Source organism: Phocoena phocoena, chromosome 3 (assembly GCF_963924675.1).
Source record: "Phocoena phocoena chromosome 3, mPhoPho1.1, whole genome shotgun sequence".
Taxonomy (NCBI): domain Eukaryota; kingdom Metazoa; phylum Chordata; class Mammalia; order Artiodactyla; family Phocoenidae; genus Phocoena; species Phocoena phocoena.
Genome location: NC_089221.1, coordinates 63,967,804 through 64,111,982, shown reverse-complemented (window position 1 = coordinate 64,111,982; position 144,179 = coordinate 63,967,804). Strand labels below are relative to the sequence as shown.

General features: G+C 43.3%; 1 protein-coding gene across 1 annotated transcript; it reads left to right on the top strand.

The window, feature by feature from the left end:
- Positions 1-38,735: 38,735 nt before the first annotated feature.
- On the top strand, positions 38,736-122,010 carry SERINC5 (serine incorporator 5). The gene is made up of 15 exons (XM_065873665.1): positions 38,736-38,806; positions 39,317-39,934; positions 62,873-62,925; positions 76,850-77,004; positions 77,053-77,220; positions 96,465-96,643; positions 97,112-97,194; positions 98,645-98,738; positions 104,316-104,527; positions 106,050-106,145; positions 108,657-108,783; positions 115,264-115,330; positions 118,222-118,261; positions 118,928-119,072; positions 121,863-122,010. The coding sequence occupies exons 1-15, from the start codon at positions 38,736-38,738 to the stop codon at positions 122,008-122,010; spliced, it is 2,256 nt and encodes a 751-aa protein (XP_065729737.1).
- The last annotated feature ends 22,169 nt before the right edge of the window (positions 122,011-144,179 follow it).

The following is a 144,179-nucleotide window of genomic DNA, read 5'->3' as shown; positions in this document are numbered from 1 at the left end:
CCTGCACTGGCAGGCGGACTCTCAACCACTGCGCCACCAGGGAAGCCCCGCTCAGTAGTTTTTTGTTTTGTTTTGTTTTTGTTTTTGTTTTAACCAAAGCATAATAATAGCTCAGTAATGATGGCTATTCAAGGGTTAGAGTCTTTATATTTACAAGGCACTCTATGCAGGGTGTGATGTTAAACATAATGCCGTACGACTGCTTTTATAGGTATTATTGTACGTGTGTAGCCATTTTAGAGGAGAAATTGTCTGAAAATGTGAAGTTTTCAAACAAGCAAAATGTAGATGTAGCTGGATATGTCTATTAACACTCTTCCTCTGTCTTCTCTTTGACCACCAGGTGGTGCTGTGGGCTTTAAAAATTACCATATAACCTCCCCCCTCCCCCCACCAGTTCCCCCCGCCCCCTTTTTTTAAGTATAGGACTCTAGAGTGAGTGGACCGATGGAGATATTCCCATCCACAGTCTTATTTTATCAGAGTTTTAGAGTGGAGATTCTAAGTGACTTGCCCAAAGTTACAGCTAGTTATGATGAGAGCTGGAATTAGAGGCCACCCTCCTGCCTTAACTCGTTAAACTTGCCCAGGAAGCCAGGTAGACTGTGGAAGAATTTTTCAATTTCTGCTAAGGGTTTAGTAGAAAAAGAATTACGTGGAAGAACAGGTTTTCACAGCTGCTGAGACTGGCTTGTTTTGCAAGAATGCTGGCAAACAAACCTACATAATGCAAATGGTATTTTGACTGACGAAAATGGAAAATGTGACCAGAGACTCTCAAGAATCTAACCTTGTCCACATTTCCCTTAGAAGCAGTATTCAAGTATTGGCTAATTCAATGTTGGCAGCGACCTTATAGAACAAAACTGCTGCAAATAATGACAGTGGCTGTATGCAGGGGAAAATTTAACAAAAAAAAGTGCAAAACTTACTCTCTGCAAACTACAACATATTGTTGAAAGAAATTAAAGATCTAAAGTGGAAAACCTCTCATGTTCATGGATTTGAAGACTTGATTTGTTAAGATAGCAATACTCCCCAAACTGATCCACAGACTCAACACAATCTCTATCAAAATCCCAGCTGCCTCTTTTGCAGAAATCGACAAGTTGATCTTAAAATTCATGTAAAAATTCAAGGGATCCAGAATTGCCAAAACAATCTTGAAAAAGAAAAACAAAGTAGGAGGACTCACATGACCTGATATCAAGATTTATTCTAAAGATATAGGAATCAAGACAGTGTGGTATTGGTGAAAAGATAGACACGTAGATAGATGGAACAAAATAGAAAGCTCAGAAATAGATCCATACAATTATAGTCAACTGATTTTTATCAAAGACAGAAAGGCGCTTCAACAAATGGTACTGGACAAATTGGACATCCATACGAAAAAAAAGCAATAAATTTTGACACTCACACCTTACAAAAAAATTAACTCTAAATGGATTTTATACTTAAATGTAAAATGCAAAACTAAAATTTATACAAGAAAACATAGGAGAAAATCTGTATGACCCTGTATTTGGTGATTAGCTTTTGGATATGACGCCAAAAGCATAATCCACAAAAGAAAAGTTTGATAAATTGGAATTTCTCAAAATTAAAATATTTCATTCAGTGAAAGATACTGCCGAAGTAAGTGAAATGACAAGCCACAGACTGGGAGAAAATATTTGTAAATCACATGTGAAATGAAAGATTTGTATCCAGAATACATAAAAAACACTTAAAACTCAACAATAAGAAAGCAAAAAACTCAATTTTAAAACTGGACAGGAACTTCCCTGGTGGCACAGTGGTTAAGATGAGAACACAGTTTCGAACCCTGGTCCGGGAAGATACCATGCCGTGGAGCAACTAAGCCCGTGTGCCACAACTACTGAGCCTGTGCTCTAGAGCCCACAAGCCACAACTACTGCAGCCAGCATGCCTAGAGCCCATGCTCCGCAACAAGAGAAGCCACCACAATGAGAAACCTACGCACTGCAACTAAGAATAGCCACCATTCGCCGCACCTAGAGAAAGCCTGCGCGCAGCAACGAAGACCCAACACAGCCAAAAATACATAAATGAAAATGAATAAATAAATTTATTTTAAAAAAATAAAAATAAATAAAACTGGACAAAATATCTAACCAGAACACTTCACCAAAGAAGATATATGGATGGCAAATAAACCATTGAGCATGAAAAGATGCTCAATGTAATTTGTCATTAGGGAAGGCAAATTGCAAAACAATGAGATGCTGTGACATACCGTTTGAATATTAAAAAAAAAACCTCTGACAATAGCAAATGCTGTCAAAGAACAAGAACTGTGGGAAAGATGTACTTATATATATATATCTAAGGTGTATATATATATATCTAAGATGTATTTATGTATATATATCTAAGGTGTACATCATGATGATTTGATATACATGCTGAAATAAGCAGTAGAGTCAAGCAAATTAACATATCATCTCCTCACATAGTTAAACATGGACTTACCATATGACTTATCATGTCCCTAGGTATTTACCCAACTGAATTGAAAACTTATGTCTATACAAAAAGCTGCATGTGAATGTTTTTAGCAGCTTTATTCATAATCACCAAAAAATGGAAGCAACCAAGATGTCCCTCAATAGGTGAATAGATGAACAAACTGTGGTATACATGATGGAAAACTATTCAGCAAGAAAAAAGGAACATGCTATTCATCCACAAATTTACATAGATGGATCCTAAATGCATTTTGCTAAGTTGAAAGAACCAGAATGGAAAGGCTACATATTGAATGATTCCATTCATGAGACATTCTAGGAAAGGCAAAACTGTAAGGATGGAAAACAGATCAGTGGTTTCCAGGAGAAGAAGGGGTTAACTAGGGAAAGCACAGAGTATCTCTAGAGTGATAGAATTAACCTGTATGGTACTGGAGTGATAGATATATGACTGCATTTCTCAAAACTTACCAGCACAGAGTAAACTGTAATGTATAAATTCTTTTTCTAAATCAACCAAGAGGTCAGAAGACACAAGGAGTGAAACGCAGATTGTGACAATGCTTAATGACTTGCCTCCAAAGAGTAGAGTATGGAAAGAGAGAGCAAAAGTAACTTTACAGTGAAGAAAGCTGGCAAACTCTATCTGGGCCTATTAACATCATCAGTGTTGAATCATGTCAATAGCATGTACCCCTTCAGTGACTGCAGCTAATGTTAGACCCAAACGGTCTACGAGGAATTCCAACTCGCCCAAGAACCGCCAAGAGTCGAGAGCCGCTGCAACACGCAAGAGGTTTATTAGGAGCCGATGCACCGGGGTTCCCTGAACCTCACGCAGGAGGCCGATGGGGAACCCCTAAAAGCGGAATCACATACTTTTTATAGGTTTATTTACTCATAGGGTGGGTATATTCTCACAATGATTGGGTAAATGTGGTGACTTTTGAATTCATTGGCTTAGGAACTTTTGTCCCACCTTCTGGCCGTTATAGTTGTTTGTTCATTGTGGCGGTTAGGGCGTATACCTGTTACGGGCAACTGGAAAATTACCCGCTGTCTGGCAAGTCCCCGTCAACTGAAAAACTCCAAGAATTGGTTTCGATAGGGAGAAGGAGTGGCGCACGATAGGGAGAAGAATTGGTTTCGATAGGGAGAAGGAGTGGCGCACGATAGGGAGAAGAATTGGTTTACGGGAACAAGTGAGGGGGTGGAAAGTCCCTAAAGGCCCCACATTCCCCCCCTTTTTTTTTTTGTAACTAATTTCAATCATGGAATTTCAGTTTCTTTTTGCGAGTTTTGGTATTGTTGCCTTAGCATTAAAACTTGTACCGTACTAATGCGTTCTCTAATAAAGGCTATCAGGTGATTCAGAATGCATGGTCCAAAAGTTAAGAGCAACAATAAAATAATGAGGGGCCCTAACAAGGTGGAAACTAAAGTAGTAAGCCAGGGAGATTTATCAAACCATGATTGAAACCATCCCTTTTGATTTTCCCTTTCCTGTTGTCTTTTGTCCAGGCGCTCCCTAAGTTTGTCCATAGTTTTAGTAATAGCCCCAGAATGATCAATATAAAAACAGCATTCTTCTTTTAGTGCAGCACATAGTCCGCCCTCCTTAAGGAACAGCAGATCTAATCCCCTCCTGTTTTGCATTACCACCTCTGAAAGCGAGGTGAGGGATTCTTTTAACTGAGTTATGGAACTTTTTAACGCCCGGAGGTCAACATCTACAGCTTGTCTTAAGGCATCATAATAGTGGGGTTGTTGAATGAGGGCTGTTGCACCTGTTCTTACCCCGGCTGCCATTTTTAGTCCTAGGAGTACAGCCAGGGTGAGTGTTATGGGTTTCCTGTTAAACCTTCCTCTGCCCTCATATTTATCTAGAAAGGATGAATCTGAATGATAAATGAGTCTGGGGACTAGCTGAACTAACACATAAAAATCGGTTGAAGCTTTAAGGACCTCTAAAGAAATGCAGGGGGTCAATCCTGTGTTACATGCCCACCATCCATCCGGAGGAGGGAGGAGATACCCTGAGCCCTGTGGGAGGCTTAAATTGGCACAAAGATGTCGGTGGGACGAGGGGGGCGTTCCTACACATGTACCGTTTCCTAATACTGAGGCCAGGGTCAATTTACTATTTTCTTCTTGTTTCCATCGACATTGATCTGGAGTGTTAACATTATTATAATTAGAATTATATCCTATAGCATCATAATAAGGGGGAGGAGCAGCATAGCAAAGCCAACATGATTTGGTAGCCTCCGGGGTTGTGGCATTTAAAACCTCAAAAGCCGCCTGGACCAATGAGAGCATTCGGTCCCGGGTGGGGGGGGGGGGTTCTTGGGCTTGATTATCATTCCTTTTGGCTCAAAAGTTTGGTTTCTTATCTCTGGTAATGCTGTGGGAGGGGCCAAAGGTAGCAAAGAGTGCCCTATCTCAGGGTTGGGGCCTATAGGAACTGGAGTAGGGGTTTCAATTTTTAGTTTGATGGTCATTAGTAATCCATCATCATATCCTTCTTTATAAAACCTGATTCCCCATGAATGGCCATTTATCCAGTTTTTTTATCTTTTTTTTTTTCTGGTTCACTAAAAGAAATCTTAAGGGGATGGCACCATTTAGTACATTCAGGCCTATAAGTTAAGGGGTTGGTTGGGTGTGTATAATTGGCTGTCACCTTAATAAAGTCCCAGCCAGAGGTGGGCTTCCAATAGGTGTCTCCTGTGGTTTCATATCCCCAGCTTTTGCAATAAAAGTTTCCAGTTCCTCCATATTTATAATTAAGGGACCTGTGGCGATGGAACCCGGGCCATATGTAGAAAGCAGGAGCTCTGAGCCCAGTCCTCCGAATCCCGTTTTTGCAACCCTTTCCGGAGGAATCAGCTCTAGTTGATAAAATTTTTGGAACATTATGTTGATCATAATAGTCTTTTAAATCCCAACCGGGAGCCCCTATGGCCAGTTTACAAACATCAGGAAAAAGGTTTGGCCACCAGGTCCAAGGAGCAGCAGTATGGCTAACAGACCATATTACATCTCCAATTTGGGAGATTACCTGCCAGGTTAAACGCTGGGGCAGGTGAGGACTAAAATTACTCACAGTCAGTAGGGGTAACAAAGTTAAAGTTATAAGTCTGATGATCGCAGAAGCTTGAGCTTGAGCGGGTTGCTGGTCTTTTGGGCTCGCCATTCCGATGTTGCAGATGCTGGCGCGGCCTTCACGTGTGAAGCGTGGATCCACGCAGCGATGCCGTCTACCTTTATAGCCGTGGGGGTGGTGAGCAGGACGATGTATGGTCCTTTCCACCGAGGCTCTAGAGTCTGGGTTCGGTGCCGACGGACGTACACGGAATCTCCGACTTGGAAGGGATGAGCCTCTGCTGGTGTTCCTGGTCGGTAAGCCTCTGCCAGCTGGGACCACACCTCCTTTTGGACCAACTGGAGTCCCAACAGCCTAGCATATAAGTCAGTGTTATTCTGGCAGTCAGGACTTAATTTCTCCCTTAGCGTAAAAAGAGGAGGTGGGGCCCCGTATAGTATTTCAAATGGAGTAAGATAATAGCGGGAGGGGGTATTTCTAGCCCGGAATAGGGCTAAGGGAAGGAGCACCGTCCAATCTGTACCGCCAGTCTCTATGGACAATTTAGTTAGGGTCTCTTTTAGAGTTTTATTTATTCTGTCTACCTGTCCTGAACTCTGGGGTCTATAGGCACAATGTAATTTCCAATCAGTCCCCAGGTATTTGGCCACACCCTGACTTACCTGGGCGACGAAGGCGGGACCATTATCTGATCCTATTACCTTTGGTGCCCCAAACCGGGGGAAAATTTCTTCTAAGATCTTTTTGGCCACCATAGTAGCTGTCTTCTTCTTCGTCGGGAAAGCTTCTACCCATCCTGAGAAGGTATCTATAAAAACTAGAAGATACCTGTTACCGTACCTTCCAGGGCGTATTTCAGTGAAGTTGACCTCCCAATAGGCTCCTGGGCGGTCTCCTCTGAGCCTTTTTCCGACCTCAAGTTTTCCTTTATGGGAGTTTACCTGTTGGCATGGAATGCACTCTCGTGCAATCTGCTCAGCTAATTTAGTTAGTCCAGGGGTATCATAACCTGTCTTGTGTAGTAGGGACACCATCTTTTTGGTTCCCAAGTGTGTCCATCTGTGAATCTGTTGTAGCATGGATTTTGCTTGTTGAGGAGATAATGTTCCTTTAGTTATGGCTGGGGTACTTGTTTCCCTATCATTTGGTTTCCCAGGACTCTCATCTGACAGTTCTAGTATGATTTCCCGTAGAGCCACTTCTCGTGCCACCCTATCTGCTATGTTGTTGCCTCTTGTCACCGGGGTATTGTCCTTCTGGTGTCCGGGGCAATGAATGATGCTGACTTTAGTGGGGAGCATGAGGGCAGCTAGCAGTGCCACTATTTCTTCTTTGTTTTTAATTTCTTTGCCCGCCGAGGTGAGCAACCCTCTTTGTTGGTAAATGGCCCCATGGACCTGGGCGGTAGCAAATGCGTATCTACTGTCCGTATAGATGTTTACCGTTTTGTTTTCTGCTAGTTCCAATGCTCTAGTCATGGCGATTAGTTCAGCCCGTTGGGCTGATGTCCCTTGCGGTAATGTGGCTGCCCAGATGACCTCTTTCCCGTCTACCACGGCAGCTCCCGCCCGACGCTTACCTTCCTCTAGGAAACTGCTTCCGTCAGTAAACCAGGTAACGTCGGCGTTGGGGAGGGGCTTATCCATCAAGTCTGGTCTGCTACCGTGTGCTGCAGCCAGTACTTCCTGACAATCATGGATGACGGTAGTGCTTTTCAGGTCAGGGTCGGGTAGCAAGGTGGCCGGGTTGAGTCCTGTGGCTGAGGTAAACTTAATATGATCTGAGTTTAACAGCAGGGCTTGGTAATGAGTCATCCTGGCATTTGTTAGCCATCTGTCGGGTGGCTGGCGAATTACACTTTCTAATGCATGGGGGGCTGTTATCGTTAGGTTCTGCCCCAAAGTCAGTTTGTCAGCATCTTTGACCAAAGCGGCCACCGCGGCGATTATTTTTAAACAGGCGGGCCATCCTGCTGCCACAGGATCCAATTTCTTTGATAGGTACGCAACCGGGCGATTCCAGGGGCCCAGTTTTTGAGTTAGTACTCCCTTTGCAATACCTTTATTCTCGGCCACGTACAGATGAAAAGGCTTAGTGATCCTTCCCCCGTTCCTTTTTTTAGGGCATTCTCTTGCCCAATGACCTTTTTCTTTACAGTAGGCACATTGGTCCTTGTCTAATGGCCGCCTTCTATCCGTTGTTCGCCCTTCCTGTCTATTTCTGTCTCTACTGTTTCCTCCTCTGACTACAGTGGCCAGTATCTAACTCAAATGTCTTTCTTGCCTCTTATCTCATCTTACTTTACGAGCCTCTTGTTCCTTCTGCTTTCTTTCTTCTCTTTTTTCTTCTGTCTCCCTCTTATTATATACCTTATCTGCCTCTTTTACTAAGTCCTGAAGGGAGAAACCTTGTAGGCCATCCAGCCTTTGTAACTTCTTTCTAATATCAGGGGCCGCCTGGTCAATAAAGGCCATTGCTATGGTGGCCTTATGTTCCTCAGAGGTTGGATCATATGGAGTGAATCGTCTAAAAGCCTCCATTAAGCGTTCTAGGAACACGGTTGGCGATTCCTGGGGCCCCTGAGTTACCTCTCTTACCTTAGCCAAATTCGTGGGGCGCCTGGCCGCTCCATGGAGACCCGCCACCAGAGCCTGGCGATACATTTTCAGGTGCTCCTTACCTTCCAGGGTATTAAAGTCCCAATTCGGCCTGACGAGTGGAAAACCGGCATCAATCTCATTAGGCAACTGGGTAGGTTGTCCATTGGCGCCTAACACATTCTTTCTAGCCTCCAGGAGAACCCGTTGCCTCTCCTCAGTTGTGAGGAGAGTCTGGAGGAGCTGTTGACAATCATCCCAGGTGGGTTGGTGGGAGAAGACAAGAGACTCTATTAGAGCAGTAAGAGCCTGTGGGTTTTCAGAGAAAGTAGGGTTATGCATCTTCCAATTATAAAGATGTGCAGAGGAAAAGGGCCAGTATTGAAGGGGCCTATTCCTGTGGTTATCGGGGGGGCCGTATTCTCTAAGGGGTAAAGCAGTAGAATCCGGGGAAACAGCCCTCCGGCTTCTGGTGCCCGCCGAGGGACCCCCCCTTTCCGCCATAACAGGTGGCCCTACTGGTGCGGAGGGTTGTGAAGCTGGGGGTCCTAGGGGCGACATGGGATTTAGGGCCGGAGGATAAGGAGGTGGGGAATCTAGAAGAAGCAAATCAGACTGCAGGTCAGGATATATCGCCTTTGGCGGGTCCGGGGCAGCAGATGACTTTTCCGTGTCTGGGGTTTTCTTCAGGGCCAATATCTCCGATTGTGCTGGAGCGCATGCAGACGTGCCTGTTGAGGAAACAAAGGCCGGACCCACGGAGGCGGGGAGAGAACTAGATCTTCCCAGACCAGGATATATGGTATCTGGTCTGGGTGTCCGTGGGATCCTGTGTTAAAGACCCTAGACTTGACTAGCCCAACCTTATCTAACAAAAAAGATCCTTCGGGTGGCCACCCTGTCTGAAATGTAGGCCACTCAGAGGTACACAGCGTTTGCCATTTTCCTTTCCTTACTTCTACCGAAAGGTTGTGGGCCCTAGCCCTAACTTCGGTCCAGTGGCTTAGGGTAAGAGAAAGAGGAGTCGTCATAGTTTGTCCCATTGTCGTCCGTCAAAAGAAGATAATAGTACAGAAAAACAATAAAATTTCAAAAGACACACATTGATATTGCCGCCGCGAACTTAAACCCGAAACCAACTCAAATTCAGATGGCAGCTTATATAACCTGCCAGAACCAGCCGCCGCGAACTTAAACCCGAAACCAACTCAAATTCAGATGGCAGCTTATATAACCTGCCAGAACCAGATGAAGGGGAGACAAAATTTGTTTCTCCTTCCAGATGGACCACCAGGGCGTCCCCCGGGGCCCGTGGACACCAGCTTTCGGCACGTCTGCCTAGCCAGGAGTCCAATACAGATTCCACAGCAAGCCGGTTCGCACGGCTTTTTCCTAATGGCGGCTAGCAACAAACAAACGACAAACAAACAGACAATTGGGCTCGAGCCTACCTGATACCTCCGACTCCCGATGTTCTTGTGACCCAGGGGCGAGTGGGGATCCCGGACGAGCCCCCAAATGTTAGACCCAAACGGTCTACGAGGAATTCCAACTCGCCCAAGAACCGCCAAGAGTCGAGAGCCGCTGCAACACGCAAGAGGTTTATTAGGAGCCGATGCACCGGGGTTCCCTGAACCTCACGCAGGAGGCCGATGGGGAACCCCTAAAAGCGGAATCACATACTTTTTATAGGTTTATTTACTCATAGGGTGGGTATATTCTCACAATGATTGGGTAAATGTGGTGACTTTTGAATTCATTGGCTTAGGAACTTTTGTCCCACCTTCTGGCCGTTATAGTTGTTTGTTCATTGTGGCGGTTAGGGCGTATACCTGTTACGGGCAACTGGAAAATTACCCGCTGTCTGGCAAGTCCCCGTCAACTGAAAAACTCCAAGAATTGGTTTCGATAGGGAGAAGGAGTGGCGCACGATAGGGAGAAGAATTGGTTTCGATAGGGAGAAGGAGTGGCGCACGATAGGGAGAAGAATTGGTTTACGGGAACAAGTGAGGGGGTGGAAAGTCCCTAAAGGCCCCACACTAACATCACTGGTAATGGGACAAATAAAATTTTCTGTGCCTCCAGAATGCAATGAGAAAGACTTCTGTGGTATTCGTGGCCAGAAATGCATAATCTCAATCTGAACATGAGAAAATATCAGAAGAACAAAAATTGAAGGACTGTTCTGTGAAATAGACTATACTCTTCAAAAAGCTCAGAGTCATGAAAGCAAAGAAAGACTGGATTTGTTTGAAGGGGATTGAAGAGGCATGACAATTAAATGCAACATGTGATCCTGGACTGGATCCTGAACTAAAAAAAACTGACCTTTAGAAGATAAGAAACTAAATTTGAATGCAGTTTCTAGGTTGGAACCCAGGCATCAGTACGTTTTAAAGCTCCCAGTAGATTTGCTTGTGCAGCCAAGTTTGAGAACAAGTAGAGTCCTTCCTGTTTTATTTTTTAATGAATAGATTTATTTTTTATTTATATATTTTAAAATAAAAATTGTATATATATCTAAGGTGTACATCATGATGATTTGATATACATGCTGAAATAAGCAGTAGAGTCAAGCAAATTAACATATCATCTCCTCACATAGTTAGCATTTTGTCCAGTGAGTGCACCTGATATCTATTCTCTTAGCATATTTTCTGGTTGACACAGTATTATTAAGTATAGTCATCATGCCTGTACATTAGATCTCTAGACTTATTTGCCCTGGTTTTCAGTTAGAACTCAGTGCTTGCCCAATTAGACCAAGCAGTTTTCCAACTCCTGCATATGGTGTTTGAGAATCCCTAGGATGTTCTGAAGACAGATTGTCAAGATGACATGCTGTAAACCTAACATTGGCATACCTTTATGGAAATTGATGACTAATGATTATAAAACTACATTAAAAGAATTGCACAGAACTTGAATTATGTAAATAACCAATCTTCCCTCACAATGATGTTTCTTGGTCATCAATTCTGCCTTTTTTCTTAATTTTTAAAGACAAGCTTCTATCTCTAGAGCAAAAAGGGCCAACAGTGAAATCAATCCAAGAATAGAGTTAAGAAGAACCTGAATAGCTTGTCTCTAGGTGTCAAATTTCAGCTGTTTTGCCTATCAGGATGCCAGGCCTTTTCACCTCCTGAAAGACCAGGCTTTTTACCAGCTATATTGCACTATTTACATCTCTACAGAATAAAAAAGAGCACTGCATCCTCACCCATCCTCCAGCTAAAGCCCCATCTCTCTTGTCTTTCCAAGCAAAGGGCTGAACACTATTTTGGTTTCCTCACTCCTACTCACTCTTCAGACCGCTAGAATCTGCCTTCTTGCCCCAGTACAAAGCCCACTGTTTCTACTGAGATTCCGTCGATTTTCTTGAATAAATGCTTTTTGGATTCTTGCAAGCCTTTGGTTAATTTCCGAGTTCTAAAAAGTTGATTTTGACTTTTTTTTTTTTTTTTTTTTGGTCAGTGATCTTGTTGCTTACATGGAGGAGTGGATTTTCAGAGGTCCTTATTCCACCATCCTTAATCTAAAACCACTCATCATCTTCCCCCTAAACCCCAAACTGTCCTTCCTGCTTGGTTTCTTGTCTCCTTAAATGGTAACCACAGAGTTTCATAAACCGGAAATATGGAAATCATCTTTGACTCCCCCCACCCCCTCCTTTCCTCCCTCCCTCCTTGGATCCAATCAAACACCAAATCCCAATCATTCCACTTTCTAAACCTCTCTCAATCCCATCTCTTTCTTCTCAACCCCACTCTTATTACCAAGATCACATTACCATCCCCTCTCCCTTTAATCCCCACCTCTGATGGGTTTCCTTCCCACTCTATAGCCTCCATTATACTACATGCATATGGATCATTTAAAAGTGCAGAATAGGGACATCCCTGGGGGTCCAGTGGTTAAGACTCTGTGCTTCCAATGCAGGGGACCAGGGTTCGATCCCTGCTTGGGGAACTGAGAGTTCGCATGCTGCTCGGCCAAATAAAATAAAATTAAAATAACAGCTTTACAGGGACTTCCCTGGTGGTGCAGTGGTTAAGAATCTGCCTGCCAATGCAGGGGACACCGGTTTGAGCCCTGAGTCGGGAAGATCCCACATGCCACAGAGCAACTAAGCCTGTGCGCCACAACTACTGAGCCTGCGCTCTAGAGCCCACGAGCCACAACTACTGAAGCCCACGTGCCCTAGAGCCCATGTTCTGCAACAAGAGAAGCCACCGCAATGAGAAGCCCGTGCACTGCAATGAAGAGTAGCCCCTGCTCGCCGCAACTAGAGAAAGCCCGTGCCCAGCAACGAAGACCCAACACAGCCAAAAATAAATAAATAAAAATGTGGAATAGTGGAGGATAAGAGTTCAGGCTTGGGACTCAAGATGATATGGGTTCCTATGCCAATTTTGCTATTTAGTAGCTCTGGGTGTTTGGGCAAATGATTTATCCACTTTGTGACTCAGTTTCCTCACCTCTAACATTGAAATAACATTGATTCTTAACTCATAGAATATTTATGAGGATCTAGTGAGAAAAATCCTAGTATTTATTACATTGACAGACATGTGGTAAGGACTCAACATATGATAGTAATATGTTATTAAGACTAAAGTTTCAACTTTTTTTTTTGCGGACCTCTCACTGTTGCGGCCTCTCCCGTTGCAGAGCACAGGCTCCGGACGCGCGGGCTCAGCGGCCATGGCTCACGGACCCAGCCGCTTCGCGGCATGTGGGATCTTCCCGGACTGGGGCACAAACCCGTGTCCCCTGCATCGGCAGGCGGACTCTCAACCACTGCGCCACCAGGGAAGCCCTCAACTTTTTAACGTGACTCATAGTGTACGATAGCATCTGGTAGGGGTTTACCCTTCTACCGTCTTCACTTATAACTCCCTGCTTACCTTATTGGAGCCATTAGAAGTTTTATTTTCTCATATATATGAGAACATAGAATGTTCTCTCTCAGTTCTCACCTCTCAGCTCTCAGCCTTCAGACACGTAGTACTCTCCTTCGGAAACTCCTGCTGTTTCTCTAACACAACAAACATGCTTCTGGTTCAGCGCCTTTGCACGGCTATTCCCTCTGCCTGGGAGGATCTTTCCCAGATCTTCACATGGCTCGCTCCTTTTTTCCATTCATGTCTCTACCCAAATGTCATCTCCTTATGCAGCCTTCCATGATCACCACGTGTAAAGTGGTGCTCCCGTGACTACCCCTTCAATCTGCTTAGTTGTCCTTTGTAGCCCTATCCCTACCTGGCATTATATGATTACTTTCTAATTTCTTTTTTACCTACGTGTTTTCTCTGTTAAAATGTAAGCTCTACAAAGGCAAGATTTTTGTTTTGTTCTTTGTTGTATTTCTGACATTTGTAAAATCCCTGACTCATGAAAGATACTTAAATATTTGTGGAATGAATGAATACATGTGAGATCATGGTGAGTTTCCCTGGTAAGATTTACTGATGAAGCTATACCAGATAGATGCAGATAAGAAAGAAAGAAAGATGCAGATAAGAAATAGATACTAGTTCAGATACCTGAAATGGCCTCCTAGGATCAGCTATAGGACCAATGACAGACACAGGTTCACTTTTACAGATCTATGCCATTACGACAAGAGTAAGAGAGTCCAGGTAGAAACAATACCAATAAAATAGAGGCTTTCACTAGTTTCAACGGGTGGACCAAAAGACTGATCTTGGATTAGTAACTCTCTCTTTGAAAGTCTCTATCATTATGGTATTCCTGGGGTTGGTTGGACATTCACTGACTTTTGAAAAATTATTGTCCTTTGACACACACATATTAATATCTGCCTTGGGCTAGCAGCTTGCCTCTTCTCGCTAGAGCTCATTCTGCAGTAGGTGCAATCAGCCAGCTGTCATGACCTTTCTTATCATGAAGGGAAATCTGGGTTTCGTAAGATCTTTGTTTTCTGTACTTCATCCTCCGCTTCTTGAATTTTCTGCTTATGGAATCTTACTTACTCTCTAGCTGGTATTTCTGCTCTCTCTCTTCCTTCTCTTATTCTTCCTGAAACACCTTCTTCGGAAGAATGCTACCTTTCTGCCCAAGACTTTATTAAGAATATCAGCTTTCTGATGCAAAGTTTTGTAGTCATTTTCCAGTAGAACTTTGGCTTAAATAAGTCAGCAAGATTCATGTTCCAACATCTCTGTTTTCCAGCCCTTGCCGAGTTAGCATCTCAGCATTTAGTTTAGATTGGAAATGGCCTTTATCTTTTTCAACTATTGTTAACAAAGGCTCCTTTCGTGAGCCATCTATCATCTGTTTTTAACTTCTCAGTCTGGTCACCTGCCAGCTACTCCCACTGCACAATATCATTACTCAAAACCTGCGTTTCATTTTCTTTGTGAGCCAGACCACTTGCTTTGTCTTTTTGGAAATTTCTGACGATGTTTGATTATATCACTCAGCTCCTTTCAGTTTTCTGCTCCCAGTTGTAAGTGTCCAAGTCTCTGAAGTCCAGTATATTCTTTTTTAACCCTTGGGAATTCAGGTTTTGTCCCTTTACTAAAATTAACTTCATTAAAGGCTCTTTTCAACTCTGAAAGTTTGCAAAAGTCCTTGTAAAAATGAGTAATATTTCCACTCAGTTCTTGCATTCTAATATTTTATCCCGGTTTTTATATTCCTGTTCTTGGGGCCTAAAATAACAAGTGGATTTACCACTGGCATTTGATTTGTTCCTCCAAGCCCTTTGATTCCATCTTTAAGGCCATTTTCTCAAAGACATTCTTATTTGTATCTTGGGTTCCCCCCAAAACATCTTTGTAGCTTTGATCAGTTGATAATCTGACAACTCTAAGAATTTCTTTTTTCCCCCAAGAGGCTTATAAATTTCTGCACAGTGCCAGTCATTTCATATCGTTTTCTCTTTATAGACAGAAGCATTCCCCCTGGAAAATGCCAAAGTAATTACTTCTTAGTAAGACAGTTATGCTTATAGATTCCGAAGGCACTTATTGAAAATCAGGCTATGGAGGCTGCAGTGGGGGACCGTGATGAGGCAGAGAAGAGAGAATGCTGAGGCCAGCAGGCGCCAAAGATAGGAGCCGCGGCCCAGAATGGGCAGTGGGTATACTAGATGAAGCAGATTCCTGGCAGAGCCTGTTGAGAAGAAAAGTCCAGGAAGAGCTGGAGCTCAGGATTCATTGGTCCCCCAGGACCTCCTGCTGTACAGAGTCTGGGCCTGACACCCAGATCTTAATTCCAGAATCAGGCAGGGCTGGTCCATCTCCAGATCTTATTCCAGCCCTGCCATAGTCAGACTCTCCCTCAGCAGTACAGGTAGCCCAGTGGCACCTGTGTAGGAATTAGAAACAGACATTTCTTCCAGGATACTGTCCTGCTATCTGCCTCAAGATGGTTGTAATAAATGCACAAATCCACAACGAGTAAGATGTGACTGGCACCCACTGAGTCATGCCATCGCCAACCCGCACAATCAGACAGAGTGGTCTGCCCCTCCTGCACCCTGCGGTGGGACCTCCTTCTCCAGCGGCCCCTCGGGCTTCTCTAGCTCCCTACGCTAGAATGATCCTAAAAACAGGTATCGCTTTCCTTCTGGGAAGGTCTCCAGTTCATTTAACCCCTCTGCTGACCTCCTTTCCTCCAGCCTCTGCCGCTATTGCTACCTGAGATAAAAGGTAAATCCCCGAGGTTATGAGTGTCCAGAGAAGCCCAAAATATTTAAAGGAGATAGTTAAGCTGCCATAAGAAATTGATGGTTTAATATTAGAAAATCTATCAGTGTAATTCAACCATCCTTGAATTATTTTGGAATCATGTCCTTTTTAAATACACTATTGGACTGGATTTGCATATGGTTGTTTTTTGGTTTTTGTTTTGGCTGTGTTGGGTCTTTGATGCTGCACTCCAGCTTCCTCTAGTTGCAGGCAAGCGGGGGCTACTCTTCGTTGCGGTGCATGGGCTTCTCTTGTTGTGGAGCACAGGCTCTAGGCATGCAGGCTTCAGTAGTTGAGGTACACAGGCTTAGTTGCTCTGCTCAAGTGGGATTTTCCCGGACCAGGGATCAAACCCATGTCCCCTGCATTGGCAGGCGGATTCTTAACCACTGTGCCACCAGGGAAGTCCCTTGCTTATGTTTTATTTGGGACATTTCCATCTATGTTTGTAAACCATGTTCTAAGCACAAAAGAGAACATATTAGCCCATTTAACTGAAAATTCCAGTGTTTATAAGTGAGAATGATTTTTAAATTTCTCTTTTTGTGCTGACCTTGTCAGCACCTGGTTTTGGTGTCACGATTAAACAACTCTTTTAAAATGAGTTGTGTAACTTTCCTTCTTTTCTGTTCTCTGAAATAATTTGTATAAGATGAAGATTAGCTGTCCTTTGAAGTTTTATTAAACAAACCTCTAAAAATACCAGAGTGAACTTCCACTTGGGCAGGAGTAAATGTTTTTAAAATTATATAACTGTCTTGCTGAGGTGGCAAAAAAAAAAAAAAAAAAAATCAAAAGAGAAAGGAAAGTAGGAATTTAGAAAAAACAAGAAACCATATTCTTCCTTCAGGGCATCTTCAAATCCTCATAAACTTAAATTTCAGTTTTGACAGATGAGTTTAATGCAGGAGGATAGGTGACAAAACCCATCTCAGAGTCTAATAGAAGACTTCTCTATAAATCTGGGTCTGCAAAGTGCTAGGCTCTTTGTGTAAGGGTAAAGTAGAAATAAATGCACATCACGCAGGGGGCCAGTAAGGAAGCTTGCTTATCTTGATCTTGTTGCTGAGTGGAGAGAGACAGAAATGACTTCTTCAAGAATTTAAAACCAATTTTTGGGGAGGCACAAGGCTGCCTGGCGTAGAGTATATTTTCCAGTCTTCTTAACAACATGATATGGTCGTGTGACTGTATGTTCTGGCCAACGGAATGTAAGTGAAAGTGATGCTTGTGTTTCATTCAGGACTTTTCCAGGTATGTTCATAAATGAGATTGATTTTTAATGTTCTTAACTTGGGCTGACCTTGTCTGGTTTGAGAGTTCTCAGAAAGGGAGAAAGGTATTGAGGTAGCCAACTAGCAGTCTCTGCTGTCCTGGTACAAGAGGTGAAGGAGACATGGAGCGGGGTGTTAACAGAAACAGAATTTTCACCTGAGCAGGAAGGATGCTTCTTCTTTAAGGAAGATCCCAGCCCTGGGATTGTCTTAAGTTTCAGCTACGATAGCTGCCTTGAAAAAGAATAACTGCTGAATTAGTGATGGAATGTGAAGGGAGATGAAGTGAATTATTTTTGTCTTCATTGGAAAGTCATCTGGAGCATTTTGTGGGCTAGAAGTGGGGGGAGTTTGGGGTTGAGTTACTCAGAAAGGAGGAAAAAAATGTGAGTGTGTTTGTCTGCGTAAGACAGAGATCCAATACAATTTAAATATTTCTTGAATGATCTCTTTTCCTGGATGTGCTTGTCACAGCTCTTATTTCAAATAGGCCTGAATTCAACCTAAATCCAGTCTTCTGCCTTCCTCAGTTCCTCCTCTCATTTGTCTTAACCTGCCTCTGTGCCCCTCAAAGGCATTTCATATTAACTGCTAATCAGTGCCTCACTCTTGAGCAAACCAGGCCTCCCCCGTTCACACTGGCAGAGCTCTGGGCTCAAGGCCACGGTGCTGGTCTGAGCTGCAGTGGAGCAGTTTAATGAGTTCCTTTCTCTGGGAGGAACTGCTGACATAAGGACTTCATTCAAATACCAGCAAAAAGTAGAAGATAAAATATGCATAACCCCACTGAATTCCACTGGTCCAGTTACAGGCCTTATTTTCCTATCACTAGGTTGGATCCTGTGAACACCTACATGTTTGTCAATGTTCTACGTTTTTAGTCCTCAAATCTCTTTGCTAGTATTGATCTCAGAGAGGCAGCAGCAGTGAGCGGTGGCTTGAAGCGGGATCTTAGTTCCCTGCCCAGGAATTGGACCTGGGTAGCCTGGATGAAAACCAGGAATCCTAGCCACTAGGCCAGCAAGGGCTGGAGGCTAGAAGCAAATTTTTCCTGGCTCTTACCCCATTGAAAAATGCATTTCTCAAGTAGGCAAAAACGGTAAAAACAGGTACAAAGTTTATGATTAGAGACACAGCACAACAAGTGGGAGAGCACACAGAGAAACAGTTTGTTTAGTTAAGACAGAAGCAAGGCAGAGATACACACACAGAGAGAAAGGGTGTGGGCATCCTCCCTAATGAGGAGAAGCACAGTAAAGAGGTGGTTACATCATTTATATAGGGCAGTTCTTCCAGGTCTTTGTTTACCTTTGGCCAATCATCTGGTTTCTTTTCCCACACCTGACCTGCCCTAGGGCCCTCCCCAACATGTGTGTGCAACTTTTTTCCAAGGTGGATTCCAGCCCAGAGGGCTTTGGGGGGACTTGGCATCATCTATTCTGGGGTGGTGCCTCCTCCTTTTTGACCCCCAAGGAGCCTTTCTGTGCAGTGTCTCCCTTGCTCCAAGGATGGGAAATATGTGACCTCTTGATGCTTTACTCAAACAAGGTTTAGCCCCTCTCTGTTCCTGCCATGACTGTTATCTTCAAGTGTCCTAAGGAGACAAAGCCTGGAGGCTGGTTGTAAATATCTAACCTGGAGCCTACTTATCTCCTGTCTCAGGAGATGCAAACAGGAGGCTAGTTGTAAGTGTCCAGACTAAAGCCCATCTTTTTCTCACCAAGAAATGTAAACAGGAGGCCAGTTATAAATGCCTAGCCTGGAGCCCATCTATCTCCAGGCTCAGAACACTGCACATAAAAGTTTTTTGAAGTATGTATTCCCTCACACATTTCTAGTTTGACAGCTAAAATTTCTCATCAAATTTCATTTAAGTACATAGGACATTATTCCTGCATGTTAAAGTTTTGACATAGATTTAACTGTCACATCATTCTTTTAAATGTATCCAATAGGCTCTAAACACTATAGTGATTTTGATATGCACCACCATTCACTTAAAAAATATACAAACAAGCTTCTCTTTAACAATGGGAAATTTCTTATCCTTGTATTTGTATTTCCAATCCACCCCCTCCCCAGAATTTTATCCTAATGTAACATGTATTTATGCTTGAAAGTTTTTCTTACAATTCTCATAATTCTTTGCAATAAAAATGTGTGTATAAGTTGAAATATTCATTTTAATTTCCTGTGACCATAAAGATCTAAGTCTTATAAGTTACAATTATTAGTGATATAAAATTGAAATGTTATACATATTGAAAGAGCTTTAAAAAAATACTGATATCGTTTTTTTAACCTTGTAAAATAAATAACTGTGTCAGCGTGGCTCATACAAATCATGACTTCCACTTGGAGTCAATGTCCTTTGTTGTATGTCCCATACAACAGGGGTCAGGGGCATCAAGAGCATTGGTGAAGCAGCATTTCCTAAAAAAAACTGCTCCTCTGTGGTCTCAGGGGTTTTCCTCTAAGTTGTTATTTGTTCTTTAGAGTTTGAGACTGGCACTTTTTGTTTTGACCAGAAGGTGTCAGGCAAAGACAACTCTGGCAATACTGTCACTTGTGAAGGGGGAGGTAGGAAAGGAGAGCTATATGAAGCTAGGCACAGCACATTTGGACATTAGGGATCTGGAAACAGACTCTTTATAATTACCTGTACCTTGTATACACCTTGAATAGTGCAACCAGGTTGAAGACCATGCCCTAGAAGAACAGTTCTCAAACTCAGGACCCTTTTGCACTCTTAAAGATTGTGGAGAACAACAAATAGCATTTGTTTATTTGGGTTATAGCTATTTACTGTATCAGTAATTAATACAGATTTTAAATATTTATGTAATTCATTTTAAAAATAATAAATCCATTGCATGTTAGCAAAAATAACAAAATTTTTGTAAAATAACTATCTTCTACAAAACAATTACTATTTTACATTTTTAAAGACCTTTTTAATATTTGCTTAATAGAAGACAGTTAGATCCTCATATCCGCTTCTGCTTTCAATATGTTGTGGTATACTGTTTTGGCTGAAGGATATGAAGAATATTTGAACTCAGAAAGATATATATTTGGAAAAGGGAGGACCTCCTAGTTGCCATGAAGGGGTCTCAGGGACTCCTAGGTGTACTCAGACCACATTTTAACAACCACTGACCTAGAAAAATATATGTACTTCTGACCCAGAAGATACATACAAACCTTATGAGCATGAATTTTTATAACAGCATTGTTTTTAAAAACCAAAAACTGGAAATAAGACATACCCAGTAAGAGTAGAATAGGTAAACAAATTTTAGTATATTCATACAATTAAATATATATTAGTGAAAATGAATGAAAACAGCTAGATGTATTAAAATGGATCACAAAATCGCAATGACCAAGAGAAGTCTATAATAATACATACAGTATGATGCCATTTTTGCAAGGTTCAAAAACAGGCAAAACTAAACTAGTTGGAGATGCATACAATGGTAGTAAAACTATAACGAGAGGCAAGGAATGTGAATATTTCCAGGGTGGAGAAAGGAAGGTGTTACTGAAGACAGGCACAGGGAACTTTTATAGTACAAAGTTTCATTTCTTCATTTGGATGGAGGTTACATGAGTGATGGCTTTATAATTACTCTTTAAACTGTACATATATGTTTATATACTCACTATAGCTATTTTTAATTTTACAATAAAAAATATATGGTTTGCAATAACAATACAAAAGGACTCAAGATTATGTTTAATAAAAAACTATGTGGAGAAAATGATATAATTTTAATGAAAGTTAGTAAAAAGACTCAAACAAATAGAGAAGTATATACCGTATCCTTTTTTTTTTTTTTTTTATTGCAATACACGGGCCTCTCACTGTTGTGGCCTCTCCCGTTGTGGAGCACAGGCTCCAGACATGCAGGCTCAGCGGCCATGGCTTACGGGCCCAGCCGCTCCGCGGCATGTGGGATCTTCCCAGACCAGGGCATGAACCCGCGTCCCCTGCATCGGCAGGCGGACTCTCAACCACTGCGCCACCAGGGAAGCCCATATACCGTATCCTTGAATAGGAAGCCATTCTTGTAAAAATGTCAATTCTTTGCAATCTACAAAGTCAATGAAATTACAATAAAAATTCCAACAGGCTTTTCATGAAACTTTATAAGGTGATTCTCAAATTTACATGGAAGAGCAAAAGGCCAAGAACAGTTAAGACATTCCTGAAGAAGGGGTGGGACTTAATCTACCATACATCAATACTTATTTGGAGGGCAAAGAATTTTATAAAGCATATACAGTGCAAGGATAGACAATTACATGAATGGATTGTAGTGAAGAGCCCAGGAAACAGATCCATACATATATAAAAAACTTGATTTGTGACTTAGAGAGTATTGCAGATGAATGGGGAAAGAACAGACTATTCAATAACAACAAATATTTGAAAAAGAAATAAAGAAAACAATTCCATTTACAATAGCATCAAAAACAAACAAAAAACTTAGTAATAAACTTAACCAAGGAGGTGAAAGATCTGTACACTGAGAACTATGAGTTTGAGGAAGAAAATGAAGACATAAGTAAATGGAAAGATATCCCATGTTTATCAGAACAATTAATATTGTTAAAATGTCCATAATACCCCAAACTGTCTATAGATTCAATGCAGTCTCTTTCAAAATTCCAGTGACATTTTTACAGAAATAGACCAAACAATCTTAAACTTTGTATGGAACTATATAAGACCTTGAATAACCAAAGCAATTTTGAGAAAGAACAAAGCTGGAGGCATCACACTTCCTGGTTTCAAACTGTGTGGCAAAGCTTTAGTATTCAAAACAGTATGATATTGGGACTTCCCTGGTTGTACAGAGGTTAAGAATCTGTCTGCCAGTGCAGGGGACACGGGTTTGGGCACCCGTGCACCACAACTACTGAGCCTGCACTCTAGAGCCCACAAGCCACAGCTACTGAGCCCACGTGCCACAACTACTGAAGCCCATGTGCCTAGAGCCCGTGCTCCACAACAAGAGAAGCCACCACAGTGAGAAGCCCACACGCTGCAAGGAAGAATAGCTCCTGCTCACCACAACTAGGGAAAGCCCGCATGCAGCAACGAAGACCCAACGCAGCCAAAAATAAATTAATTAATTAATTTAAAAAAAAACAGTATGGTATTGGCATAAAATCATACACAGAGACCAATAGAACAGAGTAGAGAGTCCAGAAATAACCCCATGCATTTATGGTCAACTAATGCTTGACAAGGAAGCCAAGAGTACTTAATAGGGAGAGAATTGTCTCTTCAATAAATGGTGCTCAGGAAACTGAATAATCACATGCAGAAGAATGAGACTGGGCCCCTATCTTACACTCAAAAATAACTTGAAATGGATTAAAGACTTAAACATCAGATCTGAAACCATAAAACTCCTAGAAGAAAAAGTAGCGGAAAATCTCCTTGACATTTGTCGTGGCAATGATTTTTTAAAAATGACACAAAAAGCACAAGCAACAAAAGCAAAAATAAATAAGTGGGACTAAATAAAACTAAAAAGCATCTGCACAGTAAAAGAAACAATTAACGAAATGAAAAAGCAATCTGCACATGGGAGAAAATATTTGCAAACCATCCATCTGATAAGAGGTTAATATCAAAAATTTATAAGGAACTTATAGCCAATAAACAAAATAGCCAATAAACAAAAGCAATAGCCAAAAAACGAAAACAAAAAGTCAAAGATCTGATTTAATAATGTGCAGAGGACTTGAAATGACATTTTTCCAAAGAAGAGATACAAATGGCCAGCAGGCACATAAAAATTGTTCAGCCATCACTAATTGTCAGAGAAATGCAAATCAAAACCACAATGAGTTATCACCTCAATCACTTCACACCTGTTAGAATGACTGTTATCAAAAAGAGAGAGACAGCAAGCATCAGTGAGAATGTAGAGAAAAGGGAACCCTTGTACATTCTTGGTGGGAATGTAGATTGGTGCAGCCACTATGGAAAACAGTATGGAGGTTCCTCAAAAAAATTAAAAATAGAACTATCATATGATTCAACAATCCCACTTCTGAGTGTATGCCCAAAGGAAATGAAATCAGGATGTGGAAGAGATATCTGCGCTCCCACATTCGTTGCATTCATCACAATAGCCAAGATATGGGAACAATCTAAAATTGTCTATCTACAGATAGATAAAGATGATACAGAATATATATACAATGGAATATTATTCAGCCATGAAAAAGAAGGAAGTTCTGCCATTTGCAACAACATGGATAGACCTTGGGGGCATTATGGTAAGTGAAATGTCAGAGAAAGACAGACACCGTATGATCTCGATTATATGTGGAATCTAAAAAAGCTGAATTCATAGAAACAGAGAGTAGAATGGTGGTTGCCAGGGGCTGGAGGGGTGGGAGAAATGAGGAGATATTGGTCAAAGGGTACCAACTTCCAGTTATAAAATGGATAAGTTCTGGGAACCTAATGTACAGCATGGTGACTATAGTTAACAATACTGTATTACATACTTGAAAGTTGCTAAAGAGTATGTTCCCACCCCACATACTCAAAAGGTTGATTATGTGAGGTGATGGAGGTGTAAACCAACCCTATTATGGTAATCATTTCACAATATATACATGTATCAAATCATCACATTATATACCTTAAACTTACCCAATGTTATATGTCAATTATATCTCAATAAACCTGAAAAAAAAAAGAAAGCATAAAGTATTTAATAAAGAGCATACGGATAATTCATTGGCCATATTGGAAGAAAATTAGATCCCTACCTGGAACCGTATGAGAAAATAAGTTACAGAAGAGAGATTAAAGACTGAAAGCAATATTATAAAACTTTAAAAATATATACAAGGAGAAGATCTTTATTCTCATACAGGAGAATATCTATAACCTCGTGTAGGGAAGGATTTCTTAAAAGGACTGACAAATTCAACTATAGTAAAATAAATAATTTCTGTTAATCAAAAACATCATAAAGACAGTAGCCATACACTAGGAGAAAACACATATAACTGACAAAAGGTTAATAAAGGTAGTGGTATTAATATCATGATGATGACTACGATGATGATAACAATAATAGCAAATATTTATATAAAACATATGTCAGGCACTCTTTTAAGCACTTTCCAACGTTTTCAATACTTGTCATTGTATTTTTACAACGTGGTGGGTGTAAAATGGCATCTCATTGTGATTTCAATTTGCATCTTCTGATTATTAAATAATTTGAACATTTTATCTTGTGTTTATGACCATTCCTGTTTCCTCCTCAGTGAAATGCCTTTTGGGCCCAAGTTTTTGAAAAAAATTTTTATTTAGTTTTGGCTGAGATGGGTCTTCTTTGCTGTGCACGGGCTTTCTCTAGTTGGAGCGAGCGGGAGCTACTCTTTGTTGTGGTGCGTGGGCTTCTCATTGCAGTGGCTTCTCTTGTTGCCGAGCACAGGCTCTAGGCGCATGGACTTCAGTAGTTGTGGTGTGCAGGCTCAGTAGTTGTGGCTCGCAGGCTCTAGAGTGCAGGCTCAGTAGCTGTGGTGTACAGGCTTGGTTGCTCCAGAGCATGTGGGATCTTCCTGGACCAGGGCTCAAACCCGTGTCCCCTGCATTGGCAGGAGGATTCTTAACCACTGCGCCACCAGGGAAGTCCCTTGCCCCAATTTTTAAAACGTACATTTTCCTGTCTCATTAACTTCTTAAAAGTTCTTTAAACACTCTAAACTCTATATGTCTTTAATCACTCAGCATATTACTTAGGACAGTATAGTACAGTTGTTACACACACACGCTCAAGCTAGACTGCCTGGGTTCAAATCCCAGTTTCTTCCACTTACTGCTTGCATGCCAAAGTTGGGCAAGTTGCTTAACTTCTCTCAGCTTCAATTTCTTCATCTACAAAAAAAAAAAAAAAGGATATAATAATAGCATCTAACCCTACTAATTCATAAATTCTAGAGAGACCAGACTCTTCATCTGCACTGGTGGGGATAAAAGTTGGTATCACCAGGGACTTCCCTGGCAGTCCAATGGTTAAGACTCCATGCTTCCACTGCAGGGGAGTCGCGGGTTCCATCCCTGGTCGGGGAACTAAGATCCTGTAGGCTGCATGGTGTGACCAAAAAAAAAGTTGGTACAGCCACTATGGGAAGAGTTTGCCATTAGCTAATAAAATGCAAACTCCACCACCCAGCAATTCTACACTACCTTGGACATGTTCACTAAGAGAAAGGGCCAAGAATGTGCTGTCAGGGTCTGCAACTTTATCCTACAAGGATTTTGACATTCCCTGGGCTGGGTGATGTCCCCTCTCAAATCAGTGGTTGTGACTCCTCCACCCTTGTTTCTTTTTGTTTTTGTTTTTTTTTTAATAAAGTCACACCCGCATATGACTACCCCACTCCTCCTCATCACTGGTCTTGTTCCTTGGGGACAACTAATTGAATCTCAGTCTGTTTCTGTTTTCAGATCTTTGGGTGGTTAAGTTAACTTGTTTTATGGATACTGGCAGAAAATGAGATTCTTGGGTCAGAGACAAAGGACTTTATTATTCATAGCACAGCAAGCTGCCTGAGTATCATGTTCGTACAAGTTCTCCTTGTCCCCAAGTCCCAAGGGAGGGACACTGGAGGGGTTTACATAATGGGTTCCACATAATGGGTTTACATCACAGCTGAGGAATGCTGAGCTAGAGGGATCAACCTCTTTTACAGTGGGCCTGTTCTTTGTCCTGGAAGGAAACAGTATTTTACACGTTTAAGGTTTCTGGCTGTAAGCACAACCCTGAGAAATGGCCTAAGCAAAAAGCAATCAGGACCTTGTATTCCTGCTTGCGTGGAATGTACAGGGATGCTCTGGGCTTAAGGTAGATTACCTGTCCCATCATGTGCACAGCAGCATTCTTCAGAATGGCAGAAACTTGGAAATGACCTAAGTGTCCATCAACAGTAGAATGGATAAATCGATTGCAATTTATTTTTTCAAGGGAATATTATACAGCAGTAAAAATTAATGAACTATAACTACATGCATAATACAATTTAATTTCAAAAACATAATTTTCAGCCAAAGAAACTATTCATAGAATATATACAACGAGATTTCATTTATAGAACATTCAAAACTGCATACATAGTTGGTAAAACAATACAGAAAAGGAAGTGAATAATTAAGATAAAACTGAGGATACACATTAACTTTGGAGGGGAAAGGAAGGGCATACACAGGTGTTCCCTTTATTCTTTAAACTGCTACTGATTTACTTTAAGTAAATGACTGTTATATTTCACAGTTAAACACATGTAGACAGGTGTTCCCAGAGCATAAGCTCCTGAGGACTGTTTTAGGGTGGGTGGGTTTTTAACCCCAGCTCATTATTTAGGGTAAGTCTTCTGGCACAGTAGCTCCCTGGCTTTGATCCTTGAGACCCATGAGGAATGGCATTGACTCTTGGGACACCTCACGTGGCATACCAGGGCATTTGTTTTGTGTCCTAGTATGTGGTCAGTCCTAGAGAATGTTCCATGTGGGCAGTAGAAAATTCAGGCTCCATCCCTTTCTTGTCCACCCAACAAAACACTTGGGAATGCAACTGAGGGACAGATAATCTAGAATGACTCTAATTAATTGTTTAAAGTAAAACATTATCAAATACTGGTTTGTTAACCCTTAAATGATGAAACATTTGCCATAGACATCAGAACTGATTGTTTCTGTGGTCCCCAGGTGTAAGATCAACCTCCTCTTAAAGAAGTGCCCATTCAACCTTGGGATTTGGAAAATCTGACATTCCTTGGGCCTTTGTGATGTCCCTTCTGAAACCAGTATTTGTCCCTCCTGCCTTTGTTTTATAAAGTCACATCTGCATATGTCTAAAAATTCAACCTTAAAAGAAGAGTTTGATACTAAAAAGCAGCTTCCTCTACCCCACTCCTTCTCACTACTGGTCTTGCTCCTCAGGGACAACTTCTTTCAAGCTATTTTTAAAACTGACAAATAGAAACTATACATATTTAAGGTGTACAATTTGCTATTTTGATACATGTATACATTGTGAAATGATCACTACAATCCAACTCTTTAACATATCCATCATCTCACATAGTTACCACTTTCTTTTTTTGTGATGAGAACACTTAAGATCTACCCTCTTAGTAAATTTCATGGATACAATACAGTGTTGCAGAACTTATTCTTCTTGCATAACTGAAACTTGTACCCTTTGACTAACATCTCCCCAAATTCCTCTATCCCCACCCCCACCCTCCAGCCCCTAGCAATCCCCATCTACTCTCTACTTCTGTAAGTTTAACTGTTTAAATTCCATATTTAAGTGCGATCATGCAGTATTTGTCTTTCTGTGCCTGGCCTATTTCACTTAGCATAATGTCCTACAGGTCCATCCATGTTGTCTCAGATGGCAGAATTTCCTTCATTTTAAGGCTGAATACTATTCTGTTGTGCATATATACACATTTTGTTTATCAATTCGTTCATCAATGGACATTTAGGTTGTTTCCATATCTTAGCTATTGTAAATAATGCTGCAATAAACATAAGAGTGCAGATCTCTCTTCCATATCTAGATTTCATTTCCTTTGGATATATACCCAAAAGCAAGATTGCCAGATCATAAGGTAGTTCTATTTTTAATTTTTTGAAGAAATTCCACACTGTTTCCCATAATGGCTATACCAGTTTACATTCCCACCACCAGTGCACAAAGTTTCCTCAGGAACAACTTCCTGAATCTCAGTGTTTCTGTTTTAGCTCTTTGGACAGTTACCTCCTTATCCAAAACTAACACCCCCCGTATCGGTATTTTCATGCTGCCATCTCTCTGGCTCTCTCTCTTGTGCATTCCTCTTCCGTTTATAAGGAGCCTTATGATTACATTGGGCCTGCCCAAATAATCCAGGATAATCTCCTCATCCCTGGGGCAGCTGATTAGCAACTTTAACTCCATCTGCAAACTTAATTCCCCTTTGCCATGTAACCTCACATATTCACAGGATCCTGGGATTGGGATGTGGACATCTTTGAGGAGCCATTAGTCTGCCTACCACAACTCCTGACTCAGTAAGACAAGGATATTAATGGCTCCACTCTCCCTTTAACCCCCTCACCTCAAACCTCCCATCCTCTGACTTCTCTCATCTACACTTAGACATCACCAAACTTTCTGTCATTTACATACTGTTCTGTACCCATAATTAAACCATTTGTAGTACATTCATGGATTCATTCTAAAATCTGAAATATCAGTACCTTACTTTATTGTACTGTATAATTCTAGGCTCAAAGTAAGTTCCCCTCAGAATTTTGAAGGTGTTGCTCCACTGTGTTACTAACATCCAGTGTTGCAAATGAGATGTCTGGTGCTAACCTGATTTTATCTGGGGGAGTAGGGGTAGGGAGAATGCTGTTCCAAAGTATTTTATCCACAGGAGGTTGGGTGGGGGTGATGATGGGAGTAATTTACTGCTATTTAGGAATTTCTATTAATTTTCTTGCTTTTTCCTGGAGTTTCACCCTGGCCCTCTCTTGTCTCTAAAGGGCCTCTCCAGGGTTCTTTTTGTCAAACTAGTGCCCTCCCTGGGAGCATCTTCCTGGCTTGTGGCTTGTACTGTAGGTAGCAGCCTCCCCACCCAGCCTCATGCACCACCATTTTCCTCTTCCAGCTTTCTATCTTTCAGAAACTGTCCATATCTCTCATCCACTCTTATTTGCTTTAATGTGGGGAACTCATTCCTTTTATTCCTTTACTATCATTTTAAAGGAATAAATGTAAGATACCTATCTTACACCACTAAGATAACTCAAGATTGATTAAAGACATAAATATAAGACTTGGGACTTCCCTGGTGGTCCGGTGGGTAAGACTCTGTGCTCCCAATGCAGGGGGCCTGGGTTTGATCCCTGTTCGGGGAACTAGCTCCCACATACGTGCTGTAAGTAAGAGTCCACACACCACAACTAAGAAGCCCACGTGCCACAACTAAGAAGTCCGCATGCTGCAACTAAAGATCCTGCATACTTCAACGAAGATACCACATGCCGCAACTAAGACCCAGTGCAGCCAAAATAAAAAATAAATATATTGTTTAAAAATAGTTGAATTCTTAATTATACATTAATTAATTAATTAAAGAAAGACCTGAAATCATAAAACTCCTAGAAGAAAACATAGGGAAAAAGCTCCTTGACTTTGGTCTTGGCAATGATTTCTTGGATATGACACTTAAAACACAAACAACAAAGGCAAACAGACAAACGAACAGACAAAAAACAAATGAGCCTATATTAAACTAAAAAGCTCTGCACAGCAAAATAAACTACCAACAAAATCAAAAGGCAACCTATGGACTGGAAGGAAATATTCGCAAAACATACATCTGATAAGAGATGAGTATCCGAAATATACAAGGAATTCAAACTCAATAGTAAAAAATTAAATAATTTGATTAAAAAATGGGCAATGGACCAGAATACATATGTTTCCAAAGAAGATATTTGAACGGCTAACAGGTACATGAAAAGCTCAACATCACTAATTATCAGGGGAATGCAAATCAAAACCACAGTGAGATATCTTGTCACACTTTTTAGAATGGCTGTTATGAAAAGGACAAGAGAACAAGTGCTGGCAAGGACGTGGAAAAAAGGGAACCCTCCTACACTGTTAGTGAGAATGTAAATTGGTACAGTCACTGTGGAAAACGTTATGGAGGTTCCTAAAAAAAATTAAGAATAGATCTACCATATGATTCAGCAATTCTACTTTTGAGTATATATCTGAAGGAAGTGAAATCACTATCTGGGAGAGATACCAGCACTCTCATATTCATCACAGCATTATTTATAATAGTCAAGACATGGAAAAAACCTGAGTGTCTATCAATGGATGAATGGATAAAGAAGCTGTGAGATATATAATAGAATATTATTCAGCCATAAAAAGGGAAATCCTGCCATTTGTGACAACATGGATGGAACTTGACGGTGTTACGCTATGTGAAATAAATCTGACAGAAGAAAAATTCTGTATGCTCTCACTTATATATGGAATCTAATAAAACTGAATTTACAGAAAAAACAAATGTAGATGTTGTGAAAGAGGGGAGATAAATTCTATCACTAAATCTGCCCCTTTGAACCCCAAACCTCTTCCCTTTTGTTTTAAAATTATTTCACCAGAACAAAAATATAAGACAAGCCTCACTGTATGAGCTGTCCTCATCCTGAGGTGCCCTGTGACCCCTTGTCCTGATTTGGACATAAGAGCAGAAATAAGGCACTATGTTTAAGTTCGGAAATCAATGGGACATGATGGGTTTCCCTTGCCCCTGCCTCCCATCACATAAGAGCTGGTAGTTCTTGGCTCAGGCACGTCCCTGAAACCCAGGCGCCCCAGTATCAACTATGGTAAAAGAGAAGCCCAGGAGTTTATACCTTAACATTTTGCTTCCATCCAACTTCCAACAGCTGTTCAAAGGCCTGTTTGCCCCGAGCACTCCCTGTGTAACTGACCCCCAAAGTTAGAGAACTCTGATTAGGTTATCAATGAAAAAATGTTGCCTGCCATATCAGTAAACAAAGGATGTTGCAGCCATCAAAAGCCGTAACATTACAGCCATCGAGCCATGACATTACAGGGCCCCAAGAGTGAGCCCTGAGGGAACTCAGGACAGAAACAGGATGCCTGCCATCTAGCAGTCAGCTGCTGCAGTCACTCCAGACGGTGCACCCTGAGGAGACTTAGGATGACAAAGCACAGGATACTGGCCCCAGATAGCTGAGGTGTATACCAAAGGAATGATTTCGGTGAGCCCAGACTCTTGCATCTTCCCATACATAGAAAAGCGGTAAATGCCTTAACTTGAGATGGCTGGTTTTCTTCAACTAACAGTAATCTTCTGATGTTGTGACTACCTGGTCTTTCTTGCGAAAACGCCTATATATCCTGGCTCCTCCCTTACCTCTTCTGAGTAGTCCCTTAAAGCTATCTGAGAGGCTGTGTCCCGGGCTTAAGTCCTCAGTTTGGTCTGCCAAATAAGACATAATTTTCAACTTTTAGGTTGTGCATTTTTTTCAGGTGACAGGGTTAAGGTATTGTCACCTCTTGGAGATTCCCATGGAGCAGGGCTTGAGGAAAGATGGTGACAACATCACCTATGGACCAGGGTCCGGGCTGATCGCCACCATGCATATGGTTGCAGTGGACATATAGGTAGGGTCAGCATCTGGCATTCTTAAAGACATAAAAACCAAAAAGCTTTACATCTACTGGTATTTTTTTCTCCCAATCACTGAACCTCACACCTATTCTTAGGGTAGAAGCTAAAACATTCTACTCTGTCTCCTACTTTTCCAAAAGTCTCTGTGTTCCAGAGGAATTTAAAAATAACAGCAGCAGGAAACCTAGTACTTTTAAAAGGGAAAATCTCCCCAGGTTATCTCATGATAAAGGTATGAAGTCATCGCTATTAACCTTTCCGGGTCTAGAAGGTAAATCTGGAGACTGACTACGTACAGCACAGGCATTTCACAAATTGGTATCTAAGGTTTTCCTTGGGGGAGACTTTAGTCGAGACTTTTCTCTGCTAAATGGACAGTCTTCTGTTTTCTCCTTCCCTTGTCTCTACCTCTCCAGCTTCAAGTCTACAATGTGGCCTTAACTCTGCATTTCTACTAATTGCCCCTATGTCCCAGCAAAATAAATAAAAATTGGTGCTTGTTCCCTGCCTCAGTTTACTGAGCCACACACTCCCATTTGGATTTCATACTTTGAGGGATGGGTCAGAAATGAATGTGCCTAAGGCTCCATTTGCTTCTTCAAAAAATGTAGTCCAATTATGGAATAGAAGCCCACTGCTTTTATATAAAGCAAAGGAATAGGAGTGTTTAAACTTGCTTTCAACCTGTTAGAATCAGCATGGGAGAAAACACAGAAAAATACTGAAAATTGTTGATTGATGATGTCAGTTCAATAAATGCATTCATTTTTTCCCCCTTAAAGCAGCTGTTTTTAAAAACTTTTCATTTGGGCTTCAGAGTTATTAACTTTCTTCACTGGCTGTATTTCCCTTCCTTTCGCATTAAAGAGGGAAACAAAAATGAAATGTTCTTTGAAGTTTTTCTTACAATTTTTCTCAGCCATTTAAAATACCCCTACTGTTGAATCTAAAATGTTCTTCTGTAACTGAAATCCTATTATGAATAAAGAAGCTGGATTGTCTTTCTGTGGAACCTCAGGAAGCTTCTTTTGCTTTTCCAGTCTTCACAGAACAATGTAAACACCTTTCAAGTGAAACCCTCAATGAAAGCCTTTTATTGATTTTCATGAAACTGTATGGCTTCAGAGGCATTTAACTGGCCATGATTCTTTTAAAACCAATCACCTCCAAGGATCTCTTACTTCAAAGGATGCATCTTATGAAGCAAATTTAAAACAAACCAGCAGGAGTAGTTCCTTTAAATACACATTAAAAAGATAAGACAACACAAAGTGCTCTTATTTGAAGAAATGGGCTCACCTCTTGTTCTTCTGCTCAGGAAATTAATTAGAATGGATTAACCAGGAAAACTGAAAAGGATGCCTGCTCTCTTTTTTGTCCCCCTCCCAGCCCCCCAAACCCCAACCTCCAACCTCAAGCTTTTCTGAATGTGTTTACTTGAAATCAGGAAATGGAAAGTTTTCTGGATTGAGTTTTAAAACCAAAGAAGTCAGAATAATTTTCCTTGGTATGCAGAAGAACAGAAATGAGTTGTTTTCAGAAATGTTCATTAAAGTTCATAATACGATTGAATAGTGATTGTAATAATTATTTGCCTGATCTACCCAAATATTTATCTCTAAGAGAAGAAATTGGAACCTTTCAAAAATCTACTCAAAGACAACTATATAGTTTAATTAAGTTAGAGACGCAAAGCCTCTCTAAACATTCCTACTGAGTTTTCTTAGAAAGAGGTAACTTAAAATCTGAGTGTAAATGATACATCTCAGAGATGGGGGTGTGTGGGAAATATATACATATTATATATGAAGAATATACATATATATTCTTTCCACTGATATGAAGTCTAGGCCCTTAGTCCAAGAGGACTTTAAAAATATTAATTTGTTTCCAGAAGTGTTAAGTAATGCTGAAAAACCTGTTGAACAACGCTCTACCCTCTTCATTAATTTGGAATTTGGGTTCCCTGGGGTGTTATATAGGAGTATATTCCTTTGTATTATTTACACTCCAAGGACTTTCCAAGCAAATTAATAATGTGAAATGGATTAAAGGAAGAATCTTTAAAATACTGAGACAAAACTTTTAAAGCACCCATTTGAGTGCTGAAGAATCATTAGTTTTCTCTAAGTACAAAATAACTGAGGATGATTACAAAAGATTTCTCCGGTTTCCCAAAGCATTTACCCTAAAAATCTTGACCAGGTAACACATTGTTAGCTTATTTGTTGTCATTAGTTGAATTTGGAAAAATAAAAGCACATTTCTTTAAAAATTCCTCTAAACGGGAATTAGTGAAGTAATATTCAATTTTCTTTCTGTGTTTGGATAAAGAGATAGAAAGAAAATGATTTTAAGCAGGAGTTAAAGCAAATAGGAGGCTTAGGAACAGGAGCTGGGGGCCCCAGTGATCTCAGAAGCTGCAGCTTCGGTGGCCTAGAGGGACAGAAGCCAGGCTAGAGAGAGTTCAGGAGAGTGGAGCACCAAACTGTTTTCTAGAAGTTCTAAGATGAAGAAAAGAGGAAAGGGTGGTCGCTGAGTTGAAATGAGGTTTTCGTTTGTTGTTTAATTTAGGAGAAATCTGACCATGTTTGGAGCTTGAGAATGATTCAATAGAAAGCAAAGGCTTAAAACGCTTGGAAGAGAGAAAGTCGAGGAGACAGGAGGTAATGGAATCAAAGGTAGGATGAGGGTACAACAGAATGATTAGAGTTAAAAATAAAGATGAATAACTTTTATTTTAAGTTAAGCAGGTCAAGGAAGGTCAATATAGGGTTAAAAGAAGGGGTTTGGAGTCCCAAAGTGCTGATGTATTCACCAAAGCAAGGGAGAAAATCAAGAAAGAGGACTCCAGGAAGCCAGATATCCAGGAAGAGAGTAGCAAGGGGAATGCCAGGATGGCAGCCATCAGTAGCAGGCTGGAGGGATGCAGATTGCAGTAGCTTGGAGATGTCTGTGAGAAAGAAAGGACTCTTGGGGAAAATGGAATTGATAGATTATCTGACATGGTTGCTTATCTGGGAGAAAAGAATTATGACAGAGCAGATGGACAAATGGAGAAAAATCAAGATTAGGTAGAAAGAAAACCATGCGAGTCAAACACAACTCCAGACACTTAATACATGCTAGGTGCTATTTAAGTGCTTTAATCTGTATACTTTTATTAATCCTCCGCATTTAAAGAGGAAGAAACTGAAGTACAGAGAGAAGTCACTTGCTTAAAATCACAGACCTAATAAGCAACAAAAGCAAAGGTCTGATCGCAGGGTCTGGCTCTAGAGCCTCTAACCCTAACCACTAAATATACTGCCTCTCCAGGAAAGGGAGAGGGGAATGAAAAATAAAAAGAGACAAGAAAGAAATGCTATTATTATACACTATGTGGCTATGCAATGAATAATTTTTACTAGCCAGAGTTACATATTAATTTATGAAATTAATTACACATCATTTTATGAAAAGTGATAGAATTAGATTGGCAAGATAGCAGATAGAAGTGCTCAGTGGGTTAAGCTTTCAGCCCACATGGAACATAAAAGATAATACACAATAAATATAGTCAACAGATCAGGAAATAACAGCATAAAAATATTATTTAAAAATATGGAGTTGGGACTTCGCTGGCAGTCCAGTGGTTAAGACTCCGTGCTTCCACTGCAGGGGCCATGGGTTTGACCCCTGGTTGGGGAACTAAGATCCCTCATGCCGTGTGGCATGAAAAATAATAATAATAAAAAAATAAATGTTAAAAAAATATGGAGGTAATAAGGAAAAACTGCTAAAGTAATTGAAAGTGGTTGCCTCTGGGGAAGGGACTGAAAGAAAGGATGTGGAGAAGGGAGATGCTACTTCTTATTTTATGTTTTGTAATATTTGTGACATTTAAAATACATTGTACATATATTAATTTAATGGAAATAAAGGAGAATGCAATTACCATAAGGAGTGGGGTGGGGGCACTATAGCACGCCGATTGTTTTTTGCCTGGGTCCCAAATTTATAGCTATTTGTTTCTAAATGAATACTTTGTTGTTTACTTGTAACTGAAATTAATTAAACTTTCAATACTAGATTGAGATCCCTAGAGCTTTATGAGTGAAGATTGGAGAAATTTCTTCTTTTATATTTAAATACCAATAACACATCACTAGGTTTTTTTTTCAAAGTTGAGAAAATTTTAGGGAATTAGAATAATTAATTTTATTGGCTTTTAAGCCATTTCTTGAACTGGAAATTAAATTTGTAATGAAGTTTTCTAAATTCAAAGTTAGAAAAAAGCAAATGTATGACTTTTTTTCTTTAATAACATATGTATATAACTATTGTTTTCAGTTCAGTGAGTGGTGCCTTTAAGCTCAGCAGTGGCTTCTCCTTCCTAAAAAGGAAAAACCAAAAAAAATCTTTAAATTCAGGAGGGGAAAAAAGCAAATTATAAGCTGGTTATTTATAATATGTCATAAATATACGTGTATAATTAAATCATATAAAAGGAGCCAATTTAGTTAATTTAAGAACATTTTTGTGGGGGGAATATTTCACATGGTCTGCCAAGAGCTACAGTCTATTGAAACAGGTCTATTACTGCTTGTTCCTGAAAAATCCACATCGAAAGGGATGGACTGTAAAATTACCTTCCTGTTAGGAACAGCATACAACTGTCTTTCTTGAAAAGGCCTGCAGAGTACTTAAAATAAAATTAAGGTGCCACTGTTTTATGTTATGTCTACTGACATTACCTCTATTCTTTTTAACTGACCACAGATGCAAAGGATGCTATGGACCAGACCTTAAATAGTAAGTGCGAAGCCCTCAGAGCCAGGAAAGGAATAAACCTTCAGACCTAGCTAAAGAAAAAAATGTTGCCAGCCATTCCATTTCTACAGGGATCAAGCCATTAGCCACTGTCACCCACCAACAACGCGCGCTGAGGGGACTTCAGGATGGAGAAAAACAGGAAGCATTCTGCATTTTGCCCCTAGATAGTTAAGATGCGTATCTAAGGAAAAACATCCTGGCCCCAATATAGTTAAGAAGCACATCTACGGAAAAATTTCAAGAACCCCAGATTCTTGTATCTTCCCATTCATAGAAAAGTATTAAAATAATTAACTTGAGATGTCTGTTAATTGTGATTAGCAGGAATATTTTTATGTTTGACATGTTTGTTTTTTTTTCCAGCAAAAAATTCACATATATCCTGGCTCTTCCTTTATCTCTTTGGAGCAATTCCCCAATTTGGAGTTATCTGAGAGGCTGTCTCCTGGGCTATGGTCCACAGTAAGTTCTCTGAATACAACTCAACTCACTTTACATTGTACGTTTTTCTTTTGGTCAACGATAGTCATATTCCTTTGAGATTTTCCAGCAGGGAGGAGGAATCAGCTTTCATAGATTACTTGTTATTGTCTTTTTAACTCGTTTGTTAATACCAGTCAGGGCTACTATTTAGTCAGTGCTTATGACGGCCAGGCCCTGTACCGCATGGTCTGTAGGGGTGAGTTTAATGCACTATTAGTCCCCGTTTTGCAGATGATGAAACTGAGGCTCAGAGGTCACCCAGCGAGTTCTTGGTGGAGTTAAAATTTACAACTTTGTGGCTCCAGAGGCTCAGGCTTCTACTATGCTTTTTGGGTACCTTGGGCACAGTCTACAAATCCTCTAGTTATTAAGTCATATTCTCTCTTTGCCAGGCTGATGTTAATATTGTCACAGAATCCTCCCACGTTGGCATCCATTTGGAAAAAATGAGTTTAGGATTCAGGAGGCCTGGATCCTACTACCAGCTCTGCCTGTAACCCAGTGGTGCCTGATGAGGGATCTCATCTTCCTGAGCTCCTCCTAAAAGGTGAGGAGACCTTGCAGTCCCAGCAGGCTCAAACGTAGGTAGATTTCACATCTTCCCCCTCCCCAGAAGTTGCCTGGCTCTTCCCAGGGGATAGGAATCTCCTGGCACGCAAGTAATCTCCCAGGGCAAGAAATGGGGTCAGAGTGACCACGCCAGCCGACAGTGAACCTAACTAGACAGTCTTGGTGAGATCCTTGGCTTCTGATGAATCATAGGCAGCCACTAAGCAGGTGGCTGCACTGGTCTGATACTGCTTATGCTTTTTTTTTTTTTTTTTTGCGGTACGCGGGCCTCTCACTGTTGTGGCCTCTCCCGTTGCGGAGCACAGGCTCTGGATGCGCAGCCTAGCGGCCATGGCTCACGGGCCCAGCCGCTCCGCGGCATGTGGGATCTTCCCAGACCGGGGCACGAACCTGTGTCCCCTGCATCGGCAGGCAGACTCTCAACCACTGCGCCACCAGGGAAGCCCTTTTGTTTTTCTTTTTAATACTGTTATTTAAAAAATTTTAGTTAGAGCCAACTCTCATTACTTTCCATGGTTCTGAGTAGGGCCTGGTCCATTATTTCTCTTCCTCTAAACACTGGCAGCTGAGATTCTAGGAGCTTCTGTTACTCACCCGGGCCCTTGGACTCTTTAATCAATAGAAGTTGGTTAAGAAGTCAGAGGAGAATTTCAGGCAAGGCTTTATTGGGGCTGGAGCTGCAGCATCAGGGAGCAAAAGCAAGAAACAGGTACCCCTGGGCTTCCCTGGTGGCGCAGTGGTTGAGAGTCCGCCTGCCAATGCAGGGGACACGGATTTGTGCCCCAGTCCGGGAAGATCCCACATGCCCATGCCGCGGAGCAGCTGGGCCCGTGAGCCATGGCCGCTGAGCCTGCACGTCTGGAGCCTGTGCTCCACAACGGGAGAGGCCACAGCAGTGAGAGGCCCGCGTACCACAAAAAAAAAAAAAAGAAAGAAAAGAAACAGGTACCCTTGCCAGCTCTCGGAGTGAAGCTGCTTGGGTCCTTAAATGGGGTAACAACAGGGATGGATGGGTGGGTTTGGCAGGAGGCATACATTACGTGGTCTGTCCACCTCTTTGGTGGTGCAGTGGACAGGATCATGCACAGTACCATGCTTTAGCTCCTGGCACCTCAACAACTTGTAGTTTGTCCCTGGTCTTTTTGTATCCTATTGCTCAGCTTTGCCTCAACTGTGCATGTGTACAGTTATTTTTAGTCACTTATAATTTTTTGTATCCTATTGCTCAAGGAGACGTTTGTCCAGGTGCAAGCACTCTTGTAGAGGATCCCAGTTCCCAGCCTGCCTCAATTCTAGGAGATCTTGTGCTGCTCCTAATCCAAGGATTGGTTTCCATGCGACTTTCCTCTTAGTCTCCACCTCCTAAACTGCCCTCAAAGACACTACTTTGCCAAAGGCTTAAGGTCAAGCTTTGAATCATGCCCGAGGGGATCAGACACGTGGATTCCAGTCCCAGTATTGCTTCTTCAGCTTTGCTGTTAAGCTTAGGGCAAGTTATTTAACCTGTGTGGGCTTCAGTTGCCTTATTTCTAAAATATACACAGTAATGCTTATTTTAAGGAGTAAAAAGGCCTTGGCACAAAGTTTGTAGTAACAGAAATTCCTCTTCTTGGGGAGGTGGCCGCGAGGAGCGAAGATTTGGGTAGGGAGATAAACTAGGGGCACCCTCTCTGCTTTCTGCATGTAACAAACAAATATAGGGAACCCTTTTTTAGTGGAGTTGGGCGAGAGGAAGCAGGGATGCAAACCAAGTCCCTGGGCCAGGATGCGCTCTTACGCGGGTGGTGGAGGAGAGGTTAGAAAATAGATCAATATCCAGGGAAGCACAGAAAGGGTTCTCCCAGGATCCCCCAAGTGCCATGGTAATGTCAGGGCAGAACAGCCAAGCCCAGGGATTCGAAGCTTCGGCCGAGGGAACTTTCCCAAAAGTTGAGAAATTTTCTTGGCAGATGAGGGAGATAAAGGGATTTCTGGAACAGGGATCCCGTGGATAACCCAGTTTGGCGCGAGGCGCAGCACAGACCAGCACCCGGCCACCCCTATTGCGCCTGTGCAGTGCAGGACACTCAGAATCGCTCATTAAAGGCTCCAAGGTTTATTGGAGTCAGCAATCAGCTATTCCACCACAGCCGGGGACTAAGGGCGCCGCGCTCTTCTGGGTCGGGGACCGAGCGCCGCCAGGCCGTCGTAGGAGCCCGGTAATACCTGGCCGGCGCGTTGGAGCACAGCCTTCGCAGTCCAGCACTGCACCGGGAAGTGATGACCACCGCCCACCGCCTGACGCCAGCGGAAGCGAGAGCCGGGAGCTGGCGGGCTCGGAGGCGGTGCGCCCGGGAAGGGGCGGGCACGGGGCGGGGCTGCGGGCGGCCGCCGCGGCTGGAGCGAGGGAGTGGGGCGGGGCCTGGGGTGGCGGGGCGGGGTTTGGCGGCAGTTGTTTTTACCAAGGCCTCAGTGCATCGCGTTCAGCTGGGGCTACGCCGCGTGGAGGCGTGAGCGGGTTCGCAGAGGGACGCTCGAGGCCGGAGGGAGCTAGGAGGGCCAGAGGGAAGCTGGGAGCCGGCAAGCGCGCTGGTGGTGGTCGGCCGCCACGATGTCAGCGCAGTGCTGTGCGGGCCAGGTGAGTGGAGAGAGACAGGTCGGGAGACCGGGCCAGGAGCCGAGGCAACGCGGGCTTCTCTGGGTGCAGGTCCCAGCTCCGCCGCCGAAAGTGGGGTGGGTGACCCTGCGCCGCCTGGGTGAGTGCTCCGGGCCGGAGCGCGGCGCTCGGCCTTCGGGGAAAACCGTGTGCCGCGGCGGGCGGGCCGGCCAGAGGGACACGGGGAAGCCCTAGAGGCTACCCCGAGGTCTTCCCGTTCGGCCTTAGGAACTTAGCTTAGGGCGGGGCGGGCAGGGTTCGGGCGGAGGATCCCGACTGTTTCAGGAGCGTGTCGCCTCCTCCCCAGGACAAAAGTGTGTGGTGCTCAGCTCCGTAGGCCACCTGGCTCTGCCAACCCGATGAACCCAGGAGAAGACGTGGGTTTGGGCAGCCACTCCTTTTCCATGCCCTGAACGGGTCGTAAGTGGCCCAGACGAGTTGCGCTTGACATCTCGCCAGGCTCTGGAGCATTGGCTCCTTTTCTTCGAGAAAGTCTGGAAGACTGACTGCTTTCCAAACCGCGGTGCTCAGGTCTGGGCGCTGGGAAGACTCAGCCCTGCTTCCTGAGTCTCCCGACCCAACCCTGGCTGGACCCAAACGCGGCTGACTGGGTAGAGCGCGAGCCTGAAGCCATCCCTCCTTTCAGCTGAACTTGCCCGAGCCTGTTTTGTAACTCTCGGCTGTTTAACTCATGAGATCTTAAAACACCTGTGTCCGCTTGGGATGGGCGTCTTCTACCGGTTAGTAGTGCAGCAGGGCAGAATTAGTAGTAGTTTTTAACCTTTAATGTTGATTTCACTCCTTCCTGCAGAGTTAGAAAAAAAAAGAAGTAGGTAAAGCCTTCCGCACGTCGCGCTCCCTCCTTCCTAGCCGTGTTGATTATCGGCATTTCTGTACAGGTTTTAATGGTGCGTTTTCTCAAATGAGTCTAACTCCGGAGGGCATACCGGGCTATTTTTGCTTCTTAATACATTCAGCCTTGCGACAGTCAGAGGCCAGCCCGTAACTGATGCAGGGGTTAAGCAGTGGGTTTCTCTAACCCGCCGATTACACTGATAGGTAATCCGTCCTCTTTCCAGTGGCCGTGTGAAGTTATCACTTGGTTTTTGAGGTCTAATACTGTACTTGGCATGCATTCAAGCTGGCCTTTGCAGAGATGAGGAAATTGAGGTTTTTAACTTGAGGTGGAATGCCTTGCCCTGAGTCAGGCAAGGCGACAAGAAGACATTTAATACCTTCTCAGGGCTTTGGAGACCAAAGTGGACGGGAAAAGGCTGTTTTCAGAATATTCCAAATCTTAACAAAGCTTTGCAAATCGTTCACTGTTGTTATTTTGAGATAGTTCTAATTTGATGTGACACTTCATTATATAGTGATTACGTTACAGATATTTCGGGGCACCTGTTCTCCAGTCCCTTGAAAGCCCCTTGAGGTTTTCTGTGACTCCCAGCAGGTGATTTAGGGTTCTGAAAATTATTGCCAGTACTCAAGTGGGTCTTATAAAAGAATTATTGGTATGGTTGATATTTTGGCAGGGTTTCATGACTTGTTTCTTTTTGTTTAAAGTGAGAACTTTTAAAAATTATTTACTTTTTGGCTGCGTTGGGTCTTCATTGCTGCACACGGGCTTTCTCTAGTTGTGCGAGCGAGGCCTACTCTTCACTGAGGTGCGCGGGCTTCTCATTGCGGTGGCTTCTCTTGTTGTGAAGCGCAGGCTTCAGTAGTTGCAGCACGCGGGCTCAGTAGTTGTGGCGCACAGGCTTAGTTGCTCTGCGGCATGTGGGATCTTCTCGGACCAGGGCTCGAACCCATGTCCCCTGCATTGGCAGGTGGATTCTTAACCACTGTGCCATCAGGGAAGTCCTCGTGACTTGTTTCTGAAATCCCCCTCTCAGGACTTTGGAAAGAACCAAATCCTGGCCGTTCATCACAGGAAAATTAACTTCTGCTTTCTAGAGACTGCTTGAGGCTTCACTGTGGTGGCTCTCAACACAGGGAGGGGGTGATGGCACTATAATTTCGTATGAATGGGGCTGTTAAGTTTGCATTAAAAAAACAATGCAGCACTGTCAGAAGATATCTACGTCTGTGAATCCTTTGAAAAAAAATTTTGAGCACCTGTGCATTGTTTTTACCTATATCACTTATGACATCAGTGTACGGGTTTTTTGTTTTGTTTTTACCCCCGCACCAGCCAGTTCCCCAGCTCCCCAGATAGTAACTGGCTGTACAACAATTCAATTCTGACACTACCTGGAGTTAATATCCCACAGGTTAGGGGTCCGCCCTCCTCCCCCTCTCCTCCCCCGCACACTCCAGCTGCCAATCCCAAGTCTTCTGGGCCTCCCACACCGGGGTGGAAGACCGAATAAATATTTCTGATCATATCACAATATCACAGCACCTCCTGTGTGCCAAGAGCTGGAGATATGGCAGTGAGCCAGGCAAACATCATCTCTGCCCTCAGTGACTGGGGTGGGGCGGCATTTCATAAGCATGGAAGCAGCGAAACCAGTACCAGCAAGTGCTGGTACTGCCACAGGTCCTGGTGGCAGAGTGGCTTTGGGTAGGGTTGCTGGGGAAGTCTGTCTGAGAAGATGCCCTGGGAATTGAGACTGATAAAGGAGGAGAGGCACCCACGTCAGGGCCTGGGTAGGGAGTCTTCCAGGGTGTTGGAGGAACAGAAGTGGTCACCTTGGGTGCTGTGAAGACTTGACTCTCAGGGACTGGCATGGAGGGAGAGCAGTCAGAGCTGGCCACCCGGTGAATACTTTTTTTTTTTTTTTTTTTTTGCGGTACGCGGGCCTCTCACTGCTGTGGCCTCTCCCATTGTGGAGCACAGGCTCCGGACGCGCAGGCTCAGCGGCCATGGCTCACGGGCCCAGCCGCTCCGCGGCATGTGGGATCTTCCCAGACTGGGGCACAAACCCATATCCCCTGCATCGGCAGGTGGACTCTCAACCACTGCGCCACCAGGGAAGCTCCCCGGTGAATACTTTTAAGCTGCCTCCTCCTGCGTCTGAGCAGTGGTCTGGGCTTCCGCAGTGAGCCCGAATTCTTCTTGATGGAGCTTGAATCCTGGCAACCTGCTGTTGCCCTAGGCCAAGGAGGGGAGAGTGTGGTACCTTAATTTAGGGCGTCGTGGTGCTTACGGTGGGGCGTCATTGGCTTCTGGGCATATTGTAGAGGTAGAGCTGGACTTTTACATGGGTTAGAAGTGGGGTGTGGGAATGAGAGAGATTCGGTTTATGACCCGAGCAACTGGATAGGTGATAGTGCCTCACTGAGGTGAGGTAGGAGGCTTGAAGGGAGGAAGACATTTGGCAAGGAAAACCCATAGTTTTCTTCTGGCTCTGTTACATTTGAGATGCCTATTATAAATTAAATGGAGATGGCAAGTCATCGGTTGGATTTTTAAGTTGGGAGAAGTTTGAGGTTGGAGATAGAAATTTGGGGGACTTTAACTGATACTGTCAGAAACAATGTGTAACCCAGAAAAGAGCCTGGGCTTTGGACTCAGGTCTGGGTTTGAATTGGGAAATCTGGACACGGAGGGGTGGTGTGACTGTGCATGTCACTTACCCTCAATTAACCTCAGTTTTCGTCCGAGGTTGAATGGGGTTATTATGAGTATTACATGCGATAATGTCTCTAGTATAGGGTTTGGCACAGAGTAAGGAACCCCCAAAATCTTAGTGACCATTATCCACCTCTACCTGGACAGTCTCCGGGTCATTTTATCTTTGCATTGACCCTGATATACTTAGCTTTTGCTTAGGCTGTTGGCTGATCGATGCTAATGGAAGCAGAGGTCACAGGACAGTGGTCAGTCGACACCTTCTGGGTACCCAGCACAGTGGTAAGGCCCCTGGGCATTGGGTGATTAACAAAGTGCATCCTTGCTCTCCTGGAACTTAAGGGCTAGTTGGGGATTGGAAGTGTGGGGGAAGCTCACTACAGAAAGTGACAGGACACCCTGTCAGAGGTGAAGTGAGATGTGTAATTGGAAGATCTAGACACCCCATCAAGGCAATTTGAGAGTAAGGCTTGGCAGGGTTTACTCCAGGCAAGTATAAGCATTAATGATAATAGTAACAATAGCTGAAGCTTATTTCATGCTCACAAGTGTGCTGTTTTTACCTACGTTGTATCACTCATTCTCCACAGCAGCCCTACAGGGTTGGGGAATGTTCTAATTGGCCTCCTTTTGCAGGTGAGGCAACTGAAGTGCAGAGAGAGAAATTAACTTGACTGATATTTACATGGTGGTGGAGCCAGGCCTTCAACACTGGTCCACCTGACTCAAGTTGGAGCTCCTAACTGGGAAACTGTTATTCCTTATTATTCTAAATACAGTATGAATAAATCATGAGGAACTGTTGCCCATTGTTGTTGCTTATAATGACCCTAAGGCAGCTTTGAATGCATAGCTGTGAGGCTGTCTTGGTAGATATTGGTGGTTGCCAGGAGTTACCAGTGGGTGGGGTTTAGCTTCTTCCTCACAGTCTGGTCCAGGTTATAAAGACAGCAAGTCTCAGACCAAATTCTGTCACTTGTGCGGGCATTTATTGGCAGGCAGGCACAGCAGTTACACAGCCTGATCTGCGGCTTCACGAAGTTCCAGCTCTTTGCCCTTCTTGGTGCACTGACACGCAACTTGCATGTTCCCCTGAGGCAGATGTGACAACCTTCTAGAAGGAAGAACTTGACCAAGACTGCTGAAGCGCAGGACCTCATGGATGGATCAAGCCCACGGTACCACTCTCAGGCAGAACACTCCTTGTCCTTGTAGCCGGCTCATATAAGGGTGGGAATGCCTATGCCAGGGTGTTTCCAGCCAGATTGTATTACTTGATCCCTAAGATTTTCCCCAGTGAAAGCAAATTTCTAACGTCTTTTATATTAATTGATTGACAAAGCCACAGAATGCCCCCAGGGACTGTCCACTGTCGAAGATAAATAAAGCTGGACGTTAGTTAAAGCAATGAAAACAGATTTTGTTCAGTGACCACTTACTGACAGAAAGACCTGAGCTCCATCCTGATTAGCACAGATCACTGGGAGTTTTCAAGGGACGATGAGGGACTAGGGAGGAGTGAATGGAGGCCCAAGTAGAGTTAGGGAAGTGAGACGTTCCAGAGTTTGTTTGGAGTATGGGTGATGAGGCCAACTGGGTCTGATAGCTGGCAGGTTAGATTCTGTCCTTCCACTGAGACTAGGAGATAGACCCTATCCTTCCTGATTGATTACATTTCAAAGGAATGGCATTTAAGTCCTTGAGAAAGACACTCCAGACTTGTAGGAAATGTGTCCTATCTGTCCTTCTCCTCAGGGGCAGAGGAAGGATTCACAATTATTAGCCCTATTTAGTAAATGCTCTTAAGAAAGGGAGGTTAGGGACTTCCCTAGTGGTGCAGTGGTTAAGAATCTGCCTGCCAATGCAGGGGACACGGGTTTGAGCCCTGGTCTGGGAAAATCCTACATGCAGCGGAGCAACTAAGCCCGTGAGCCACAACTACCGAGCCTGCTCTCTAGAGCCCGCGAACCACAACTACTGAGCCTGCGCTCTAGAGCCCGCAAGCCACAACTACTGAAGCCCGCATGCCTAGAGTCCCTGCTCTGCAACAAGAGAAGCCACCGCAATGAGAAGCCCGTGCACCGCAACGAAGAGTAGCCCCTGCTCACTGCAACTAGAGAAAGCCTGCATGCAGCAATGAAGACCCAACGCGGCCAAAAATAAATAAATTAAAAAAAAAAAAAAAAAAAAAAAGGGAGGTTAGGGCCTATCTTAGGTGCTGGCTAGAACAAACAGTAAATTTCTTTTTACAGCCCTGAACTTTTCCAGACAAGAACTCAAAAAGGCAAAAGGCAGCTAGGTCATCCCAGGGATGCAACCTCAGGCTACTAGAAGCCTGTTAAAGTTTGGTCAAGTCCTTCATGCAGGGGTTTGAGTAGAGTTGCTGTATATCGAGAGTTCTTGCAGTTTTCACCATGTCTCATCATTACGCTGGTTAACAAAGCCTGGGGTCATTGGTGTTAGAAGTAACTGAAGCCCACGCAGGAGGCTTTTAGAGGTTGGCTTTTGTTAAGTGTTAGCTGGAATGGGTCTTCCTCATTAGGGCATCTGATCACCTCTAGACTGTAGCTTAAAACACACACACACACACACACACAATCCATGAAGACTTCTTTAAAAAGTAAATTACATACCACATAAAAGTACTAGTTTCCCTGAGATGTCCTTCCTCCTGTATAAAACCCAAATCTCTGCTTTTAAGGCCAAGCTCAGGAAGCATTTTCCTAAGAAGTGACCTTCCTCTTGCTTTAAGAGTTCTCAGAACTTGCACACAAAACCTGTCCACACCACCTAGTATGTGGTCATCTGATGCACTGGAGTTGTTTCCTGGTTACTGTGTGGGTGCATTTCCTCTCTCCTAGACAGAGCATGTACTGTGTGACCTAGATGAACCCCCTGTTGTGTGCTTTTGGTTACAAAACTTTTTCCCTACAGCTCTTTGTTTATAGTGATTGGAAATGTTAGGTCCTCATTATATCACGTGTTGCTTCCACCCTTGGAAGGGATCTAGGCACAAAAGTTCATTCTTTGCATGACTGATGCTTTTTTGAACAGTTTGGGGCATTTGTGAAATACGTATCATCCAGAGAGAACTGTATTTTGATATTTTATAACAGTCACTCACATTTAATATATATGATTTTACTTTGTGGAGTTGGGATTATGTTGTAGGTGCTATGTTTGATTCAACTCTGCTGAATTACAGGAGTTTTTCAAGTGCACCAGCCACTCATTTGCAGCCATGTTTTCTGGGCTTATACCCAGAAAGTAGTGCAGTCCTCTGCCTTCAAACATGGCAGTTTTTCCAGAGGTATTAAGTAAACGTAAATATGTGAAAGTCAGTTAATAGGCTTATGTGTTAATACGAGTGTGTGTGCGCGCGTGTTTCAGTTCCCAAAAGACTAAAAATAATGAAGAAAATCCCAGCTACACCTCCTTTAGATGCCATCGACAATAACTATTTTCAACATCATCTTTAACTTTGGTCTTTTTACAGTCACTTATGTGGATACCATCTGTCTAGATGGTGTTTTCTGTCTCTGTTTTCTTGCTCTATAAAGGTGCCCTTCTTTGTTTCAGTTGCATTAAATTTGAGTCCTGTGCTTATCACTAGTATTGGCAGTTTTATTTTTCTATGCGTTTTATAAAATGCGGGCAAGTTGCAGTACAATGGCCACATCGTTGCTCTACCATACTGACAAAGGTGGTGGTGATACAGCTGACGGTGAACTGTTGCTGATACAGAAAGAGTGGTTTGGAGATGCGTCTGTGTAGTTAGCCAAGTTCACGTTGTTGGAAAGATAAGTTTGTCACTGACCTTGAACAATGAAGAGAGTGAAGGTTGCCATTGTAGGTGGAGAGTCGGCATGAAGGTTGCTCATTCAGATTTGTTTTCTTGGGTGGCTTTAGAGCTGACCTGGGCAGGCTGGCAAAATAGCTTTGGGCTGCAGCAGGACTGAGTGGGATTGCTTTACTGGGAGGGCCCATCTGTAGGGAGTAGAGGGCAGCCTCTGATTCATCTCTCTGCTAATGAGATAAAAGGTAACACCCTCTTGCCTACTGCTTGCTTCCCACCCCCGTTTTCTCTATGAATATCGCCTGTCAATTTCCCAGAGATATTGAATATCTGGGAGTGAGTTAACTGTGAGACTCAGAAGCTTACTTTTCAGTTTCCCAGGTGTTTTAATGTAAATCGCCTTTTAGAAGCCTTTAGAAAGGACAGAGCAATAACGAGGGCATTGTCTACTTGTATTCAGAGCAGGAGAGCAGTATGTGGCCTGTTCACCTATGATAATTTAACATTAAAAAGGAAGTCCTAGTGTAGCATGGTATGTCTGCAGAACTAGCCATTGGACAAAAATTCCATTTTACCCTTTGACTAAAGTGCTTTCTGTATCTTTAATTATAATGGTAATTATAGATAAAGATCTTGTGTACTTTCAGTGTCCTGAGTCCACCGGCATTGTTAGTGAATTGTCATTACATACTGCTGTTGTTAGTTGAATTTGCGATTGCGATGGGATGCTGAGAGCAAGCATCCAATGGATCAAGTTACTCATCTAGACCACCTTGATTGTCCCTAACGATCAGGTTTTTCAAGTAGTCCAAAGTGAACCTTTGCAACCCTTGTTAAAATGAATTTTAAACATTTCCAGGGGGGACATCCTCTTATTTTCTAGCTTGTGTATTAATGATATTTTAGAAGATTTTAGAACATAATCTGGGAGTCAGTGTAGTGTGTGTGGGTAGGAAATTCAAACAATGGATTTGTTTGATTACATTAAAGCATCTGTTTGAATTTTGAAGGAAATAGGACTTTACTTTCGGCTTTTCTTCTGTAGTTTGCCTTGTGAGATTAAAGTTGAGCTGATGTTTAAGGAAAGCAGCTGTTATGGAAAAACTTAGGGTGGGTTCTTATCACAGAATAAATTTTGAAACAATTTTGGTTTGAAGTAAGGTTACAAAATATAGTGATTAGACAGCATTCTCCCCCTCATGAAAACTGTCTAGTCTAAACAAAAGTAGGAAAAACACATACACACAACCGCTTAAATCTTATTTAGGCAGAGATTACTAGGAGAGATGGAAAATCAGGCTAATGTTTGTTTAAATATCGTTTTTTATCAACTAGCCAGTTGCTCTTTGAAACAAAGCTCATGAGGTCTTTACGGGATTTTTTCCCAGTGTTCTGTTTCTTGCATTGTGTCTCAGTAATTTAACGGAGGGCTGAGTCGCCTAATGCTATGATCCTTAGCCCAGGTTGGGCTATTTGTGTGGTGATTGATGAGGCAGATGGTGGAATCAGAGAAACTTTTGGAAGAGGCTTTAAAAGGCATCCCTTTAAATTCCCCATCTGAAGCTGAGACGTCTTGTAAAATTGCCCCTCCTAAGTGTACCTCTGGTGTGTTTGAGCCTCTCCAGTGTTGGGGAGCTCACTGCCATTCCCAGTTTTTAAGTTTTCTGAGCCTTGGTTTCTTTGTTCATCAAACGGGGGAAATTTCTGTCTTGCCTCCCTTATATGACTGTTGAAAGGGATGAAAACAAGACAATATTAAGACTCTTTGTTATCTGTAAGTTGGTGATGCAGGTGTGTCAGGGTTCAATGCAGGAAACTGAGACCGCTCTGGGTATTTTAAGCCGAACGATTTAATGTAGGGAATTAACTGTTGAAGAAATGAAAGAGCTAGAGGAGCAAGAGTCAGGGGGCCGCCTTTGAACTCTTGGATTTAAGGCCACACCACTCCAGCAGTAATCCAGAAGTCTGAAAGCCCAGGCTGCTGCCCCCCCGCCTCTTGACACCCACACAGCTGGCGGCTTAACATGGGAGCCCCAAGTCTGGCCATTGTCCTAGGACCTCGCTGGGAAGCAGACACTGCAGCAGGAGGATGGCCCCCACCTTGTTTTCACCTGTTGCTAATTGTCAGGTCCCCAACAGCAAAGGAGTCTGAGAAATGTGGTTACATTTTCCAGGTTCTTCAGTACTGGAAGACCCATAGAAGAAGGTGGGAATGTAGGCTGAATGAGAGAACTATCCCTGTGGAGCACAAGCTAGGAGGAACTAGTGTAATAACCCTAGTGAGTGCTGTACTTCCTGCCCATCGTGGCTTGACTAAATGACAGCCTCACAAGTAAGGCCAGAGTGTTGAGGGGGTTGACTTAAAGGGAGGAAGATGGAAATACGTTATCGTGCAAACTGGTTTTCCTCTCCTAGTCTCTTCGCTGCCTGCTCCTTTTTCCATACTACCAGCAGGTTGATCCTTCTACCAAAGTATAGTCCTAATCATGTCATCCCCTGCCTGATTTTTCAACACCATTGGGGTTAACGTAGTGGATTTTCTAAATGCAAGTCTTTTGTAGGAATCTGTTAGTGGTCTGTATCGAGATAACTTATATTCTTAAAAAAAAATGTGCTTAATACGTCTCTTCAGTCATTCCTGATATTAGTAATTTGTGTTCTTTATTCTTTTTTTAATGACTCTAGAAGTTTATCAATCTGATTAATCTTGTGAAAGAAACGATTTTTTTATTTACTTATTCTCTATTTCATTGATTTCTGCTCTTTTTCCCCATTTTTATTTACTTAATCTATTATTATTTATTTTAAATTATTTTATGGATTTTTTTAAAGGTAGAAACGTAAACCCTTATTTTTTTATTTTTATTTTTTCGCGGCATGCGGGCCTCTCATTGCTGCGTCCCCTCCCGCCGTGGAGCACAGGCTCCGTACGCGCAGACCCAGCGGCCACGGCTCACGGGCCCAGTCGCTCCGCGGCACGTGGGATCCTCCCAGACCGGGGCACGAACCCACGTACCCTGCACCGGCAGGCGGACTCTCAACCACTGTGCCACCAGGGAAGCCCCGTAAACCCTTATTTTAAATCTTTTCTTTCCTCTCAAGGGAATATTTAAAATAATTTTACATCCCACACATTTTGATATGCTTTGTTTTCATTATCATTCAATTCAAAATGTTTTCTAATTTCCCTTGTGATTTCTTCTTTGACCTGTTGGTTATTTAGAAGTGTGTTGTTATTTTCCAAGTATTTGAGGATTTTCCAGGCGTATTTTTGCTATTGATTTCTAGTTTATGCTTGTGGTGATAAGAGAACATATTCTGTATATATGTATTTCTTTTTGATGGCTCAGAAAATGATACATTTTGATGAATGTTCCATGTGCTCTTGAAAAGAACATGTTTTCTACAGTTATTGGGTAGTTACTGTGCCCATCGTGGCTTGACCAAATGACAGCCTTACAAGTAAGGCCAGAGTGTTGAGGGGGTTGACTTAAAGGCAAGAAGATGGAAATGCGTATCGTGTAAACTGGTTTTCCTCTCCTAGTCTCTTTGCTGCCTGCTCATTTTTCCATACTACCAGCAGGTTGGGTATAGCGTTCAAGTTGGTTGCTAGTGTTGTGCAAATCTTCTCTATCTTTACTGATAGAGGGGTCTAATTCTGTCAATTACTGGGAGAAGGGTGTTAAATTTTTCAAATATGATTGTGTTTTTGTCTCTTTCTGCCACTGGTTATGTCAGTTTTTGTTTCGTATATTTTCAAGTAGAATTTTTTTTTTTTTTTTTGGCGGTACACTGGACTCTCACCGCTGTGGCCTCTCTGGTTGTAGAGCACAGGCTCCGGACGCGCAGGCCTAGCGGCCATGGCTCACGGGCCCAGCCACTCCATGGCATGTGGGATCCTCCCGGACCAGGGCATGAACCCGTGTCCCCTGCATCAGCAGGCAGACTCTCAACCACTGTGCCACCAGGGAAGCCCCTGTTTAGTAAATTTTGAAGCTCTATTATGTATACACACATTTGGGATTGTTATGTCTCCTTAATGAATTGATCGTTTTATAAAATGATCCTTTTTATCTCTGGTAATGCTCTTTGTCTTCATGTCTTTGTCTGATGGCCATACTACCCTTTTAACTTTCAACTCATCTGTGTCTTAGATTTAAAAATGCTCTTATAAACAACATGTAGTTGGGACTTGCTTTTTGATCCCTTCTGACAGTCTCTGCCTTTTAATTGGATGTTTAGATCATTTACATTTAATGTAATTATTCATGCTTGAACTTCAGGCCATATATTGTTGGTCATTTCCATTTCCTCGTCTGTTCTTTGTTCTTTCTTACCTTTTTTTGGGAGAAGGGGTAGGATGGGCATTAATTGAATGTTTTTCAGTATTCTATCTTCTTTATTACCTTTTTATTCCTTAAAATTTTGTAAAGATTATAGTATGTATTATAGCATCTTGAAGAAAGGATAAGAGTGGGTCAGTTTACTAGACTTTTTAGCAAATGACAAGTAACAAACAGTACTTTCTGCTTTATAAAAATAATATATAGTTATCATAGAAAATTTGGGAAATGTAGAAAAGTATAAAGAAGAAAATGAATATCATTTATAATCCTAGAGAGAACAAACCCTTGTTAGACTTGGAATTCTCTGGCAGTCCAGTGGTTAGGACTCCGCACTCTCACTGCTGATGGCCTGGGTTCAGTCCTTGGTCAGGGAACTAAAAATCCCACAAGCCATGCAGAATGAATGAATAAATAAATAAATGAATGAATATTAGATCACGCTTTATGTACTGTTTTATATCCTAGCTACTTTCACACAACATTATGGACATTTCCACATATTGTAAGAATGAGAACATTTTAATGGCAGTATCACATTTAATTGATCACGTGGACATTTATTTCACTATTTACCCTTTATTAAATATTTAGTACATTAAAAAAACACAAAAAACTTAAGTAACTCTTAATATAATCTTTCTTTAGTCCCATGCCCCTTTAGGTTAGAGCTCTGGAAATAGTCCTTCTGTAACACAACATGAATATGCATTCCTAAAAATCACACTATGCAAAATGGAACAGCAAAAACCACAGGTCTTGTGGGGAAAATGGGGTTGGAGCGCAGCATTGAACGTTTTGTCAGTGACGCGCGCACACACACACACACACACACACACACACACAAAAGGGAACCTGGTAAAAATGATATTACAGTTCTACAAATGTTAAATGGTTAAGAGATACGTAATAGTACGAAAATTTGGCACTTGACCTTGAAAAAGACCTGAAATTTGCTTGTGGAAGCAGGTGTCGGAAAAGTTGCAGCTGTGAGTTGTTGTGAAGTGGTGGATGGAGGGTTATCTGAAATTGGATGGAAAGTTGTTAACACCAGATGTGCTTTTGAGTGACTCATAATGCAGGTGGAGTGGAGGAGTGTGTGTTTCATATGTTCTATGTAGCTCAGTTCAGCTGGGCACAGTGTTCTGCCTTCAGTATATGTTTCTCACAGACAAAACTGCACGTCCTGTTTTGCTCATATTGTCCCCTAACGTGGTAGGGGAGGAAAAAGTTTTCCTTGACCCTTTTAGGGTCTCTGGCTGGATCTGAAAATTAAACTGACGAAGATTAACAGGAGAAAAACGTACACATTCATTTAACACAAGTTTTATGTGACCTGGGAGCCCTCATAAGGAAATGAAGAACCAAGAAACAGTGAAACCTACTTTTATATTAGATTGAACAAAGAGAGGCAGTTGTGGAAAAATGACTAAATTATGTGGGGAGGTGAAAGGAAGATAAAAATTATTTTAATAAGGTCTCTTTGTGTAGAATTCTCTCCATCTCGGCTTCTTGTCCTTGTTAAGAATGTCTTCCTTCTGGTACAGGGAGGGCACCTCTCACGTGGGAATGTTATCTTCTGCTTTCAGGAAGAAACATGAAGATCGGAGTGCCCTTCTTGCACCTGCTGTTTCTCGGTGCCTTAACTCAAAATAATCAATATGCCAAAGTGGCGTATCCTGGGGTGAGATGCTCTAAACTCCTTCCATTATCAATCCTGTTGGAACAAACTTGTATTTTCAGAGCAAGTATAGCAGAACCAACTATAAAATGCATATGTCAGAAGCCCTGGATGTTGCAAACCTTCAGAAAGGCCAACCAATTCGTATGTCTGTTAGCTGCGTGAGGGAGTAGCTGGGCCTGCTGCTTCTCTTTGGACCAACTCCCAGAAAGTTGGTACTGGAAGTGGCTGGAAGGGTCTTCTGCTCCTCCCACCCAGTTGTGCTCAGATTTCTTGTACTATAGTAAGTGAACAACTTCAGAGATAGGAACTCTTCCTATCTTTGGAAACAGCTCTACTTCATTTTAGGGAGCTCTGGTTGAATTCCTCTTCCTGCCAGCCTCCCCAGGCTGAAATGACTTGCTGTCCCAGAACTTGGAGAGAGTTGCAGTGGTTTTGTAGAATAGAAGAGGCAGCATTGAAGGTGGGAATGGGCTCTGGCTCCTGGGGAATAGAGGACCACAGTTGGGTTGACGCAGCTCTCCTGGTTATGAAAATCCTCACTGTCTACCCAAACCTTAAACTGAAAATTGAGACATGCTGACAGAGGGGAATTGTACCTCTGGGTATGAGAAGTTTCAGTTGGAAGCCAAATTATTGGAACTTCTAGCACTCCCAAATAGTTTTTAAGGATAATGGTCAGGCAGTTTGAAATTAGAACCATCATGGGAAGTTTGTGGTTGGCAGCAAGCCAGAGAAAGTCTCACTGCTGGCCATGAGATTTCTGATGTGAGTGATGCCTGTCACTCCTTTGGTGGGTTACCATTCTCAGGTACCTTATGGACTGTGAGAATCTGGTTAGTTACACCGTCATCTTCTGGAGCTAGATGAATCCTTAAGGGAGTGGCATGTCCACCCTCTCGTGTTATTGAAGAAGAGACAGGCCCGCAGAGCTCAGGCCTTCTTCCAGGTTCACACAGCTAATCAGCATGCAGCAGGGACTGCCACCCTGGCCTGCCACCCTGGCCTTTGGTGTGCCCCCATGGCCTGTACACAGTGGACATTTGGTAAATGACAAGAGAGAGAATGGGTGAGTGTTGGGCTTTTTCTGAAGACATCTGCAGTTCAACAGAGAGCTCATGGCTGCAGATTTTAAACATAATCTTATGGTTGAAATCTCACATTGGTTTTTTTCCACTGTATTTTGCTGCAGTAAAATCAGTTTAAACCTTTTGTCCTCTCTCTTCTCTTAAACTCCCAAGCAGTTGTTTGAATTTCTTTTTTCCAGGAAGTTCTGCTTCATCTGTGGATCATGGGCTTTAGCAGAAAGCGGTTTTTTAGAATGTGCTTTTCTATTTCTTACCAAGCCGTGTACTTTGTGAAAGTTGCAGGTTGCTGAGTAAGGGGTATTAGGCCATTTAGATTGAGCTGGTTAACCAATGAGGCGCTCTATGCAAATTGTCATACCCAGCAGTGGCTTCTGGCTGCAGGCTTTGGAAAGCATGAAGCAGTAAATTATTTCCTTATGATGGGGGGGAGAGGGGTGAGCGTTGTCATGGGATTGTATTTTCTTGGAAGCTAGCGGTGCAGCAGAGCTGAGTCTCTGACTGTTTTCCTGCTGTGACATGGCAGAAAGAAAGCAGGGCACAGAGCGCTGGAAGAGGCTGACGCTTATCCCATTTTCCCTTCATCGTGAGTCCGACCTGACTGAATTCCCAGATTTTAGAGAGATGCCCCTCTTCTCCACTTAGCACTGTGCTTCCATTCCCCCTTCCCGATCTTTCTAAGACTCTGAGGGTAATAAAACTGCTTGAGGTACTAAGAGAAAGTAGGGAGGGAGCTCCTGATCAAAAAAAAAGTATCTATTCTATAGGGCTTTTATTAGAAGAGTTAAAGAAAAAGCTCTAACTAATTGAGTTGTGGCATTTGGGAGGAATGTTCTTTAACTAGTGGGTCCCCGGGGCAGTGCTGTTGGAATTTTGGGTGAAGCAGTTCTTTCTCTTGAGGGAGTCCGGAGCTGGTATTTAGTATGCCTGATAACATTAAGATTTAGCGCCTAAGCTAAGCCAGTTAGATGTCAGTAGCACTCGCCAGTCTTTGTGAAAACAGTCTCCACCTTTATAAGCAACAACCCACAAGGCCACAGAGGGAGGATGGTGCTGCCCAGATAAGAACCACTTGGTGGTTTGGCCTTGATAATTTTTCCATGAAGTTTAGAACTGCAAAATGGACTGAATCCTACTTCCAGTAGTACATACAGAAATGAAAAAGGACACGGATAAGCAAGGTAGATGATTCTACCACAGCACCACCTTGACTTATAGAACATGCATTCAAAACTTGACATACAGACAGCAGGTTGTATTTTGGATGTAGTTTACTTTAAATGTTGCTCAGAAGTGTCATATTAAGATTGAGTGCTTAAGCTAAGCTAGTTAGATAAAGTTATGTGTTTGATAGGAGAAGGAAAAGCATGCTTTAAGGTGAGAGAGTTCATTTAGATGTATTTCCGGTATGCATTTTGTAAGCTTTTTTTGTGGGTAGTCCAGAGACAGTACAGTTGAATAATTAAGAGCCAATTCTGGTGACAAGAAGCCTGAGTCCAGAGAGACAGGAAACTGAGATTATCAGCTTGGTTGCGCCGTTCATAAGGGTGTGTGGTATGATTTATTATTATCTGCATTACCCACAAGTTACATATGTAAATGCAGGCTTTTCTTGACTAAAGTGTACTGAAGTGAATAGAACTAGAAAAAAAAAGTGTGCCACCCATAAAAGTGGGTGCCAAGATTATAGTTAAGCTGTCAGATCAGTCTTTGTCAGGGTGCTGCTGCTGGCTGTGGGTTACTAGGAAGTATTGAAAGGGCTGTTTTTGATACAAGAAAATTGTTAGAGGAATGGGAGCCTCCAGTACTGAGAATCAGCCATTTCCAATGTGCAGTCTCTTAAGAAAACTCAATGTTGAAAGATCCATGAAATACTTAATGTAAACTTCACAAAGCATTTTATAGCTGACCAATAATTTAAGAATCACATGGAACAATTTCAGCTCCAAAGTGCTGGGAATTTGCCCTTGGGGACACTTTATTCCTGTTTAAATTAACAGGTGTTCAAAAAAACCTCATAGTTTTATTTTTATCCTTAAAGTGAGTTGGAGCAATGCCCAAGCGTTTACTTCTCTCTTGAGCAGAAATGTCCAGCCTTTTAAAATTATTATTTTAGGTTTCCTCTTTTTTCTTTTTTTGGATACTTCCTTATTTGTCTTATAAAAATGACTATATTAGGTTTTTTTAATTAAAGAAATTCTTTATAAAATTTTAAGTTAGTTTTGAGATATAGTTCACATACCATATAGCTCATCCATTTATTTATTTTTAAAAATATTTATTTATTTGGCTGCGCTGGGTCTTAGTTGCGGTGTGCAGGATCTTTTAGTTGTGGGGTGCTGACTCTTAGTTGCGGCATGTGGGATCTAGTTCCCCGACAAGGGATCGAACCCGGTTCCCCTTCATTGGGAGCCCAGAGTCTTAACCACTGGACCACCAGGGAGGTCCCTAGCTCATCCATTTAAAGTGTAAAAATTCAGTGGTTTTTAGTATATTCACAAAGTTGTACAACCATCACTACAGTCTAATATTAGGACATTTTTATCACCTCTGTGACCATTAGCAGTTGTTCCCAGTTTCTCCCCAAACTTCCTCAGATCCCTGACAACTGTTAATTTACTTTCTGACTCTATGGATTTGCCTATTCTGAACATTGCATGTGAATGGAATTGTACAATATGTGGCTTTTATGACTTCTTTCACCTAGCATGTTTTCAAGGTTCATCCATGTTGTAGTACGTGTCCGTACTTCATTCCTTTTTATGCCGTATACCACATTTAACTCATCCATTTTTCAGTTGATGGTTGTTTAGGTTGTTTCCACTTTATGGCTGTTTTAAATAAATCATTTTCCAAAGAGGCTGCTGCATCTTATATTCCTACCAGCAGTGTATGTGGGTTCTAATTTATCCATATCCTCACCAATGCTTATTATTGTCTGTTTTTTCTTTTTTTTAAATTATATCCACCCTAGTTTGTGAAGTATCTCGTTTTGGTTTTGATTTGCATTTTCCTAATAACTAATGATGCTGAGCATCTTTTCAGGTGCTTATTGTCTATTCATATCTTCTTTGGAGAAATATCTGTTCAGATCCTTTGCTCATTTCTAAGTTGGGTTGTTTTTTCAAAATTGAATATTAAGAGTTCTTTTTATATTCTAGATACCAGCTCTGTAAGATATGTGATTTGCAAATGTTTTCTCATTCTGTGAGTTATCTTTTCATTTTCTTGATGGCCTCATTTGCAACATAAAAATTTTTTAAATTTTGGTGTAGTCCAATGTATCAATTTTTTCTTTCCTGGCTTGTGCTGTATCTTGTGTCTAAAAAATGCTTTGTCCAACCCAAGGTCATGAAGATTTAGCCCTGTGTTTTCTTCTAAGTTTCATAGTTTTAGCTCATACGTTTAGGTCTTTGGTCCATTTTTTGAGTTAATTTTTGTGTATGGTATAAGGAATGGGTCCAGCTTTATTCTTTTGCATTTGGGTATCTATCAATAGCTCTAGCACTGTTTATTGAAAATACTGTTTTTTTTCTCCAGTGCATTAACTTGGCCCACTTGTCAGAAATTAATTGACCATAAATGTTAGTGTTTATTTCTGGGCTCTCAATTCTATTAATTTTTAAAAATTGATCCTACATTGGAGGAATTATCCATCTGGGATTTAGACACAGTGGGACTGTTGGTCAGTGAGCTGGAGGTTGCAGTTTGGGGACTTGTGACCAGTCAGTCTTAGATGGTTGGCTCATTTCTTCGTGTGGTCATGAGATTAAATATTTTCAGATTTCTAACTGTAGGTTTCACAGGGCTGTGGTAGATGTTGGGAGGCATGAAAGGTGGTTTTGTTTATACAAATCACAAAGTATAAATACGGTGTCAGTGGAAACTGGAGTCGTCCCTATATCACTGTTAAACTGTGCTTCTGAGTCATGGAGTTGTCAGGGCTAAAGTACGCTTCCTTGCTGTATGTAGCGCTAGCCAGCTCTTTATGTAATATTTTCATTTATTAAGCAATAACTTCATTAGAAAATGAATTTTGATTGGATTTTCCAAAGCAGTTATTGTTTTTCGAAGGTGCTAATCCCTCTTTCCTTTTTTCTTTTCCACATTTAGTTTGGTGAGGCAGTTAAGAATGCTGACTTTAAATCACACCTGGGTTTGGGCCCTGTCCTCACCCTTAATGAGCTGTGACCTTGGGCAACTTATCTCCTTGAGCCCAAGTTTCTCATTGCGGCAGTGGGGATAATAACAAAAGTAAGTATCTCACAGGTTGGAAGAAACTATCCACACGTAAGGGTCCATCCTAGCATTTGGGAGTGAGTGCTGCAGAAATGGGAGCAGTTGCCTTTGTTGTTGTTGTTTGTTTACATAGTTACAAAACACCCCCCTCCCACCCCCCAACAAAATCCTTTTGGAAAAAGTCGGCAAACAGAAATGCAAAGGGGAATAACTTTTTGGTTAGATGTGAGGTTTGGGTGATGGGGCTGAGGATGCTGAAGCTGCACATTGCTGGAGCAGGTGGAGCTGCCAGGAAGAAGGGAGCCCGTAGGTTCCTTGTCCTTTGGGAACAAGCTTCCACAGGTTCCTTGTCCCCTTGTTCCTTGTGCCGTGGGAAGAGAGCTGGCAGCCGGGTAAATCTCCCTAAGCGTCAGCTCCAGCTTTGCGTCTGAGGAAATGAGATGCTAGCTACTTTGGAGCTACTGGGTTCAGACCCCAGCCCTGTAAGCCTCTCAGCTTCTTTTTTGAGGGCGCTGAGAATAATATTGGTAACTAACATTGTTGTTCTAAGTGCTTTACTACATTTTCTGTCCTAACAATCCTGTGATGTTGGAACTACTATTACCTCTATTTTGTAGATGAGGTGATTGAGGTGCAGAGCTGATAAGTAACCTTGTATTGATGGGATGAGCATTTAATACAAGCTAATGTTGAACACTTACTATGTGCCAGGCACGTGGGCTGAGCACTTTACGTGGCTGATCTCATGTCCTCCTTAAAGATGTCATCGTTATCGCCTTGATACTGGGGAACAAGTCTGTTTGCATTGCTCCACTGGCCAAGGGATTCCTGCCTACAAAGGAGCAAGTTTCTGTTGTTTGTTTACTTTTACTCTTGCCTAGTGTTGTCTTAAACTGTGAATGTTTAATGTAGGTGACTTCAAATTCTTGTTTGTTTATATTGATCACTTTTCAGTTATTTGATAACTTCAGAGGTTGGTTGAAAAACTATTTTGTTTTATGTAGTCTCTGAAGAGATGATCCCAAGAAGTTAAATTAAAAAAAGAAGTTTCTATGTGATATTTTGAGGGAAAGGGAGTCTTCTGAACTTACCATGAAATTTAGTTTAAGCCTAAATGTAATTTTTGTTTTCTGTCTTTTGCTTAAGTATCTTGTTGTTGTATAATTCGTTTGGAAGAGTTCAGAATGATCTTTTCATTTCTATTAGAAAGCGTGGGAGGTGTTCTCATGTTAGCAATGGGAAAAATGTGAATCATGGGACAGTTTAGAAATGGACATTTTGTGCAGTATCATAATGATTGAGAATGTAGGCAACCTGAATTTTTTTTCCTTAACGTAATAGTTGAAAGAAGAAGGCGAATGATAAAAGGAGATTTGGATTGTAGTTCAGATTTTAGGCTTGCTGCAAAGTGCCAAACTCAGTTTCACTCTATTTTATGCTTAGTGTCTGTTTTTAAAGCTGGAGTCCAAAATAATTGCTAGAAACTTTTAAACATCATCCCTCTCTGTAGACTATAATTTTATCCTGAGTGTATGCCAGTAACTCTTGATGGCTGCTCCATCCTAGAGATGGCACCATAAAGGTTTGGGTTTGAGTGTTAGGACCTGGCTGACTGAGTTCACATCTCAGGACCTTAGGAAAGTTGCCTCACTTCTGTCCACATCAGTTTTCTCATTTGTGAAGAAAATGGAATCGACATTCTTTTTTCCTTTTTCTCTCTTTTCTCCTTTCCTCTGCTTTTTCTTTTGTCTTTATATCACTCTTTCAAAGTCAGCATAACTTATAAATTTTTTCTCTGATTCTAAAAGTGGTACCTTTTCATGCCAAAAAGTTAAGTAATACTTTCTCATTTGTGAAAAGATGGCAAAAATACCAGTGAAAAACTGGTAAATCATTATCTGCCTCACAGGACTGTGAGGATGAAATGAAACTATGTTAGGAATTTAGGGCCCTACCTGGCACCTAGAGAATACAATTTTCTATTATTAAAAAAATTATTATGACTACTGCTACCACAACTTATAAGAAGAATAAACACTGCCAAATATCTTTCAGAATGATACTTGATGCTGAAGGCCTTGGCTGTATTATACTACAGCAAGCCTTTGGAATGGTGCTGAGTGAGGGCCAGTGAGGACGATGCATATCTAATGGGCCCTTTGGACTGCCTCAGGTCTTGTGTGCATTTAGGTGCTTTTGGGTCTTTCTTGATTTTATGTTTCTGTATGGGGGCAGGTGGAGGAGGCTTTAAAACAGTGTACTCCAGGTCTCCTGGGGATGTGGTAATGTAACAGCAGTTTTCGAAATCCTGATGGGCTTTGCAATCAGAGATTGAGGTTTCCTTATCTGTAAAATGGGGATTGTGATACTTAAATCATAGGGCTCTTCTGAAGATTAAATCAGGGAATTCCCTGGCGGTGCAATGGTTAGGACTCCGCTTCCACTGCAGGGGGCACGGGTTCAATCCCTGGTTAGGGAACTAAGATCCAGCATGCCTTGCGGCCAAAAAAAAAGATTAAATCAAAGAATGTCTTGAAAACACCTTAGTGTAGTACCTTGATACAGAGGACGTGTTTAAGAAATGGTAGGTAACTATTATTTATAATGAGTACTGGGTAGAAGGATCTCCCTGGTTGCTTAAGACACTCCCAGTCTTTTTTTTTTTTAAGACATTCCCAGCTTTAATTTTCAGTGTTTTGATGGCAGAACAGCATATAATTCTTTGGATTGTTTTTTTTGAATTTTATGTCATTTTTTTAAACACCTTTATTAGAGTATAATTGCTTTGCAATGGTGTGTCAGTTTCTGCTTTATAACATAACAAAGTGAATCAGCTATACATATACATATATCCCCGTATCTCCTCCTTCTTGCGTCTCCCTCCCACCTTCCCTGTCCCACCCCTCTAAGTGGTCATAAAGCACCGAGCTGATCTCCCTGTGCTATGCAGCTGCTTCCCACTAGCTATCTATTTTACATTTGGTAGTGTATATAAGTCCATGCCACTCTCTCACTTCGTCCCAGCTTACCCATCCCCTTCCCCCTGTCCTCAAGTCCATTCTCTACATCTGTGTCTTTATTCCTGTCCTGCCCCTAGGTTCTTCAGAACATTTTTTTTTTTTTTAGATTCCATATATATGTGTTAGCATACGGTATTTATTTTTCTCTTTCTGACTTCATTCTGTATGACAGTCTCTAGGTCAATCCACCTCACTACAAATAATTCAGTTTCGTTTCTTTTTATGGCTGAGTAATATTCCATTGTATATATGTGCCACATCTTCTTTATCCATTCATCTGTCGATGGACACTTAGGTTGCTTCCATGTCCTAGCTATTGTAAATAGAGCTGCAGTGAACATTGTGGTACATGACTCTTTTTGAATTGTAGTTTTCTCAGGGTATTTGCCCAGTAGTGGGATTGCTGGGTCATATGGTAGTTCTATTTTTAGTTTTTTAAGGAACCTCCATACCGTTCTCCATAGTGGCTGTATCAATTTACATTCCCAGCAACAGTGCAGGAGGGTTCCCTTTTCTCCACACCCTCTCCAGCATTTATTGTTTCTAGATTTTTTGATGATGGCCATTCTGACTGGTGTCGTGTCCCCTGCATTGGCAGGCAGATTCTCAACCACTGCGCCACCAGGAAAGCCCCCTCATTTAGTTTTGATTTGCATTTCTCTAATAATTAGTGATGTTGAGCATTCTTTCATGTGTCTGTTGGCAATCTGTATGTCTTCTTTGGAGAAATGTCTGTTTAGGTCTTCTGCTCACTTTTGGATCGGGTTGTTTGTTTTTTTGATATTGAGCTGCATGAGCTGCTTACGGTATTTCTTCCCTTCTGATATTCTTTGATTTTGCCAAGGTTGTCTTGTTTTTTTAATGTACCCCAAGAGAATGAATTTTTCTTTTTTTTTGTTTTTTTTTCTCACCGTACTGCGCGGCGTGCGGGATTTTAGTTTCCCGACCAGGGGCCAAACCTGTGCCCCCTGCAGTGGAAGCGCAGAGGCCTAACCACTGGACTGCCAGGGAATTCCTAGAATGAATTTTATAAATAAAATAGACAGCTAGATAGCAAGTCATAGCGTATGTGGAAGGTAGCAAATTAAATGGGCTTTGTACTTTTTTCCGGGTCGGAAGACTTCTACTCTTTTATTCTTCACTGATTAAAATTTTGCATGATTTTCTTTTAATTGAAAGAACTTGTTATGAAATTCATCCTAATGTTGAAAACCTGGAAAAATCGGGACAAGGTAAAGAACACAAAGATGATTTAAAAATCACAGCTCTGGTTAATATTTTAGTGTGTTTACTCTGTCTTTTCCCAGGGATGTGTCCATGAGCATTTTCCCATATTAAATTATTTAACGACATCTTTTTCAGGGACCGCATACTTGTCTGTCGCAATCCCCTTTTCTTGTCATATTGAAGCAGTGTTTGATCCCCCTCGAAACGTGCGTTCCCTATTCACCATCCCTGAAGAGTCCTCCTGAGTGGAGAGCTCGGGAGCTTCCTGTGAAGGGTGTGAAATGTCTTCCTTAAACACACACCCGCACCTGCCATTGGCTTGTTCCAGATCCGTGGAAGAGGAGGCCCTGCCGCTGCAGAAGCAAAGCCCTCACCCTAGTTCCCTGAGCTTGGGTACAGCATCGAAGGAGCCACAGATCACCTGGGAGCTTATTATTGAATAAGCACAGGTTCCAGTTCTGAGTGGTAGTTGGGGGCTGGGACCTGACGGGCTCCCAGCAATGCCCACACTGCTGGCCCAGGAGCCACACTTGGCACCTTGAGCTCGGGCACCTCAGAATTTGCCGAGCGCTTTCCGCTCTTGCTGTCTGTGCCTTAGTCGACTCTGGGCCCGTCTGTTTGGGGGCCTTCCTGCACTTCCTCTCTCCATCCCCTCATCCAGGCTCTTGTCCATAGCCCTGTGCTCTCACCACATCCCCACCAGATGCGCTCTTGTCACTCCAGCAGCTCTTGGCTTCCTGGGCCTCCCCCTTCTGCCACCACCAAGTCAGGGGCCAGGAAGGTTTCTTCGCAACTTCCTTGCTGCCCCCATCACCCCAGCTTCCTGTGCGGGCGCTCGGGCCTTGTGCTGGCTGATTCCCTCTCTCTCCATGGAGGGTCCTGCTTCAGAGGCACCCTCCGTCAGTCCTGCCCTGGCCCCAACCTGGCATTTGCCCCACTTGGGCCCCTTGACCCTTGGATTTCCCTGGGGGAAGGAAGGAGGGGCGAGACAGACCAGACTTCTGCAGGGAACCCTCTAATCTGTCTACCCGCTATCCACTCCACCCAGCTGGCTTGAGAAACACCAGGTGTGACTGAACAAATCACAGTAATTCAGGTCCATTTCCTGAACCGCCTACCCCTTGGGCCTTTTTACCTTGCAGCCCAGTAACAGTTCACTGAGTATGTGCATCAGCCCAGCTTTTTGATCCGTGGCGTTTGGTTTTGATGCCGGGGTGCTGTTCTTCCACAGTGTAGGGCCAGTAGAAGGGCTGTACCTTTGTAGTTCTAAGTGGCAGAGGGAACACCACTCCCAACTTGGGAAGTGACTTCTTTCATTGAAAAGAATGCCCCTGGGAGAACCTCCCTGAGACTCCCCTCTTCCCTCCTTGCTGGCACAGCCAGTGCTCTCTCTGATGGATTAAAAATATGAAGGTGAAGGTTGCGGCGGGCGGGGGGGGGGGGTGCTATATAAGAATATTTTCATTTCTGTTGTTATTTTGATAGAAAAAATATGATTCATGCACTCCTTCGTGTGTGGCCTTGGTTCCTTTTGCAGAGGTATTTTAAGAACATTAACAGGAAGCTTCTCAGGATGGGGGTGTGGTCGCAGGGGGGAGTTGCACGTGTGTGAGAGTTCTCTGCCGGCTGGTGTGGTGAAAGCTGCCTGTCGCTGAATAAAAGCAAACTCACAAACCGTGACACCTAGGGTTTGGTGCCTGCTGGCCTTGTCATGAGGCCCAGGTTCAGAAGAGGGTAGGCGGGTTGCTGATAAGATCCACTGGGCCCCTGGGCAGCTCTTCAACCAAAAAAGGCAGTTAACTGTGGATATTTGCCTGGGGGAAGGGTACACACCTATTCATTCCTTCCTCTTCAAGCTACAAGTATGAGGGAGGAGGTAAACTTCGGGGATGGAAGGAGAGGGGGGCTGGGAAGAAGGCTTCCTGAATCTTTGAGGGACTGAGGAACGGCAATCTCAACTGTGAGAAGGTGTTTTCTCAGCTGTAGGAAAACAGTGCAGCTGTTACTCCAGCTCTGAGAAAAGGCTGCGGGACCAGGACCTTTCATGTGGCCACCAGGCTTTCATGTGGAGAGAAGGGTGAGGGCGTCCCTGTAGGAGGGTCCCCGTGAGAGCTACTGCGGCCCTTTCTCTCTCCCTTCCCTGCCCCTGAGGGCTGGTGCCATACGGGAATGGGGTTTTCCAAGCCAGAGGCCTTTGTCTGACATTTCTCTTTTCCAGTTTTTCTATTCGTTTATGTGAAAACAGGTTTAAAATGTCACCTTCTATCAGGCATTCTGGGAATCCTAAAGAATAGGATTATATGAAATCCTGACTGCTGGAAAATCTAGGGCAGGAGGCGTGTGTGAGCCTGTCCTTGCACAGAACCACTGCAGCTAGTCTCACCTTCAGAGATAGCCAGCTTGTCACTTGTCAGGGGTCGGAGGTGTCTTGAGCAGTGGCCTCTTCCTACGGCGGGGAGGGAGAGTGACCAGCAGTTGACCCTGCGGTTGTGTGAGGGATGCGGGGAGGGACTTGCCTGCTTCTCAGAAGTAGGGAGGGAGGTGCCTCAGGGGCTTGGGCACTTAGCAGCCATAGCCCGTAGCTTCCAGAGAGGTCAGTTTTGTGGCCACCCCAGGGCTGACTCATCGTGAGCCATAAAATGCCATCACTTTAACTGTGTTGTGATGGAAACCTTTCAAACTGTACTAGACACTTAGACACTTACTGCCTTCTTGCTAGAGTCGACAGAGCGTTGTTTAAACTACTTATGGTGCCATGTTTTAGTGGGTTTGCGTGTCTGTGAGTTGATTGTGCTATGGATGCAGAAGTGTGGGACCCACAGACTGAGTTTTTAGCTCGTCCTGCCTCCAGACTGCTGAATTGTCTCAAATGCTGTGTTTTTTGCTGGTCCACTGATGCCCATCACTAGATTTGTCCTTCAGTCAAATAACCTAAACTTTCTGGGCCTCCGATTTCATATCAGGAAAATGAGGGGACTGGACTGGATCAGAGGTTTTCAACCTAGGTGCTGCGACATGTCCCAGTTTGGGTGGAATTTGGGGGATGCCGTGTTTGATATAAATCGACTAGAATGTAAGCTTCATGAGGGCAGCAACTGTGCTACTAGCTCCTAGAACAGTGCCTGGTCACTAGTCAGCATTTGATAAATATGTGTTGTATGTATATATAAGAACATTTGTAGTGTTTTAGTGCACCCATATGTTTTATACATTGGAGTTGCCCATGGGATTTCACTTGGTAGGGAAAGGAGTGCACTGCTAACCCCTGGAAACTGCCGGCCCACCTGAGCTCTGAGGTCATGCCTGCTGGAACTGTCTGTGAAATGAGCCCATTTCTGTTCTCCTTCCCAGAGCACAGATCTAGTTGGCTCTGTGGCCTCCATCACCAGGATTGGCAGCCTCTGGGGATTGGGCTGGCGTAAAGCACCTCTTAGAAAGGGCTTGGCAGATTTCTTCATTGCGGCATAATCTCCACGACACCATCAGGCAAATTCTGGGCTTTGTGTTTCATTAACTGCTTGTTGATAAGCTATTATGAAGTGGAACAAGCAGGATTTCCCCCCCTCTCTCATTTTGATGAGAAGCCTTAAAACTGACTTTTAAAAATGGTTTAAACCTAATGAGCACTTTTCTTCCCATCGTCCTACACTTTTCCATTTTGAATTTCAAGGTTTTGTTTTCCTACAGCATTTTTTTCCTGGAACTTGCTTAACTCATCTTTCTCAGAACTGTTCTGCTGCAGGTATTTGTGGCTTCAGTGGGTGCAAATGAATGTTCTGATTGCCTTGCTTGTTCCTCAGTGGAAATACAGAGGGCACGTGGGAAGTGCTTCCACACACATGACAACTTTTCCCCAAGTTGCTAGGATGCTTTCCTGGGTTTAGATCTCAGAAGTTTTATTTCTGAAAGTATTTTCCTTCAACAGATGCATTTGTCATTCACATTAGGGCAGGAAAATGAAAGCATTATTGTAAGTGAGGTAGTAATGATTTATCTTTACCTCTTTCCATATCTACCTGATGGACTGAGGAGGGGGGCCTCTCTGGGGAGGAGGGACATGACTATTGATGATGTAGATAATAAGTACAGGTGGCTTTCTTGGGAAAGTGGATGGGTACCCTGTATTAGGCTCTGCGCTGAGAGCTTTTCCTGAACTGACTCATTTAATCCTCACAACAACCCTGTGAAGTAGGTATTTTTATTCCCATTTAACAATGAGATAATTGAAACCTGGAGAGGTAAAGAACTGGCCCAAGGCCGCTTAACCAGGCTGCATTGGAGCTTGGGTGTGAACCCAGACAGCCTGGCTCCATCGAGAACAGGGGAGGGCACTTGTCTGAGACATTTCTGATCATCTCCACTTGTGAGGGAGAAGAGGACGGGTTGCTACTGGTATGTAGTGGGGAGAGGCCAAGGATGCTGCTAAACATGCCACAGTGCACAGGACAGCAACCGCCCCCCCCCAAAGAATTATGGGGCTCCCAATGGTGCCCCAAAGAGTTTGACAAACTTTGCTCTAAATGATCTGTCTCCCACGAGTGTTTCTGCTTTCTGGCAGTTCAACAGAAAACAGTTAGTTTACCTTTTAACCTTAAACCTTATAGGTTCTTATAGGTTCTCTCCACCAACTTACTAAAGTATATCGAGTGTGGTATTTTTTAGAAGATGCATAAGCGGAGGGTGGTGTGAGGGAATGACTCAAAGAATCCAACTGCTGTCTGAGAACAGAGAACTCAATCAGCATTCTGTAAGTAACCCTAACCTTGTGAGAAAGAGACTCCCAACAAGGAGAACGGTTGTGTCCAGATTCGTTGTGACCCAAAAGCCAGTGATGGCTTGGTGGGTGTTGATGACCTGTCCTTTGCCTGTTTCAGATTCGGTCCCAGTGGCTGTGGGTACTCAGTGCTCATGAAGGAAGGACACTGACCCTTGACAATGCTTTTCATGGAAATGCTGTTGAAACCAGCACATTCTAGAATGTTGAAACCTGTGTGAGAAACCTCCTGTCCCAAACTCCTTTCCGACAACCCTCCAGAATCGTGTCGTGACAGTTATGGAAAAGATTGTGAAAACCTTGGAGCTTTAAGTGATTCTCTGAACTCAAAAGAGAAAAACTTAAGAACCTGAAATGAAGGAAACACAAGAGCCAATTTCCGGGCCAGGCAAATACACAGCTTCTTGTTCAACTTGCACTCTTAGGTAGCCATTGAATTTTTCCTATTTCATTTTCATTTGCTTCAAATTCTACCAAGTAGAGGTTTATTTATAGCAATTAAACTCTAAAAAACATTATAAGGGTTAAAGAATTTTTAAATTGAGGTAAAAACAAAATTCACTGTCTTAACGATACTTAAAAATACAGCACAGGGCTTCCCTGGTGGCGCAGTGGTTGAGAGTCCGCCTGCCGATGCAGGGGACGCGGGTTCGTGCCCTGGTCCGGGAAGATCCCGCATGCCGCGGAGCGGCTGGGCCTGTGAGCCATGGCCACTGAGCCTGCGCATGCGGAGCCTGTGCTCCGCAGCGGGAGAGGCCATAACAGTGAGGCCCGCGTACCACAAAAAAAAACAAACAAAAAAAACAGCACAGTAGAATTTTTTAGTTTTATGCCTCATTTACAGTGATAGTTCACTCTGGCTGTTTTCTACCAATCACGTAGCAGAAGTAGATCTCATTTACTCGCTGGCTGATGCGTTTAGCAAATACTTGAGTGCTTACTACCTGTAAGGTAGAAGAGAAATGTTGTTTTGTTTTCTTCCAAAAGAGAAACTTGAAGTGTTTTTCTAATTACAAGATATGTGCTGGTTACAAAGAGTTCAGAAAATACAGAAAAGCTTAGTCACTCATAATCCTACAATTCTGTTAACTACCATTGACATACTGGTATATCCTTTTAGATTGTTTTTTGTTGTTGTTATTGCAGATCTATACCTTGTTATAATTTTACCCCAAATGCTATCATGCTCTATACTGTTGTGTTATTATCTATTTTCAGTTAATGCAGTGTGGACATCTTTCCATGGCCGTAACTTTTCCTGTATAATCATTTCAGTGGGTGCATTGGATTCAATGATATGAATGCACCATTATGTCAGTGATCAGTACTCCTTCCAGTACAGAAAGGAGCATCCAGGTTCCTTTCTTCTAAACAACTTGTTATGTTAACGCAAGTTCGTGTGCGCGACACACAGTGAGGACAGACAAACCCAAACATTGGAGTTTGGAGCAGAGAAAGGTTTGTTGCAGGGCCACGCAAGGAGACGGGTGGCTCGTGCCCCCTCCAAAACCCCGAACCTCCCCGAAGGGTTTCAGCAAAGCACTTTTAAGGCCAGATGAGGGAAGAGGGTCACAGGGTATGTGATCAGCTTGTGCACAGTTCTCTGATTGGCTGATGGTGAGGTAACAGGGCAGTGTCACAGGGGTTAGGCACCAGTCCTTAGGCACCAGTAGGTCTGGGGGCTATGTGCTCATGGTCATCAGGTAGTTCACGTCTTTCATTTGGTGGAGGTTTTCACATCTGCCAAGCAACTCAGGAATGTGCATTAGATGCTGTTACCTAGGTACTTCAGAGAGGAGCTGAAGCAGAGGGTTTGGGGGAATGCCCCATAGGGTCATTTCACGGGAAGGAACAAGGTCTGTTGTTTATTGCTGCATTCCCAGGAATTAACGTTGCACAACTAGGTATGTAGTATACTAACCGTTAGTTGAGTGAATGAATGGCCTGGTTATTTCCATAGGATTAGGGGTAGGGCTTTTAAAGTGGGCTAGGGCTTGGGGGTGAGAGAGGGGGGAGCTTGGTAATGGGAGTGGTTGAGCTGCTCTGGCAGGGCGCTAATAGAGGGCATCCAGGTCCACTGCAGCCAGAGGTTGCCAGGAGAGAGGAGGGGCACACAGAGGGAGATGCCTTCTTCAGACACCTGTTGAGTGCTTACTGTACCCCTGAGGGCAGGAGAGAAAAACTGCTTCCTCACTTGCTGCTTCCTTCCCACACAGCCAATTTCCCTTCTGTAGGAAACCAAGGTTTCAGGCCAGTGTTGTCTGTCCAGTGCACCCTCTGTATATGCCAGCAGTGAATAGAGCAGAATGGCAAAGAGCCTACAGATTCAAATCCTGGCTCTACCACTCACCAGCTCTGTCCGATGGGGTTGATATAACAGCTAATGATAAGTTGTAGTACCTTGCAAAGAGCAAGGGGTTAATAAGTGTTAGCTAATATTATTATGGATTAAGTAAGCTTTACTAGGTTCCCCTATATTCTTTTGTGTGGGAGAAATCCACTGTAAGCTCCAAACAAACCAACTTACTAACACATGTATAATATGTGTTGAGGTTTCTAAAACACAATCCTTTTGTGAATTAGCGACTACCTGCCACCTGTATTTCTTGTGCAGTAAGATATGCCTTTATTGAGCAGAGGAATTGTGTGTTCTTGTTCTCCCAGCTTTCAAGTCGCATCATTCTCGTATAGCTACCGGTAAAGGGCAGCACATGGCACCATGGTGGCAAGAGTTGCTATTTACCACTGCCTCTGCCTCCTGACTGTAGTGGAGAAAAAGGCCTGTATAAGCTCAGTGGGAAGCTGTTTCTGAGCATCTAGTGAGGAGAATGAGGTGCAAAATATTGGTTGTGTAGTCCAGAATTTAAATAAATACTGCTATCAAAGTAGAATCAATTGTTCCTTACCTCTCTGCTGACCGCTGGTGATTCATAGATAATCCTAAAACCTCAAAGGAGAAGGAAGGAAAGTGGGCTGTGACATGGCATGAGTAGTATTGTGTGTTACCAAAAGATGTGGAAATGGAAATTAAAAGATAGCACCGTTCACTTTAATAAAATAATCTGAACCTGGTTTTATGTCTTGTGTGTTTTTCTTCTCTTTCCTTGATATTAACACCCCCCCCCCACCAGCTCATAGAGGAACACCTGGGTTCCAGCAGCTTCACCAACTTCAGTTCTTTAGGAACTTCCTTACTGCTGCCCCGCCTCCTCGCCATTTATTAAGCGACAATATTGTAATTATTGTAGTTAACAAACAATCTCTTAGGTCTTTCCTCAGCTCTGCTAGGGCTCCTGCATTTCCAAGTCAGGAAAAGGGACTGAATGAAGGTCCGTGTCAGATTTGAAGCAATCTTTCCTTTTGCAGTTTCAACTTAGTTTTGACGTGCGTGCTAAAGCCAACTAGGCTGTCCAGAGCTCTCAAGGAATAAGTCTGAATGAATGAATGTTTTCCACTTTGCTGAGGGATTTACACTCCCCCAAACTAAAGCATTGGAACTGAAAAAACTGTGATCCGTGTTTGCGGTGATTCTTGCGACAGAAGTGTCGTACGCAACTCGTTTGCCTTCCTCAGTGGAACGAAGGGAACCCGAGTTAATGGGGTGCCTGAGCCATTATGTTGAATGTGAGTTATCTCACTGCCGTGGGAGCTGAACATCGCAGGATGTAGCCCAGGAAGCAGTGGGGTGATGCTCATAGAACCCGCGCCTGCTTGAAGAGCTTTTGACTGCTCCACTTTTTAATTCTTCTCTTTCTGATCGATTTTTCTCTCTCTCTTCTTGCTTTGGGTTTAACCCAGTGTGCTTGCCTCTTGCAGGTCATTTTTCAACATCTAAGAACTTGTGGATGGTAGGGATCAATCAGATCACCTCTTACAGGGATGACCAGACTGTAGCATGGGTGCCACCATGCACATGGTGCTCATTGGTCCTTGCATTTTCCCTGTGGATTGAGACATTCAGCCTTAAAACCTACCTCAGGACCACCACTGCCAATGAGTTGAGCATCAGATGAAACCTGTTTACCTATCCTCTGTCATCTGCCTAGGCTCCTTCAATGTGCAAGTGAGGAAAACCAAGACCCAGAGCTGCACAGAGTTAGAATCCAGGCCTTCTGGTTCTCAGACCTGTACTCTTCCCACCAGTGGGCTTAAGCAAGCCTGTTGGAACTGTGAAAAAAAAGACCTGAGGGAGGAAGAGGGGAACTCTCACAAGATACATGAGCATGTGTTTGTGCTGATTCTATGACATCTCTTTGGCTTTCTTCCTGATTCTTTGCTGTTTCCAGTTGGTGGTGTTGTCAGCAGGGAATTCTAGGTAATAAAGGAATTGTGCTTTTTAGTTTAACAAAAGAACCCGGAAGTTACTACCAGCCCTAGCTCATGTTTCGCTTCTGTGATCACTTCCTCACGTGCCTGGCATCAGTCCGTAGAAGAACTGTCAGCCCAAGGCCAGTGGGAGGACAAGGAGAGTGTATTTATTTACTGTGGTTTTGGTGGTGTGTGTGTGCACGCGCCCGTGCCCACGAGGGCACGCACCTTAGACAGGAGAAGAAAACTAACACTAAGGGGGAGGCCCAGCTCCAGGTAGCAGCAAGAGGCTGGCTAATCCTTTCATTTAGACTCTGCCCCGGCAAGGACAAAGCACCTTCTATTTAGAAAAGCCTTTGCTATTCATGCTGTTGCCATTGCAAAGGAAGTTAGATAGAGGGTGTGAACGGCTCTTTGAAATTTTTCTCTTTCAGTATATTTGAGGGAGGGAAAGTTTCTTCAGAAAGAAAGAAAACACACAAGTCAATACCACACTTCAAATACTTCTATATCATTATCTTGAAACTTAGTTACTTTTCTTAAATAGTCCGTTTTCTTTTTCTAATCACGAGAGTAATACGTACACATGGTAAAAACCCAGACCAGGAGAGCAAAACAGTGAGACATGGCTGTCTTAGTTTCCTCCCCACATCTAGGCCCACTCATCTAGGCCCAGGTGATTGATGTTAGCGGTCTTTGTGTCCACACACATATTCCCCACGTACAGATATGCGTACGTATAAAATATCCGGGCATACTGGCTGTCTTCGTTTGCTGGAGCTGTCATAACCCAAGTACCACAGACCAAGTAGTGTAAACAACAGAAATTTAATTTCTCACAGATCTGGGAGATAGAAGTCCGAGATTAAGGAGGCTTCTCTCCTTAACTTGTAGATGGCTGTCTTCTCCCCGTGTCTTCACATGGTCTTCTTTCCGTGTGTCTCTGTGTCCTAATCTCTTCTTACAAGGACACCAGTCATATTGGATTAGGGTCCACCCCAGTGACCATATTGAATCTTAACTACCTCTTTAAAGGCCATCTGTCTAAAGTCATGTTTGGAGATACAGGGGGTTAGGATTTCCAACATATAACTGGAGGGGCAGGGGCAGGGACACAGTTCAGCCCATAACACTGACTTATTCTTTTAAACTGTGTCCTATTGTATGGATAGTCCATAATTCATTTATTCTGCCCCTGTGTAGCTGGAGAATAAGACCTTTTTTATGCTTTTTTTCTTTTTTAATTTTATTTATCTTTGGCTACGTTGGGTCTTCATTGCTGCAAGCGGGCTTTCTCTAGTTGCGGTGAGCAGGGGCTACTCTTCATTACGGTGCGCAGGCTTCTCTTTGCGGTGGCTTCTCTTGTTGCGGAGCATGGGCTCTAGGCGTGCAGGCTTCAGTAGTTGTGGCACATGGGCTCAGTAGTTGTGGCTCGTGGCCTCTAGAGTGCAGGCTCAGTAGTTGTGGTGCACGGGCTTAGTTGCTCTGCGGCATGTGGGATCTTCCCAGATCAGGGATCAAACCCGTGTCCCCTGCATTGGCAGGCAGATTCTTAACCATTGCGCCACCAGGGAAGTCCCCGTTTTTATGCTTTTAATGAACAACCTTATACCTAAATCTCTGTGCTCTTGTGTAAGTATACCTGCAGGATGAACTTCTAGAAAAATTGTAAGCATCGTCCTCCCAAAAGATTGTCCTGGGTCCCTCTTGAATGTCTACTGATTTCTTGTGGAAAAAGATTGTGTGCAGTATCTACAAATTAAAGCCCTTAATAATGAACTCTTTGTGATACAATGTGGGTGTGAGAAATTCAGAGTGCAGTGCATGACTTGTGCCCTTGGCCCTGTGGAGTGGGATTGCCAGCCCTTTTGTTTGAGGAGTGTTGCTGTTAGGACTTTATCATATATTATTCATTCAACATTTATTGAGCCATTGATGGGCACTGTTTTGTTCATATGTTGTTTGTTTTTTGATAGACTTTATTTTTAAGAGATATTTTAGGTTCACAGCAAAATGAGAGGAAGGTACAGAGATTTCCCGTATACCCTCTGCCCCTACACACGCACAGCTTTCCGCATTATTCACGTCCCTCGCCAGAGTGGTACATTTGTTACAACCAGTGAACCTACATGGACACATCATTATTATTTAAAGTCCATAGTTTACATTAGGGTTCACTCTTGGTATTGTACATTCTACCTTTGTTTTTTATACCTTGACTTGTTCAGTAAAATGTTTAGGTCCTCTGGAGTCGGGGGTAACAAGACAGAGGCACTTCTCTCCAAGCTTGTGACAGCCCCAGAAGTTAGGTTGGCCAGGAGTTGCTTTCTCCAGTTTTGAGGGTGAAGAGTAGGGGAGTGACATGTTCACAGTAATAAAGCTGTAAGTGGCAAGGAATAAAAGGTAAACCCATTTTATTCTAAATTATGCTCTTCCGGAAAGAAGTAGTACGTCAGCAGGGCTGTGAGATTTTCCTCACTGCTAACATAACATTGCTTGTGTGGATGCTGTTTTGAATTTCCACTTCCGTATCGGCGTTTAGCTTGAGATAATGCACTTGTACTATGGTATTGGTGATTGGCATCGTTTGCTTTCATAAATAACTTTTAGGCTAGTAGAGAAGTGCTCTTTGATTCTAATATTAGGCATGTGTGTATGTATGTACACTTGTCTGTATATATGTATACACACATACATATCATAGCACCACTTGTAGGGTGAAAGTGAAAAATAAGGAGAGTTTAAAAAATTAGATCCATACAATGACACATGACTTTAATGACAGAGTAGGATTAAACCAATGTGATTTTCTCTTCACGTTTTCCATGATCACATTCCTCTGTCACTACTTGTCTTTAAATGACCAATTAGGCTGACATTATGTCTGTATGTGCTCATTTTTCCCCTCTGTGGAGATAGTAAGTGTAAATGTTGATTCTGCTATGGGTAAGTTCTCTCAGAGGATGTATCAACTGCTTCTAAGTATTTCTTTTTCCAGATAGGATAAATATTTGATCACATTTGAAATACAGTAAAACTGGTTATCTAAGACCATAGAGCTTAAAGAGTTAGCAACCGTTGAATGAGGCAGTTTGGAAAGAATTTGGCAGGCAGAGGAGGAGGGAGGCGGGTCTGGGCCAGAAGCCAACTAAGCCAGTGGGAGCGGAGAAGAGGGAGCCGGGGAGGGAGAGGAAAGAAAAACTGGGGCATATGAGTGGAAAGGGATCAATAAAATCAGGGACAGAGAATATGGATGAGTGAACTGTAAAGGAAGGTGGCCTGTAGAACACCACACAGGCAGTGTTAGGATCCCACTTGGGTGATCTCTTAGCTCAGCCCGATAGAATAGCTTGTCTTGCAAAGCAGTCCCAGCCTTCTGAGGCAAGAAGAGTCTTGAGAAAAATGGCTTAGAAAACTGAATGTAAGATGGAGAGAGTACATTAAGAAATTACAAGTAATGAAATAGTACAGAATGACAAAGGGCTCCAACAATGGCGGTTCCATGAAGTAGATGAAATATCTTGGGAAATGCGTATGTTTCTAAGATCTGTCCTAACGTCATTATGATTATAACCTGTTGTGGTCTTACACCTGTGATCTCTTCTTACTGTAAGTGATGTTTATAGTGTAGCCTTCTAATTGATGCTTGTTTTGAAGCCATGCAAAGCTCTGAACTTCCTGCTAAATAATTATCAAGAGATTGCATTGTTAGGTTTTATGTATAGTGTTAATACATGTAGGTTTGGTTGTTATTCGTGGTTTATGGTAATCTCTTTTGTATTATTCCCTATTTGCTAAACGGATATCCCTCCCTAACACCAGGTGTGTCTGATTAGGTTGTCCAAGAGACCACCGAGTACACTAAGTACTGTTAGCACCCTCACTTTAAAAAAATGAGGAGTCTGGGGCTTCCCTGGTGGCGCAGTGGTTGAGAGTCCGCCTGCCAATGCAGGGGACACGGGTTCGTGCCCCGGTCCGGGAAGATCCCACATGCCGCGGAGCGGCTGGGCCCGTGAGCCATGGCCGCTGAGCCTGCGCATCCGGAGCCTGTGCTCCGCAACGGGAGAGGCCGCAGCAGTGAGAGGCCGGCGTACTGCAAAAAAAAAAAAAAAATGAGTCTGAGTCTTGAAAATGCTCATAGCTGGTAGGTGGCAGAGCAAGGCCCCAAACCCAGGCTTACTAAAGATCTGGTTTCCTTTTAGGGCAGTGAAAATACTCTGATACATAATGTTGCATATATGTCATTATACATTTATCTAAACCTGTTCAATATACGACACCGAGAGTGAACCCGAAATGTACCGTTCTGGTGACTGATATTGATAATGGGGGAGGCTATACATGTGTAGGAGTAGGGGGCATATGGAAAATCTCTGTGCCTTCCCCTCAGTTTTATTGTGAACCTAAAACTACTCTAAAAAAACAAGCTCTTTGAGAAGAAGAAAAATATTAACACCAGACCCAAACCTGAAAACTTAATCCCCTATTTTATTTAATATTCTCAAATAAAATTATGTCCGGTTGCATTGACCAGTAAAGCCCAATCCTGCGCCACTCATTAGCCTAAAGCCTACCCTTAGGGGCGTGAAGCTGTGGTCAACAACACACGTGTAAGAGGCACCTGTGCCTTTTGTGCTTCAAGTTACCCCCCCCCCCCAATGCAGTTCATTCTTTGGCTCATGGATTTTGACAGGTCCCTTTCTTGGGCCCAACTTCTTGGTATTCCCGTCCTTCCCACTTCACTTAGTCCTTTTTCTAGTTCTTGGCTTCTTCTCCTGCTCTTCCCTGATTGATTTTTGTCTAAATGATCACAGTGCTTCAGGTGAAGTGTGCCTTTTCTGTTTAAGTATTGGGCATCTCCCAAGCCATCATGTGTATTAAAGACAATGTCAGACCAATTCTGGCGAAAACTTTGTTCACGCACGTAACTGTTCACACATGTCCTATGGGCAGGACGCCTTGGAAGAACGGTAGCTCATCTGCAGAGGTCTGGGGTAAGCAGGTTTGTGAAGGAGAGGCTCCGAGAGGATGTTCTGTGTTCCTTTCCTAGTTGGCCTGCTGCTGTGGGAATGCTGGCTGCTCCTACTGCTGCGGCTGCTGCCCCAAGATCCGCCAGTCCCGGAGCACCCGCTTCATGTACGCGCTCTACTTCATCCTGGTCGTCATCATCTGCTGCATCATGATGTCCAACACCGTGGCCAACGGGATGAGGGAGCATGTAAGTCAGCCCTTCACCTCTTCCTGCTGCTGATGAACGGTCGATGAGGGTGTGTGGGAAACATTCAGTTTAGAGGATGGTTTAGGGTTATACCTGCTCTCCCTAAACTTCCCTGAAGCCTCTTCAGTGCTTTCCTTCCAAGTGGGCGAACCCTTCACCATCTCTATCTTTGGTAGAAGGACAGATGCCATCTGATGCTTTTGGTGCAGAAGGTTGTGTGTGTTGTCTTGGCTTCATTTTGGGGTTTTTTTTGTTTGTCTTTTTTCCTTTTTGGCCATGCCGTATGGCATGCGGGATCTTGGTTCCCTAACCAGGGATCAAACCCACGCCCCCTGCAGTGGAAGCACGGAGTCTTAGCCACTGGACCGCCAGGGAAGTCCCATCTTAGCCTTGTTGATGGCCTTTCCTGATTAGATGTGTAGGCTTTTCTTATAGACCTTTGTACTCTTCCCTTGTCCTAAGGCTGTCTGCCAGTGTCTCTAGTAGCAGCTGTTATATATAAACAGTTAATGTGGCCAGTATGGTAAAGCCTACATAATCCCACAGGTAATGAGGAGTGGGCTATTGGGTAAGTTTTACTTTTCTGGACATGTCACTTGTGGGGTGGGTGTCTCCGGGGGTGAGGGATGGATTTGCTTCCAGCCATTTCCTGGGCAGTGTCTACAAAGGTATCCCTGGTACATGATGCTGATAGAGACACATATAGGGCCTTTGTCTGGAATTTCCTCATAGTAGGCCTGATTATGGGGGGAGGTGTTGGGGGTTCTGAGGGAGCCCAATAAATAACACCATCCTTTCCCTCTGAGGTTTTGAACAAATTGACAAAAAAGACTACAATTTCAGCGGGTAGATGCCAAACATCACCTTTATCCCCCCAGAAGTTGATGGTAAGACATTGTGACTTGTATCTGCAAGGAAGTGGTCTTCCTACTAATGAACCCAAAAATGAGTCAGACTTAACCCATCTGGGGACCCCCACCTGAGCCAGGGAGCACTTCCTCTGCAGGGGCACAGTTCGCTGGGAAGAGCTGCAGGTGTGTTCACTGGGGGCAGCTCTCCTCGGAGGGAAAGCCGGAGAAGAAAGGCTCGCCAGCCAGACCCCACTTGTCCCACAGCCTTAGTGCTGAGCACTGCATCTTCCTGGGGCCAGCAGAGTGAGGGGTCAGGGGGGCAAGGTCAGGGCAGTGCCCTACCGGAAGCCTGGAGATGGCATCGCCAGGAGCAACTCCTGAGGAAGTGTTTGTTCTCCCCAACCTTATTCTGAAACTGCAGACTACTTTAAATGCACTGAAGGGCTTCAGAACAACCATGTTTTTAGAAGCACTTGTTATATTCTTATCCGTTAAAGTAGTCCCTTTGAAGCTTTCTGTTGGGTAATCCTTTTATAACTGTGGTGGTATGATCTGGAATATACTGGAACTAATGTGAAAACTTGTGAAGTTTAGATTCTCCTCTGATTGCTTTAAACAGTGGATCTCTGTTCAGTAAGGCCCTGCATGGGAGCCATGGGCCATTCAAACTTGAGAGGAAAGGAGCTTCTAACCCAGAGACAAGTATGAAGTCTTCTGAGGCTTAAAACCAGGTAGAAGTTGTGTCTTATGAGAGCATGTGTGAAGTGCTGTGGAAGTTTGGAGGCAGGGAGACCAAGGGCTAAGGCTGCCTTGTTCGTCTACACCAGGTCCTACTCCATCTCGGTGGTGTTTTCCACTCCTCTCTTCTTCTTAACTTGGTTTAATCTTAAATGTTTGTGACAAGAAGTTTGAGAGGAGGAATACTTGAAAGGGTAGATTTTAACTCTTATTCTGAAGGTCTGTTTAATCTCCCACTTCTTACCTTAGCTTTTCAGGTAACTTAATATTCTCTTTTTAAATGAACAAGCATTGGCTTAAGGACCCAGCGTGGGGCTTCCCTGGTGGCGAAGTGGTTAAGAATCCGCCTGCCATTGCAGGGGATACGGGTTCGAGCCCTGGTCTGGGACGATCCCACATGCCGCGGAGCAACTAAGCCCGTGTTCCACAACTACTGAGCCTGTGCTCTAGAGCCCGCGAGCCACAACTGCTGAGCCCACGTACCACAACTACTGAAGATGGTGCGCCTAGAGCCCATGCTCCACAACAAGAGAAGCCACGACAATGAGAAGCCCGCACACGGCAACGAAGAGTAGCCCCTGCTCTCCACTAGAGAAAGCCCACGTGCAGCAACGAAGACCCAACACAGCCATAAATAAAGAAGGAAGGAAGGAAGGATGGAGGGAGGGAAGGAGAGAGAGAGGGAGAGAGGGAGGGAGGGAGGAAGGAAGGAAGGAAGGAAAAATTAAAAAAAAAAAAAAAAAAGGCCCCAGTGTGTCACTGTGATAGGAACTGCCAGTGTGTCCATGGTGCTCTTAAGAAGCTTTCAGTTTCCGTAGAATTAGGCTTTGGATCCCAGAAACATTATCTGAAACTACAAATGTATAGTACCTCTTAGAGATGAACCCATCAGAAACATTGTTACTGGAGGTAAAGATAATTTGGGAACCACAGGACCTATTTTAGGATATGACCTTCATAATAAAAATTTTAACATTTGATTACCATTCCAAGTAACCTGCCTTATGGAACAGTCCCTAACAACTCCAGTCAGTATCTGACTGTTCATAGAACATTTAAGAAACAGAAGATTTAAAAAAAAGAAAAGAAAGAAGAGAAACAGAAGGTGTTGACTGGTGTTGCTAGGGAGGGCTTCGTGGAAGAAGCGACTTGTGTGATAATAATGAGTATTTCGATTGCTAATATCTGTTGGGTGATACCATGTACCAGGTTTTATTCTAGGCGTTTTACATTATCATCTCAGTTCATGACCACTGTACTCACCTGAGCAGTATTACCCTGCTCTACAGATGAGGAAACTGAGGTACTGAGTCATTTAAGTACCTTGCCCAAGGTCTCCAGCTCTAAGTGGTCAAGTTGGGATTTGAATCCAGACTGACTGAGTTCTTAGCGACTAGGCTCTGTAGGTAGAATAAGGACAATACATGTGTAGAAGGACAGGGAGGAAACATGGGAAGTTAGAATGACTTGCAGGAATCTCAGTGCTAAGGTGAGGCATTTGGCCATAGTCTCATGGCAAGTGGGAAGCCATTATAGATTCTTGAGTAGGAGGCTGTTGTCATAGAAACAGGCCGAGATACTCAGGGAGGTGAGCCCAGCAGTGGTGTGTGTGCAGTGTGACTTGGGGTCAGAGCAGAGGGAAGGAGGGCGAGAGGGAAGGAGCAGCCCCGAGGCCTCACAGAGGCTCTTGTAAATGTTTCTATGCCTGTCCCCTGAAGGTACTGATTTGGAAATGGTTTGGCTGGGCTTCCTGAATAGGGAATGAGGCCCCTGTGGGCGAAACCAACACTTTCCCATCTCTAAGGCCTCACAGGGGGCCAGCCAGCTGGTCACCAAGTCAGCTTGTTTCTGGGCCTATAGAATAGAGGCTGGCCTCACCCTCAGGCAGTGCTTGAGGGCGGGCGCTGAAAGGTCCCTTGGGGGATGCACACTGGGCTTCTGCTGCAGTCCTCCCTCCTTGTTGGCCTGGGGAAATGGTTGAGGGTGTGACAGGAAGAGGGGAAGCACATATCCTTGTAACAGCCCAGATGGGAGAGCGCAGTTGCCTCCTACCCGGCATCCTTGCCTTCCTGCGCAGTGGCCAGGGCTCCGTCCGGAGCCACGTGGCCTTTGGTGTGCGGATTTTGAACACAAGGCAGCACCTTTTCAGTTGTTTTCAGTTTTTGCCTTGGCTTCCCAATGCGGCCTGTGTTGTAGTTTGAGCAAGAGGGAACTGTAGAGAGCTGCTGGGCCAGACTTCGTCCCGCCTCATCTCTCTCAGGAAACTCCTCTTTCCCGTGAGAACTTCGGCTCTGCTGTGCTGGTTGAACGGGACGCGATTTCTGTCTTCTCCTGGAGCATTTTTCCCATCTCAAAACATACCAGCCATTTTATTGCAGGTCATTCTTGTCAGTGACCATGTAATTCACGCAGGAGCGGTCTTGAGATATTTGATGCTTGTGGGGATTAAAAATCCATTTTAGAATGTAGAACAGCAACCACAAAATGGGCGAGAGATTTAAGCCTCCTGACCGGCACCACTAAATCAAGGTGTAACTTCTGTGTGGAGACCAATGATGACACTTTGAGTTTGGGCGTCCTAGGAAGCTGCGCGGGCATTTGGGGAGGGAGGAGAAAGGAAGGCTCTTCTTGTTTCCTGTGGGACAGGAGCCCCTAAGACTAAGCCTGCATTGGAAAAGGGAGGACAGGGCATCTATGTGGCCCTCAGGGCTTCTTTCCTGTGAGCTGTGTGCCAGGCCGAGGGAAGAAGAGCCCTAAAGGTTCCTGAGTGGAAGAATCCATTTTCTCCATCCCGCATTCCACTTGGTGCCCAGGCTGCTCTGAGGCATTGACATGGGTGCTAGGTAGTACCTGAACCTTTGCGTTTTTTTGTTTTTTTCTTCCAGAACCAAAACATACCTCCCACATCGTGGAAGACTCGTTTGTGTTGTTGTTTTAGTGTGTTTCTTTGCTTGCAATTTAAATCTTGAAGAATCATTCCTTGTATTGAGAGGAGAATCTCCTATGATGTTTGTTTTTGGTAGCAATCTTTTTTTGTTCCTTCAGTTGTTTGTTTGTTTGTTTTTTGCCGTATGCGTACGCGGGCCTCTCACTGTTGTGGCCTCTCCCGTTGCGGAGCACAGGCTCCGGACACACAGGCGCAGCGGCCATGGCTCACGGGCCCAGCCACTCCGCGGCATGTGGGATCCTCCCGGACCGGGGCACGAACCCAAGTCCCCTGCATCCGCCGGCGGACTCTCAACCACTGCGCCACCAGGGAAGCCCCCTTCAGTCGTTTTAAAAGGTGTTAACGTTTTGTTTGTACTCTTACTGAATCTCTTTTGGAGACATGGTTTGCTTTATACATTATTTTCTGCTGGTGGGTTTGGGTCAGTTTTCCTCTGAGTGAGTAAGAATGTGGAAATTGAACCATTCCCATGATTGGATGAGAAGAGCTTTTCCGTTCTTTTCAGCACAGGGTGATAATGTTGCAGGGTAGAGTGGGCTTCAAAGGAGGGTTGGACGAGAGCTGACAGGGCCCAGAGGTGAGGGGGGCTGAGGGCTGCAGTCTCCTCAGTGTCTTAAAAGCAGCTTCTGAATTCCATTCTCTCCCTGGACTTAATGAAAACCAGCTCTTGTTGGTAGAACCCCTGATGCCCCAGCCTCCCCCACTAGCCAGTGATACACCCAGAGACTTCAGGTGCGCCTGGAAATCTCCTAGCTCAGCCATTGTTAAGTTGGCGTACAGGCTCTTGTTTGGCCAGCAGAGTTTTCTTTTTTTAATGTGCACTTGGCCGCCTGCTTCTTGCATTTGGCGAGAAGGGGCTAGCATGCTGTAGCTCGCCACAGGCCCCATCACTGGATGTTTACTTACATCAGGTCCCATACATTTACCCTTATTTCTTGCCCCCCAAGAATAGCATTTGGATTTGAAACTCCTGAAATAGCTTAAATTCTTTGAGTTCATGAGTTTCTGAAAAGGCTGTAAATGTCAGAACGGACACCAGGCTTCTTACCTACCCCAGACAGTGAGCGGTAGGGAGGTTGCTGAATGTGCTCGAGTGGTCTTTGCAGATCTTCACGCACAACCCCAGGCCAGGGCCCGAGAAGCCTGTCTCTGCCGTGACTCGTCTACCCTTGGCACGCTGGAATCTGGCATTTTTATCCAAGTGACTATTTAGAAATTGTTCTGGTCACTTTGGTCCACTGAACTCAATGGACCACTCAGTTTCAGGACTAAGTGGAGGTGGGACCCTGATTGGATCTAAATCTGCCCCTCCTTCAGTTACATTCCCAAGTTACAGTCATCACCTCCCCCCACCCCTTTAAAAAAAATCTTAAGTAGGTATTCTACTCGCGATTTCTACAGTTATCATGAAGTCCATAATTTGCCAGGGAAGGGGAACAGGGATGAATGTTGAGGCTGCCAACTGTGGATTTAGGCCCCTGGAACAGAGGTAGCAGGATGGGCTTAAAGGACTTTTCTCTATTTATTCAGAAAAATCCAGTTCTCTCTCAACACATTCCCTAGAGGTGATATATAAATTAGCTTTGGTCTGTATTTCTCAGTCATTTTCACTGTTCATTAGAAGGAGAAGGAGATGTGGTAATGGGAAATTCATGTATATTAGCTGTATTAACATAGATTACGTGGAAGTAGGTGGATGAAAATGGAATAAAGGAGGACTGTTTATAGCCAGGCTTGTTCCGAGGCCATATCCACATCTGGTCATCCATCGCCCCCACCCCACCCCACCCCCGCGCCGAGTGTAGTGGTCACCTCCTGGCCTGAGCCCTTCTCCTCTGCCTGCTTTCCCTGAGCCGTGCTTTCATTTCCGGCTTTGGTTATTCCTAATGTTTTTCTGCTGGCTGAGGCACACTTTTCTCAGGACAGTGCTGGGGACAGATCCATTCTCGCCCTTTTTCTAGGTCCAGTGCTGACGACATACTTGCCCCAGGCAGGTCATAAAAGGGTTGGGTTTCTACTCTGCATTCAGGCAGTCCTGATTCGACCCCACCAGGGCTCCTTGATGTCCTGTTCCAATTGTCTTATTTAGACTTGGGTTGTCCCCACGTCCCTAGCTTCACACGTTCACTTCCCCTCAGACTTCTTTCTCCAGAGAACTAACCCCATGGGTGACCCCATGAGGTTGCTGTTTGTACTTGTACGTCTCCCAGATGATACTCCATTTTCAAATTCTGGAGTCCCCACAGTGTAGCAACTGTAGATGAACACAGAAGCTACTTTCCTTAGAGATGACTTAGATTTCAAAATGCTTTCCTGAGTACACCCTGTGGTCAGTTCACAGTGACATTTAACCATACTTGGGTGGTTCCTAGAGTTGACAGAGCTTTGATCCAGCATGTTACAGATGCTGAAATTTGGTAACGAGCTACTCTACTTTTTTTTAACCTACAGTATTAGGAATATGAAAGCATTAGAATAAGTATTGGTTTTGGGAAAGCCCTCCCATTCCCGTTCCCGTGCCAGTCACAGGGGGTAAAAAAAAAAAAAAAAAAAAAATACATGAAACAAAGTTACTAGTTAAAGGACCTAGTTAAACAGGTAAGAAATGGAAAAAAGGATGCAGCTCCCATTCATAAGCGTTCTGCCCAGTGAAGAGACAGCAGATACTATGCGATGTTAAGGGTCATGCAGAGAAAATATTGCTCTCTTTTTAGAGTATAATTTGGATAAAACATTATTTTAAAGTGGAAGAATCTTGTTATAACCCTAACCACCCCTCTCGTTTGACAGATGAGAGGATGTGGCTCAGGGCAGTGAGGTGGCTTGTCCAAGGCCGTGACACCAGGTAGAGCTGGGACAAGGACCCAGGACTGCTGGTCCCCGGCCAGGGGTGCCTCTCTGGCCTGTACTGCTGGGGTCCGCTGTTGCTCAGATGTTCACAGAAGTAGCAGAAGAAGCCTTAGCAAACTTATCCTTCCTTCTTTCTGATCTTTCTTCTGGACTTGGTGGTGAGGGAGAAGTATTTCCTCTGGAAATAGTACCACCTCGGGCCCTCAGTGGCTTTCTTAGCTTATCTTCCTCACGTGCCTCCTTCCCTTTGTAAAGCCAGAAGCTGGGCTCTAGGGATGATGGTTAGTCTGAAATAGAAAATAGGGGCAACCACAAATCCAGTATTTATTTATTCGTGGGCGTTGCATGGGAAATAGAACCTGCCTTCAAGTTGTGTTTGGTGTGACCATCTTTTCAAAGTAAACAAACAGCAGCAACGAAAAATATTCCAGTTTGATCCCAAACACCATGTAGTTTGTCGCAGCGTAGAATGACAGGTGTTCACGCTGAAGCTGGGAAGTCTGGCTCCTGTCTTGATCTTGGTCTTTACTGGTTGAATGTTAGGAGAACTGTGTACCTGAGACGTAGCGTCAGGTGTTGCTGTCGTGCATTGAAGTTCTAGGAAGTAGAACTCTCCATTCTCAGCTGGCATTATATGCTTTTGTGTTAGAACAAGTGTTGAATTAGCGCCAAAAAAGATATTGCTGACCCAGTTATTTGAGTCTGGAGTATTTTTTTTTTTTTAATCCAGCTGAGATAGAATGCTTTTCAAAAGTCCTCGTTCTGAACAGCAGCTGAGTTCTTTGTACTGTTGTACCTTATATGTGTCCAGTGTATCAGTGAGTGTGTTTCTGAGGTTAAAGGTGGGCCTGGGCCATTGAACTTCAAGTTCTTTGTAGAACACGGAGGGAAGATTCTCACTGTGGCCTGATCAGAGTTTCCCTGGGGTGTGCTGGCAGTGAGGTTCCACCTCTTAAATCTTGTGGGTCCCCTCCTCTCTAAGTTGGGGTGACTCTGGGGACACATGTTTCCAAACAGTTTTATCTTAGGTCTCAAGTTCATCTAGGCATAACACCACCTGGAGAAAACAGTCCCTGCAGCCCTCCCGTCCCTCGCTTCTCTCATGGCTCAGGCCCCAACCTCCTGCGCTCAGTGAATGCGGGGAGAGTGATTGTGGGAAATAGTCTGGTTCTACAGGCAGTGATTTGAACTAATGTAAACCCTGCTGAGAGCCTTTTTGAATCTGAACCAAAGACAAAGAGGTTTGATCCTAGTCCAGTAATAATGAGCTTACCAGGAGCCAGAAAACAAGAAACAATAGTTATTGTCCTTGGTCTGGAGGATCTGTTACCCAGAAGCTTTGGGGGAGCATCGGATGTTAACAGGATCTCTGTTTCAGGATCCATCCAGCTGTAGGAGGGGTACGATGATAAGATGTGAGAACTGAAGTTTTCTTGATCCTTTTTTCTGTGACCATCAAAGGCACCTGTTAAGCAACTGTCCATAGACGGGACCACGCAGCTCTCTGCAGATAAATGGGACAGACAAGAGCTTATGGTTGGAAACAGCTCTGTTATAAAATTGGAGCCAGAGGGAACAAATAGCACAATACACAAACAACAGTAGCCTCAGATCGCTGGGAGCAGGAGATATAAATATTGTGAATAGTTGAGTCTTGATACTTGATAACAGAGTTTAAAAGGGTGATCGTGTTACTTGGTTAAACTGTAATCCGAGTTCATGTTTTAAAATATCTTTTAAGTCACGTAATTGATTCCTTCCTCCCTCCCTCCCTCCCTCCTTTCTTTCCTGCCTATGTAACTACCAAGCACTGTGGCAGGTGCAGGGGATGTGGGTGTGAGTAACATACAGTTGTCCTTAGAGAACTGGGCCTCAGGTGGAAACTGTATAAAGAAGGTGCCCCCAGCGTTAGGCTGCATAGTTAAAAATAATCTGGGGCTTCCCTGGTGGCGCAGTGGTTGAGAGTCCGCCTGCCGATGCAGGGGACACGGTTTGTGCCCCGGCCCGGGAAGATCCCACATGCTGCGGAGCGGCTGGGCTCCTGAGCCATGGCCGCTGAGCCTGCACGTCCAGAGCCTGTGCTCCGCAACGGGAGAGGCCACAGCAGTGAGAGGCCCGTGTACCGAAAAAAAAAAAAAAAAAAAAAAATCTGAATTCCATTAGCAACTGTTGGAGACGGTGGTGTCAGCTGTCCCTTCTGTTGACCTTTGGGGTGACGTTAGGACTCAGGAGTGCTTTTTCTCCGTCCTCATGAGAGACTGGGAGCCGAGGTGAGGTAGGTTTGTAAAAGGGACTGGAGTGTGTTGCCCTCTAAAGCAGGGTTGAGCTTAATCACAAGGGGGGTTGGGTATTTGGAGGGTGTGGTTTTTAAATGTCAGTGAAGCTGTTTATACAGTCTTAAAAGTAAGTCTAAAATTATCTCTCTACATGCCGGCTTTCATCAGTGTGGGTTTTATTTTTGGTTCTACACGCCATGTTTGTATAACAGATGTGAGGTTTTTTTTCCTACTATGCGGGCTTCTGACCCACAGAAGAAAAAAGCATTGAACTCGCAGGCATGCCCTCCACCACCTCCTCCACAAAGCTTTTTTTTTTTGCAGGCAGATAAATTAAAATCCTTAAGCTGCAGCTCTGAAAATGACATACGGGAGATGTACGATTTAATTCTCTCAAAGCCCAAGTTCCGCCCATCGCGTCTCCGCTGTTCCTTTGACTTATGATCCGTAGAGTAAGTCATCACCAGTTGTCATTTGCCTTTGAGATGCTAATTCATGCTTCAGCAGCAGCTCAGCGCAGCTCCTCAGCTCTGCTTCCTAGTCCTGGGCCGGGGGAGCTTTTCCTGTAAAGAGCCAGCTAGTAAACATTTCAGCTGTGAGGGCCTTGCGGCCTTTAGCAACTACTCAATCTGCAGCCAAAACAAAATGCCAGCAAATGAGCGTGGCTCTGTTCTCCATTTACATGAACAGGAGCTAGCTGGATTTGACCCACACTCTGTCCTTTGCTTCGCTGGCCTGTGGTAGACCTCAGTGGCCCTGTGCCTGTCATATGCAGTTATTCTCCCCTTCTCCCTGAAGGGGAAACTTGAGTGGCCTCAACTTTGTGCTGAGGGTACCGGAGCTCCTGATGAAGTTGCAAATACTGGGCTGTGTGAGCTCGTATGTACTGGGTTGACTAGGCAAGAACAATGTAGGGGTAAATTCAGTGTGACACGTTCAACAGTATGATGTCTTACTCTTCCTGGCCTTTTGAAATACGTGGTAAATCATTCACAGGTTAAAAAATAATAATAATCAGCCCCTCTTTTTAGGTAGCCAAGCCAATCATTTTGGTGACTGGGAAGAAGTGGGGATGGAGAAAATGAGTGTGTGGGTACCCCAGTTCTTTGCTCCTGGGGGCCCCCAATTCCTGGTCCAGTGTAAAATGGGAAGGATGCTGGGCCAGAAACTGAAATGTCCGCCTGCCTGGGGAACAAGTGACTAGGGACTCTCAGAACCTTGAGGGTATAGGTTTGGTAGGATTCAGTCTTTTGGAGCATATTAGGTTCTTGTGTCCCACCTAAGGCAAAATCACGGATAGTTGAAATTAAACCATGAAAATGCCTGAAATATCCATAAAGCAGAGCACACGTGGCTTTGTGTGTACAGCATTTCACTAGAAAGGGAGCTCCTTGTTAGCATGGATCTTTTAACCTGTTTTATATTCTCTGCTTGAATCTCCATATCCTAGAACAGTACCTGTACACAGTAGATATGAATGAGTCAGGGAATGAGCAAACCCTGTGCTGTGACGCTTAGGTATAGTTATGTAATACATCATGTGGGATGAAGAATACACACGTAAACTCTAATTTCACTGGGCTTTTAATAATTATTTACAGAAAACAGCCATGAGCGTAGCTGGATTTGCATATGATATGTCACCACTCTATTCCAGGTTCACAAGTTCAAGAGGTAGTTAGCTGATTTGGTGCTCACTTAGGCCATAAGCACATCTTCCCACTGATGAGTGGTCTGACTAGAAAGCTCTGCCTGTTTAGACATTTAGTGCTCTTAATTGAAACTTCAGCATCTCTGTGTTCAAGAGACAACTGTCAGTGGGCCTTGTTTCTCTCAGGGGGGCACAGAGTTCTCTATCAGACCCTGCATTCTGTGGGAGGGAGTGTGGGCCAATAACCGTATTTGCCATCTAAAACAAAGTCCAGGCCTCCATAGCTGCAGTTTTGTCTCTGAGGTTAGGTGTGGATTTGTTTTCTGGACTCAGAGGGCCTCCTGTTTCCACCCCTTTTCTCTTGATTATGGGGGGCAGTGCTTACTGAGGTGCTGACCCTAGGGGGGAGCAGCAGAGACTTTCCTGGCTCCGAGATGGGTGTGTAGGGGGCTCTGTGGGCATCTCTGTGTCTCTCTCCTGCTCTCCCTGTTCCCCCCAAACCTAGGGTTTTCAGAAACCCTCCCTGGGGAGAGTTTGGCAGTGTCGGTTAAAATTTAACCAATTTTATGACTCAGTATTCATCTTGTGGATGTCAGTCCTCCTAAATGCTCTACATGTGCAGAGAGAGACATGCACAATATGGGAACTAACCATTGTACATTGTTTATAAGAGTGAAAACTTAGAAACAATGTAAATGTCTGCCACTAGCATCACAGAAACTAAATTATGATTGGTCTGGGTTGTGGATTTCTGTATAGTAGTTAAAAAGGATGCAAATAGATTTATGTGTTGAACGTGCAACAATCTGTGAGACGTAATGAGAGGGGAATAACACAGCAAAGGGCCTAAAAGGATACACATGAAAGTGTGACAATGGTTCCCTCTGAGAAGCAGTCAGGTTAGGGTTGGAGTAATGATGGGCAAGGAGATTCAGTTATCTGTATCTGTTATAATTTACATTTTCTTTGGCAATGAGAATATAATTATGTATTGCTTGTATAATTGTAAATAAATATATTTTAGAATGATGCTTGGACTCTTATGTTTGCAGTTAGATTTCTTGAAAGCAGGGGTGAAAGGACTGCTGGGTTCAGTTCCTGCCCGCTACCCAGCCCTCCTGACTGTCTCCTCTGCTCAGCCTTCAGCCATCAGTCTGGCTTCTGCCCGCATCTGCTCGAGAGAATATTCTGATCACTGCCCCAGATGACTCTGTTGGCAAATCCAATCTGCGTCGTCATCGCATTGGTGGTATTTGACACACTCTGCTTCTTGAAAGCCTCCCTCAACTTCTCTCTGGTTCTGTACCTTTTCAGTTTCTTCCTTGGTTTTTTTCCCCTTCGTCCCAGTAGTCCCCAAATGTTTGTATTCCCCAGCATTCTGGGCTGTTCCCACCTGTCTCCCTCCCCCTCCTCTACCCACATTCCTCTCCAGGTGAGTTTATTTACTCCACTGAGTGCCTCCTTTGCCATCTCTGCTGGTCACTACCAAGTCCTTCTCTCTAGTCCTGCTATCTTTCTGTAGCACTGCATCCTTGCTTAGCCATCTGCCCACATTTCCCCCGGATACTGGCCGCCTGTCGTTCAGTGAATGACTGCCCCTCCATCCTGAAACCGCTCTTCTGTGATTCCTATCCACTGCTGGGCCGCCATCCAACCAACTGCCAAGCTAGGAACTGGGAATCTTAGTTCTGGGTTCCTCTGCCTTTCTTCCTAGGCCCCATCAAATCAGCACACGGGACCTGTCTATTCCACGGAACCTGTCTATTCCACGGCCCCAATCCCCACTGCCATTGCCTAATTGAAGATTTATATGAGTTTTCGCTGGGATTAACTCTTATCTCTCCTTCAAGATTAATAACTGGCGTGATTCTTGTTAGTACGTTCTGCCTTCATGTTACCTTAATTCCCTGAGCAGATCGACGTTAGCTGTCGCCTGCTTCCCTCCGGAGGAAGAGCCCTTCGTGCCATCATTATTAGTCAGTTCTCTGCAAGTTGTCTTGTTTGGGTTGAAAGCTTATTATTTAAAGTTTGGTTGGAGTTGTTTTCTAACTGTCTAATCATATTTGGGGTGGTTTGATCCTGACGAAATGCTCATGGTGGAGGAGAAGCTGTGAGCACCAGTGCTGTCTCTGTCTTGCATGCTTCCGAGATTCTGGGGAGTTACTATTTGGGGATGTTAAGTTCCTGATGGCAGAGGTGGCAGGGTCAAATAAAACCAGGCTCGGTGAAATTTTAGTTCCCCTTATGGCTTTTAATAATGGCACAATGTAGACTTTTCTTTAATAATGGCACAATGTAGACTTTTCTTGTAAAAATGTCTAGAAACCCGAACAAAAGAGATGTGAGATTGTTACTGTTTTTAAAAATAGCACCCCCCCCCAAAAAAAAAGGGCCTCAAAGGTAATAATTTACAGAGAAATGAGCCTTGGTTGCTAGAGGCCGCTGAGGGGAGGATGGAAGTGGATCTTAATGTTCCCTGTTTCACAGCTCCTGTCCGTGGGTGGGTAACAGACAGGCATCACTCTCATGGACACTGGAGTTTTTCCACAGACAAAAAGAAATTGTCTTAGAAAGTTTGAAAATAAGTGGAATATCAAAAAGGGGAGAGGGTCTCGATTCTGAAATTCATTTCAAGTAAGAGATACTAAACAGAACCTACAGACATGGTTCTTCTAGGTTCTATGGTATCACTCCTGCTCAGCTGCCCAAAGCTTTCTCTGCAGCTTGGTTTCATTCAATGCCCTAAAAATTTGATGTAATGAACTGTAAGACTCATTCGCTTTGCTAATATGCCATTTTCTCATCTCTCCCAAATAATATTTCAATATTATAGGAACACGCCGCTCCTTTTCCTCTTCATTTCTGTAAGAAACACTCCCAAATTCTATACTTTATTTCTAAGTTTGCAGCATGTGGGCCCCTGGCCAACTAGACCTGTAAGCCTTTCTATAGCTCTTCCATTGTTTGTTTATATTTATCTACCTGAGATTGAAATTGTTTTGGAGGCATAGCTAGCCTCTCTTCTATATAGATGAGTTACAGGGATTTTCTAGCTTCCATGTCTTTGAACTTAATACTTGTGTTGATGTTTCAAAATGTCTTCCCTGATTTGGGAGTTCAGACGTGTTTTCTTTTGGGCGGCAACTAGGTCTCTGAAAGATAGGTAGTGAGCACTGTTTTTTAGAACTCAGTTCTTATACAGGCATACCTTGTTTTGTTGTCCTTTATTGCACTTCTGCAAATACTGCGTTTTTTACAAATTAAAGGTTTGTGGGAATGCTGCATCTAGAAGTCTATTGGTGCCATTTTCTCAACAGCATTGTTCACTTCATGTCTCTGTCACACTTTGGTAATTCTCACGATATTTCAAACTTTTTCATTATTACATTTGTTATGTGATCAGTGATCTTTGATGTTACTGCCATGACTCACCAAAGGCTCAGATGATGGTTAGTGTTCTTTTAGCAATAAAATATTCTTTAATTAAGGTCTATACACTGCTTTTTTTTTTTTTAAAGAAAAACACATAGTGCCATTGCACACTAAATAGACTGCAGTGTAGTATAAACATAATTTTTATATGCACTGGGAAACCAAAAGATTTGTGTGACTCACTTTATTGAGACATTTGCTTTATTGCAGTGGTCTGGAACTGAACCCACAATATCTCTCATGTATGCCTATATATATGTGCCAGGGAAGGATTCATCTTATTGAAAGTTACCCGGTACGGTTGTCTTTTGTTATCTGTGGGGGATTGGTTCCAGGATGCTATCGGATACCAAATCCACCAATGCTCAAGTACCTTACATAAAATGACATGGTATATTACTTAAGCACATCCTCTTATATTCTTTAAATCATCGCTAGATTATTTATAATATCTAATACTATGTAGATAGTTACTGGTACATGACAAATTCAAGTTTCACTTTTTGGAGCTTCCTGAAAAATAAAAAAATTTTAAAAAATATTTTCCATTTGTGGTTAGTTGAATCCACAGATGCAGAACTGGCAGATATGGGGGTCCAACTGTAACTTTCAATATGAATCCTTTGTAAAGTGAATAGAGCATCTACTGAGTTCTAAGATGTTCATGTCCCCCCATGTTTAAATCAGTATGCATCAACCCGTCAGGGGTTCATGTAATGTGCCTAACTCCCTCCCCGAGAAGTTCTTTTTATAAAATAGTACCTTAGAGTTAAGGAAGTTTACTTAATGGCTACTATGGATTAGGAACTGTGATGAGCACTTTTTACAACGATTCACTGATTTAATTCTCAGGGTTGGAAGTCCATGTGAGCTTTTTATTCTTCCTGATAATTTGTGGCTCTGAGTTTTGTTGCTTGAGGCTTGTGGGGAAACCGTTGCCCTTGGGTCTGTACAGAACCAACACAGATGCAGCGTCCTTGGATGTCCAGAACCAGACGTAAGAGGTAACACCCTTAGCAGGCCTGTCCCCTCTACCCCATGGTGTGGAATCTGTGTGTAATGTATGTTTTCTTTTTCTAAAACCGGGATGGAGCTTGGAACAGCAAATATTTAATCAGAGCAGATTCCCCTCGCAAAATCCTGCCAGCTTGTTCAACTCGGAGATTCTTTGCCAAAAAATATTCACCACGTACTGAAGGCTAAATGACTAAGTCACCCACAGAGCATAAAGCAGGTCTTAGTATTTGAGCAGGGGGTTGTTTGCCTACTGATATTTTGGATGAAGTATGCAGTGCCACATACGCACCCTTTGATGAGCCTAAGGGCCTCTGGCAGTAAACAAGGGTTTTAGGGGAGGGGGGATTTGTGGGGGATGGTAGGGTAGGCGGTCAGGCCTGCTGGCAGTAACGTTCTTCTTGAACTGATCTGAGAAGAAGAGAGAAGTGGCTGTGGGGTAGGGAGGTGGAGAAGAGTCTAATCGGGAAAGATGGGCTGGTGTAGACGAAAGGGATGCTGCCACGCACGTGTTACAGTGGAAGTGAGGGCAGCGGTGTGCAGCAGGGATTAGCTTTGCTGATAGAGTGGGACACGGAAGGGAGGGAAAGGAAGAGTTCCATGAATATTACAGAACAGTAAATCCCATATGAACAAAACAGGAGTGAGTGAGGCGGCATGGCGCCTCCTTTTACAGATTTAATGCAGTGTTACCTCCTTATTATCGGTACCATTCATACGGGTGCAGCTTTTGTTTCCTGCTAGAGGCTCTGAAACGTTCACTTGTGTGGCATCCCCCATTACTTCAGTATATGAGGATCTTAACCATGTGAGTTTGCTCACTCACTGTGAAACACTGCTAAAAGTTCAAGGTCCTTCAGAAGGCCCTTCCTGACTTCTCGTTACCTGTGTGGGGGCACTTCCTGTATCCTGTATCCTTATCGCTATATTGAAGCAATTTCCAGACCAGCCGTTCTCACTGGGATGCTCCAAGGCGCTTCCAACCCTATATGTTAAAAGCAAACTCCCGATCTGTTCTTTTCAGTTCCACTCTTCGTCCTCTGCCAACCCTACTCCCCCACCACCCCAAACAGCTTTAATAAAGCAGAAGAGGGGCTTCCCTGGTGGCGCAGTGGTTGAGAGTCCGCCTGCCGATGCAGGGGACACGGGTTCGTGCCCCGGTCCGGGAGGATCCCACGTGCCGCCGAGCGGCTGGGCCCGTGAGCCATGGCCGCTGGGCCTGCGCGTCCGGAGCCTGTGCTCCGCGACGGGAGAGGCCACAACAGCGAGAGGCCCGCGTACCGCAAAAAAAATAAAATAAAATAAAGCAGAAGAGAACCCTCCCCCCATCCTTCACTTTTCTCGCCATCCCTACAGTCCTGCTAACTATGACTTCTAGCCACACAATTTCTGTTTTCTCTGCGAGTAGTTTACCTTCTTCGATTGTTATCTGGACTGTTAATCCAGTGGCCCTCTAATTTATCCTCCTGCCTCAAACCTATCCCTTTCCCATATGTTCTCCACTCTGCAGCCAAAGGCATTCCAGCTTAAATAGTTGTTTCCCTTACAGGGTGGGAGCCAGACTCCTTAGCATGGCATACACCTGGCCCTTCCCACCAAGACCCTTCCTTCTTTTGAGCTTCATCTCTTCCCAAGGAATGCTTTTTTAGCATACATATGTCCCATGCAATATTTAGTCTAAGTATGTCCCAAGTGTTGTTATATTAAAAAATTAGTTATTATTTATCCAAAATTTAAATTTAACTAGACATTCTGTATTTCATTAGGCTTAGTATTTTACCTGGCTTGCTCAAAAATATAGTAGTGTCTCTCTTTATGCATTTATTTCTTGCTCTGATCAAAAAGAAATTGGAGTTGCAGGAACTTGCTGACTGCAAAATATTTGGCATTTCTTTATGAAATCTTTTTGTTTTTTTTGGCTGTGCCACGTAGCATGCAGGATCTTAGTTCCTCGACCAGGGATCAGACCCGTGTCCCCTGCAGTGGAAGTGCGGAGCATAACCCCTGGACTGCCAGGGAAGTCGCATGAAATCTTTTGTAGCTATTCATGGAAATGGAGCTATCCTAATAGGGTCTCAGTATTAGTGCTTTTTTGCCTGAGACACTAATTTTGAAAAACATGCTTTGTTTGGAAAAGCATGTTTGAGATTCAGGTATAGTAATGATTGCAGCTCTTTTCTGAGGGAGGGAACCCTCGTGGAGGAAGATGAACTGCAGTTAAGTGTAGTCTTCCTTCTGTTTATGGAAATCTTAATAACCTCCACTGTTGTTGTTTCTTTAGGATATTTTCTGGAGAAGAAACTAAATTATCATGCTTCAGTTTTACCTCTAGTTTTATGTCATTTTTTTCCTGGGTTTTTTTTTTTTTTTTTGTCTTGTGAGTAAAGGCTGTACTGTGATTTTCAACTTATTTTCTGTTCTAAAGAGTGTTCAGCTTTGATGTTGGTAAGAAGCAAGTTTTTTTTTTTTAACACTGACTAAATCTTTATTTTCTGACATTAATAGAAACGTGCTGCTTGTTCTCATAATGTAAGATTTTAATTATTCTGATAATGTAAGTGGGTTTTACATTAAAACCTTCTAATTGTACTAGAATAAACCATTATCAACATTTATCAGAAGATTAAGGTCCGTAAATAAAGAGCTCCAGTGGATCAAGAAAAAAAATCCAATTAACTGCCAATTCACAGAGAATAATACAAATGGCCATAAATTTAAGAAAAGATGTGAACCTTACTAGTAATGAGGAAGACGGACATTAAAACAAGATAGTGGTTTTTAACCTTTAAATTTGGTGCTCAGGTTGGGAATGTGAGCAGTCTCAAATATTACTGGTAGGATGTAAAGGCAGCCTTTAAAAGTGTGATTTGACTTTATCTCTTGAAATTTTAAAATGTAGATACTACTTGACCCACTGATTTCATTTCCAGGTCAGGAGCTTATCCTATATAAATAATGGCAAATGTGCAATTATTCTCCATATTTATGCATTTCAAGAAAAATGTACCTGTGGGACTTCCCTGGTGGTCCAGTGGGTAAGTCTCTGAGCTCCCAATGCAGGAGGCCTGGGTTCGATCCCTGGTTGGGGAACTAGATCCCACAGGCCGCAACTAAGACATCTGCAGGCCGCAGCGATAGATTCCGCGTGCAGCGACTAAGACCGGAGCAGCAAAAATGAATGAATGAATGAATAAAGAAAAATATACCTGTGTATTATAAGTATCATTTTTTAAAACTCTGATGCTGGATTTCAGAATTCATTAGGAGTAGGTGGAGGTGGAGTGGTATGTTATGAGCACTATATTTTTAAGAAAGATTCAGAGAAAGAAAGAGGTCTTTGGAAGAGAGACTTTCTTCTCAGTCTTAATTTCTCTCTGCACATGGTGTATTTCATATTGGATTTTGACTTGTAGGCTGAAAGAACACTCCATTGGCAGCCCTTCTTTTCCTAGTTTTAACAAATTACTTTTTCTCTTTTTCTTCAGATCCCTTTTTTCGAAGATATGTGTAAAGGCATTAAAGCTGGCGACACCTGTGAGAAGCTGGTGGGGTATTCTGCGGTATATAGAGTCTGTTTTGGAATGGCCTGTTTCTTCTTTATATTCTGCCTCCTGACCTTGAAAATCAACAACAGTAAAAGTTGTAGAGCCTATATTCACAATGGGTGAGTCTTTGTGGGGATCCTTTCACCCTTCCTTATATTCAGAGCAACATTCCAGGACCTCTTCCACTCTTCAGACCCTCTGACTGCTTTCCTCTAGTTGAAATTGTTGACACTGATTTTAGAGAAGGTGGAACTTATACTTACCACACAGTGGCCTAAGAACTGGAATCCTATTTGTAACACCTGGTACCATAATGAGAAATGCATTGGAGATAAGAGTTTATTTCTTGTACCAAGAGCTTCCCCCAGGTCACTTCCACCCCTGCAACAAAATGGTCTTGCATAATCAGAGGCCACACCGAAGTCTGTCTAATTATGGGAAAAGGCAGTCTCCAGTCACTTAATTACTTCCCCTCCATTTGGAGAGAACAGAATCGTGAATTGACACGCTTACCTCTAAGAGGTCTTTTGTCCTTCCTTGAATATCATTTAAATACATTTCCTTTTTTTTTTTTTCTTCCCCTCCAGCTTTTGGTTCTTTAAACTTCTGCTGTTGGGGGCCATGTGCTCAGGAGCCTTCTTCATTCCAGATCAGGAGACCTTTCTAAATGGTACAAATGGGGTATTGGGGGGTATCTATTTATTGTGTTTTTATTCACTTTGTAAAACTGTTCGAAAGCGTAGTCCAGGGTGCCTTTGATATTGTAGGTTACTAACTTTCTTGTAGCTTAAAAAAAAAAAAAAATCCTACCTCAGCTGCCCATACTTCACCCACCCTCTGTACTTCCTACCACCCCACCCCCCCCCCCCCCCCCACCTCCACTTCTCCCTCCCTGGGAGGGGTGAGAGGACCTTTAGTTACTCTACCGGTTGAAGAATTGAAATTAAGGTTATTAGCCTGAAGGGAAAATGAAGCACTTAAAACTTGATTGAAAACTAGTTTAGCATGTCAGCGTGACCCAGGGAGACCTTGTTCTTTCTGAGCACTGCACACAAACCCAAGGCTTCTTAGCAGCTTTAAATCTGCTGTAGCTATAATGGGGTAAGAAAGGCATCCTCCAGACCACTTCTAAACTTGCCTTATGTGAAACTGTACAACACTGAATTATATTCCTTATCGATAGAACCTACCAAAGTTATTTAATATAATGCATTCAATCATAGCTGAAACAAGGGTCCCTTCTTCATATGAGGTAGGGAGGAGAAAAAAAGCCTGAGTTTTAGAGGTTCAGAACACTGTTCAGACCCAAATGGATTCACTTTCCTTATTAAGATAGTAAAAATACTCACATTGTGAATAAGGAACAGCCATAGTCCCTCAAATAGCCACACATCAGGCTCCAGCTAGTTTCTTAGGGTCATACCGGTTTTATGTACTCCTTCAGGAAGTTGTATCCAAGTTGTCTTTTTACCTAAAATACTGGTAACTAGTTTTCTATTCTCCACAGAGGTCCTTGTATATATTAGAATAATATACTTAGAATGGGACAGGACCTAGCTGTCCATCCTCTAGCACAGCTCAGTTGTATTATAGACAACCCAGAGATGTGATGCGCTTATCCAAGGTTTGGGCTTCTCTGTGGCCAAGCCAGAAGTAGAACCTGAGTCCGTGGCCCCCCATGTGAACCTCATTTCCTCACTGGACATTGGTGGGTCTCCGGTAAAATTTGAATCCTTGGTTTTTCTGGCATCGTGTGATTTTACTTTTAAATTGAGGGTCATTGTTGATTTTATGAATTACTGCATCTGTTAGGATATCTGGCATTTATTTATAGCATGGAGGTGAAGCTTGGATGCTGTGGTGCCAGATTGCCTGTGTTCACATCCCAGCCCCACCCTTTACTGGCTATGGGACCTTGTCAACTTACGTGTAGACTCTCAGTTTTTCTCATCTGTATAGTGGGGGTAATAGTAGTACCCACCTTGTAGGGTTGTGTGGGAATTAAATGTGTTACTGGTACAGGGAGCCTGCAGTAAAAATTAACTGTAGTCATTACTCTCTTTTGAGTTAAAGACTCGGGACAGTCACCTCATCTCCTTTCGGACGGTCTTCTTTTGCAGCCTGGCGCTATGTGGGAGCCATCGGAGGCTTCCTGTTCATAGGCATCCAGCTCCTCTTACTTGTGGAGTTTGCACATAAATGGAACAAGAACTGGTATGTGCCTTTATGGAGAGCTTCCACGTGAACTCACTCTCTGACTCAGAAAGTGCCCATTGTTGAAATGAGCTCTTTCTTCCCCGAGTTGTATTGCCAGGAATTAGCAGCCTGCTTACACCAAAAACAATTTTTGCTTGTTCTCTCCCTTCCCTCCTGCTATTTGGACCTCTTCATTTACTCCTCTCCCATACTGTTTTTCTCGCCTTTCTACTTTTCCTTTTTCGACTTCATTTCTTTTCACTCTTTGGCTCTCTTTTCCCTGCATCCTCTCATTTGGGCTCTAAGACTTAGCCACACTCAACCCCACGGCTGGCACCTCGCAGCCCCTGCTCCGTGCTTGCGTTAGTGGCTGAAAATTTGGGTAGGCTATATCTTAGGCTCCCATCCTTAGGAGATTAAAAAGAAAAAAGTACTTTGGAGCTGGAGGTTCAATGTTCTGCAAAGAATATTCAATGAAATAGTGATTTTCTTTTTAAAAAAATTTTTGTTCCTTCTCAGCTGCCTAGGAGGGGAAGGACCCCTTCATTAGGAAGATCTGTTGTTCTACCTTAGAAAGCCTCCCCGACTTTAAAAAAAATACAGACCCTTTTTAAGTGCCTTGAAAATAGAATTCACATCCTAGAATACATGGGGAATGCCAAACTATTAATGGCTCGTTTTATTTCTTGCTGAGCCACATTGAGGAAGTGACAGCTAGACAGGGGTCCAGCTCCTTCGGTGCTAAGGTTGACTCTCTTTGTGACTCTGGGCAAAGCACTGAAGTGCTCTTACTTTACTTATAAAATATGAATGAAAATAACTGCCTGCTATATCCAGTAAGGCTTTTGTAATTTTGTAGATTTTGTAGGCATCATGTTATTTTGTACTGTTTGGGCGGGTATCTGAAAGTTCTATATGAATGTGAATTTTATTTTTTATTTTGGACAAAACAAAATATACTGTCCAAATTCTCTCAAAACACTTTTCATCGTGATTATATTCCTCAGCTTGGTAGTAGTAGTAGTTGTTTTGTTTTGGTCTTGTTTTTTTGAAAATCGAATCATGAGATGCCTGAGTGAAAAGATAGGTTAAACATTTTATTATTTGGTAAATATTGGAGTAAGCACCCAAATACCAATTTAAAAATGTTTGCAGCACATTGAATAGTCATACAGGTAGCACTACAGGCGTGTTTTGGTATTTTTTCAAATCTTTATTTTGGGGGGGGGGGCGGGTGCCGCGCTGCGCGGCATGTGGGAATCTTAGCTCCCTGACCTGGGATTGAGCCCGTGCCCCCTGCATTGGAAGTGCAGAGTCGTAACCACTGGACTGCCGTGGAACTCCCCTCAAATTTTAATCTCTATGATAATACAGATTTCTAGGTCTGAGTACATATATAAGTTTATTATTGCATGCTGTCCTGCATTTTGAGTCATCCCTGAAACCTAGTATGTTTGGGGCTTCTACTAGATCTTGTTTCGAGGCAGCAAAGTTTTCCTAAAGATAAGTCAAATGGTTGACTATAGTTTTATGTGACCCTGTTCTCAGTTATGCAGAAGAAATATGCACAGTAAGTTGGAAATGCATTTTAATTGATTAAATACCATTCTTTCCATTGATGATGATTCTTTTTTTGGGGGGGGCGGGGGGCGCTATACCATGTGGCTTGTGGAATTTTAGTTCCCAGACCAGGGATCAAACCTGGGCTCTTGGCAGTAAAAACATGGAATCCTAACCACTGGACTACCAGGGAATTCCCTGGTGATTCTTACGTACTTTCATTCTGAATTTTTTATTTGACAAAAGGAATGCATCACACTTTTTTCTAAAATTTTTACAAATAAACTTCGAGTAAGGAACTTATGATAAAATATTAATATCTTTGATACTGAGTGCCTGACTTGCCCATTAAATAGTATGCTTCCTTGAGAATACTTGTGCTTTTTTACTCTGACTTTAATGTTTTGATTGATTCTGAAGCCATTTTCTGGGACTAATTATCGATGCCAAGTTTTAACGGGCATTTTGGAAGAGTTTGATTGCTTTAAAAACTTTCCAGAAACCACCCAATAGGAATGGCTTAAGAGCTTTGCAACGATTGATGTTGCTGTTGTCCCGGCTTTGAGGCCAGTGTCCCAATAAAATCTCTTCTGTCCACATACTCACAGCTGGTTGGTCTGCCTAAAATTAGGATTAAGCTAGGAAATGTACAAGTATTGTTATTTTTATGTAAATTCATCTAATTTAGTTTAAGAGTTTGTCCGAGCAAAAATTGATTCAAATTGGGCACCCTCCAATCTGGCAGATAGAAAGGAGCTCCGAGGAGCTGTACAAAATAAAAGACGTTTATAGGCAGCAGAGAGCAGGGACAAGGAAGTTATATTAGGCAAAAAAGCAGGTTGGTTATTGTGAGGTAACTTCCCTTCAGGGGATGGCAGGCATCTACCAGTTAGGTGACATAACTAGTGCTAATCAGGGGATTCCTGATTGACTGGTTTAAGATTCTGTTTCTGGGAGAGCTGAAACTCTAAGTTGTGTTGGTTTGGTGATGTGGGGCTTAGCATAAGCGACTCCTTTCTAAGCCTGTTGTCTTGTTTTTGACACTTTCTAGGTCAATTTTTATAATTTGAAGCATCAGTTCTATATAAAAACTGAAATAACAAAAAGTAAACAGTATATTTAGGTGTTTCTTTTTTGGAGGGAGTTGCATTTTTTTTAAATAATTAATTAATTTTTATTTCTTTTGGCTGCATTGGGTCTTTAGTTGCGGTGAGTGGGGGCTACTCTTCGTTGCGGTGCACGGGCTTCTCATTGCGGTGGCTTCTCTTGTTGTGGAGCACGGGCTCTGGGCACACAGGCTCAGCAGTTGTGGCTCACGGACTCTACAGCATAGGCTCAGTAGTTGTGGTGCACGGGCTTAGTTGCTCCGCGGCACGTGGAATCTTCCCGGACCAGGGCTTGAACCCACGTACCCTGCATTGGCAGGCAGATTCTTAACTACTGCGCCACCAGGGAAGCCCTATTTAGGTGTTTCTAATAAAGACCCATTTTCTAGATTTTATTTATTTATTTATTACATTTTATGGATTTTAAATTAATGTTGTTGGGTTTTGTTTACTCCTAACCCTCACCTGAAGCCTGAGCCCAGACATCTTTCCTAACCTGATAACCTGCTTGCTTCTGTGTCCATACACTCCTCCCCACTGCCCGGTCTTTTTCTAATCTCCATCCAAGTGCTTCTTATTGAGCACTGATTCAAAATTTTTGGAGTATTAACTGTGTGCCGGGCACCAAGAGTATAAAGATAATAAGTCACAGCACTTATTTGGGGTGTCTATAGAAGATGTCATTGGGAGGACCAACTGAGTCTGGAGCAGCAGGAATCACAGCCACTCTGCCACCATTGCTGCATCCAGTTATCCTCTGACAGTTGGCAGTCCTTGCACCAATATTCATTAAGCACCTATTATTTGCCGGGCACTCGACAGTAGGAGAGCAGCAGTGAATGCAACCGTGTCCTGCTCTGTGGAGCTTACATTCTCCTGGGGAGAGGGGGGAAAGATAATCAACTTATAATCAAGCAAATACGTACTAGGTTCAATGGTGAAAAGTACTCTGGAGAAAAAGAAAGGGTGTGGGAGTTGGGGTGAGCAGAGCAGGGAAAGGCTTTCATGACGAGGTGTGAGGGAGACGAAGGAAGTTGGGGAGAGCCTAAGGTAGGATCGTGCTGGCTTCTTTAAGGGGCACAGGGACATCCACTGTGGCTGGACCCCAGTGGTGAGGGAAGGGTGCAAGCCACATGGTAGCAGCAGTCAGATTCTGATGTAGTCTGAAGTTGGAAGCAGTGGAATTTGCTGCTGGGGATGGCGTGGTGGGGAGAGGAGAGGAGCAGGGAGAGAAAAAGACAGCAGTCAAGAGCAACTGCAATTCTTTAATCTCCCCCCACCCCCACCCCTAATGGGAAGAATGGAATTGCCATGTTCTGAGGTTGGGAAGATCACAGAAGAGCACGTTTGGGGATGGAGGTTTGAATATTGGGAAGTTAATCTGGACCTGCCAAGTTTGACATGCAGATTAGACCTCCAAGCAGAGACGTTAACAGTTGGATAATAGGAGCCTGGAGTTGAGGGGAGAGATTAGGGTTGAAGATTTAACCTTGGGAATCTAAGCATAAATTAACTGTTAAGAAAGTCCTTCTTATAGTAATAACATAGCCCAAAAGACTAGTGAGGAAACAGCTGGACCCCACCTACACACTGGTCAGCAGTGTTCACCTTTTTCTACTTAATCCGTTTTCTCTCCCTGTCGTCAATGACCATTTGGCTCCTTCCTTTCTCTAGTTTCATTTTCTCTTCATTTGCTTTGTGTGCCTTCCCTGTTAGAATAACTCTGTGGTCCTCGGAGCACCTGGCTCCGTTTCAGGAATATGATGGTCATTGTCATTTTGGCCTTTCCTCCCTGTTTTCTTTGTCTCCGGGCTGCAGTAACTTCATAATTGAAACATTTTAGCTGGGTTGCTTGAACACTCTCCAGCTTTGTGAAGACAGTAAGTATGTTGCTTTCTCTGTGAAGGTTTGTGAGAGTGTGGTTACAAAGGGCAATTGAATCGTAAGGCAGATGACAGTGATTCAGTCCATCCCCCTGTTGTTCTGTCCTCTTCATCTAGCATCAATAAGCCCTCTTTTCTTTGTTCTGAACGGTTTCTGTAGATTGTTAAATCACTACTTATTTCTCCCATCCCTTTATTAATGTTTACATAAACCAGAGGGCACATTAACCTCCTCTTTTAGATTCTTTATTGTAAATCCCATTAAAATTTCTACTCTTTTCCCGGCTGATTTTATTCTCCACCCCACCCCACCCCCCCTTTTTTTTTTTGGCCGTGCTGCGAGGCTTGCGGGATCTTAGTTCCCCAACCAGGAATTGAACCTGGGCCCCTGGCAGTGAGAGCACTGAGTCCTAACCACTGGACCACCAGGGAATTCCTGTCTTCACTTTTTCTAATGTCAAACTTCTCCTTAATCATACCTGGCATTGTTTGGGAGAAGCAGTACTGGTACAGATTCTCCTTTTCAGTGCAGAGACGGAAGAGCTGAGGTCAGCCAGTCTTTCTCCGGGTGAAGTTCATTTGCTTCTCTCTCCCTAAAGGGAAGATGAGTGTCAGCAGGAACTGCAGCACTTGGCTAAGAGACTGGCACCTCCAGGCTCTGTGTTTATGGGGAAAACTCCAACTCCAGCAAAGAGCCACTTTTTAATACTGCCAAAACCTGTCTCGGGGTAATTGACATCCAGAACGGGGAAGCTAGAATAAAGTCTGTGGTGTATTCATTTTAGCTGATGAATACACTTGAGTCAAAGATGGAATTTTATCAGTGTTTAGAAAAAATTCTATCCTTGAGCCAAGAAGTTTTTGCATATTTACCTGTACCTTCTAGCTTCTAGTGGGTAAAATGATAGGCCTTCTGGATAACTCATTACTATGGGCTGGGGCCTGATAGCATTAGTGAATAATGCCTGAGGGATGATAGATGCTGTCGGAGAATCAACTGACCTGTCTTCTCTCCCCTTGCTCTTCTCCACTTCCTGGAGAAACAGGACCGCAGGCACAGCTAGCAACAAGCTGTGGTACGCCTCTCTGTCCCTGGTGACTCTCATCATGTACTCCATCGCCACGGGAGGCTTGATTTTGATGGCAGTGTTTTATACACAGAAAGATGGTTGCCTGGAAAATAAAATTCTTCTGGGGGTAAACGGAGGCCTGTGTCTGCTTATTTCAGTGGTAGCCATCTCACCCTGTGTCCAAAATCGTAAGCACAGTTTTTTTTCCATTCTTCCTTATTCATATTATAAATGTCTTTGAGCAACACCCCTCCCTTTTTGGAAATTATGGTCATTCCTTAATTTACCATGGGTGGGTCAGCAATAGGAAAGGTGGGACCCCAGTGTCCCTTTCATGCCCCACACTGGGGCAAATGTGATAGTCACGCATGCCTTGTGCCCAAGATTTGAGTGTAATGAAGCCAATAAATAAGGAGATAGATGTTGCCATTACATAATGTACTACAAGGAGCCTTTCAATGGAAAACACCTTTAGTGGATACTCAGCTCTTCCCTGTGATCTCTGTGTAAAACTTGAATGAGTGAGAGGGCTACGGAAGGAGCTGGTCTGGGACTCATCTTTCACTTAAGACCCCTGTGGACCACAAATTGAGGACAGCGTGGTCCCAGAGTCAGGAAGCAGGAAATCTGATCCTGGCTCTGCCAGCAGCTAGCTCCGGGAGCTAACCGTTCTCATACCCCAATCCTTCCTCTGCAAAGCCAACAGAAACTTGTGAGCCTGATCTTGCTCATGGTTGTTCCAAAGCTAAAAGGAAGAGATGATGGAAGTTCATTATTGAAATTGAGATGGTTATTACTCCTCCAGTTCCTTTAATCAATTAAGAATTTCCTAAAGCATTAGTATTCAGATTAAAATGTTCTTTGGGTTAAATCCTACTTTTTGAAATAGTTATAATATTTTGAAATATTTGGTTTAATGCCATTAATTGTTAAGGTGAGTCTTATTCCCATGCCAAAGAGCAACATTATAAAAGGGCCTATTTTTTACCTTTATTGGTCATTATAATTTAATAATTATAACTCTGGGAATAAATTTAATCAAATGGAAGACTGGGCGAAACTAAATCCTTTTATGTCTGCAGGTGGTTGAAAATTTCACCAAAAAAAGGATAAATCCCTTTTATCACATCTTGGTTACTCTTCAACCATCCGAACAGTTTAAGTATTGTAACATTGAAGCCCTTTTCCCAGTGAATGCTCAGTCCCATAGCCTTCTTCTTTGGTTTGGACCAGCTCTGGTATTCCCAAAGGATTTTTTGTCCATTGACAGATATGAGCTTTCTCCCCATCTGGAATCCAGGCCCTCCCTATAAAATCCATCATTTACCCCACTAAACTATGTGATCTCACAAATAACAATGGTAAATTTTCTTTGGAGGTTTTGTGATTTAAGAACTAATGTTATGAACCTTACGGAGACCAGGCAATATGTTTCAGTACAGCTGTAGTTATTATCAAAATAGGGTGTTGGGAGAGAACTCGGTAGAACTTGTCATCTCTAAAACAGCAGTTAGGTTCAGTGTATCACTCCCCGCCCCGCCCCCTCCCCAAATGTTTTGGTGTCATCTGAGAAACACATTACGTACCTCTTCTTACGTTGAAGGGTGGGGCTCCAAGTTGGAGGGATATCATTTGGGGGAGACCTGTTTTTTTAAGGCACATATGCTTTCTTATCATTGATTTAAAACACTGTCTCTTCTCATTCTCCAGGACAGCCGCACTCTGGGTTACTGCAGTCGGGTCTCATCAGCTGCTACGTCACGTATCTCACGTTCTCAGCTCTGTCCAGCAAACCTGTAGAAGTAGGTAAGCCAGCTTGTTAGGGAGCCTGTGCTTGCAGGATGAATGTTGTCATTTTTGGAGTGAGCACTATGTCTCTGTGAGCTATCGTTTAAGTATCAGGGATACGACACATCAAAATAGAGAGATGATCTAGACTTCTTCATTAAATGAGGTCCTCAACATGGGATATGAACATGAAACTTCCTTCTCCTGAGTCTTCCTGCTGTTCAGGAAAGACGTGAACTAAGGAGGGCTGTTGAGTTTGCTTCGACGCCTAATCTGCATTTTCCTGCTCAGAAATACTCAAATGTTCAAGAAATAATCAAAAATATTCAAGAAAAAATTTTTTGCTCTATTTTTTTAATTATTATTTTTAGATGGTTATTAATTTTCTTTAGGTGATCATTTCTCTGACTGTAACAGAGAGTAGAAAGAGCATGGGAGTGGATCTGCCACTTAAGTAACTTGTATGAAGTCACTTTTCTCTCCCTAGATATCTCGCCTTTAAAATAAGATTTTTTTTTTTTGGTTGCATCTGGTCTTTGTTGCTGCATGCGGGGCTTTCTCTAGTTGCAGGAGCGGGGGCTGCTCTTTCTTGTGGTGCGTGGGCTTCTCACTGTGGTGGCTTCTCTTGTTGCGGAGCACGGGCTCTAAGCGCGCGGGCTTCAGTAGTTGTGGTGTTCAGGCTCAGTAGTTGTGGCTCACGGGCTCTAGAGCACAGGCTCAGTAGTTGTGGCGCACGGACTTAGTTGCTCCGTGGCATGTGGGATCCTCCCGGACCGGGGCTCGATCCTGTGTCCCCTGCATTAGCAGGTGGATTCTTAACCATTGCGCCACCAGGGAATCCCCTAAAATAAGAATTTTAATTATTATTTTAAGAAGATAATTAAATAAAATTCTTCTTTTATAGGGTGGTTTTTAAGATTTCAATGAGTATGTGTGTGTATGTAAGTATAAGTACAGTTCCTGGCGTGTAGTAGGTGCTATATAAAGCGTGCCTATTATTCTTGTAGAGTGGTTGGAATGAATATTTGAGAACTATAAAAGCACTATTATATTATAAGCTTTCCCAGTAAAGGACCAAATTTTCTTGTGTTGATTTCCAAACTCATTATATTTCATCATCTTTATCACTTTTGTGATCTATAAATGTGTATATAAATGTATACTCATATACATGTGAGTATGTTTGGGTACATTTTATCTTATATACATCAGGTGAAATACATGTACTCTCTTTTCTCTAGAATAGAAAATTGAAGTTGTTTTCCTTTTTTAAATTTAGAAAGCAAATGCAAAGATAATTTGAAACTTTTAACATATACATGTACTACATATGGGTCTTGCCTTTATAGCTATTTATAGTACAATGCAAATATAATTGTACATCTTATATTAAGTATAGTCTATCCTGGATATTTTTTTTTTAAATCTCTCTTGACTCTAAGTTTATTTAAGTCTACTCTATTTAAGACTTTTATGAGTGTTTTGACTGTTTATGTATTAATCTCTGTTTTTAACTTAACGGGGGTTTTGGTTACAACATTTTTCTTTTTAATGGCAGGTATCACTTAAATACAGAAAAAAACTTTTATTTTTAATTTTGGGTGGTACTACTTAAATAGCAAAGTTCATATTTTGGTCAGTTTTGTAAAGAAAATTTTCATTGGCCTAAGAATAAAGATTCCTTAAACCACAGCACACACAGTTTACAGTTTCAAGTGGGAGCACCAGTAATAATTTTAGTCCAACTTTAAACTCTTAGAATGTGCATGTTTGTAAAATGGTTTCTAGCCTGTTATTTTATGTTTATGTTCCTTATTTTGGGGCAGAGTTGGCAAACAGACCCAGCTTGGGTGTTCAAAATTGAAGACTCTGTGATAGATAAAAAGTAAACGACTAGTGATGGTAATATGATCCAAATCTTTGTTATGTAGCCTCTCACAATTTTTTTTTTTTTTTTTTGCCTCTCACAATTTTTTAAAGCTCTAGACCACTTGAGGAGGTTCCCAGGTTACAGCCGTAAGATGTCATGACTGTCCTATTACCAACAGTAAAATGACTTCTCATCTGGGTGGAGGCTGTCGGCCAGATAGCAGTTCCTGCAGGTTCCTGTTTGATGTAATAGTCTTGACACTCCTCCAGGGAGGATAGACATGGAGGATGCTCTCAGTATCCTGCACGCTACCTGCCAATCAACTGCCCAATCAACTGAAAAATGACCTAAGTTTACTCTTTACTATCGTTTGAATGGTACTGAAAAATAGCACGACTCTTAGAAAGTCCTGGGACTGAAGATCCCTTTAGCACTAAGCTGGAACCCGAGGGTCTTGCTCCGAGAGGCTTCCTAGGTGGCAGAGGGTGCTTCACAGTAGTGACAATCTAGTCTGAGCCGAGTGGGACAGTAGAGGAGAAGCTTCCAGTGCTGAGTCTTCAGTGTTCTGCACTGCATGAATTTTCCCAAAGTGAATGCATCCCTGAGTTACAGCGGGCTTTTCTAATGTGGCTCTGATTCCTTTCCCTTTTCTTCACAAGTTCTAGATCAACATGGGAAGAATGTCACCATCTGCGTGCCTGACTTTGGTCAGGACCTGTACAGAGACAAAAACTTGGTTGCTGGACTGGGTACCACTCTGTTGTGTGCGTGCATCTTGTATTCCTGGTAAGTTTCAGGAGTTACCTAAGGCCATCTTTGCAGACTTTAAAAGTATAAGAGGAGAATTTAAATACGTTTTGGCGGTATGAGGCAGCCAAACAAATACCATCTGAGGAACAGGGAAAATGTAGCCTGAAGTAAAAAGGTGGTATTACAGCATGCAATCTAGGTGTTCGGACTTCATTTGCCTAACTTGTATTTCTATGTGGTAAATAAAATAAATATATATGGTACGTTGCAATGCTTTAACAGACAGTTGAGTGCTACTTGCTAAAGCATTTTTGGAGGGTAAGGGAGCACAAAGTGAGGAAGAAGTGGAATGTGCCAGAATGTTTTGGCAACTTTCTACTCCAGCGGAAATATCGTTTGTTCTCTTGTTGATGGAAAGAGTACAAAGTACTCCATGCACAGTCATTTTGTGCTTGGTCCAGGAAAGACAGGAAACATCCCTTTTCTTTTATGCTAAAACCCACATTGCTATTAAGGAGGCGAAGTCATTCCTCCAAAAGTAAGTGTGATACATAAACAGGCTGTGTTGCAGATGCTTGGGGTGAGGTTTATTCCACCTTCAAAATCTGTAGAAGATACGAGAAGGAGAAAAGTAAAGGGTAGGAATGATAAGTTTCTTACTTCAGGTACATATTTCACTGATGATCAAGCTTCCCTTTGACAGTAACCCTTTCATGTTTAGGTTTTACTTCTGTGTTTTACATTTCGTTTGTTATATTTCTTCTTTATTTTTATTTAAAAAAAAAAAATATATATATATATGTATATTTATTTATTTATTTATTTTGGTTATGCTGGGTCTTAGTTGCGGCATACGGGATCTTCGTTGCGGCATGTGGGCTCTTAGTTGTGGCATGCATGCGGGATCTAGTTCCCCAACCAGGGATCGAACCTGGGCCCCCTGCATTGAGAGCATGGAGTCTTACTCACCGGACCACCAGGGAAGTCCCTCGTTTGTTATATTTCAGTGTCTAAAAATTTCAGCTAGTCACAGGCACGTGGTAATCTTCCTCTGGCCAAAACTGTACTATCCTGGTGGTGATAGCTTGTATAAATAGAATGTCTCTCAGAGCATGTTGGCTTTTTCTCTTAGAGCTTCTAACACCCCCTAATGCCACAGAGAGGGACCAACAGACATAGACGACAGACGTAGACAAGAGAACTGAGTTTTATAAAGCACGTGTTCACAGTCATGCATCAAGCTTTCAAACGCGTGCAAGCTCTCAGCCTGTCTGTGATGTGGTGACAGCCTTTCCATGATGCAGCAGAAGGGACTGTGGTGACCGGTTTCTGGCCTTGCACCGTTATTCCATACTTGTTCACTGATTCGGGCCCTCATCAATGAATGTTTTCAGGAAAGCCATAAAGGCCACCCACATTTTAATGCTGATTCTCAGCCCTTCCTTTCTTAAGTTTTTCCTTCCTGAGTCTGTTATTGTTGGGCTTTGGGGAGAAGTGTCAGCAACATGGCTAATTTTGCAATTTGTCACTCACATTTTTTTCTGTATTGGTAAATCCAGTGAGGAGAAAGTAGGTTACTAAACTATAAGTGTAGAATATTCCATTTTTAAAATAAAATATAGTTGTATTTACACATGTAGAAAAACTCCTGGAAGGAGATAAACCAAGCTTGTAAGAGTGGTGGTATTAGGGATAATGTTTTTTTCTAAAAAAAAAAATTTTTTTTTTTTTTTTTTTTTTACAATGAGCTAGTGTTTCTTTTGTTTGTGCTATCAGAAAAAAAAAGGCTGTAAAGATATTGGATACAATAAAATCATGTGTTTTTTGAGTTGCTGAATGCCTAATCCTGCATGATAAAAAATGTTTGTGCCCTTAGATAAAAATAGGGCATAGATTTGCTATAAGCCCATCAATGGAAAAGATGGCAAAAATGCTATTTAATGTGCTGATGGAACTGCCACCAGTGGTGTTGGTTTGTGGTGTGGAATTTCCACCCTGTTAGATTTTCACTGCCACCCTTGAGTGAGAAATGATGAATAAAACATTGCTCCTTTTGGAATTTAGAGGCACTTTAGTGGAGGTTGGTATGGTCTAATCTGATATTCCCAAAAGATAACAAATTTCAAAGCTGACAGCTGCTACTTAACATCTGTCTAAATGCCAGTAACAAAGTGTCCTCCCCTCGCCTCCTGGTACACGGGCCTCTCACTGGTGTGACCTCTCCCGTTGCGGAGCACAGGCTCTGGACGCGCAGGCTCAGTGACCATGGCTTACGAGCCCAGCCGCTCTGCGGCATGTGGGATCTTCCCGGACCGGGGCGCGAACCTGTGTCCCCTGCATCGGCAGGCGGACTCCCAACCACTGCGCCACCAGGGAAGCCCAACAAACATTTTTGAATGCTGGTAATCAAACTGCAAAACCATAGTGTGCAAAGGAACGAGGAGACAGAAAACAGCAGCCACACCGAGTGGAGATGAGGAGTAGCCAGGCAGCTCCAGGGTATTGGTGTAACACATGGCGTGGACACACTGCCTGGTGATGACAGGTGATTCCTCAGGGGTCAGTGAAGTGCTGCACAGGGTGGGGTGAGGGTGTCTGAGTGACTGATGTTTGCTCTGATTACCCACCACAGCTCCAGGAGGAATGGGCTTTGAGAACTTTATACCAAGCATCTTGGAGCTCAAGGGGTACTGAGTTCAGCCTAGGAGGGCCTTGAACAGGGAGGTGTGAGAGGCAACCCAATTAGGAGTGTTTCAAATCTTGACTTTCCTAGACTCAGAGGATTGAGAGATTGGAAGATACTACAGAAGGAGGCTGCACTGCCTGGGCGAAAACTGTCATTTGAAGATGATTGCAGGAATATCTAGAATTCTCCATAGACTCTGTAGGAAGCCAGAAGATTGGGTGGTGTGTGCGTTGAAGGGAGAAGAAATCACCTGTTTTCAATGGAAGTCCAGGATTGCTTGGGATTGGGGTTAACTTTTTTTGGTAAGATCTTAGAGGCTCACTGTGCTATGTTCTCACCCAACTGGAGTCTCCTCACCCCCGACACACTCTCTCTCTCTCTCTCTCTCTCTCTCTCTCTCTCTCTCTCTCTCTCAAACACTTCTTTAGGAGACTCTCATGATGACCTCCAGTCTCAGTTTCTGGCTCTCTGTCCCAAGTCCTGCTTCTGGGCACTCACTATGAGGATGTTTTTTTACTCTTGGCTGTCTTAGCTTGGAAGAAGGGCTCAGCCAAAACTCACTCGCCAGCTTTCCAACTGAGGCTGCCCTTTCTCCCAAAGCCTCTTCTACTGTACCCAGGCATTATGCTGTAAAGCAATGTCACAGCCCGGACCCCGTCAGGAGTCCCCCGATGGCTCTTCTATAAGCGGGTGCCCCTGTACCCGCTTAGGCTGGATCCTTGCTGTCATAGGCCCTGGCCTCCTCCAGCTATTCCTTAAGTCCCTCCTTGGTCTCTAGATTTTGACTGAAATTGTTATTCTGTTGGATTCAAGTTCACAAACTGTCAGATGAGACAGGATCATGGAGTCGATCAAGTTCAGTTCCCTCTTGGAAATTCTCTGACGGTCCAGTGGTTAGGACTCTGTCCTTTCATTGCCGACAGCCCAGGTTTCATCCCTGGTTGGGAAGCTAAGATCCCACAAGCTGTGCACCCCACGCCCACCCCCCAAAAAAAAGAAAAGTTCAATTCCCTCATTGTACACATAAGGAAAATTGACATGTGAAGACTGCTCCTATATTTCTCCCCCAGTTCAGGAAACCTTTCCTTACATCTCCTTTGCTGGCATATTGGGAGAGACAGCTTCATAGTCATTCCCCCCCCCCCCCCCGAAGACTTGGAGTAAGGTCCTTCACTTAGGTGGAACAATCAGCTGGATGACTTGCATAATTGCATCATTAGGAGGCATTTGTGCTGTAAAATGTTTCCCGGCTATTTCAGTTTTGGCTATGCTTAAGAGAAAAAAAATAACTCTTTTTTCAGCTGTCTTAGGAATTTGAGAACAAAATTGGAAAAACTAAGAATCTTTAATAAAGGTCAAACAACTTGCTAGTTCCAAATGGGACATTTCACAACACTATAGCAGACCATATGGAAATAGGTGCAAGATTGGTAAGATGGCACTGGAGAGATTGGTTTAAATGGAGAAAAGTTGGCAAATCAAGGAGGGTTATCTATTCTTTTGGTGTGTTCTGGACCTACTGCTTTTATTTAAGAAGGGGGTGGGGGGAGTACCTTTTGGGAATCCTGTTACTGCCTAACCTGCCAGCTAGAAGTTTTCATGTCTCTGCATCAGGAACATGTTGAGGACCCCTTTCCACCAACTCTGGTTTCCACTGGGAACATAACTGAACTTGATTATACCAAGTCTGAGAACAGTCACAGGATCTCTCAAGGGCCCTGTAAGTTTGTCGGGGGCAGAATCTGTGGTCTCCGATAGGAAAGTCTGGACGTGTTGTCTAGAGATTTTCTGTGACCAAGTGGAGTTTGGCCAGTTCCCGAACCGCTGAAGCAGATGTGGAGGGGCACCTGCATTGCAAATCATTCTTCCAATATGGAAGAGATTCTGGGCATGACAGAGGTTGGGAGGGGTTGGGGGTAGCAGGGAGGCGTTTTTTTTTTTTTGGTTGTCACAACAACTGCAAGATGCCCCTGGCTTTTGGTGAGAGAGGGCTCAAGATAGTAAACAAATAAGGTGATTAGACCTTCTCTGTCCACTGAAGCATTGTCCCAACCAAATGCTGTCAGGCTCCTCCCACCCCCACAGGAAGTACTGGGTTAAAGTCACTCAGGCCTTAGCCCTGGAAGGGAAGAGGTTATGGATAATCCGGGAATTGTTGTCTTGTGCTGACCAGATGGGTCTTAGTAATAGCCAGAGTGCAGACAATAAGAATTTCCTAGGCTTTTAAAGAGTTTGTAAAAACAATATTTTCTCAGTAATTTTAAGAAGAGTGTTTTGTGAGTAAAGGCCATGATTGATAAAGACCTTATTTTATGGTAACATCTACTTATAGAAGTCACATGTCACTAATGATGAACTGATTATAGGTATTTTTAGAAGAACAAAAGCTTCCCCTTTTAAAGTGCTCTCTGATGATGGAAGCAAAGTGGCAGAGGTGCCAGGATCAAAAGCTTTGCTTTTCTGAAACCATTTTATTCCCAAGAATTTATGAAATGGAATATTTATTTGAACTTTTTTAAAGAATAAATATCATCTTTCAGATGAAAATTCCAGATATTGATCTCTTCCTAAAGTTAAGTTACATTTTCCTCCATGGAAACAATATACTGTGTTAAATCATAATTCATATGCACAAAATGTAGCATGCCTTGAGTGCAGGAGCAAGATGTATGTGTTTCTTGGGCGCACAACCATTGGGAATTGTTCCTGTCATTCCTCAGACCAGGTTCAAAGTCAGGAAGTGGGAGTGGAGTGGGCCTCCATTAACATCCATCTGTTCAAAGCAGAAGTGAAAGTGATGGCATCGGACTTGAGTGGACCACAAAAGAAGCAATGCTCTTGGATCCCAGAGGACCTTTTTATGAGGAAAACTTTTTATTGTTTATTTGCATCTCATTGATCTCTTCTCTCCTTGGGAGAGAGGATGAGAATGAGCAGAGAAGGTAGTGCTGTGTCTTGCAGTTTATTTGGTTGAAATGAGTCTGCTAATTCCTGCCTCTCCACTAGCCCCTCCGCCCCCAGGCTAGCGCATTTGCTGCAGGAGGGCAGGGATTGTTGTGTGTTTCCCCGAGTCCCCAGTGCTTAGAACAGGGCCTGGCGCATGGCACACCTTCGGTAAATATTTGCTAAATCAATCTGTAAAGATTATTCATATATATTGAATATTTTTCTATTTGCTTAAAATGGTCCTTTTTTCCCCCAGGAAAAATAAATACTGTTTTTGTTTTTTTTTTTACCACCCCTGTAAGCCAGATTTTATAACATTTTACCTCTCTAGGCATGGGGAGAGTGGCAGGAAGAATTTTTTTTAATCACACTGATAACTACTCTGTGCTGAATTTCCAAACAGAAAACCTTGCTCTGCCAAAGGCTGATTATCACAGAAAATAGTGATGACCTTTGCTTTTCATGCCTTTGCGTTTTGTTGCCATTTCTGGCTTCTTTCATTGCTTTTGATCCCTTCTAAGTGAGACTAGTCAAAGGGAGGGGAAAGATAAAAATGAAATCTGAAAATTATTGGCATTTGAGGGAGGAGAAGCGGAAACCAATAGTGAAAAACAAGATAATAGGATCAAAAAAATGACTTTTATCTTTTTTAACCTATAAACTTCTCTTTGCATAAAATGATCTCATGCAACATGGGAAAAAAACATCAGCCATCAAACAGGTTTTGGAATAAAGTGGGTTGTTAGAATAGACAACTTTTATTTAAGCAGGACTGTAGGTTAGAGTGAGCCTTTCACTGGAGCCTCCGCCAGGAGACTCTGCCCTCCTTCTATGCGATATAACACGTTAATAGGCCTTGCTGACCTTTTTTGTTTATCTCTTAGCTTGACATCGACGACCAGATCAAGTTCGGATGCTCTGCAGGGGCGGTACGCAGCTCCTGACCTGGAAGTAAGCTCATTTCCTTTTCTGGCCCTGCTTCATCTCGGAAGACCCATTTTTCAGAAGGCTTTTTATGTGTTTATTTGCATCCTTAGTGGTCTGTATTCCACGATCCCATTTTTCTCCTCAGGAAGGAATACAGTTTTCGTCCAGGAAAAGAAATGTCCTGAATATACTACAGGATTAAAATAAATCCTTGATCTTCCTCCAACAAATTTGGCCTCTGGTGTGGCATTCGGCCGCCCCACTCCCACCAGAGGCCTGGGTAGCTCGTTGGGCTGCCCTTTGCTCGTTTCCTCTGTTGTAACAGAATGTGTGCGGGTTGTCTTAACTTCTAGCCAATCCCCCTCGTCTTTACCTGTCTGCGCTCTCCGTACACGGCACGGCCATGATGTCATAGGGTAGCTGTGGGAAGGAGAGGGGAGGAACGCGCCTGCGCTCTATACCGCCCTGCTGGGCACTGTCTGTACGTGAGTTTGTTAACTGCAGCAGCGCCAGCAGGCGGGCCATCCCATGGGGCGAAGAATGGTGAACAGTCGGCGTCCGAAGAACCAGGCTGGTCAGCATTTGCCTGTCAGTCAGCAGAATGTCATTTTCTTTCTTGTGCAAACGTCTTTTTTCTGGGGCCCTCAGTGGAACATCCACCAAGGTCACAAAAGGTCTGATCAGATGGAGGCAGCCAGGAAGAGACTCAGCCCTGACCCCAAGAATGGAACGAACAGGAGGTTCCGATGATGGCTAAGATTAGCTGTGTTCTAAGTGCTACATCTGTGACTTCATTTAATCTCCAAAGAAACCCAAGGAGGGTTTTATCTCCATTTCACAGAAGGGGGAAAAGTTAAGTCCTTGAAACTTTTGATTTGCCAGCATGTAAACCGTGCCCTCCGGTTCCAGAGTCTGTGCTGTGTTCCTAACCACCACTGCCCGAGATTCAGCTGCTCTCTTCTGATTCTGCCTGGCGTCCAGCCCCAGCTGCATGGAGGAAGAGCCCTGGCGTCTGTCCAGATATGCGCACTTTGTTCTGCAGTGGGTCTCTGGGGATGGTCCTCCCTGCACCTGACCTGGAGATAGTGGACCATTATGAGGGGTTGTCAGTCTGCCAGTATCATTCACCAGCTCTTTCTGTCTCTTGAAGAAGGAGAAAACTGTGCTGAGTTTGAATGGGTTACTGCCTATTCTCCAGAAGAGAATGGCCTCTAGAAGGCAAGTGGTCGTTCACACCGCTGACTGGGTCACCCCCCTGCTGAGGTTGGACCGCTCTGGCTTCAATATCCCCATTGTGTACACAGTTAAAGTGCAAAGAACAGCAAGTCTCCGAGTTAGATTTAAGAGAGGATGTTTTTCTTCGCATTCCAAGGAAAGAGCCCCAGCGTTTCCCTCTGAACTGGAGAGCACACAGGATGGAAGTTGGTTTGCTAACTCCTTGCCTCACATTTCACAAGATATGCCTTTGAAAGAGAGAGTTAGTCATTTCTTGTAACTTAAGCTTCAAAAGAACTGGGACCCCAGCATACCATGTCTTAGCCCCATTGAATGAATTAGTGAATCTTAGACTGTATCACTTGATCCAAGATTCTGTCAGAGCCAATCCCTCTATGACAAGTTTCCTTGATGCACGAAGGAAAAAGGGCTTGGCTTTGAGATGTAGAAATGGGACGAAGGCTCAAGCTCCTACGTCCTTGCCCCTGGCTCTCTGTTCTTTGTCGTGAAACTGTTGTTAGCCGGAAGGTGCTGAGGACCCAGAACTTCGCAGACTGTCTTGGCGTGTGTAGCATTTCTTATTCTGTTTACCAGAGTACTTCTGGAATCATGGAGTAATTTTTCGTAACCTGATTTTTTTAAAAAAATCGTTTATTGTTTTGAGTAGGTCAGAAACATGGCATGACATTTGGAAGGAACCAAGGACTGTTAAAGGAAAGCATCCCATCCATCGCTGTCTCCAGCACCCCTGCCCCCATGAGGCAGCCAGCTCAGAGCCCGATTTTAATAGGAAATGTGGGCAGGCCTCCTGGCCCCAGATCCCTTAGTTGTTTTACCCTTTCTGAGTCTGTCAGCCCCACCATCTCCTACATACCACGTGCTGCCTATTGGGGTTCACTGCGTTCCTCTCCCAGGTCTGTCACCTAATTTTGTGACTTCAGGCCAGTTATTCAGCCCACAGGACCCCAGTTTCCTCACGTGTAAACAGGATAATGATCCCAGCCCCAGGCGCTGAAGAGGATTTCATCAAGTAGCAAGTAGAGCAAAGCACCAGGAGTGAGCTCCATGAGTGTGGCGACCTTGTCTCATTCACTTTGTGTTCCAGGTTGAGTTTTCCAGAAGCAGCCACCGAGGCAGAGCCTGATATGCAGATGTTTATTAGGGATCAACACATGTGGAAGGAGGGAAGGGGGCAGCATGGGGCAGAGGGTGAGGTCGAAGGGCACTGCAGGCTGGACAGAGCCACTGTTCACCCCCCGGGCACTCGGAGCAGATACACGACCCATCAGAGCTGTCCCCCAGGGGTCAGTGGCTGCGCCTTTACAGCCCTGCTGTGAGCGGTCATTCTGTGTGGGTTGCCCAGGATAGGCTCCCTTGAGGGTGGGGCAACCCACAGCTGGGGCAAGGCCTGGAGCTGCCTTCTAGAGCCTCGCAGTAGCTGAGCAAGCACTAAGGGAGCACCTTGGAACAGGATCTGGGTGGCTTACCTCCATGTCCTTATTTCCTGTCACTAGCGCCCAGAGCGTCTTGGAAGAACACACGTAATCAGAACCTTTCGAAGGAGTGAAGCATGCAGTTCGGGGCTTGGGATATAGTTCAGGTGGAGAAGGTTTGGCACATAGGTGGCCTTTAGTTCTTAACCAATGTGGAGACAGAAAAGCAGAAAGCAAGCCGCCTGACTGTTGGTTTTGCCCTCGCAGGTAGCCCGGTGTTGTTTTTGCTTCGGCTCTGGTGGAGAGGGTAAGTAGACAGCTTTCCTTCTGTGCTCCGTGTGGCCCTGCAGACCTGTAGCTCTAGTCTGTAGGCATTTGGGATTCAGGCACAAATAACTTGAGTGGTAAGAGGAAATTCTTATTCCAGAGCTGGTTTATTGTTATGTGTTATACTTTACACATTCTTCCCAAAGGGTTGCCGGGATTCGTTTGTGTTGATATTCTGGCAAGCGAAGAACAGTCTATATTTTGGGTCATGTTTATATAAGTTACATTACCCAGTGAGATTTCAAGGAGCAGGAGGTGCATTTTTTAAAGGAATGATAATTTAGAAATTTTATTTCGTTCAGCTTACTTTTCTTCTTGAATTAGAGCATCCCAGGGGCTTGAGAGCTCTTGCTCTGCCCTCTCATTTTCTTCTGAGCTTATAATACGTTTTGTGTGTTTAAGGGCTCTCTTCTGTTAAAGTAAACATGACCGACATTAGGTAACTCATCCTGTTATAGAAGGTTTTGGGGTGAGGTGGGCGTTTGGGGCTTATGGCATAGATGAAATTGCCTGAGGGTACAAATGATTTTTGACAGCTTTTCTACTCAACAGCCCCTGGGATGGAAACTAGCGAGTGTGGCTTTGCGGAAATGGTAAACATGCGTGTGTTCACTCACTGGGCTTGTGCTCGCTTTGTGGTTCACAGACACAGAAGAGCAGCAGAATGTGAAAGAGGGCCCGAGGGTCATTTATGATGAGAAGAGAAGCACTGTCTACAGCTATGCCTATTTCCACTTCGTATTCTTCTTGGCTTCCCTCTATGTGATGATGACCGTCACCAACTGGTTCAAGTGAGTGCCCCCGTTGTCTTAGATGTTTTAGAAGTTGTTAAAAAAAAGTCTTTTAAAAACATCCTATTCTTTTTTTTTTTTACATCTTTATTGGAGTATAATTGCTTTACAATGGTGTGTTAGTTTCTGCTTTATAACAAAGTGAATCAGTTATACATATACATATGTTCCCATATCTCTTCCCTCTTGCTTCTCCCTCCCTCCCACCCTCCCTACCACCCCTCTAGGTGGTCACAAAGCACCGAGCTGATCTCCCTGTGCTATGCGGCTGCTTCCCACTAGCTATCTATTTTACGTTTGGTAGTGTATATATGTCCATGCCACTCTCTCACTTCGTCCCAGCTTACCCTTCCCCCTCCCCGTATCCTCAAGTCCATTCTCTAGTAGGTTTGTGTCTTTATTCCTGTCTTACCCCTAGGTTCTTCTTGACATTTTTTTTTTCTTAAATTCCATATATATGTGTTAGCACATGGTATTTGTCTTTCTCTTTCTGACTTACTTCACTCTGTATGACAGACTCTGGGTCCATCCACCTCATTACAAATAGCTCAATTTCGTTTCTTTTTATGGCTGAGTAATATTCCATTGTATATATGTGCCACATCTTCTTTATGCATTCATCTGATGATGGACACTTAGGTTGTTTCCATCTCCTGGCTATTGTAAATAGAGCTGAAATGAACATTTTGGTACATGACTCTTTTTGAATTATGGTTTTTTCAGGGTATATGCCCAGTAGTGGGATTGCTGGGTCATATGGTAGTTCTATTTGTAGTTTTTTAAGGAACCTCCATCCTGTTCTCCATAGTGGCTGTACCAATTCACATTCCCACCAGCAGTGCAAGAGTGTTCCCTTTTCTCCACACCCTCTCCAGCATTTATTGTTTGTAGATTTTTTGATGATGGCCATTCTGACTGGTGTGAGATGATATCTCATTGTAGTTTTGATTTGCATTTCCCTAATGATTAATGATGTTGAGCATTCTTTCATGTGTTTGTTGTCAGTCTGTGTATCTTCTTTGGAGAAATGTCTCTTTAGGTCTTCTTCCCATTTTTGGATTGGGTTGTTTGTTAAAAACATCCTATTCTTTACGGCCCAAAGATCAGATCTCTTGGAGTCAACTAACTTCTTCTCCAAGTGCTGCTGTACTCATCTTCACAGAAACAGTCCACGTTCCTGACAGTCTGTCAGCATGCTTTTTTTTTTGTTTTTTTGGTTTTTTGGTTTTTTGGTTTTTTGCGGTACACGGGCCTCTCACAGTTGTGGCCTCTCCCATTGCGGAGCACAGGCTCCGGACGCGCAGGCTCAGCGGCCATGGCTCACGGGCCCAGCCGCTCTGCGGCATGTGGGATCTTTCCAGACCGGGGCACAAACCCGTGTCCCCCACATCGGCAGGCGGACTCTCAACCACTGCGCTACCAGGGAAGCTCTAGCCTATATAATTTTTAAAACATAAATGTGATTACACATATTCTCCCCTTGCGGGTTGTTTTTTAACTTACGTGATGGACAATACATGATGGGCCTGACTTTCACTGTCACTACATGGAGGTTCTTTTTGATTCCTTTTGGAGATTTCTTTGACCAATCCAAAGTTTCTGTTGCATCGTAATTTGTTGTGCCTGAGGATATACCTAAGATAGACATTAGAATAACTTAGGATAGACATTAAGACTCATTGTACAACAAACATGTGAGTGGCTCCTTCACGCCACACTGCTGTGGGTGGTAGGGACTATATTCTAATAGGGGAGATGGACGGTGATCCACATCAAATACAGCGTGTCAAACAGTGATGACTACTGGGGAGAAAAATGAAGAAGAGGAATGAGGAGTACCCAGTGGGGTCAGGGATGCTGGGGGCAGCGGTTTCAAATAGAGTGATGGGGATGGCTTCCCTGAGGAGATTCTTCCCCAACATCCTGAGGGAGAAGAGGGTGTTAGAGGCTCTAATGCTTCCCAGTGATACCTGGAGAATTCCTAGAAAATTTTGGCTTCGGAAGTTTAAGAAAGGATGGAGGGAGAAAGTAACATGTCAAGGATGTGGAGAAACTAGAACCCCCTCTCACTCCTGGTAGGTAAAATGGTGCAGCCACTTTGGAAAATAGTTCCTCAAAAATGTTGAACACAGAGTTATTATATGATGCAGCAATTCCACTCCTAATTATATAACCAAGAGAAAAAAACCCCACATATGTCCACGTAAAAACTTGTACACAAATGTTCATAATAGCATCATTCATAATAGCCGAAAAGTGGAAACAACCAAATGTCCATCAGCTGACACATGGGTAAACAAAAGGTGCTATATCCACGCAATGGAATATTCCTCAGCAACAGAAAGGAATAAAGTACAGTTACATACTACAACATGGATACACCCTGAAAACAGTATGCTGAGTGAAAAAGCCAGTCCCAAGAGGCCACGTGATTCCATGTATGGTGACATGTCCAGAATAGGCAAAGCCATATGGACAGAAAGTGGATAAATGCATGGCAGGGGCTGGCAGGAGGAGGGAAATGAGAGGGCAGCTGAAGGGTGCAGGGTTTCTTTCTGGGGGGATGAGAATGTTCTAAAATTGATTGTGGTGATGGTTACACAAGTCTATGAATATAATAAAAATCGTGTACTTTAAGTGGGTGTGAATTACACCTGAATTGAGTTGCCAGGGAAAAAAGAAAGGCTGGAGGTGGTGGAAGCAGGGAGAGACAAGACTTGGTGGAAGAGACCTTCTCAACCACCTGTTCTCTCCCTGCACTGATCACAACTGGGTCTCTTGTTTCCGCAGCTATGAAAGTGCCAACATTGAAACCTTCTTCAGCGGGAGCTGGTCCATCTTCTGGGTCAAGATGGCTTCCTGCTGGATATGTGTGCTGTTATACCTGGGAACGCTGGTCGCTCCCCTCTGTCGACCCTCTCCGCACTTCTCCGTGTGAGGATCTGAGCAATCTCCTAGGTTCTGCAGGCTGGAAGTGACGTCCTTTGAACAAACGTACCAGGAGTCTGAGCAGTGACTGGTACTTTGTGACAAGCTGGCATTCCCCCTGGCTGGCTTGAGTGGGTCTAAAAAAACTTACAGGGGGAAAAAAAAATCACCTGCTTATCTCTTTTAATTCTGAAATTTGAAAAGAAGCTACCAGTTTGTCCCCCGAAAATTGAAATTTTCACCCGAGTGGATCCTGAGTGATATATTTTGTATGTGTCTTACCCCTAAAAACTGGGATAGTAGTTAGGCAAGTATTTTCCTTCTGCATGTTTTTACCAAAACAGAGTTTGGGACATGACATTTTATCACAGGGAGAAAAGCTTACCTTGTGTGGCCTATTATTCCTATCCTTGAAATAGAAAGACGTGACAGAATCTGGGGCCCTAAGCTCCTGACAGAACGTAGACCCCTCTCCCACACCTCGGCCTGCGGGACCCCTCCTCCTGGTTCCCTGCTATTTATTGGCTACAAGAGGAAGCATCTCCTTTTAACTCCACCCTTGTGCTGTTTCCTCCCAGCCCCCAAACGTTTCCCTTTGAAGTTGTGATGCTGGGAATCACAAACTTCACTCTGTCCTTGCCCTTCCCAGAGCTCCCCTCACCCTTTCTGGGTTCAACATCTTTGTTATAATGTGAAAAAGCACAATTTGCCATCACCACCCATGGGATCCCCCACCAGATTATCACTACCTGATCTGAGTTACTGCAATACTATGACTCTTACACGTGGTGTTACTCACATGATTAGAGAACAATATTCGTGTTGTTTTCTTTGCTATAGTTCTTTCTTGTTTGTGGATTGATATTCATGATACTTTAGGACCTTACCTGGGAAGTTGCTTCTTGACTGAAGCCTGCTGCGCCCCTCTTTCCATTACTAAAGTCAGCCAGTTTTCTCTTCCACTTGAGGCCTTCGAAATTGTAAAAGCAAAAGGACTTTTGTTTTCCAGACCTGTAATGTGACCACACCATTAATGTCCATTATGATTTTGGGGGTGGATTTGCTGAGGTGAGGACCACAGGCAACACCTCAAACAGGGCTGACCAGGTAAGGCCTCCAGTTATACAAGTTGTACAAGTGACCAAATATACTTAGAAGAAAGGGTGGGTGCGGGAGAGGTATTTAACTAAGCCATAAGCAAAAGCCGCAGAAATTTCCAAAATACATACTTTTAAGGTGATACTGAAGAAAGATTTGACTCTAGGCAGCTGCCCAAGAAGACGTCTATTTTCAGTGCTGATACTCTGAGCCAGGGAAGAGTTTACGCAGTGGAGAGTCCATCAGAGACCCTGATGGAGGACGGTGGGCACCCTCCTCTTAGTATTTCATGCAGGATGGAAAGAATCCTCTCCGCACGCGGGCAGAGAGGGTCTGAGGATGAAAAGATTTGGCCTGTACTTTTTGTGCCCTGCTGTATGCATTGGGTCCCACCTAAGCTGGCCTCCAATGTGCCAAATGCCGGCCTGGGAAATTAGTCCAGTTCTTCATTTCCACTCACTGCTTTGCCCTCCTTTCAAGAAAACTGGGGGGCGGGGCCCAAACAATGGATAAATTCCTCCAGGAACTTATTTACAGTGTTGGAGGTTCGCTCATTGTGTGTGTGTGTGTGAGAGCCTTGTTTTGTAAACTTTATCAAGTTGTTTTCAGACCAGGAGCTCTTCGAGCTCGGTGGTCCAGAGATCTTCTGTAGGCACAAAATGAATGGCCGCTATGCGTGGGAGTGTGAGCTCTGTGGGTCGGACAGGTTGTGTGTGTCGCAGCATCCTGGCAGAGGCCACCGCAGCGGCCGGTGCAGTGACACGGGCTCTGGGTAAGCCGAAAGGAGAGGCAGCTCAGGAGCCGGGGTGCCGTCAGTGACTGGTTTCGTTGTGTCTTCTCCCTGCTGGGGTCTAGTGGGGTCTGGCATCCTGCCGTGTGACTTTAGAACTGGCCCTTCTGGCAGGTCAAGGTCAAGCCGACTGGGCCCTGTGTTCCTTAGCGGGCCTTCGTTGGGCCCTTCCTGTGCCGAAGGAAGCTCAGGGAGACACAGGGGAAAGGACATTGCCAGTGGCCAGGCCCTCGGAGTTTCCTTCCTTAGCTGCTCAAATTCTCCTACAGCCAACCCCCATTTTCCAGCTGCCTGAGACTAATAATGTTCCCTTCTGAAGGTTGGTCTGACACAAGAAGGAGAGTTACAGTCACTCTGATTTTTATTCTCAACTGAAAATTTAAGCAAGCTTATCTGAATGATCAAGGGATGTAGGTGTTCTCTGAGGACAGAGGGCATATAAATAAGTTGACTTTAATTATTAATTGTAATAAACAATACTCAGGTGATAAGTCAACATTCATGGGTTTAGAAAAACCTACATTTTTGTGCTATTGTGTTTTAAGAAACTGGAAACATTGTGCCAATTGCTCTGAGTTGCTCTTAAGGATGATGTTCATTTGATAAATTCACTGATAATCTTTTTAAAATAATAGACTTCTGCTTCCTACAACTTTTTATACATGATTTAAAAAGTGCATTCCCAGAAGCTGCTGGTCAGACTCCTTTAGTGATGAAAGCCGAAGATACTTTAAAACTGTGTATGCTTTCTCTGTGCCGTTCATCCGATGAGGAAATTTTTTCCCCTCTCATTTTCACGAGTACAGACACTTAAGTAGGGGAAGGGATTCTTCTGGGAGTGTTGCAGTGTATGTCTAGATGTGTCACCTGACTGAAGACCAGAGACGTTTTTATCAAAGGCTTTTGGAAACCCTACTTTGTCCTCACTGGGTTGAATTTTTTAATACTGGTTAGTTGGTTTTGTCTTTGTTCTCACAGTTTCTTGGGAAATGGCTTGAAAGAATTGTTCCAGAGGTCTTTGGAGCTCCTTTGTAGAGTAGATGGGCCATGTGCGTGTGGACTGATGGAGGGTGGGGTTATTGGGGATTTGGGGTTCTGGTGCCCATCAGAATGGCTAACAGAGGGGCTCCCACACCCCATTGTTTATTTCCAGTTGCTCAGCGGTGCCTTCATTATGGGTGACCTCTGTGCAGTGCTAATTCCCCCCAAATTGTCACCTTCTGCCTTTTTAAGATTATGTGCTTAATTTTGGCCAGAAATTTACTACCATTGGTGCTTCCTGTTACCCTGCAAAGGGAATTCCAGAGCCTGTGTGCATTTAAGCTGCCTAGGCCTTTTTTCTCCTTTGACTGCCTTTCTAATGAGCATCTCATCGTGGTATGTATTCGTGTCCTACACTTCTTGGAAGTGAAAGGCGGTTTTAGTTATAACTAAGAAGGTTGTGACCTTGGGCCAAGACCCCATGTGTCCAGAGAGCACGCTGGGCCCTCCTTAATCAGGTGCAGTGCCAATGCCCCTGGATTCATGGCATTCTCTATAGGGTATTCTCCTTAATTTACTAAATCCCTTTGGCCTTGTTCTTAACTGTGTTTCCTGCCATCTTTAATATATTTGTAAAGCCTCAGACATTTTAATCCAGTTTTGCATTTTAGGCAGAAATGCATTCTGTAATGTTAGACCTGCTTCACAGGACACAGATCTTTTGAATTGATGCTAGCCATTCTAAAGACCTCTCGCTCTTTTTTCTTTTTTTCACCCTTCCTCAGTAAATCATTTGCAGAGGTGTTCATTTTGAAAGGAGGAAATATTTGGCTTTTTACCAAAGAGGTGTTCTTTTTTTAAAAGCAAAATCCTTTCAGCAAAAACTTACTTGGGGAAGGGTGGATTAAGAATGCATTTGTCCACATCCACTTCTATAGATGTTTAATCATATTTATGTGAGTAAAATGTTGGAAGAATTCTTTTTTTTTTTTTTTTAGAATTCTTTAAGGTAATCCTTTGTGGTGAAGGATCCTGGGAAATTCTCTCAGGTAAAGAAAGCTTGTAGCAGATGGGTAATATATGTCTTGAGAGCTATTTATAAGAAATTTAAGGATTGTTTTGTTTTCCTTTATTAAAGATTTAAGGTTTTTTTACTTTGCAAAAAAAAACTACAAAAGTTTTATAGTCGTAACTTTGTTACTTTTTTTTTTAACTTTTCTGAAATAATTAGATGTAGCCAAATTATGTGGTTATGTTTTGCTATGTTAGAATTTGAAAATGTAATATGTGTGGTAAATCTACTGTTTGAAATTTATAATGCTCTCAGATATGGTTGGAGTTTTGGTAACTTTTAAAATAGTTATTGTTTTTCCTTTAAGTCACAAAGGCAACTATGGATTTATGTTTGTTATCTTGGATACTAATTTTTCTATGAAGCAGCTGAAGTTGACCAGTCTTTTCCTAGGTAGAAAACTCAAAACTTGTTAACTTTAATAAAATTGAAAACTGTTGGTTTTTTCTCCCTTCTGTTGAATGCATTTGTAATTAAAGTCTTCCAGGTACTGTTTTCCAAAGATGTCTTCAGGTGTTAATTTGCTCTCTCTTAAGCTTCATAGAGTCTGTTCTGGTTCTAGAGAATGAAAATTCAAACAGGAAAACCCAAGCTTTTTGCCTTCTTTCTCTCTGAAAGCCCCTGCAACCTGCTTCCTTTTTCTTATTTTTACGATAACGACACTGTCTTAAATATGAGAATTAGAGTAAGTCTTTAAACAAGGTAGTGTGAGTTCTCCAACATGGTTCTTCTTTTTCAAGATCTGCCTATTCTAGGTCTTTTGCGTTTCCCTCTGAAGTTTGGAATTAACTTGCCAGTTCCCTTGATTGGGATGGCATTGAGTCATTAGATCAATTCAGGAAGAACTGACATGATAACAGCATTAAGTCTTCTGATGTATGATTGTATCTTTCATTTACATAGGCCTTTTAAAATTTCTTTAGCCGTATTGAATGATACTTTTGTTTCTATTAAAATATCTTTGTATGGGATTTAATCTTGATACTTCCAATCCTCATTTGTATGTGAGGTTAGTATCCTGATTTTTTTAATAGTATGTGTCGCATAATATAAAACTTACTATCTTAACTGTTTTTTAGTGTGCAGTCAGCAGTGTTAAATACATGTCGACTGGAAAAAAAAAAAAAAGCACAACGTGAGAGTTGTGAGTTATGTTTTATTTGGAGCAAAATGGGGACTATAGCCCAAGAGACAGCATTTCAGATAGCTCCGAGGAACCGTTCCGAAGAGGTGGGGGCGGGGGGAGATCAGTATATTAGGAGCAGACGTCACCATGAAAGATTTTAGTGCTTTTCTAGATATGAGGAGGTGCAAGAATTGGGCTCATAATCTTCTCCTGCAAACATCTAACTATCTGAAGGCCTGTTCTGCCAGTTTTTCCCGGAGCACAGAGTGCCTCATTCCTGATCTCCACCCTGAACTCCTTTCAGGGGGTGTCGAAGGTCAGCGGTCCCCGCAGCTTGTGATTTAATCCTTGTAGAGGCATGTGGCAGGTGCCAACCTTGAGTTGGCATACATCTACATTGTTGTGCGGCCAATCTCCAGGATTCTTTTCCTCTGGCAAAGGTCTAACTCTCTACCCATTGAACAGCAAATCTCCGTTCCCCTCTCGCCAGCCCCTGGCAGCCACCACCCACCATCCTACTTTCTACCTCTATGAATTTGCCAATCCCCACCCTCTACCTCTACCACTTCTTCCCACATAAATGCTGACATTGCTCAGGTCTTCTGGCGTTTGTGTTTTGAGGTTCACCACTTTTTGTTTTAAGTGTTTTCTATGGGGTTTTTGGTTGTGTTACCCTCTCGCACTGTTTTTGTGTCGGAACTCAGGAAGATCCAAAAACTATGCTTCTGTCATTTCTTTTATTCACTCTTGAATTGAACCGGCTGCAGTAAAGCTTTCACACATACCTTTTTCAGAAAGTGCTTTTCAAAGTCATTGGTAACCTTCATGTTGCTGAATCCATTGTCCTCATCTTACTTGACCTACCAACACTTGGCAGTATTGACTGTCAACTAAATTACAAACCTTGTTCAGATTTTACTGGTTTTTACATACACTCATCCCCACCTTTTGAAAGGGATTGTCTATTGTATTTATCCTGTCCCTGTTCACATTGCCCTTAAGATCATGGGAGGCAAATAACTTGTCTTTTGGGACTTCCCTGGTGGCGCAGTGGTTAAGAATCTGCCTGCCAATGAAGGGCACACGGGTTTGATCCCTGGCCCGGGAAGATCCCACATGCTGTGGAGCAACTAAGCCCGTGCGCCACAACTACTGAGCCTGCGCTCTAGAGCCCGTGAGCCACAACTACTGAGCCCGTGTGCCACAACTACTGAAGCCTGAGCACCTAGAGCCCGTGCTCCGTAACAAGAGAAGCCACTGCAATGAGAAGCCCACGCACCGCAACAAAGAGCAGCCCCCGCTCGCCTCAACTAGAGAAAGCCCGCGCGCAGCAACGGAGACCCAATGTGGCCAATCAATAAATAAATAAACAAAAAAACTTGTCTTTTTAGTTTTCCAGTCTCTGCACCCACAGAACGACATCCAAGGAACCACCCCTGGAAGCATCATCCACAGCAGGACCTGACTTAGTTCTAAGCCCCACCTTCTGGGTCATCCTTCTTTTTCCTTAACAAAAGGCCTGATTTGTAGCTGAATAGTTTGCTCAGCCTGCTTCCTGCCCGTAAGTGGTTGGGAGCCCAGTGGCTTCAATTTGAACCGTCTCTGTCCCTGTCCCTATTGGTACAAGCTGGTGGTGCTTTTGTTAGTTCAATTCTCTTAAAAACATTGTGTGACTCTTACTGGGATTCACTATGTTAGGTAAAACCATCCCCGCCAATCTTTTCCAGATACACTCCCCTCTACTTTGGGCTACAGGTCAGAGTGCTGTGTGACAATACCCTTATTCTTACAGAAGCCCTTTTATCTAGCTGAGATTAGGAGACACACTAGCCAGGAGGACTTGAGACGCACTTCCTTAAATCTTTGAGGTCATAATAAGAGGCTTTATCTTGACCTTGAGGCCACACTTTATTTGTGGCATCTTAGAAATGATGAGTAGTTAAAAAAAGTGTTGTTGAAAAAATATTTCATCGAATGTGTTTCAGTGTGTTGTTAAATGAAAAGTAATTTAGAAAACCATATATACAGTGTGATCCAAATCCTGCCTGTGTGAACTCTTAAAGAGAAAATTATTCTCATACTTGTTAAAACAGTAATACTTGGGAATTCCTTGGCAGTCCAGTTGTTAGGACTCGGTGCTTTCACTGCGGGAGCCTGGGTTCAATTCCTGGTCGGGGAACTAAGATCCTGCATGCCCCATGGTGTGGCCAAAAAAAACACAAAAAACAATGACAACAACAACACAGTAAGACTTTTTATTCAAGTCCATTCAATAGGAGTTTTGCAATAGGGCAGAGAGATCAGGCTCAACTCAATACAAGGACAGTGGGGATTGATAACCAACAAGCAGAGGGAGGGGGTCCAGTAGATGGAAAATTATAAGAGGAGACCTCAGGGGGTGGAGAGATTCTTGTTAAAGGTAGGCCAAGTGTAAGCAGATAGGGTAGGGGGCCCCCAGAGAAAGAACCAGACTTAACTGTATTAACAACATAAGAAGCCATTTTAGGCCTCAGCCATTTTGTGATCTAAGCCTGGCCACAGTGCTTGCCTTTGCAGAGGGATAGGTCTCAGTAGTCAGTGATATTAAGGGAAAAAAAGAAGGTAAAAACAGTTCTACCAGGACAAGGAGATAACCTAACTATCAGAGACAATATATCAGTTGTAAAGACTACCAGTTCTGTTTGAAAGGTAAAGATTACCCTGAAGCACGTTCTTGAGTTGTTTTGCAGAATTCAAACCCCCCTGGAGTCCTCAACCATCAGATTAACTGGAACCTAAGGGATGATGTTGACATTTTCTGACCCTCATGACTTCTATCAACTAGGGCCTGGACTCTGTCAACCTTTGTCCCAAGTCTATGCTGAATTCTCTGCTCACACCCCTTAATGAATATGCATATACCACACAAGCCCTTCCATGAACATGCATGGACCCTTAGCTTAAAGCTTCCCCAAGTTTGCTATTCAGGGAGACACTGCTTTGAGAAAGATCCCTGGTGTTCTCCTTACTGGCTGCAAGTAATAATAAATTCTTCTCTCAATCTGGCTTGGTTGTGTCTTTTGGCTCAACACCCGTGAAGAGGCAAACCCAGTTTTTGGGTAACACAAGGACTTATACATTAAAGGTAGAGGGGATGAAGAACTTGGTCAGATATCAAGGGTGGGGAGTTTTGCTAAGACTAGGCTGTGCCACCTGGCAAGGACAGGCTGGATATGGAAGACTGAGGTTGAGGTCTAGTCAAGAAGAGAGCTCAGAGGAGCCTAACATTTGGTCAAGGAGAGGGACTTGGTTAGAACACACATGCATGCTTGCGCACTCAGAGAGAATGCACCCAAAGTGTTCACACTGTTTTGTCTTCATAGCAGCACCTCCGCCCTGTGTTTCCCTCTCCACATTTTGGGAACTGTTCTGATGCCTGTAGCAGGAGCAGCTATTTTCTTTCCACATAATTGTCATAGCTACAGTTAATTGATTGAGGAATGGACTTCCCATTTAAGTTGGGCAATCAGCCTCTCTGGAAATTTGGACTTGAAACAAGGAGTTGGGAAACTTAAAAGATGGTTGCTAGTGACTAGTTAGAACACAGGGAGAAAGACAATTTGCAGGAAGATCTAGGATTAAAATGGATGTGTAGAGGGGTAGTTGTGAAAGAGAGAAGAGGTGGGGCAGAGAGAGAGAATGGACTTCTGGATTTCTTAGGGTGTTTTTAATGTTCCCCACTTGAATTCTGTTCTGGAACCCCAGCTTGAAATAGTAATGATAGCTCTTATTCACTGAGCACTTGATGTATGCCTGGTACAATTCTCACAATGATCCTGTGGAAGTTACTGTTCTAATTCTCATTTTACACGTGAAGGAAAAAGGCGAACTTTTCTTAAAATCCTTACTAAATGCAATTGTTTTTACAGAGGTTGCCAGATCTCACCTCTCCTCACCCATCTTTCCCATCTCCTTTTCTCTTTACCATTCTCCACCTCCCAAGGTTTCCTTTGTAGATCAGTTTTTCCTTTTAGCATATAGAGCTTTCTCTTGGTTTTTCTATTTGCATAAGGATTGTATCAGTAAGGACTTGCATTTGAGTAGCAGAGTGAACCTCAGTGTCTTAAACACCTGGGATTTTGGTTCAGCATCTCAATGTCAGGCCAAAGGCTACTGTGAATTTCTGGCTTTTCTTTTGTGGACTCCAGGGACTGCTTTGCAGATCCATCCTATCTACATTACAGACAGAAAACCAAGGAAGGGTGCAGGGCTCCCTGAAGAGAAGCACACTGCACATGTTAGGGCAGGAAGTATAAAGGTCTGGAATATCTTGTTATTACCAGAAGACAAGAATAATTTTAAAGATGCTCTGATGACAAGCTAAGTTATGTCTAGCGATGACTATTATCTAGAAATAAGGTTTGTAATCATTATAGTATGTTATGCGTTTTTCTGCCTTTTAAGGTGAGAAAGTGAGTGAAGAGACTGATGAATTAGACTTATAATATTAATAAAAATTCAAAAGAAGATACAGGTAATTAAGTTTAAAGCCAATGTTTAAGTTATTATAGTTTATTAAGTTCATAAGGTTAAACTTTTTAGGTGTCATGTGTTTTAAATGTTTAGAGAGTTTTATCTGTACTAATGTGAATCATCTTTATTGGGTTTTTGAAGGGCTTGAGAAAATCAAATGTGTTAAAATTAGATTGTACTTTGAAATTTTTAAGACTTAATTTTTAAAACGTGATAAACATTTGGGTGTATGTATCACATTTATAAGCCAAGGAGACATTAATCAAAAACAAAATTGACTAATAATATTAACACAAAATTAATCAATTTGTAAATAAAATGACATGAGTTTAAAGGCTTAAAAATTATTTTAAAAATACATATAATTTATATAAAATGTAAGTTGAAACTCTTTCAATGCATAAAAGCTGTCTTCAGACATAAGAAAAATTTAGTTGATACTTTGGGTGTGTCAGTCAGTATAGGCTAAGATATGCTGTGGTAACAAGCAAGTCTAAAATTCTCAGTGGTTTACAATGACTAAAGTTCAGTTCTCGCTCACATTACATTTCAGTTGTAGACTGTCTGCAGCTCTGCTCCAAGTTCTCTTCACTCTGAGAGCCGGGCTGATACAGCAGCCCCTATTTGGGACATTGCTGATGAAGGTGGGTGAATTTGCCACTCCAAACTATGCTACTTTGGAAGAAGAATTCTTCTGAGCTGGACGCAATTGAGAAGATACAAGAAAACTTTTTTGCCCTCACCCATTTGCCTAAGAGCAGAACATAAATTTAGAAAAGCATCCTTCCTCCCCTCTCCACGAGTAAGGACAAACATTAATACCTGGGGACAACTTTGGACCCTTATCAATGGAGAAGACATTGACTTAAATCTGCATAATAAAACTTACTCTAGTTTACCATGCTTTTCCTGGTCACCTCCTCATACTTGGCTTCTCCCATACTTTTCCCTTGTCTTTAGCTAAAGATGGTATATAAGCCTGAGTTCTAAACTACTTCTGAGAACTACTAATTTTTCCAGTATATCTCCCATGTATACATGTGGTATAGAATGAAGGGTAGCAAAACGTGCCACCACAGAATATGCCACTTTGGCATACTGATTGTTTTGAGCTATAGCAAGTAGGGAGAAGCTTTCTCTGAATGCCCCTTACCTGCCTACAGACAGACCCTCCAAAAAAAGCTCAGTAGTCGTAGATCCCTTCCCTGGGAATTTCATCAACCAGAGGAGACTAGAAGTTGACACCACACCCAGACAGACTTCAACATAAACTCCCATCTGTTCTTCTAAAGGTCCATTCATCTTTCCTAAAAATCATTACTCTCCCCTAAAAGGCCTACATCCTCTTTCTTCTTTCTCTATTAAGATGGTATTTAAGTGAATTCTAAGCCACTTCAGGGAGCCATTTTTCCCTTGGGTATCTCTCATGTATACATGAGGTATGCATGTTAATAAATGTCTTTGTCTTTTGTTAACTGTTTTATTACAGAGGTCTCAGCCAAGAACTTAGAAGAGTAAAGGGAAAATTATTTTTCCTCCCCCACACTGGTCTCATGGAAGAAAGAGAGAACATGGCAGAATCACATGGTGACTCCCAAAGCTTCTTCCTAGAGGTGGTACACATCACTTCTGTTATCACTGCATTGATCAAAGCAAGTCCTGTGGCTACTCTTGAGGTCCACAGGGTGGGGATATATAATCTTCCCACAAGGAGGGGTGCCTCAAGTCATAGCCAAGGCTGATGCAATGAGGCAGGGAAGTATTACCCTCCCCCAGGGTGGGGCAGCTGATATTTTGAACAATAATACAACCTACTATAATGGGGAATAAGGAGATTTTAAAAAATTCTTATAATTTACTTTTTTCCCCTGTCATACATGATGTCAATGTGTCTTAAATTACAGAAGTGATTGCTTCTGGGTATTGGAATTAGGGTGATTTTAATTTTCTTCTTTGAAAATTTCTATAATGAATATATATAGTTATTTTGAAACCAAATTAAAAATTTTAAGTTTTAATTAAAATTTTCATAGCCAGATTAAAATTTATAAATTTTGTTTGGACAGAAAAGGCAGTGGATAACTTGTTTTTAATATAGGAAGGGTGATGTGTGTAAAACTGTTTTAATATCTCACAACACAGAAGGAAAAAATGTATGTTGGAGAGCTTGTGTTTTAGGTATCTCTCTATCCAACCTGTCAGCTCAGAAAGAGTGTGGCTATAAAATGGAATGTGTTTGTTAAATACATACCTCAGTAACTGATGAATGTTGGTTAGTTGGGTGGGGAGAGCATAGTCTCATGATGGCATAGAGGCATTTTGTATTATAAGATACATTCTTTTGTGGTTATCTGGCTGATGTCATGAAATTCTCATTTTTGCCACCAGGGAAGATGATATTTCTCTTTGGCAGGAAACTTACACTTAGTACAGCTTGGATCTCTTTGCATATTATCACAGCGAAGCTTTTGTGCTTAACTGACTCTTCATTTGCTTCTGATTTTTACAGTCAGTACTGATCTTACTGATGAACTAGCTTTTTGTAATCCAAATTGGATTTCTGCCTAATTGGTTGTTTCTGTCCCAAATCTACTTGGTGGTTGAGATGAAATCAGATTTTCAGTTCTCCCCTCTACCCCACCACTTTGGTTTTTCAGTATATTTAAATGAATTTTCATAATTATAATCCTAAAGTGTTCTTCTCTTCCTTTTTTGTCTCTTGGAGACAAGAAAGCTCACAAGACCACATTGACAGGTGACTGACTCATTAGCTCCTCCTTGCTCAGATAGAATCTCTGAACTGAACAAACTTTAGATTAGGTTGCAGGAAGGCTCATGATCGAGCCTGTGATCCTGCCGAATAAATGGTGATAGAATCAATCTCTCTCAAACCTTCTTCCATTATTTCAAGTAATAACTTTATTTATATATCTTCCCCCCACCACCTCATCCACTACATGGCCTTTTCTTAATCCATGTGGTAACATATCTTGAATCAGTTTGCCTTCTGTCTTAGTTCACCTTAGAACCCCAAGGTTACTGCACAAGTTGCCCACCTGGCTCTCTCCATTTTCAGGTACACCCAATCCTTTACCAGCCGTGGTGACCTTTCAGGAATGTAAATCTAGTAATCTAGGTCACTCCTGTGTAAGGGGCCCATTGCCTTCGTCATATATTTATGGCATTCAAGTCCCTTTGAAACAGGAGGGAAGGAGGCAGGGCACAACTTTTGAAAGAATAACATAGCCTGAGGACATGACATAAACTGATTAGAACCAAATGGGTCCAAGATGGCAGACAAGTCGACTTTTTCCACTAGAACTTGAGCCTCAGTATATGCTCACATCAGCTAGCTAAATGACACACCCACAGGCGCCATGACAGTTCCAAGGCCGACCATAAGGATCAAAAAGTGAGCCCTGGCCCAATTCTTGGAAATCCCCGCCCCTTCCTGAAATAGCTGGAATACTCCTCCCACTCATTAGCCTGGGAAATAACCCACTTCTATAAAAACTGACATCTCCTTACCTTCGTGCTTTTCTCACATTCTGAGATGACCCACACTCTGTGGAGTATGTTTCTCTCTAAATAAATCTGCTTCTTACCTATCACTTTGTCTCTCACTGAATTCTTTCTGCGATGAGACATCAGGAACCTGAGCTTCATTAAGTCCTGAAACCGGGTGTGCAGTATCAGTTGGAAGACTGTGGGTTTTGGCCAGGTTCGAGTCCTGGCAGTGTGGCTTCAAGTCCCAATCTGAGGGTCATGGTTTCACCTTTAGACCTGGTCTCTGACCCCCTCTCTAGTCTACCTCCCCAGTGCTCTCACGCGAATACTCCTCGTGTCAACCTTACTATACTACTTTCAGTGTTCCTAAATGCCCTTCCTTGACAGTGAAACTTGCTTCTGCCTGGAACATTCATCCTTCTTTTATTTCTACCAACCTCCCTAATTTTCAAGATTTCCTTTCGGATATCATATTCTTTAAGAAAGCATTTCTTGAAACAGCTCCCTCCTCAGCCCCACCCGGATCAGATTTGGGTTATAATTTGAGCATAATACTCTTCACCGTATTTTAATTTTCCATTTATGTGGTGATATCCTCCTCTCCATGAGGGCAGAGATGATGGGTTTTTTCACCATTGTACACCTAGCGCCTAGCGTAATGCTGGGATGTGCACTTGCTGTCTGTTAAATGGATGGATGAATCTCTTCCCAACGAAAATCAGTGACTAGACCATGTCAGTTAGTGATACTGGGAGGCACAGAATCTAGCACCACATAACTACTCTCTCCCTGTGCCATCAGGAATGGAGTGAACCCCTACTGGGTTGTCTGCCCCTGTACGTTTTCTCTGGGAACTGTCCCCATCCCCCCTTCCCCTCAAACAGTTACAGTGATGGGCTCCTGATTGCCGTGGTCATAAACAAGACCGCCCACAGCCACTGACCACCTGGGTTCGGGGTTGGGGACTATTCTAGGATGAATTATTTTATTCTAGAATAGAGAATTATAATAGTTTGTGAACTGTTCTAAGATGGCCCTAGACCCAGTGGCCTGGTCTGTGTCCCTTACCCTGGAGCTTGCAATTAGGACCGAGACAGAGAAAAGAGAAGAGAAAAAAGAAGGGGAAGGTAGGGGAGGGGAGTTCTCTCTGCAGATAACTCCCCCTTGGCTGGACAAGAACCATTAAACACAGGCCCTGTTCATGGTCACGTTTTCTGCCCTGTGGGCCAGAAAAGCAGAGATTTCTGTTTGCAACAAGATAAGGTAGAGGAAACTTTCTGAGATAAGATGCAAGATAGAGAGCTCTGATGGCTTTTCCAGACTATGGTTCTAGGTCTTCCTGTGGCCCAGATGCTCTCTTGACCCTGAGTTTCCAGTAAACACTCCTGTAGCCTACTATGAAAATTTCCTTTTATTATTGGAATTAGTGTGAATAACGTAACACTACTAAAAACAATCAGTATGTCACTTTATGTCTCAAAGTTCTAAATCTGCTTGAAAAATACGTGCATAAATGAAGACTACCTAAAAGAGAACAAGCAAAGGCTCTCCAGATCTTGCTGTATCGCAGGGGAGTGAGCCACTGTCAACAGTGCTTGGCAGGCTCAAAAAGACAAAGGAGTGGGAACGCTTTATAGTGGAGAAAAGAGAAGACTTCAGTGATGCTCTTATTGGAAGCTGCTGCCATGAGGAAGCTGTTTGCAGGCTAACGGGCTAACTAGATGCAGGCATCCTGTGTGATTGGTGAAGGTGACTATTTAGCTTTCTCTGGTTAGTCCTAAATTGGAAATGGGGGCAAAAATTAGGGAAGCTATCAGTTATTAATCAAGTCCTGGCCATTTTGAGTCATTTGCTACAAGGGTTGTTTGGATTCCTGGTCTGGTTGCTGCATGTTGTGTGTCAGAGTTCCTTTGTTTGTTTGTTTTTTGGGGGGTTTTTTGGCCACACCACACGGTTTGTGGGATCTTAGTTCCCTGACCAGGGATCGAAGCCACGGCCCCTGCAGTGAGAATGCTGAGTCCTAACCACAGGACTGCCAGGGAATTCCCCAGAGTTCTATTTTTATATATAGTCTGGCCATTGTCCATTTGTATATTCAGTATCTCATGATGATACTTGTATGTATTGAACTCCTTTACTTCAAAAAAAAACTTCTTAAATTCATCTTGGTCAAGGGCGTAATATGTGCGGGAACACTTTCTGCGTTTGGAGGGTGTTTTAGGGTAAGAGACATGGAAATAAGATATATGCATCAGACCAGGAGGGTTCCAGGAGATGTGATCAGAATAAGCCACCTTCCCCGTTCATGACACCCAGAGCTGGTAGAGAACAGTGGTAAAGGCTGGATCCTCCACATTTATCAGGCTTGGAGATCTGCTGAGAGATTGAAGGTCAGCACAGTAGGCTTTGGAATCACTTTGCCCAACTTTGTTTTCTTTGACAGCAGTGCTACTTTTAAGATTTGGATTTGGGGGCTGGTGAAGTGGGAGTGGATCATCTGCTCATAAAGCTACAACTAATACCCAGACTGTGCCATGTTCACACCAGATTCCAAGTGCCGTAGGGCCATGGGACTCTCTAATATACAATGGAGACATGGAACTGAACAAATGTAAAGCTAAAAGGATGCCTGGATATCACCTAACCTACTTTCTACCACCACCCCACAGAATTCTTAAAAACATAGGTGAGGAAACAGGTTTAGAAAATGTATTGGTTTTCTGTGGCAGCTGTAACAGATTATCACAGATTTAGTGGTTTGAGACAACACAACTGAATTCATTCACAGGTCTGGAGGTCAGAAGTCTGGGTGGGCTTGGCTACGTTCTTTTCTCAGGGTATCACAAGGCCAGAAAGCAAGCGTTGGCTAGACGGGGCTCTTATCTGCACCCTCCAGGAAGAATCTGCTTCCAAGCTCTTTCAAGTTACTGGCAGAATCCAGTTCTTTGTGGCTGTAGGTCTGAGGTCTCTGTTTTCTTGCTGCCTGCCAGCTAGGGGCCACCCTCAGTTCCTTCTCAAATGGTGCTCTATCTCCAAAGCAGCAAGGGCATACGGAGCCTTCTCACACTCCAATCTCTCTGACTTCCGTATCTGTCCTTTAAAGGACTCATGTGACTGGATCAGGCCCACCCAGATAACCTCCTTATTTTGAGGTCAGTTGACTTGGAACTTTAATTATATCTGAAGAATTCCTTCACAGAAGTCTCTAGATTAGTGTTTAATTGAATGAATAACGGGGGTGGGGGGTGGGGGGAGTCGGGGGACAGGAATCTCAGAGAGGCCGTCTTTAGAATTTGCCTACTACGAAGAAATTCCGAGTGGAGATAAACTCTTGAACCAGTTCTGGGTTACGTGTAATTATTATTTGAAGGCCGAGAAAGAAGATGAACATCTTCTGACCACCTATACATTAGTTGTAAAAAATAGATTCCCGAAGTATAGGGACTTAGTTCTCATTTGCAAAAAAAAAAAGTCCAAGGCAGGTATTCTGGTTGGTGGGTAGCTTTCCTCTACCCAGTGATTCAGAGACCCAGGCTCCTTCCATATTGTATCTCCTTCCATATTGTATCTCCTTCCATATTGTAGCTCCTCACTTCCCTAGGGCCGTCACCTACATCCAGTTGGTGCAAGATGAAAGAACATGAGGGAGATGCATCTGTTCCTCAAGCCTTTGTCTAGTGGAAGTACACATCACTTAACAGTCATTCCCTTGGTGACAGCTAGTCACATGGCCATGTCTAGCTGTCAGGGTGCTTGGAGATATAGTCTAGCTGTATATTAATGAAGAAGAAATGGATTGGTGAACAGTAGCAGTCTCTGCTTCAACCTACTGTGTACTGGCACCTTACATAATTTTCATTTAATTAACACCAGAGCCCTGAGAGGTATATTGGTCTGCTTTACAGAACTGGGAGCTGAGAGCCAGAGAAATAATTTTCCCAGGGTCCCACAGCTGTTATGTGAAGCACCTCAGTTAGGATCTCAATCCTATTTGACTCCCAAACTCTTACTCTTTCCAGTCTGACATATAATAGTTCTTCGGTAGAACGTTTGGAGATCAAGCCCATGTTTAGGGATGTGTTGGTTGGATTATAATTTGATTATCATGGCTGGTTTTCTCCAAATGAATCAGAATTACCTAAGTGGTTTGTTTGAAATGTTTAGTTCCTAGCCCCGCTCCACTAAAGTTTTATTCAGCCAGTCTGGGGTCGGGGAGGGGGTAGGAATCTGCATTAACTAAGCACCCTGGGTTATTCAGATGTGTTGAAATGAACATGAGTAGGTGAATTCCCAGTTCTGGTCTGGAAAAGTGCTCCTTGCTAGGAATTGGGGTTCTGATCTGTTTATGAAATTCTGGGGCTTCTCCAGAGTAGCTTCCCCTGCCCCACTCCAAGGAATCATGTCACTGGGGAGGGATTTTTTTTTTAATGGTAACAACAGAGATGAGTGAGGCCAGTTGCATGCCTGCCAAATGGTCCTATTCTCTGCCTAAAGCCCACCCATCTTGACCCTGCAATGCTCAGGTTCGGGTGACTGTTGGACTCCTCTAACAGCCTCCTTCAGATGTGGAGAACATGAACCCAACTCCCTATCATCTGTAGAATCACATGTCATTGGTGATGTTGGTTGCCTGGGTTGCTTGTTCAGCCAGTTTCTCACCCTGTCTTTACTGAGGATGGACTGCTTGCAGACTTGTACTAGAAGGACCCATGAACGAAGCAAAGCAAGATGCTGCCCGGTCTTGCAAGCTTTTAGCCTGGTAAGGTAAACCTACCATTAATGAGAGGCAGTACCATTTACAGAGGGAGTTTACATATTAGCTTATTTAATTCTCACAAAAAACACTGAGGAGTTGGCATTGTTTCCAAAAACTGAAGCTCAAAGATGTTAAATAATTGAATCAAGGTGACTCAACTAGCTAGTGGTTGTGGATCTGGTATTTGAATCCAGGTCAGTTTGATTCTAAAACTCATGTTCTTAGTTTCTCTGAGCAGTGGGCTGAAAGAATATGTCCATATCCTAATCCCCCAGAACCTGTGAATGTGACCTTTGCAGAAGTAATGAAGGTACAGATCTTGAGTGAGGAGGTCATCCTGAACTATCCAGGTGGGTAACAAGTGTCCTTATAAGAGACACACAGAGGAGAAAACAGACACAGAAGAGGAGATGTGACGTCTAGACAGAGATTGGAGTGATACAGCTACAGCCAAGGAATGCTGATGGTCACCAGAAGCTGGAAGATGAAAGAAATGGATTGTCCCCGAGAGTATGGAGAGTGTGGAAAACACCTTGATTTCAGATTTCTGTCCTCCAGAACTGCAAGAAAATAAATTTCTGTGTTCTACGCCACCAGTCTATGGCTGTTTTGTTTTTGTTTTTAACAGCAGTCCCAGGAAACTAATACACCCTATTTGTTTTAAGCAAAATATTCAGGGAGCATATAATTCAAGGATGAATTATGTTGTGTGCTGACAGATGGAAAATCAGAGACAGACATCACTGAAATTAGGGGTCAGTTAGCCCTATGTAATTATCTGTTAGTACCTGCCTGTCTCTTTCTCTGTGTTGGACTTACATCATCATCACCTTCATCATTTCTGATATTGTTGACTACTTAATATGTGCTAGGTACCAGACTAAGTGCTTTACTTGCATTACCTCATTTAAAACTCCCATCAATTCTATGAAGTAAGTACTAGTATTATCCTATTTTGCAGATGAGGAAACTGAGGCTCAGAAAGGTGATTTCCCACCTGTGGTTGTACAGTGAATAAGTGCCAGTGGGAGGCCTGGAACTCAGGTCTGTCTTGCTCCTGAGTCTTGGCTTAAGCAGTTCCCTACACCGTCTTCCCTTTTAGTAAATTTTTACATGCTTAGTCATTGTAGTTAAGGGCTCCACCATTTTGGGTGACCAGAGCCAGAGGGGTGGACCGAGCAATGGGCTCCATGAGCCTGAGTCCTCTAGTGTATGGCATGCCCCTCCAGGCCACAGCAGGCGTGCCTCCGCAGATGTTTGTTAATGAGTGAGCTGTAATAGGACGGGATGCCAGCTGATCTCTGGCTGCTACGGGGCCATTGGAGAAGTGTATGGCATCCTCTTGGAGGTGAGCCACCAGTTTCTGCATTCAGTTACGGAGCTGCTGCACACAGGGGTGGGGAGAAAGCAGGTGAGCGCTGCCTCTCACTGCCTGGAGGGAGGTAGAGCATGCAAATCCCAGTGAAGGAAATAGGGAATATGGACTGAAGTTTCCTCTGGGCTGGTGGTGATCTGGACTGACTGGGCCTGTCCCACCCTCTGTTCAGTTGAGGAGAGGGACACGAGGCTGGATTTTCATTTATATTCCTTTCTCAGAAGCTCTCAATGTTATGGACTTAAGACCCAGGTAAAATACCCTCAGTGCAAGAGGGAATGGAAAATTCCTGGGCCTGATTCTGACAGGAAAGCCTGGTTTTAGAATTTGAAAAGGTGATTGAATACAGTTTGCTTTTCTCCAAGTAGGGGAGAGATAAGACGGAGTGCTGTGCTGGAGGGGCCAAAGGTAAGGGGCCTGATTTTGCATTTTGCTGCAGCCAAGAAATGGCTTTCTGCTCTGCCCCTACACTCCTCCCCCATCTGCCCCCGCCTTCCCCAGCATGGGTTTCCATGAGGCCAGACTGTTGATTTCTTCTACATTTGTGTGGAATTGACATCTTCTATCCTTCCAATGTTGAATTAACTTTGTGAATAATCTGTTAAGCATCCCAATCAAAAAGACTTCCCTCCTTTCTAGAATTTTCCCCATTTGTCAGTGGAGGTAGGAATCCCACTGAAGGTTTGTTAAAGAGCCATAGAAGAGTTCTAGATGGCCCTGCTCGCAGACGGTAAGTGCACTTTATATTTTTTGTAATACTCTTACCTAGCCTTCAGGGATTCAAGTGGGATTGAAATTATATTTACCAAATTTCAGCATATTGATACCTTAAAAGAAGTAAATGCAAGACAGCAAAAATGTATAGACTTTTATGCGGTAAACATAAACTCAGGAAAGTTTCGTTTATTCAACAAAGTGTTGTTGCGTACCTATTGTTTGTCAAATTCTAGGAATATGGAAAAAAACAAGTCTGCCTTCAACTTGCTCAAGGTCTATTTGGGGAAACTATTATGCAACTCTTGAAAATCATTCTTTCTGGTGAGATTACTTAATGGTTTCTCCAAAGTGGAGAAAAGGTATTAAACGAATGACAGTAGAAAAAGGTAAGGAAGCTAGAAAGTAGCTGGATTTACTGCACGATATGCAATAGCCAATATTATTTTGAACTAAATTCCAAGAGTTCTCTGATCTCTGTATACCTAATGTATACAGGTCTATCTATGAAAATACTGTGGAATAAGCCCAGGAGGGATGGATAGTGTTCCAGCCCTTCTGTAAGTATAAACAATCAGAACACAGGCTTTAAATTGTCAAAGTGTGATGGGAAGCTTTTATCGAGTAATGATCAGTAGAAAGTTAAGCAACTGTCTTAGTGATTTATTCAATGCCACTTCTTGCCATCATTTTGAAATTGATAAACTGGGCATAGTTCAGAAAGTAAACCTGATGCCTTTATGGGGATTGGAGCCACATTCATGCTCTGGGTGGGATCAGCTCTGCAGGAGAACATTACATTTTTTCTTGAAGGCAAAATGCTTATAGGTTTTTTGCCTCTTTATTTTGTATTTACTTTTAAAGTTGCACTTGTTCACCTACCAGTGTTTACAAAATCCTGTATTTGGGATGCTTTTTCTATAATAAAATGTTAATCATTTGAAAAAAGAAAACGCTTTCAAAGAATTTGGGGAGCCCAGTGCGTAACTGCATGCCGATGACATTTATGCACATAAAGAACTGGAAGGACATTTTTCAAAATGTTAAAATGGATTCTTTTAGAATTGTAGAATTGCAGGCTTATTCCTTCTATTTTCAATGTTTTCTAAATTTTCTCAAGTGAGTTGCTGCATGATTTTGATAATTAGAGGGAAAAAGATGTCATTAAAAAAATGATTGCACCTGATTAGCTGCAGCCCATGCTCTCTGTTGCCAGCTGATCCTCTGCCTTTGGCAAGAGGTAAATTTCATGAGCCTGGAAGCCCTGCCAGGAATAGTGCAATTACCCAGAACGAATCCACCCTGGGGCCTGGCCAGCCCCCACTGGAGGGAGGGAAGGTGCAGAGAAGCCCATCTGGAGAGGGGCTGCGTTGTTTCTCAGGGACACCCCAAAACTGAGCTGCGCCCGCCTATTGATTCCCAGGTTCCTAACTTAAAGATGAATTGCTGGTGCTGGACTGCCAGCTGGCTAAACGCTGCTTTGACTTGGGGGCTATGTGCCCACCTGGAAGCGCAAGGAAAAGCGGCTGGGCAGAAGCCTGTGTGGATTTGCATCCCCCTCGGAGCTGCGGGAGAGAGCATCACGTTTCCCTCCTAACAGTGGTCAAGCTTCTTGACTGGGAGTGCTGGCCTCTGCCAGAATGCGTTGGGGACTATAATTCCCTCCCGCTGTATTGTCTAGCGCTGTTCCACTCTGGCCAGCGACATCTGCATCACCAGGGGGAAAGGCAGAAGCTCAGGGCCTTGGGGCAGATTTGCTGAATCAGACTCTGCATTCTAACAAATCTGCAGGTGACTCAAGAGCACAGCTGCCTTTGCATAGCTCTGCCCGAGTCACCTCTCAGGTGGCTGAATCTCAGACAGGCTGCAGGGGAAGAGGGGCGGGGTAGGAAGAGGACACCCCTGAGGAGCGGAGCCGGTGGGAAGCCTCGCCTTCAATCGGGTGGCCTCCGAGCAGAAGCGGTTCCAGAGGCCAGGCCAGGGCAGCTGGCGAGAGCCCTGATGAACGTCTTACTTCTGCTATTTAGGGCAAAGGAGGCTGGGCAAGAGCCCATTCCAGGGCAACCTTCTCCAGGAATGTGGGGGGCTTAATGGATAATCTCTCCCTGTCTCTCGCAGAGTCTCTGGAGCCTGGTAGGAAGCAGAGGCATTATTTTCATTTTCCAGATGGTTTGTGGGTGGTGGGGAGGAGGCAGGCGGGGATGCAGCCAGCTACTGAGGAAGCTCAGAGCTCTCTCCTCGGCCTAAC

Coding starts and splice junctions, on each gene's coding strand:
- SERINC5 (XM_065873665.1), top strand. CDS start 38,736: ATGCCCGAGGGGATCAGACACGTGGATTCCAGTCCCAGTATTGCTTCT. Junction 62,926..76,849: donor CCTGGAAAAATCGGGACAAG/GTAAAGAACACA, acceptor TTTCTGTTTAAG/TATTGGGCATCTCCCAAGCC. Junction 96,644..97,111: donor AGAGCCTATATTCACAATGG/GTGAGTCTTTGT, acceptor CTTCCCCTCCAG/CTTTTGGTTCTTTAAACTTC.